Source organism: Cibotium barometz, chromosome 26 (assembly GCF_041138505.1).
Source record: "Cibotium barometz isolate CiBa-2024 chromosome 26, ASM4113850v1, whole genome shotgun sequence".
Taxonomy (NCBI): Eukaryota; Viridiplantae; Streptophyta; class Polypodiopsida; order Cyatheales; family Cibotiaceae; genus Cibotium; species Cibotium barometz.
Genome location: NC_141071.1, coordinates 32,082,665 through 32,226,843, shown reverse-complemented (window position 1 = coordinate 32,226,843; position 144,179 = coordinate 32,082,665).

Here is a 144,179-nt window from a genome sequence, read left to right as displayed (position 1 = left end):
CTAATCAAGAAAAATTACCAAACTGCCTCACCAAAATAAGGATGGTTCCTTGAGATGTGTGAGAAGATACCATTTTTTCATCATTACACTATGCTTTTAGTTGGCTACTATAAGTTCCTTAAGTATTTATACTTTATGAAGTTATTGGATTTTTGAGACCTCGTAGTTTCCTAGTTGAGGGATGAAACCTTTCAAAACAAAACTCGAAAAACCTTCAAATGTTTTTTGTGACTATGAGGTAATGTGAAATTAGGTGCATTGTGCATGCACTTTGATAGGAGTTATTACGTAGGATGCTAAACCATTGCTTGATTTATTACAGGACGGAGGGCTAGAATTTGTGGGGGAAAGGCTAGTTGTGGTCACACTCTGTTGGCAATCGCTTGTAGGTGTGTTTGGCAATCTTAGGCTTTGTGACCATCGCTCCCACACAAGCCATAGTTGTGGTCTCACTATGCTGGCAATCGCCTATAGGTGTGTTTGGAAATATCAGGCTACCGGACCATCGCTCCCACAAAATCTATAGCTACCATTATAAAGCCCTTGATATTTGACGTTTGTTGATGGTGTGTCCTTGATGAGAAATGTAACACCAATGAAGCTCTCTCCTTGTGCACATGTGTACATTTTCCAAAGGGCTTTGTTGGTCTTCATTTCCTCTTAGAGAGTTTTTGAGAAGTCAATCCAAGTCATTCCACTAAGGTATAGGTTTTGCAATGGTGGTGCTATGACACCCGCCATTGTTTGTCTGCTTGTTGATGCAACAACCTTAGAATATGAAGCTCTAACTTCCCTTGTCAGGTTATCCCTCAAGTTGGATAGCATTAGCTGTGATGTCCTCCTAAGTGTGGTGATACCTCTAAGTGACCAAACCATTATAGATATCTTTATGTTTAAGCCTGCTGTGGATGAATCGATCAGGCAATTGATTGCTGAAGAAGTGCTCACGTAGAGCATAACAAGAGTTCAAATGCTTGAGATGACTAATAATTTCTCTCATTGTCTTATCTTCTTCTCTCTCAACTTTATGTAACTATGATGCCATGCTCCACAAGGCTCCCTCGTGCACAACCTCTTTAGGAATAATCGTCAAAGACCGATTAAGTTTAGACTTACTTCAACTCTTAGGGTCTGATATCAATCACCAACCTTGCCATCTTTGCAAGCTCATTTCTCTCACCTAAGTTCACAAACTTGATTCAAAGTCCTTAATATGTCTTCTAGGATCACCCTCTCCATTGAACTTGTGCTTGAGATTTGTAATTAATACAACATTTCTAGAGCTACTTTGTCTACTATCTCTCATGACAGGCCCAATGCTTGCACAAAGGCTACTAGATGAGTTGTGGGAGACCTGCTCCTATACTACTCAAAGTATTCAGGTGTAATAGGGATTGCATGTGATACATAGGGCATTGCCTCTGGGTGCAACAACATGGATGTTTGGAGGAGTAATATGAGTTTGGTAGGTGGGCTAGCATACCGAAATTCCCATAGGTACTGATGATATATGAGCCAAGGAAACCACCAATCTAGTGAAAGGATTTGCCCCTTACTGTAGGTTGTAATGGCAAAGTAGAGGGAGATGCAAGGAATCGAGGATTTTGGGTGAAGTTTCCTCCATCTGTGGCCCTAACAAATGATATGCATGTGTTATAGAGACTACTACAACAGTGATTATTATAGTTGTGCAAAATAATGACAATTTTGGGTGGTTTGTTCACAAGTGGTGCCATTATTAGTGGTGTAGTACCCAATACCATAGAGTTTGGAATTTTGTTAACAACATCTTTGGTGGGTACCTCTCTAGAGTCTGGGAATGTGAAGCCTATATTAGAAAATTCTTCAAATCCTACATAACCTTGAGGAACAATAGTAGCATTCAAGGCTTGGTCCAGCGTTTTGGTAGGTGTCACCACATATGTGGGATCAATAGGGCTTATTGATGGTGTCTCCATCTCACTTAAGATAGGACCTTATGCATAGCTTGTCCCAACCTGTATCATCGCTTGGGCATGATGATTCCCTGTCTCAACCTCTCTTACTCTACATTAGCCTAAATACATTCCATGACCATTCGAAGTTGCTCTTCCTTATCTGTGGAAGTAGAGATAGCCTGCTTAATTTCCTCCTATCTAACAACATAAATAAGGACCATACCTAGGTCCATAAAGGTTTTTTGGGTTACATCAAATTTCAAGCTCTTAGTTTGTAGAGAATCTAACACCTGGATCCACCTTCGATATGAACTCATGTGATCTCGAGTGCTCTCTAAGTTGTCAGTCACATCGGCAATTGGTGTAGTTTGGGTCGTTCGACATAAGGTCCCTTCCTCTTTCACCCTAACATCTTAAATTAGGGGTTCTACTTCTTTCACTTCCTCTTCAGTCCTGCCATCCGAAAGTAAGGTTTGGGCAAGGTTTTGGTCTACAGCATTGGATTGATTGTCAAGATTGATCCATGTCGATAGGGATTTCAACATGCATGGGACTCATGTGTGAGACGACACTAGGTGTTGCCCTGGAGCTAACCTCAACTCCCTCATTCCCAAATTGATATGCTCCCTGGTTAGGTACAAAGGTTGAAGCCAAAGACGAACACCTAAAGCACTTGATCATGTTTTGCATCAAGCTAGAGGGTGGGCGTAACGTTTATTGACATTGAATCGTGTTCCTAAAGAGGGTCCAGAGACTGTGAGTTGGTAAGAGCCTAATTGGGTCAACGTAGTTTCCTCTAAACCTATCTCTAAAGATGTGTGTCCAAATTGCAATTTTAGGGCTAGGGGTATGTTTTAGATTGTTTCTATTTTTTATATTTTAATTAATTAATTAGCTAACTAATAAAATATACATTTTTTATTTTTTGTCACCAATGTATGTCGAAAGGTCCAAAGTTGGTTTTAAGTAACATAGACACTAGTACGTGAAAAGAAATAATGCACTTTTTTATGGCCAACCAGACGTCGTTTCCTACAGTTAAGGTGGATTCCTTAACTATGGAAAATTGTAAATTTTTTGGGTCTTGTATAGGTTACGCAAAAATGGTTGCAAATGTCCTAAAATCTATATAACAGCCAGTTTGTGCATGCACTTTTTCAAAACTTTCTTTTTTTCTGGCCACACACCGGGACAACTATTTTTCTTTCTTTCTCAAAATAAATTATTTGTGTTTTATTTTCTAATTTTTTAGTTTTACAGTTTTTACTTTTGTTTCGATTTCATGAGTTACGTGAAAAGGGGTTGTTGTCAAGATTTGCAAATTTTTCCTAGAATCCCTCTTTCACTTGGAGCTTAAAAGCCTACATGCATTAAAGACTAACCAAACTCGTGGCCTAAATTACAAGGAGATTAAGCCAAATTGATCCACATTATTAGCACTAATGTAAAAATACAAAAAAGATGCAAAACAGAGAAATTAATCTGTTTTACAAGTCCTCCCCAAATCACCATTTTTATCCCCCTTCTATTTTATAAATACTCCCCAAATCACTGTTTTTATTCTCTCTTTCTATTTAAGGAGTAAAAATGGGGATGAAAGCCATGCTTGAAATCCATTTTTCAAGTCTATTCAACCAAGTTGATTTGATTTTAGATTCAAAATACTTTTTTTGTGCGAACATAAAAAAATGAACAAGAAATAGAAAACTAAAAAATTACCAAAAACAAGAATTGTAAAATTTAAAAGACAACACAATTTTAAGAATAGCAAGAAACTAAACACATATTTCTTAAGATAACAAGAAAATGCAATGTAAAACAAGAATAATGCAACAAAATAGATATTCCTTGAGAATTTGTTTTCTACTCCATTGTTCAAAAACCAAAAATATGATACATTTAAACCATTCACAAGCTTTCAAAATGCATTGTGGCTATGTGGTGGGGCTATTCCGCAGTAGCTGCAGAGCCGCAGTGACACCATTTTTGGAAGGCCCTGGTACTATGAAAAGGATGCAGGGGATAACTCAATATTGTGGGGCTTTGCCTAACAACACTTGGGAGCACAAAAAACCACTCAACTAAGAAACTAGTATACCAAGTCATAGCTCACAAATGCAAAATCAGGATGTGTCACTCACCTTGTGAAAGCAAATTGCATGGGATTCCTATATATAGTTTTGTCACACTGTGTAGAAGCACCCAAAAGCTCCACTCTGCTCAGCTGCCTCTTTGCACACCAAGGAAGCTTGACCCTCCTCTCACTCAATCTCTCTCACACGCAATAGTGAACATACAAGAGCTCTAATCATAATAGATAAGAGATAGGCAAGTGGCAAGAGAGTAGAGAAGATGAGGCCTCTTAGATTATGCATAAGAGAATGAGAGAACACGTTTGCAAGTTAAATAGGTAGCTGACCTAGACCTGGAAAGATTCCCTTCCCAAATATAAAATATATATATATCTTTTTTTAGTATTGGAGAACAATGTATAATTTGATTCTCACAAAAGACTTAAATTTACGTAAATTTTAAATAGCTTAAAGTAAATAAAAGCACTACCTTCAAAATATATCAAATTTTTTGTACTTGAATCATCTTTAAAATAACCATGATTATACAATGCTTTATTTTTTTATTATTACACAAATAATAGCTTCTAAAAAAAAAGTTAGTAAGGTCTAAAATACTTGAACATACAAAGTGAGCTAGAAAAATAATTTATTAGTTTAAATTTGAAAAAAATTCAAGCGATGTAGTTAGTAAATTTAAGTTGATGAATATGTAAAGCTTGTGTAATGTTATATTCTTTTGTATGGTAAAGCTTAGTAATTTGAGAAATAATGTCAAGAAAATTATAAAGTTTGTGCAATGTTACAATCATTAGGATTTATCATTAATAATATATCAAAATGTATAATTGAATACACAAATTACAATGTATCATCATTTGAAGATAATAAATAGTGCTCTTTACACTTTTCAACAACCATAATTTCAAATCACAAGTAAGCTAGAACCAATTAAATTTCCAAAAAAAGAGAATGTAATGCTAAAGAGATTACTAAAAAACATATTAAATAAAGTCTAATTGACATACAAAGTGTCTAGCTCGCTAAGGCAAAACTAGCATGACTAAAATCTAGCAAAATCATAAAGTAACATCCTATTATTGGTGCATATGCACCTTGTTAAATTACAAAGTATTAATTCTCAAATATAAAGTCCTACTAATCCTAGTAGGTATGTAGACGCACTTTATTTTAGTACCAAAATCTTAACTAGGGATTAAGTATTTGTTTTGGGGTTGGGGATCCTTCTCGCCTATCATTATTATTTTGATCTCCCTCCTCTATTGCTTCTTCTATGTTTGAAAGAATTAAGACATTGCCTTCGCCCTCCATCTCATCTAAGTATGTTGATTCCCGTAGCTCATCAGATAGAGGAGGTAATGATTCTTTAGAAGCATACTGGAGCTTTTCCTGCATAAGAAATCAGTTTTTGAGTCTACCCTCTCAACGGCAAAGCGTCTAGATGGCTGGAAGAATACCCTGTCGAGCATTTACAGGATTATGATGCGGTACGTCTATCCTTTCTGCATAGGTTTCGCGTGTGGAGAAGACAGTAGCCCCCAAACTCTGGAGCGGCTATTTAAAGCTATGGGCATGCCTAGGTAGCTCCAGGTGCATGTGAGTACTTATCGGCATGCATTGGAAGCTATTTGCATGCCTATGTAGCATTCGACATGCATTGGGAGCTCCCGATGCCTGTCGATAGCTATCGACATAGTTAGCTAGCACCTAGCATGCATTGGTAGCTCCGGGTACATGTCGGGAGTTACCGACATGCATTAAAAGCTACTGATATGTCTAGGTAACACTCGACATGCATTGGATTCTCCTAGTGCATGATGGTGGTAGTTACTAGCATGCCTAGGTAGCACCCAACATGCATTGGGTGCTCCCAATGCATGTCGGAGCTCCCGATGCATGTCCAATTCAGTGCATGTCAGAGCTCCCGATGCATGTCAAATTCAGTGCATGTCGATAGCTCCCGATGCATGTTGGCTAATATATCCACATGCATTGGAAGCTACATGCATGCCTAGTTAGCACCAACATGCTGCATTGGGGGCTCCTAGTGCATGCTGATAGCTACTGGCATACTTATATAGCAGTGAGCATGCATTGGGAGCTCATGCCTAGGTAGCACTCGACGTATGCCGATAGCTACCTCCATACTTAGGTAACACTCGGTATGCATTGGAACCTCCCGGTGTATGTCAGTATAGGTAGCGGCATGCATTAGAAGGACTCGACATACCTATGTAGCACATGCATTGGTGGATACTCTCAATGCATGTCGGTAGCTATTGGTATGCATTGGAATCTATTGGCATGCTTAGGTAGCACCCGGCATGGGTGCTCTTGGTGCATACCGGTAGTTACTGACATGCGTGGGAAACTACTGGCATACTTTGGGTGATCCTAGTGCATGTTGGTAGTTACCAACATAAATTGGAAGCTACCGGAACTCGGCATGTATAGCGTGCTTTTGGTGCATGTCGATAGTTACCAACATGCATTAGAATCACTCGGCATTCCTAGGCAGCACTCACCCAACATGCATTGGGTGCTCGCAGTGCATCTCAGTAGCTACCGGCATGTATTAGAAGCTACTGATATGCCTAGGTAGACTTAGCATGCATTGGGTGCTCCCTGGGCATGTTGGTACATCGACATGTAGTATTGGAAGCTATCGGGATGCCTGGGTAGCACACCCAACATGCATTGGGTGCTCTTGGTGCATGTCAGTAGTTATCGACAGGCATTGGAAGCTACTAGCATGCCTAGGTAGCACCCGGCATGTATTGGGTGCTCTCGCTACATGGCGACATACCAACATACTTAGGTAGCACCCAGGATGCATTGGGTAGCTACCTAGGCATGTTAGTAGCTGCTGGCATGCTTAGGTAGCACCCAACATGTAATGGGAGCTTCTGATGCATTTTTAGCTACTCGCATGGCTAGCTAGCACTCGGCTAATACATAAGGCTCATGCATAGGCCTTATGAATACTATGCATAGGGCTTATGCATAGGATTCATAGCTTGCATGAGCCTATGCATAAGGCTATGCATTCCTAGCCTCCTACATAAAGCTATGCATTCCTAGCCTACATAAGGCTATGCATTCCTAGCCTACATAAAGCTATGCATAAGCTTCTGCATACATGAGGCTTATGTATTAGCCATATGGATAAGCCTAATATAGAAGCCTTATGTATGTGGCTTATGCATGGGTCTTATGCATAAAACCTCATGCATAAAGCTTATGTATCCAGCTTATGCATTAGCCAAATGCATAAGATTTATACATAATGCTTGCGCAAATGGCTTTATATATGATGATTACGCATATGGCTATTACATTAGGCTTTATGCATGTCTCATGCATAAACCTTATGTATAAGCCTCATTCATGAGGCTTATGCATTTGGTAATGCATAAGTCTCATGCATGAGGTTTATGCACTACCCTTATGTATGAGGCTTATGCATATGGCCAACGCATAAGCTTTATGCACTAGCCTCATACATGAGGCTAAGGCATATGGCCACCTCTTGAGAGAATCTATTCTATCCATAGAGGGGAGAAAAATAACAAATCCTAAAACTTACAAACCCTATAACATATAAATGTTTGACCGAAGAGAGAGAGGGAGAGAGACACACAAACATAGCTCCCAAAGTGTGTAGAAAGCACATTGAGGTTAGGTATATATAGGTGAGACCTAGGGTTAGGTTGGGCATGCTATATATAGCTCCAAAACCCCCGCTCAAACAAAGGTCTCTAACTATGGATGAAAAAATCCTTGGGGAGTAAGAAGGAAAAAACCCACAGCCCTGATATATGCCTACCATTTTATTATTATATTTGAAGTGTTACAATGAAAATATTGGAAGTACAATGGTTGTACACAGCCTATATAGAGCTATAGAAATATGGAAATATTATGAGTACAATGGTCATAAAGACCCTTCACAGCCTATAGAGCTATGAAAATATTACAAGTATAATGGTCATAAAGAACCTTCACACCCTATAGAGTTATGGAAATATTACAATGATCTGGAGATGTGTGGTTGAATGGCATGGGAGAATAATCCAATTTTCTTCAAGAAGGAACCGCCAAGGTCTATGTTTAAAGACCCCCAATATTGATAAAGCTTCAAGGAGTTCTGAAAAAATAATATAAAATGTGGAATTGTATGGAACCTACTAAAAATATATGAGTTTTGTACAAAATAATATCTTTAAAGATGATTTGTGACTCCACTCTTTGGACAACATGAACATGTACAAAATGATTTTTGCACAATATAATATACAAGAACTTTTGTGCACACATAAATACAAAGTTGACTTAAACAAGGGGCCCAAGCACTAATAAGGTATGTGGAGCAAAACTCCCTAGTATCTCAAGCAAAACTACCCAAGTACATGGAGTAAAACTTCCCAGTATTGGGAGAAAAAATGCCCAGTATCGGGAGCAAAACTTTTCGGTATGTGAAAAATATGTGAAGCAAAACTGCCCGTATCAGGAGTAAAATTGCCCAGTATGTGAAAAATATGTGAAGAAAAACTAATGAGTCTGCCTCAAATTATAACCAAGAATATAATCAAAATGCCACAAGTGATATAATGAAAATCCCACAATTAATAATGAGAGCCACCCTTGTGTTATGAGACAAGGCATATATGCCGAGATTGTCTGCAAAAAAAATGACTTAAATAAAAAGTCAATCATGATGACTCAAAATATCACTCCTTTTGTAATTTGTAATTTTAACTTCTTAGCAACAACAAGAAAAAGTCAAATTTGTCAATTTAAACAACTATAATAGATTTAAATCATAATCACCAATTAAAGATAGGGTTAGATTGCGTCCCTGGAATGTCTAGATCAAAATAAGTATGCCGATAAAAATTAAAAATACGTAACAACATCCATGCTAGACCAAGGGTGCAACTACTAAAATTCCAGAAGAGTTGAGATGGGGATGACCACCACTAGAAAAGAATTGTCTCAAAGTGTTGAAGAAACCCATAATTGGCATGTGAAAGCTATCGTGGTGCTTTCCTTTGTGATGTGACAAAAGAACATGATGGCGCTACCAAGAGCTTCCAAAAGTACAAAGATCTTCATGTCTCTGTAACTAAAATAATGTGTATATAGTCATGCTTTCCATGTTAAAGTTGGAAATCAGGATAAGCTCCTTGTAAGAATACCCACAAGCCAAGATGAACATTATTTGCTGATAGTAGAAAAAGTCCACAATATTACTTATTGTCCACATAGTATATCAACATCAACAAATAATATAAACTCTACCATGATATGATTGTAAAGAAGACCAAAAACTTTTGTACTATATAGCCATACATCAACTCAACTTGAAATCGAAACTAAAAGAACATATAAGCTTCTCCAAATTTCTTTCTATGCCTACTTTAACAAGGTTATTTATGCATGAGATACATGTAGTCGTAGTCTCATCAAGGAAAGCCACATGCAACCATAGCCTTGTTAGAGAAAGCCACATGCAACCAAAACCATGAAGTAATAAAAAAGAAAGCCATGTAACCGTAGCCTCATCGGAGAAAGCCACATGCAAGATAGTTTTGTTAGAGAAAGCCATATGCAACCAAAGCCATAAAATAATAAAAAAGAAAGGAAAGGAAATGTTTGCACCTAATTATAAAGAGATATGAAGCCAAAAAGAAAATTTTCTAAAAGAAAAGCATCTATGCAATTTGACATCAATACTTTTGAAAAAGAATTTAAAATCAATGAATAAAGTAGTTACCATCTATAGAATTTGTTGAATTTAAACTTGTCAAGAAAATACTCTTAATCATGTATTATCACATAGAAATTTATTATGATGATCAAAATCAAAATAATAATATCAAAGGAAGTGGATTGGAATTATGCACCTGCTTGAAAATTGGTGGTGCAAAATTTGATAAATTTGATATGACAAGCAGTTTGAGAACACCTTTAAACCCTAAAAACGACTCTTAGATCATTGAACTCTGATATTGTATATGAGGAAGTTATGATCGTTTAAAGAGTGTAATTTTTTTGCCTGCAAAAATTTTCCACGCGCGCAATGGGCACAATTGCGCCGTGATACCATGTTCAACCAAAGAGAGAGAGCGGGAGAGAGAGACACACAAACATATCTCCCAAAGTGCGTGGAAAGCACATTGAGGTTAGGTATATATAGGTGATACCTAGGGTTCGGTTGAGCAGGCTATATATAGCTCCAACGAGACTCCAACAATTAAAGCATAAGAGAGGAATACGGAAGGGGGAGATCTCTTAGCTTATGCGGCTTTTATGTGTGAATCACCTACAAAATCAAACCAAATAAAGAAAAAACAATATTTCTTTTTTCCTTCTCATTATAGCTTAACTCTGACCCTAGCTTCTACATAGAAAACACAATAGAGAACTTTGATGGAGAGTTCTCCATCAAAGCTCTCTATTAGCGTTTCTATGTAGAAGCTAGGGTTAGGGTTAAGCTTCAATGAGAAGGGAGAAAAAAAATAAAAAAAGACTTACAAGAGAGGACTTACAAGAGAGGAGAGAGAACATAAATACTCACAAGAAAGCTTTCATGGAAAGCTTATTTGCATAGGAGATGAAGGAAAAGAGAAAGACTTACAAGAGAGGAGAGAGAATGGAAATACTCACAAGAAAGCTTTCATGGAAAGCTTATTTGCATAGGAGATGAAGGAAAAGAGAAGACATACCTTACTTGAGCTTTAGGAGGATAGGGTAGGAGAGGTAGAAGAGATAGATTAGATATGAACCTGTAAAAAACCCCAAGGTATCAAGGTTAGGACATTCAATTGATAAAATTAGTGTGGCGACAAAAGAATCGGGATTACTTTTTCCAAGCCATGCAGTCGAGCAATGTTTTATTTTTTCGCAGTGTAGTAGCATTTTTTACTACGTCCAAGAATTTACAATGAGCATTTCAAAAAATGGGGCGTATTTCGTATGGAGCGCTTGCAACATCTACTTAGTGTCCTCAATGTGCACCTAGATAATAATAAACTGGTCGATCGTGTGGATATCCAACTTTAGCGGAGAAAAAAAATAAGGGAAGAGACAATCTCAGTGGGATTGGAACTTGAGCAAGCTCTAATGGAATCGGATCAATTTCTAGAGCATGACATGGATGACATGATAGATGCCCTACATGACACAAGACACAAAGTAGATGATAATGATGTGGAGGAGCATAAAATGTCCCAAGAAGTAGATGACATCATAGGAAATATGGAGCATGCTTATCGAGAGGAAAAAGAGATATGTACGCTTTTGTGACTACCACTTTATCGTGGAGCACATGTTTCTATTTTGCACACTTGCCTCTCCCTATTGAACTTGCACACAGAGATAAGAGAGGATTTATTCAAGTAGGCTCCACAAAGATATGGACAAACCAAAGAGACACATTTGAGCTAGCAGAGGATTGTGAGCAAGTCATCTTCAAGGTGGTTGTTTGTAATCCAAATTTATCCACGTAGTAAACCAATATTTGAGGATATGGAAATATCATATGAAGTCGAGTTTGAGGAACCCACTCTAGAAGCATGAGAAGAAGTTATTGATCTGGTTAAACAACTAGAAGAAGAATCAAATGAAGGTATAGTAATTGGGCAACTAGAACTTGAACCATAAGAAAACATGATGGCTAATCCGAAATTCAAAGAAGAAATAGAAGAATAAATTACAACACAACAACCTCCAATGCAAGAAATAGAAGAGGAAGATATGGATGAACTACCTTCTACTCCTATAATAAACCAGGTTTCACCCATTTGATAAAAATGAAGATGGAGAGGTCTTTCTAGAAATAGATGTATTCGGAGCCATGGATGTAGCAGCTGAGGATGAGAGAGTCCACGATGAAATACTTGGTTTTTGTCACAATCGTTTTGTTAGGGAACATTAATGCAAGCTTTCGTAGACCCTTGTCATAATTTCTTGTAAATATGGCTATATATATCCTTGTATTTGGGATCATTAGTGCAAACTTTGGCAAAAAAATATTATGTTAATTTCTTATAAATATTGTATTTGTTTGAAAAGTAGATAAACATTGGGCTGATAAGGACTATGAGAATTAAAAACACTTGTACTTTTTTTAAAAATCATACCATTGATGACAAAAAAATAAATCGATATACATTTCAAAGTTATCCTAGACGCACATTTTGACAATTTTTTTAATGAAAACACAGATAGTTATTTTGACTATATTTCAGTGCTTATTTTGGTGATGCTAGTACCATCAAAACTGATCATCAAAGGCTAAATCTCTAGTGCCTCACAATGCATGTGTGGGCAATGCCTATGCATACATGCGTAAAGCCTATTTGCTTATTTATGCATAATATTATACATTATGCATATAGTTTATGTATACATGCAGATGCCAAAAGAATAAAAACCAAAATAGGGAAAATAAATTGCACCTTTATCCTTGTGTCTTGGACCTCTTATGTATAAGAACCTATGGAAAAAGTGTTTTACATGAAGAGATCCCACATAAAAGACTTATGCATAAGGGATTATCCATAAGTCTTTCACACACACACACTTCTGCATAAGATCTTTTGCATAAATAACTCTTGCACAAGAGCCTTATGCATAAAGAGATCTATATTATGCATAAGCTCTTATACATGAGCCGTATGCATTAGCTCTTATATTGTATAAGTGATTGGAATTAAAGTTACAAAATAAATAGAAAAACCTAATATATGTCCAAGGTTGAGAAAAGTCCTATCGAAGAATGAAATTCTCCTTTAAACAAGTCAATATTATTTGTCTCTGTCTCATTATCACCATATGAGAATTATATGATAGGGGTTTTGGGGAGTTTCAATGCCCTTGAGTGATGGGGGAGTCTAAACTCCCTAGTCCCCCTTGAGTGGTTTGTCCTATCCCCCCTGAGTTGTGGGGGACTAGGGGGTCACTTAAGGCCCAAGGCAAGGGGTCCAAAGGCCCTCAAACATGTAGGGTACTTGGGGAATGTAAATAGAATGTGAGGGAGAGGGAGAACTTGAGTTCCTTGCAAGCAAACACACACATACAAGAGAGAGGAAGACATATGCTATTTTTTCTATCTTCTTCTCTTCTCTAAAACCATAAACTAAAGAGATAAGAGTATATATTATAAGAACTCGGGTATGGATCTGGTTGATTAGCCTTGCTGGTCCTCAAACGGATGAGTCCATGGCTCTTTTATATGGATCTATTGGTTGATCTTGCTGATCTTCAAATGGAGAGTCCATCTAGATTTTTATAAGTGAATATATTTCTGTGTACTATGAGCTAGGAGCTATTGAAAAGGCCCCTAAGTGGACAGGGGCTAAGTGTTCTGGTTGCCAATGATGCCATAGGTACATCGATGAAGGAATGATTGGAAATTAGAATTTAACCTGGATATTTTGGAGGATTATGATCACTGATACTATGGTTTCATTAAAAGATTATTTTCAAGACAGCTGAATCTGTAAAACATACAATTTCATATTGGGTGTGTAAGTGGTGTGACTATCTTGAAGTTTGCTTGAAGAGCCAGCTAGGGGACGTAGGAACTCTTTTCCCTCGTACTCGGGGCAAAACATAACAAAATTTCTTAATGGATCCTATCACTACAGTGGTTGGGGACGGTTGGCTAACCCATGGGACTGAATGGGGTTACGCTGGACTAATGGATCCCTAAAATGAGACTCAATTCCGTTATGGTACGATAGATGAAGTAAATCTCGGATAATCTTTGTTCTATGGAAAAGAATCAACGGCTATGCCTCTCGATGAGGAAAAAAGCGTTGGTCTCTATGATCCAAGTGCAAGTTGCTTCCTTGATCTGACCATGTTACTTACGGTTTGGTGGGATCGATTTGGTTAGTTAAGGCTCTTGACTACATTAGAATAAAAATATCCTAGAGGAATCGCGCGTGCTTTTTGGGTGAGGGAAGTTTTTCCACGTTTGGTTTTGGAAGAACTGAAGGATTAGTCTCTTGTCCGGATATCTGTGTGGTGGGCGAGGCCCCAAGTGAGAGGCTCTGCCTTGCGCAAGAAGTGCTACTCCACTGGTAGTAACCCCGAATTCATTGCACGGAGGGGGTAGGGATCTTTCAGCTGGTATCAGAGCGAATTGGCTAAAGTGGACCAATCGAGAAGCTAGAAAGTCAAAAATTTATGAAGTACAAGTAAAAGATTGTATTTGTGTGATGAAATTCATACAAAATGATATTCAAAATGAAGATTCATAAATTGGAAATTGGATCTTCATATGGAAGTACCGCAATTGTATGGAATCCCTTACTTGCTTGAGGCCTAGATATGATGGTATTTATCTTATAACTCCAAGGATAGTGACTACCTGTATATACCGTGGGTATATCTGCAGCACTTTACTGACAATATATTCAAGTAAATCTAAGACCTTGAAGTTATAAGCAAAAATGCTATTCAGAGGATGAATTCGATTGGTGGTTAATATGATTTTAGAATTCTCGTTGAGAATTGATGAGTTGATTTGGATTCTGATTGAAAGATGATGATTCTTGAATTCTGGTTGAAGGAAGATAAGTTTAATAAAGCCACAATGAGGATGAATGGGACGATGTTAGTAACTCAAATGATGATTATGAATTCAGCAAATCACTATGAGATTAAAGGATTGTGCTGACAGATTGCTGTTGTTAACCTTTGACCCAGTGAATCTAATTAAGGGATGGCAAATTGAGAACTTGCATAACTGAAATTCTCGTGGAGGAATGTTGAGATGAAGTTTTTGGTATGATGGACCATTATTGTGTTAAGGATATGAATGATATGTTCTGAATGAATTATTCTTTAGTAATGAGTTCTGTGTGTTCTTCTTGTAGAAGGGATCTTTATCCCAGGATTCTATGTGGGTTAACCAGACTATAAGGAACCTTAGAATTCAGTTGGATCTAAAGTCAGAATTGAATTATAACGTGATCTTTTCACCTCAGCATCTTTGTTAATTTGGGAAAAAGGAACTTAACAAGAATTTTTATATTAATAGAATCATGGATCGAGGTCATCATGGTAGGAATGTTAATCCCCAACTCGATGATGAAGAGCTCGACCCAAATGTTCATAAAACTCTTCATAGATCATTGCCTAGACCTTTCAAGGGTGAAGAAGAAAACTTGGGCGAAGCTATGGAGAAGTGGATCGAAGAAACGGAAGAATACTTCAATGTCATTGGGTACAATGAGAAAAGTAAAATGGCTCTTGCAAGGCTGAACATAGTAAAAACAGCTAGAGTGGCATGGAGAAACCACTGCGAGACGAATCGTCTGGATCGGAATACCCAGACATGGAATGATCTCAAGATTTACCTAAGGAAGAGATTCTGTCCTCTTGGCTTTTTGGAAACCAAGATGAACGAATTCTTAGAATTAACCCAGGGGAGTAGAACTATTCAATTGTATCACCAAGCGTTTGCTCTCCTCCTCAAGTACTCACCACTATTGGGTGGATGAAGAGAACAGTTGATGGCCAGGTTCATTCGGGGACTGAACGAACCTTTGAATGTCCTTAGTGAAGAATGCCAAGCCAGTTTCCATGGCCAAAGCAGTGCGGATGGCGAAGGATTTTGCCAAGCCTTTGATGTCAAGGTCCCGCCAAAGCCAGCACCATCATCTTTCAAAAGATTTCTAGCTCGGAAAGGTGATTCCAACTTCCCACCGACTAAGAGACAACAAGGTCAATCTGAGGATATTTTCTGAACTCGGGTATGGATCTGGTTGATTGGCCTTGCTGGTCCTCAATGGATGAGTCCATGGCTCTTTTATATAGATCTATTGGTTGATCTTGCTGATCTTCAAAACGGAAAGTCCATCTAGATTTTTATAAGTGAATATATTTCCGGGTACTATGAGCTATAAACTATTTAAAAGGCCCCTGAGTGGACAGGTGCTGAGCGTTCTGGTTGCCAATGATGCCATAGGTACAGCCATGAAGGAATGATTGGAAATTAGAATTCAACCTGGATGTTTTGGAGGATTATGATCAGTGATACACTAGTTTCATTAAAAGATTGTTCTAAAGATAGCTAAATTTGTGAAACACGCAATTTCATATTGGCTGTGTAGGAGATGTTACTATCTTGAAGTTTGCTTGAAGCGCTGGCTAGGGGCCCTGGGAACTCTTTTCCCTGGTACCCGGGGCAAAACATAGCCGAATTCCTTAATGGATCCTGTCACTACATTGGTTGGGCAGTTGGCTAACCCATGGGATTGGATGGGGTTAGGCTGGACTGATGGATCCCTAAAATGAGACTCAATTCTGTTATGGTATGATAGATGAAGTAGATCCTGAATAGTCTTTGTTCGATGGGGCTATGCCTCTCGATGAGAAAAAAAGCGTTGGTCTCTATGATCCAAGTGCAAGTCTCTTCCTTGATTTGACCATGTGACTTACAGCACGAAGTATCATACACTTTTATATACATTAAGCCCTATCTTTTAACTCTAACTATGAGGTTGTTCACACCAAGTTGGCTATAAACCTAATGACCAGATGCATGTATCCCCAATGTCACATGGTATTTTCATGTATTATTTCAATAGCTAACCCATACAAGATTCACAGAACCTACTTAGAACCTTCTCCCTCATAAAGTGATAATGTATCTTCATGTGCTTCATCCAACCTTCTCCCTCATAAAGTGATAATGTATCTTCATGTGCTTCATCCTAAAATGGTGTATTGGGTTACCAGCCACCTATATACTACTCATGTTGTCATAATAAATGATAATGGCCCAAAAGCTCACCCATATCACCAAGTAGCTTCTAAAACTAAGCTACCTCACAAGCCATGAAAATGCCCTTATACTCTACCTCTATACTTGACAAGATATTTTTCACTTGTTCCTTGTTCCTTCAACTCACAAGTACCACACCCAAATGCATACTCCACACTATGTCCGAGAGGGAAAGAGTGGGACCAGAAGGTATGACTCCTCACTACAATATCTTATGTTGTTTGCTGAGTGGAGGGTTTGACACTTTGAAAGATGGTAGTCCTATAAGAAGAGAATGTCACTAAGTCCACCAATAAGTGCTGCTCTGTGAAGCTCCTCCTTCTCCTTAAAGTCACCACGCCTCCTAGAAGCACTATGGTCCCTAAGACCTTTGAATGTTCCATGAGAATTCACATAGCTAAGGACACCACACCTCTTGGAAGCATTGTGGGCCCCTTAACCTCTGGATATTCAATGAGATAATTTGCAAAGGTAAGAGTGGTGGAAATAGGAACTAACAGAACTTCCGTCTAGTCAAAGTCTTTGGCATGGGTTTCAATGTGGAGAGTAGTTGTTGTCAAAACCAGGATGTAGCTATGCTAGATGGACACATATCCTGGCCTCCATGTGTACTAACTCTATTCAATCCCTAGAGTATGCATACTCCAAAATCTAGCTATCATAGTGTAGTTATCTATAGGAGGAGGGAAGAGTTACTATCATCACTAAAATGTGAAGAAATACAAAAAGTGGCACCTCCTGTAGGACACCATCTCTCTTGTGTGATCTTGAGGTTGGAGCCACCCAACTGCATCTGAGCTAAAGGCGAGAGGTGGGTAAGAACATATGTAATGCATCGGTTATGCAAATGATGCAAAATCTCTATGGTCTATGCCTCTGTATAGCAGAGGATATTGACTGTACTATACCTAGATATCTTCTAAGTGATATATATTTGGTTGTGTTAGATATTTCTTGGCAGTATTGTTTTAAAGTCAAATATAACCTCAAAAAGAAGGATCTTCACTTTGTTGGGAAGTCATTCAATACTAGATTGTATGGCCATATCTAGCTACTCCAAATTCTTAATAGGAATGCTCACCCATTTGATTTGAATCTGATATATCTACTCCACTTCTTAATAACATCAAATTTTTTATATTTACCTTTAATTTGGTAATGAATAGACCATCTTTAGCCAAGCATAAAAAATTTAAATAGCATTTTTACTTGAGTTATTTGATTAATTTTTGAACAAAATAATCTCATTTGGCTATTCACGTGAAATTTCATGAAAAGTACTAAATTAAGGTATAACTCCACTTTATGGGTCTTCCTATCTTTATATCACTACACGTAAATCCAATCAAGTACTACTTATTTATCCTATTATATATCGATCATTTGTATGAATTTATTCAATTATTTTCCAATGTGTTAATATATTTCACTACTTACAACAAGAATATGTTACAAAGAAAAAGCATTATCATTTGTTTGGAACAAAATGCTTACGAATTGCAGTGTGGACAGTTAGTCACCTGCCGTATATGTACAATATCATGCAATACCATGCGTAGATATAACTCCCCTTCCTTCCTTCCCTAGTTTCTAATGCTTACCACCCAATGCAATGAGTAGTGCCATAGTATTCTGTCTTGGTAGACCACCAGCAAAAAGTAGACTTAGGGAAGTGGCTATAAGAGGACATATAACATGATAAGGGGGTGTCTCAGGTATTTTATCTTGGTAAGGGCTTCGTTAATGTATTTGATCTGTTCTCGCGAGGACTCCATTGTTTATGAGACAGAAACTTATTCATGGCATGCCTTTCAACCCTCTGTTTGATGTAAACAAGAGCTTACAATAAGCTTTCCCAATCTGGGTTGAGATAGTAGGCCTACCACCTTGGTTAAGGCTGGCATTGGGAGAACTAGCTAGTGCCCTTGGCCTGGTGCTGTATATCCCAAAACATGAGGTTAGTAGTCGCCTTGTAAACAACATATGCATCACTTGGAATACCTTGAAAGAAACCCCTAGAACTTTAGAAGTGGATTTGGGTGAGTTAGTAGAATAGAGCTGAACCTGAAATTTGGCCCATTCCCTAGGGAATGATTCAGATGCGGCGAGTTTGGGCATATAGTAAGAAACTAAGATGGACAGATTCATGAGAAGCGTGAAGGTCAGGAGAGGAAGGCTGGAGAAACCAGTGGGATAGTAAAGTAGGGAATAAGGAAAACAATGTGACCTTGATGAAGGAGGGGAAAGGGAGGGAAGTGCTAGAAGCTGAGGGTGGGGAGATAGGAGAAAGGTGGCTAGACTAAAGTGACTGACAAAGCTAAGGCAATGACCAGCCTTACGCAAATAAAGGAAAAAGCCAAAAGGGCACAAAAAAAACCTGCAACTAGGAAGGTTGGATGCAATAAGTCTCATAGTAATTTAAGTCTTTTGATCTACTTGAATCCCAATAGCCCTTTGGGTGGGTTAGATAGTGAAACATCCTCTATATAAAGATTCAACTAGCACATAGAGACTGCTTGGAAGGATATACAGAAAGGAACACTAGAAGAGGGAGGGGATGAGGAGGTAGACATGGTCCCTGAAAGACATGGCCTCTGAAGCTACCTTAATATGAATAAGAGTAAGGAAGTCAGAGGCTATACTTGGAATGTAAAGGAGATTAAAGATTTGAAGAAGAATGCTGCTTTTTGGGGATTAGTTAAAGAATGGGGGCCTTCTATTATGGCTAATATCTAGGAACACAATCTTTATGGATAGAAATCTTTCAAGAGGGATAGTTATAAGGATTGGGCAATGTTGTATGAGGCGGTTGGGGGTGGTTATAAAACAATATATAAGTCCTTGCATAATAGCAAACCATCCAAATGGTAGGATCCTAGTCGTTGAGATTCAAATTGAGGGTGAAAGGTTGTGGGTGGTGAAAGTATATCGGGCTCACAACTACAAGGTCAGGAGTGAAAGTTGAAAGGTTGTGGGTGGTGAATGTATATGGGGCGCACAACTGCAAGGTGGGGAGTGGATTGCCAATTTGGATATTTAGGGCCCTTATATCCCATTGGGTGACTTCAATATGGTTGAAATACAATTGTATAGGTGTGGGGGGGAGATAATTCTGATGGGCCAAGAGAGAAGGAAATGGGAAGAGTTGAGGGGGGAAATGCGACTAGCTGATGGGCTGGAACATGGGGGACTGGGGATTTGACCCTAGACACACTTATGTCACTTTGCAGTACTTTGGCTCTTTCTCTAGAATTGATAGAGTCTTCTTTAGCCACCAGCAGGTTATATGGGTCCCCCATACCTTGACGGTTTTTATTGACTCTTTCACTACTCTTTCTGATCACATGCCTTTGAAAGTGGGAATGGCATATGACTGACTCGAAGGAGGATAAGCTGAAGAAGTATCCTACAAGGAAATTGAGGGTTAACAATTTGTTACTCAAGGATGATTTGTTTACTGCATACATTGAAGAGGCCATTGGTAGACTAAGAAGGAAAGGAAGCAATGAGGGGGCTTGGAGATCCTTTTCCAATGATATATGCAAGGCATTATCAGAAGGGTTGGGAAACTCAGAGCCCAATGAGGTAAGGAAAGAAAAGAAGATATGGAGTGAATAACTGAAATCTCTTCAAAGGAAAGGAAAGTTGGGAAATTGACTTAGGAAGAGGTTAGCCTCTATATCAAGTGCTAGACATGCCTAAAAAGTAAAGATGACAAGCTTGCTAATGAGAGAGTAAGAGGACTAAGATGGAAATCCTATAGCAACAAAAAAAGTCATGATAGATACCTTTTTAGGTTAGTTGAAGATAAAGGCAATAGGGAATTGGTGGGGTTGATCAAGCATGAAAATGGGCTAGGACTAGAGGTGGCCAAAAGGTGGGTGGAGTTTCTGGGATCTACATTAAGCCTTAAGGAAGACTATTTATAAAAAAAAGTTTCCAAGATGAGAACAATCTATTGGGACTAATCAACCAAAGAGTGGATGATGACAAGGCCAGATGGATGAATGAATGTTGGTGGCTACCCGTGCAACAATTGGGGAAAGGGAAGTCCCTTTGGTGAGATGGGTTATCTGTAGAATTCTTTACTACTTTACATCATAATTTTTTAGAAAGAGACTATTATTGCGGTAGATGTGTTAGAATTGATGCATAAATGTGTATATATGTGCTCGTTAGTTAATTATGTTAATAAGTTGAATGAGAATGTTGTGGTATAGTTAATTTAGGCCCTTCAAGTTGGGATTAGATGACCTATCCTATAGTTGAGGAGACTCTTGTACATATACTAGGTTACCCTAACATTTGCTATCATGTAGCAAGGATACTAAGGTTTGGATATGAAAGTAAAGGAGCCTGAATTTGGGCCAAAGACATAGGTGGTACTTGAAAGAGAAGCAACCAGTCCATATTTTTGTTGGATTTATTGAGAATCCCTCAGGGACTAGGCTAGTGGTGAAAATCTCGATAAGAGGGGAGGTTATGGAGAAGCAATCCCTTAAGGGCCACACATTTGAGGCTATGATTGTTGCATGTATGCAACTCTGATATCACATTTCATGGGAAGAGTCTTCCTTTGTGTGGGAGGATGAAAGGTGGGACTTGATCTATAGATTACTCAATAGTGAAATGTAGGAAGTTCTCTGAAATTTGGTGTGGCCTTTTGGCTTTAAAGTATCTACTCCATGTAAATAAGAGAAGGTATGTATTAGTAGGTGAAAAGGACTTGTTTTGTTAATATAAATATATATAATTATGTTAATTATATAAATGTAGGAAGTTCTGTGAACTTTGGTGCGGTTTGTAGCTTTAAAGTATCTACTCCATGTAATTAAGAGAAGGGATGTGTTAGTAGGTGAAAAGGACTTGTTGTAAAGGGCAGTTTTTGTTAGTATAAATATATACAATTATTGTTCCCAAAAACAAAGGAATTGGAGTGTGGTTATAAAAATACTCGGATTTTGTAATGATAGTGAACCTTTGAGTAACAAAGTCGTCATGACTCCTAAATATAGGAAGACGCAATGGCTTGCACATGAGATTCGGATTTTGCATGAGGATGGGAGTTTGCACGATAGCAAGTGCAACCTCCTCAAGGATACAAAAAAGCTGCATGTAAAGCAAAACGAATGTAGGGTTAATATTTTGTAGGAGGTTGCAATGTGCATTTGACAATATTATTGTAAATATTTTTTTTCCCAAACCCCTCTTTAGAAGAGATGCAACCGAGCTAGAAGCTACAACCTCACACACACTACCCTGCAGTGTCAGGGCTAGAACCCATAACCCAACCCTACAGTGTCGGGACTAGGGTTCCCACAACCTCTTGATTAGGGTGGGTTGTGATGAGTCCACTATTGCTTGCCCGAGTGACAATTATTACAGGATGGTATAGAGAATTTTCAATTTTTTTTTTCTGATACATGGTTAAAAGAGTTGTGATTGATGACGTGGGAGTGTGTTCTTGTGAATGCGAGAGAGCAGCTGGACCGCAGGTATCAGCAGTATCGAGATCACATGCAGCTGATAATAACGTCGTTCGAGTCGGCGACAGGCGTGCTGGGGGCGGCGGCGCCGTACACGACACTAGCGAGGAGGGCGATGTCGAGGAAGTTCAGGGGGCTGAGGGACACGATAGGTGACCACATACATAAGGTATGCAAGGCGCTCGGGGAGGACCTTTCGAGCGTGCCTATCTTGAACAAGGGCGAGAGCCCCCGACTCCGCGTAGTGGGCCAGCGCTTCCGCCATCACTGCCTCCTCCAGCAGCAGCAGCAACAGGCGTGGCGCCCCCCACGCAGCCTCCCCGAGCGCTCCGTTTCCATGCTGCATGCATGGCTCTTCCAGCACTTCCTCCACCCGTAAGCTCTCATTTTAGCTTCTTTAATATAATTAAGAGAACTGTTTTTCCGATTTATACCATCTTCTTCCAGGTATCCCAAAGACTCAGAGAAGCTCATGCTTGCTAGGCTCACTGGTCTCACAAAAAACCAGGTTTTCAACCCTTGCATGCAATGTTCATTGAAGCTGCATTTAGTTTTTGTTGACATCAATCTATCAATTACTTAAGAGTCGTGCATTTTAAGTGCATTTGACATTCAATGACAGCAGGTCTCAAACTGGTTCGTCAATGCACGAGTTAGACTTTGGAAACCCATGATTGAGGATATGTTTGTGAAGGAGAGCGAAGTTCTAGAATCAAATGAAGCTACATCCAACGTTGGGAGTACAAATGCAACTACTACATCTACCTCTGTTGCCGATGAGAAATCAACTAATTATGTACTTAGCTATCACAATGCCGATGAGAAATCGGCTAATTATGTACTTAGCTCTCACAATGCCGATGAGAAATCAACTAATTACGTACTTAACTATCACAATGCACATGGAAGACAAGGAGATGAGCTCAACTCATATACAAAGACGTGTGCACTCGGATCCACACGTGTAGAGCATGTGGGTGGCGCTTATGGCGAGATCTTCCGAACAACAACACAATCTCCGCACTCAAAAATGGCTCCCGTGCATGCAGACGGAATCGCACTTCTAACACAATATCTATAACCCACTCATTCCATCTCTCAAAGGTTCTCTTCTTCGAATGACTAATTAGCTTTGCTACCATTTCTTTGAAAATTACAAGTGTATCACCTTTAATGACTAATTATCTTTGAGCTACCATTTCTTTGAAAATTATAAATGTATCACCTTAACCACTTGACCACTGAAAAAAGGTTCAAAGGCCAAATTCTTTTTTGTTAAGCACAATTGCCTTCGGGGGGCTTGCAACTCTTGATTTTTGAACTAACTATGGTCCATAATTCTTTTATGTTCTTGTTCAACAAGGAATGTCCCCTTTGAATATTCTTTGTAGAGTCCCCACTGCTATATTTTTTATAGATTCTTATTTACATCATGAAGGCTTTTTTTTTAAATAGGGATAAAGTAGTAAGTTTTGAAAGGACACAAGGGATCATTGTGTAGAGTCACTAAGGGGCCAAGGTTACACTCCTAGAAAGTCTCCTAGGCCATAAAATTTGTTTGCTGATGTGAAAATGTGGTGTCCCTTGGAGTGTGGTATAAGACTTGTTTAATCACAACTAGTTTACTTCTAGCATTTAGTGTTGCCAAGCTATGGGTTCTACAAAATATCCTTTTGCCACTAGTATAATGAGCAGTTACCCACATGATTTACTATCTATTCTCTACTTACAAGCTTATCTTTGTATCTTGTATTAGTTATCATTGTCACCTTTTTCAAAATGTTCATTGTTTGTTGATACCATCCGTGTTATAACTAGCCATCATTGCAATCCATTTCAGGAGCTAAAGTTAAAGAGATTTGCAAAAAACATTGGACTTCTATTGTAAGATGTAGATGGGGAGGGCTGAAGGAGGAGGAAGGAGGAGGGAAGGAGACAAGGGCTAAGGGAGGAGAGTCCAAGTTGGGAGGAGGAGGAGAAGGGGAGAGAAAGGAGAGAAGAATACAAAATTTAAATTTTGGGGGAAATGTAAAATGCGATGATATGGACTCCAAAAAAGTGCATGCAATATTGATTGAATGCATTTTTTGTGTCACATCCTAAGCTACTAGATAGCTACTAGATATAAGGCACTAATGCACTTTTTGAGTCACATCCTAATCAACTCAAGATATAACAAAACACACCAACGAGATAACTCAAAATGATGGTGCTAGAGTCAAGGACATGCATCTAATGTTAATGGGCTAGCTAATGGTTTAATCATGGTCTTAGAACTAATCTAAAAGTTATTGCTTCATTATAAATCATCCCCTCCTATAATGATTTCATCCCTAAAATCAAAGCGTGGGCATGCACAAAAGACACATACAAAAGCCAAAAATCACATCCAAAACTTGGATATTAATGTCATTATCGAGGGCATATGAATCCTTCTAGATCAAATGGAAAGGAATCCAATGCAATGCCTAGAGATGAGGCCAACAATACATCCTCTAAGACAAATGCAAATCCAAGAAGTCGTATAATCCTTTGAATGCTAATAACTAGCCCATCCTCATAGTTATAATGTGAATCCAATACTAAAGGCATCCACATGATGAGCTCAAAACTCGTGGGGGCAGAATCTTTAACTTTCCTAACATAAGAAAACCATCATGCAAGCCAAGATTCACTAAAACAGAAAGAGGAGATAGAAACATTTATAACTTGGCTTTTATGAATAGAACTACAAAAGTGTCGAGGGGTGTAAGCACCGCTATTTTTTCGATGCTATAAGCGTCACTTAGTGGTGCTGCTGAGAATAAATTTTTTATAGGATAGATTGGGGTATTATCCCTAATCTTTCCCATTATGTGTATGAAAACTATTATGTGTATAACATACATATGTATTGAATGACTTTAAAAACGTATGTATTATGTGTATACTCTATGCATGCATAGAGCTTTAAGCATAAACTTAAGCATTGAGCTTTAATGCATAAGCTTAAAACTTTCATTAAGCTCTATGCAGCATAAGGCTTTATGCGTAAGCTTTAAACTTAACGCTTCATGCATGAATTATGCTTTACGCATAAGATTAGGCATGCTACATAAAGCTTTATGAATACATTAGCTCTAAGCTTTAAACTTAACGCTTCATGCATGAATTATGCTTTACGCATAAGATTAGGCATGCTACATAAAGCTTTATGAATACATTAGCTCTAAGCTTTATGTATAAGCTTAAGCATGCATAAAAATTTATGAATAAGCTTTAAGCTTAAAGCTTTTTGCATGTATTAGCTGTGTGCTTTATGCATAAGATTAGGCATGCATAAATCTTTTACATGAAGCTTAGGCATAAGCTTTATGCACTAAGATTATGCACAATCTTAATGCATATAAAATTAAAAACCCGAAACCCAAAGGTACAATAAATATAAATGAAAAGAATAAGATCACTAGAGTGTACATGATGCTCAGGGTACTCGAGTCACCATATGTAGATAGGACATATAGCTTTTTCACCTAAATAACATAAGAGCACTAAACGCAAAAAACGTAAATCATAAATAACATAAGGCATGCTTAAAGTTTAAATAACATAAGATTATGCTTAAATATTGAATAACATAAGAGCGCTAAATGTATGATTTAAGCTTAATGCATAAAGCTCTATGCATAAATAAAGCCTAACCTCTATGCATACTTTAAGCTAAATGCATTATGCATGCATTAAGCTCTATGCATAAAGATTTAAGCTCTATGCATAAGGTTTTATGCATAAGCTTAGGCATGCATGAATCTTAAAGCATACATTGAGCTGTATACGTAAACTCTATGCATGCTTTATGCTTTATGCATAAAGATTTATGTGTAAGCTTAAAGCATGTATTAAGCTTTATGCATAAGGCTTTATGCTGCAATGCAATGCAACTATATTAGATGAATGGGCTTACAACAATGAGATCTAAATAGATCTATGATCCTGTCCTAGTAGATGAAGATCCTTCTCGGGATGAGATGGATGGGCTAAATACTGAAGATAAGGATTGTTCCTTGCTCCAATGCTGAGGTCCACCCTTCGATGCCGGCTTCCCTCTATGTAAGAGGTAGGAATGATGACTTATATGCTTAATATACTGCCTATGATGACTATATGCTGGATGAACTATTGTCCCAGTGACTTTCCCTTGTCGCTTGGAAAGGAAACGCTGAAGTACAATGAATGGGTTATTTGGTTATATGTGGGAAAGCACCCTAGAGGTACAAGATATTGTGGAAAGATAAGAATGCCACATGTAATATTGTATGGTGTGTGAGCATTGACCAAAAGAGTGGAAAAGGGAGTGCCACATGGATGGTGATGTGTAAAGTGGGAAAGGGCTAGAAGGCCTATATCATTGTATGGTTCATTGTGAATGCAAATAGAGAACTTGTTTTGAGTGTGAAATATCTCTCTCTCTACTCAAGGAGTATTTAGTGTGGTATAACCCACCTTAATCTTATGCTTAATCTTGTGTCTATCACCATGATCAATCCCATATTAGGATTGTTAATAACAAAATAACAATTGCACTAAGATTTCGATTGTTCACATAGGTCTATCAACAAAGGGGTACAAGGCATGTCCACCATGTAGAGATTGGCTATGATCAAAATATAGCAAGAATTTCGGTAAGAAGAATATATATCCATTAGGTGAAATATGGACTCTCATTTTTGTCCCTTAAGGATTTCCACACCTCCTCTCTCTAGAGAAATGGGCTCATGGTGAAATTTTTGCAAATAAAATCAAATGTTGGCGGAGATTGCACATTTGGAATCTACTTATCGAGACCTTTCCAATGATATATAGTATGATGGAAAATTTTGATTATTCAAGAAGTCCCCAAATCGGTGATGACATGGCATATTACCAATTTGGGGACTTCTTGATCACCAATTTACATGCCATGTCATCACCAATTTGGGGACTTCTTGAATATTCAAAATTGCTTATCATGCTATATATCATTGGAAAGGTCTCGAAGAGTAGATTTCAAATGTCCAAACTCCGCTCACTTTTGAGTTGATTTACAAAAATCTCACCATGAGCCCATTTTTCTAGAGAGAGGAGGTGTGGAAATCCTTAAGGGGCAAAAATGAGAGTCCATATTTTGCCTAATGTCCGACATAGAAGAGTTTTTCGAGAAGGATACATATATTGCGACGATCGAAAAAGAACTAGCAAGACATTTTAATAGAAGGATTGAGAGGGGAGCTATCCCTATACAAATGACTCCTATGAATGGTACAGAAAATGGACAATTGAACCTATTGTAGATCTAGATGCTAAGCTCACAAGCAATGCGGAAGATAAGGATTGTCACAAAGACAGAGGGAAAAATTGATAAACCTCAGATCTCAATATGGTATAGTTTGGAATATTGGGAAGAATTGAAAATCACACAAATTCTTGACCCCATGCATATTTTAAAGAATGTTGGACACTTGCTTTAGAAACTTCTTATGGGTATCAAAGATAAAGAGACTGCGAGGGCGGATTCGAAGGCTACCTAGGCAAGCGGGTATCTTTAAATGCATGCCATATGCTATCTTAATATGCTAGTAGCTATTAGCATGCACCGAGAGCTCCCAATGCATGTGAGGTGCTACCTAGGCATGCTGGTAGCTTCCAATACATGCCGATAACCATCGACATGCAGCGGGAGTTATTGGCATGGATCGGGAGCACCCAATGCATGTTGGGTGCTACCTAGGCATGCTAGTAGCTTCTAATGCATGCTAGTAACTACTGACATGCCAGGAGCTCCCAATGCATGTCAGGTGCTACTTGAGTATATATGGATAGCTACCAACATGCACTAGGAGCACCCAATGCATGCCGACGAGTGCTACCTAGGCATGTGGGTAGTTTCCAATGCATGTTGATAACTACCAACATGCACCACGAGCTACCAGGACGCACCGTAGCACCCAATGCATGCGAGGGGCTACCTAAGTATGCCAGTAGCTACCGGCATGCACCAATAGTACCCAATGCATGATGGGTGTTACCTTAGGAATGCTGCTAGCTTCCAAAGCATGCCACATGCACCAAGAGATCCCAATACATGTTGGGTGCTACTTGAGTATATGCTGGTACCTACCAACATGCACTAGGAGCACCCAATGCATATGCCGAGTGCTACCTAGGCATGTGGGTAGCTTCCAATGCATGCTAGTAACTCTCCTAACATGCACCGAGAGCTCACAATGCATGCCGGGTGCTACCTAAGTATGACTGTAGCTATCGGCATGCACTGCATGCTGGTAGCTTCCAATGCATGTCGATAACTATCGACATGCACCAGAGCTACAAGCATGCACAAAAAGCACCCAATGGGTGCTACCTAAGTATTCTAATAGCTACCCAATGCATGATGGGTGTTACCTATGTTGGAGAAATCATAGTCAAAGAGTGTGTTCTAGTGTGCACTAGGAACTAGTTTATGAGTCTTTGTGTGAGAGAGTGCCACATGTCACTTTGGGAGTTATCCCATAAGCATATGGTACTTGCGTGTGTGTGTTCACTCTATAAGAGTGATGTATTTTCTTGTGTCACATCAATCAAATCAAGCTATCTTGGTCTACATCTAAGTACTTGTTCATTGCTTTCATTTCCATTTCATTATGTTTGTTATCTTTCCTTTCTGCACCTAGAGTTAGCATACTCTCCTGGTCCAACATGGTATCAAAGCCTAGGTTGTGATTTTGGAAGCTAAGACCTCAAACAAAGTGTGGCTTGAGAGGGGGGTGTTGGAGATGAAATCCACACTTCTAGAGAGAACGAGCTCACATGGTGAGACTGGGTTTGAATCTTGGCAAGTTGAGGTTTCTACAAATTGGATAATCGGAGGTCACTTAACACCTTAAGGTTTTGGGGTCTGGATGGCTAGACCAATTTATGGAACACCTCAATTAAGTGCACTTGCGTAAGAACACATCTGGGATGGGTGACCTCCCGGGAAGTGGGAGGATCCATGTTTCAAACATGATATTAGAGCAAGAAGGAGAAAGAACAAGAACAACACCACTAGACCAATTTATGGAACACCTCAGTTAAGCACGCTTGCGCAAGAACACAACTGGGATGGGTGACCTCCCAGGAAGTGGGAGGATCCATGTTCTCCAACATGGTATTAGAGCCATGCTTCTCCATGGGCAACTCTTGGGGGTGAAGGCCAACCCACAAATGGAAGTTGGTCTTCCTCCTTTGGTTGTCCATCTCCCATAGCTTCCGCTGGTGAGCGTAGGTGAAGCGCCACGTCCATCCCCACCACCTTTAACTTCTGTAAGAAGATGCCGCCCAGCTATCCCCTATCTCTCAGTGTCGGCGAGTACCTCCTCTTTCTTCGCATTGGCATTGTGGAGCCCTGTTTTTACAGACGCAGGAGATGAAGAGAAAAATACATGGCAAGTGATAGCTCTCCAACACCAAGTCTTCTCCAACATCTGGTTGCATGAAGTCACCATTAGTCCTCAGCTACTCACACCATCAATCATCAGTCTGCTCATGCCATCAGCTCTGCTGCATCTGTCCTCAGCTCCTCGCGCCATTTGTCCTCATTCTGCTCATGCCATCAGCTGCATCTGTCCTCAGTCTGCCCATGCCATCTGCTGCTACATCAAATGCTACATCAAATGTGTCGTTCTCCCACAGTATTCTCCGTTTGTAGCTCCCAATTTCTTTGGGATGAGGCATAGTTCTTCCACTTGTTTGGGATAAGGTTATTATTTCCTTGTTATTTCTTTAGTTTCACACTTCACCACAAATAGGGGGGCTTTCACATGAAGCTTCCTACCCATCCACTGCACCTTCAAGTTTTTTAAGCTAAAGTTTTTCACTTCAGCTTTGAGTCATGTGACTTTGCTATCCTCTAGTACATTGTTCGTGGATAAGTTCAAGGGGGAAGGCTTTCCCACATGATGGCAAACCAAGATGCAACTGCTACTTGCATGAAGGAGTCTGGGAAGTTGTTGAGAAACGACACATTTGATGCACTTGATCAGCCACCACAAATAAAAATTTGGAAGCAACAAAATGCAAAAGCCATTGCCCTCATTGGTCTCTGCTTGGCGGACTCTCTCATTCATCATGTTGACTTTACATCCACGGTGTCGGGAGGCTGGGAAAAGAAGAAATGCCTCTACAGCTACCTACCCAGCAGCCTTGGAAGACACAATCAATATAAGGGGCACCACCAGCACAATGCTGGAAACAGAAATTTCTCTAAATACCACACAGAGATACCCAAAGAAAGGCAGTTTCAACGGCTCACATATCTCATTATCAAAGCCTTTTATCTGTCAGCAAGGCTAAGCCACTCACATATCATCAACACAAACCCTATTGTCCATTTACAAGGGGTCATCCATCACACATAAATTTTATAAATTGACAAGGTTCAACCACTCTTCCTCGCACTCTCCTTTTATCACACACTCACAGCAAACAACTCACACACACTGCCCAAAGCTTTCTCTTGGTTTCACACCAGAGGCCTCGAAACAAGGCAACTACCACACCTCTTCCTCTGCAACTGTGCTATCTACCAGTCACCACAAGGTTCTCCTCTGTCTGCTCTGTACAGCCACCCAGATGAGAGTTCTCCATGCTCACCACCACTTCAAGAGCCGCCAACAGTTCTCTCTTGCTATCGGCACAACCCCCACGTTGGCCCTCCACTCAAAAGCCTTCACACATGCCAGTCCTTCCTCTGCAAACCTTCTCTGTCGCCAGCCAATCCCTCTGGTCTCTCACCATGCCTCTGCAAGGTGGCTTTTCTCAGCAGCCGTCCACACTACCATCAGGGGCTTCACCTCGCTGACGTCGCTACACCAGCCTGGCTTCTCTTCGCTATCGGCTCCAACCCTTTCTCCTTTGCTCCAGTCACTACTACACACACTTCAAAGGCGGCTTTTACCCTTGACCTATCTCTGTCAGTAGCTGCGCCAGCTGTCTCGTAGGCGACTCTCACTTGCCATCCTTCGCACCCAGATGCCGTCACAAGTCACCAAAGCGGCTTCTCTCCTGAATGACCAGGGTGCTCCCGGCTGCGCTTAGCCACTCTGTGCAAGGCGGCCACCTTCTCTGCTTTTTCCACACCGTCCTCTTCAGTATCCCCCCGGCCAGGCTCTTGTCTGCTGCAGCACCTACGCAAGGTGACTCACAACTTCTCAACCCCAACTGCACCTTCTCTACGCCTGCAGATCACCCCGACTCTCTCTTTTTTTGCGGCCACTCTTCTCTCGCTGCAGAATCCCAGAATCACCCCCACTCCTCTCTGTCTTTACGATCACTCGCCAGGCCTCTATTTACTACAAGGCGGCTACCCTTCTTTGTTCGCCAACCTTCGAGAGGTTGTGTTGGCGGCGTAATAAAACTCCACGTGGCCACTTCATTGCTGGCCATGTTGGTTGGTATTTTTATTCATTTTTTTAAAGCTTCAATGATGGCCACCAATGCCCTCTACATCACCTTGCTTTCCGGGTGAACATGCCACGCCCATAACCTTCGAAAACCACAAGAGCTGCCTACCAGCTTTCGTCAGCTACATCATTACTAAAACACGGCCATTTCCAAGCCATACTTCAATGCCTATCAAGGCCTTCATCAATATTTTTTTAAACACCGAACTCCGCACAATACCACTTCTCAACACCATGGCTATTATGCCCAAGCCCTCTACAATGTGGAGACATACGGCCATTCCAATCCTAAAAGACCCTCCAAACTCAAGCATAAGAGAAATACATATTTTGCTGGCGTCGCTTGTAGATTTCAATATTTACAGTCTAATTTGGGCTCTTTCCACATAATCAGCTTATCTACATCCATTTCCACCAGAGGTTCATCAAAACCCCATCATTGACATCATCATGCCCTTCCACCTCTTATTTACACACATCCCAGACACCTTCTTGACAACTAAAAAGCTCATACAATAAAAACTTCAAGTCTCCAGCAGCTGCTCCAAAGAAAAATGCATGCACTAACTCACTCCAAAGCCATTGAGTCTGTACACTTGCCAGGGCATTCAGGGCAAAGTTTTATTGCACACCATGCATCCCATATGTACACGGACTCAAAACACCTTTACAGAATTTTGCCTGACATACTTTGCCCAACCCCCAGCCTGCTGAATCATTCATGATCAGCAGTAAAAAGCATTTCAAGACCTAAATCCATATCCAAAAACTGCGCTTCATCTGAAATCACATCTTCAGACATTGCATCCTGTACAATCACCATCAAACGTGCATAATACTTCTTCAGCCTGTATCCATTTACCCTGGAAGCATGTAAAGTTCCATCTAAATCTGCCAATTGATATAGGTACCATTTGCAAATCCTTGCATCACCAAGAAAGGTCCCTCCCACTTAATTTGAAACTTCTTATCAAGTCATCCTTCATAATTCATTTGCTTTTAATTTTCTTGTTGAACTTCTCTAACATCCTTGCCTGCATATCTTCATAATGCTTCAAAGCATTATCCCTGTTCAGCTGTGCTTCTTGTAAATATAACAGTCGCTCTTTAAGGGCATCTTTAGGCTCTTTCAAAAGCTTTTCCAACATTTTAACAGCTGGTATCTCCACCTCAATAGGCAATAAGGCTTCTTTCCCATAAACAAGATGAAATGGAGTGAAACCCGTACCAGTCTTAATTGCTGTCCTATATACCCACAAGGCAGCAGGTAACTCCAGATCCCAATTCTTGCCTTGTTGCTGTGTCACCTTAGATAAAATCTTGATCAATTCACCATTGAAATGCTCATTCAAGCCATTACACTGTGGATAGTAAGGTGTGGTAAAACTGCGACTGATCTTCATCTTTGTACACAAATAGTCCATAAGCTCTACTCTGAAACCTGGACCCTGATCAGAAAGCAATTCCAATGGCACACCAAACTTACAACAGATATCCTGATATACAAACTTTGCCACCTCCTTAGCAGTAATTTGTTTCACTGCCTTTGCTTCCACCCATCTAGAAAGGTAATCAACTGCAGTCAAGATGTAGCACTTCCCTCGGCTAGTAATAGGCAATGGTCCCACAACATCAATTCCCCATTTTTGAAAAACATCATAAGCAAGAATTGTCTTCCTCATCTCAAGCTTTAATATCGGTCTACTATGAGCTTGGCATTGTTTGCATGACCTGCACCAATGATTAACATCCTTATGTACACTTGGCCATACATAACCTTCCTGCAACACCTTATGCAAGGTAATCTTTGAGGCAAAATGTCCACCGCATGCTCCTTCATGGTTTTCCTTAAGAATTTTGTAGATTTCTTCCTTCCAAGGTACCCGTTGCATTATCAAGTCAATTCCCCTCAAATACAAAGCATCACCAACCATCACATACCTTGCAACTTTCCTGATGAAACCATATTTTTTTGATTTGTCAATACCATTAGGAATCATCCCTGTTAACAAAAACTCCTCCACATCCTGTAAATTCTCCCTGTCATAATAAAATGATGCATGAGCTTTAAGAACAAAAACTTCACCAATCATTCCCTGGGCTGCTTCATGAGCCTCCTCATTATGGCCTCGATCCACATGCTTAAGACTCCAAGCTTCAAATTCCTTCAACAAACCTTTAATCTTGAAACACATTTCTTTGAGTAACATATTCTTTGACTTCCAAACTCCCAATACTTGTTTTACCACAAGCAATGCATCTCCTCGAATGTGAATCCTGTGTACACCATGCTTCAAACATATTTGCAATCCAACTTCCAAAGTCAAATACTCCACTTCATTGTTGCTATGTGCATCCACCTTAACACCCTTCTTAAAAACAAGGCAACCCTGTGGATCATAAAGCACCAAACCTCCTGAGGCTGCATCATGACTTTTCCTGTAAGAACCATCAAAATATAATAAGTGTGCATTCACCAACTCAGCCGCATCCTCAACTGGCTTCTTGTTGGTCTCCTCCTTAATAAGAAGAGGATTCTCCTTATATGTCAGTAGAAGTCATAATGTAGCACAATGATGAGCTCGCAATAGCCTGAGTTCATGAGAAATACACTTGAATGTCTAAAATGGGAGAGAAAAGTCACTAGTAGGGAAATCTTTCACCAAAGAGGAAATAAACACGCTCAAAAAGTGCATTAATGAGAGGGAAATCTTTCACCAAAGAGGAAATAAACACGCTCAAAAAGTGCATTAATGAGACCTTGTTTACCTATAGATACATATTGCACCTTTATTTCTTAGATATTTATTATGCACCCATAGGGCGATGGTATATTCTCTTTGTTCTTGAGCATTCAAGAAGGTCTGGACCACCGTGTTGATTATCTCTCTCTAAAAAAATACACAAAAAGGGTAAAAAATCCTTCCTTTTTTCACTTTTTGGGCCACAAAAATAGGGTGATGTGGATTATCTTATAGGACCCCAAAACGAGTCTCAATTTTCCCTAATGAGAGAGAGAGAGAGAGAGAGAGAGAGAGAGAGAGAGAGAGATCAGAGTGTGAGCAATAAGGTGTAAGAGTAGTGCAACTTATTGGTCACAGTATATTATGTGGGAAATCGAGCAATGCTTAATCAAAGTAATTAATTTGCATAGGTTTATATTCTATGGCCAGACCTAAGACACTCAAAAATATTGTCAATGACATCTTGTTGGCATGCACATATGAAGACAACATCGATGCTGACCGCACAACTCTTCAAAGGAAACAATATGCTGTGGACATTTATCGGGGCACAGTAGCATGTGGCAGGACAAGTCTAGCTGACGTGAATATAGCGCATACAAAGATTTTTGAGGCCATCACTGAGTGGAAAGAAAATTAGATAATTGATTCCACTCAGGAAACAAGAGCTTATGCTCCTAAGCTCGCGGATATAGTGCAGCGGGCTCAACAAAATGTTTAGGAACTATCAATTTCAAGTACTGTTTTATAATATATTATTTCTATAGTTTAATGGAACTATTGTCTTACATCCCCGATAGTCTGATATTATGTTGTTATTGCCATTATGGATGTTATGAGATACATTATGTTATTGTTATTGCCGTTGGTGGTTTTTGGAGTTGTATTTGAGTATGTTATATTTTACTTAGAATGTGATGATGGTGATTGTGTGCATCTTTTATCTTGCGTATATGTACTAGTGAATTGTGAGTGTATGCTTATAGGTTTAGATACAATCTCCTTTTGTACGTGTATATATATCGATGGTGGCGGACTCCAAGAATTCAGGTCTCTTGATAGCCAATGAAGATAGTATTCCAAGTTTGGGTTTGAGTAGAAAGGAGATAGAGGAGGAGGACATTGGAGAGAATACTGTGTTGAGCATTGACAAGTTGGAGGCTACCCTCAATTGACTCTCTTGCCTTGTGGCGTGATGGCGAGGGCACCTCTAGATCTATCGGAGGAGGAAGAGGATCCAAAGCAGGAGAGTCAGGAGGAGGAGAGTCAGGAGGAGGAGAGTGAGGCTCATTTGTGGAGATGGCCGTGAACGATCAAGATCTAGAGCTAGACATGGTGCCAGAGAATTAGGATCGGGAGAAAGAGTAGCATGGGGCGCCACACACACATCCACATGAGTATGTATAATTTTTATAATTTGTCTCTTTTGAGCTATCATTTGTTTAAAAATGGCTATGATACCTATATTTGGTCAATTGTTCACAACATAAAGGAGAGGTATACAGGGGCCTGGTGTTGTCATCTAGGAGCCTCATAGAGGTGTCGTTGACACACGTATGAAGTATGTTTTGTATTTTATACTAGTTATACTATTTGTTTTAATTTCCTTATAGAAGTGACGAGCGGAGTGTCATAGATCTGCCTGAGCAGCTAGTCCCACTGCCATCATTGGTGCCGTGATTCTCTATAGGGGACGTGGGCGTAGAGTGCTCCATCAATGAGTGGGTACACATACTGCACCGAGATGGAGGCAAGGTTTTCCATTCCATTGTCAGCTTCGAGACCTTGTGGACCTCCATATGCCTGTGAGGTCCACAAGGTATGGGGGTAATAGATCTTTGATTATAATATGAGATGGTTGTAAATTGTAATTGAACTACTTAATAAACATAGAGTTTTAATTTAAATGCCGCGACCAGGACAAGGTTAGTAAGAAGTTTATCCTCACACAGCCCGAGCGAGAGTTTCGAGCCAGCTGGAGCCACAAAGGTGTTCTACATGAGTGTGTAATTCTACTGAGGCACCGGAGAGATAATTCACAGTAATAATACACAACCTTATTTGCAAGACTAAAGTAGACATATGAGAGAGAGAGAGAGAGAGAGAGAGAGAGAGAGAGAGAGAGGGTGTACAAGCTACTAGGCATCCATGAACAAACAGTGCAAGAATGCCCCACACTTAACCAACTGGCTAGGCAAGGTCCTGGCCCTATCGATTGCTTGGCCAAGGCCACTAGGGCTTGTTAATAGCCTTCCCAGCCCATGCAAGGGCTGGTGGGCACACAACTTGGGGCCTTCTAGCCCCTTGGGGTAGCTCTATGCTGCTCCATGCCCACTGTAAGATCCTTAGGCTCTACTTTGGGGTAGCCCTATGGGGGCTGGCCCCCTTTTCTACATGCAAACCTGCACGCACTACAGAAGTCTGGGATCCATTTGCAAACTAGATACATATATCATCTGTGACATGAGAGGGATTAATCATACTAAACAACATTGTTCTTAACTAAACTACACTTAGGAATATACTTAAGAGATAGAGAATGATTTCGATGCAAATGCAATAGAGCGACGTTAGATGAGATGGTTTTAACTGAACCCAAGGTCTCCTTGTAGGGCATACCTGCAACAAGACTCCAAACAACCTACAAAACAATGCCATAAAACCATGAAGGGGGTGCAGGTTTGACTCAACACCTAGCCACCCATGATAGTCTTGGGCAAAGCCCCAAGTCTTGGTTGTCCCCATCGGCCACACGAGTTGAGCTAACTAGCTATATGTACTGGTCAGCCTCTACCCCATGATGTCCCATACCTCCATAAGGGTAACTAGCTATATGTACTGATCAACCTCTATCCCATGATGTCCCATACCTCCATAAGGCTACCCTTGTGGGCCTCGAGACTGCGGGCCTCGACTGCAAAATGAAGGAGGTGCACGTGTGCACTAGATCGAGGCTCTTGACTATAGATCTCTTGCATAGTCTCGCGAGACTTTGACTGACTAACTAATCATGGCCACCCTTTTGTAGGATCTTGGCCGGTCACTACGTGTCCACACATGGGCGCCCATCCGTTAGTCCATCCCCAATCCAGCTCGCTAATATGCCTACCTAGCTCGAAGCCACCCCAAGCCTCGAAGCTAGTCTTGTGCGCTTGCAGCACACGATAGATACACTTTGTGCACATGACAAAGCCGACTCACTAGGTAGGGCTTTGGCCTTGTCGGTTGCCTGGCTAGGGCAGTGGACAGCATGCCCAGCCCATGGAAGGGCTCGTGGGCACATCTGGGGGCCTTCCTTGGTTCTTCGGTGTTGAAGACCACCCAAACGATGGAGAGTTGCTTGGTATGACAACCTCTCTAGGGCCTAGGGCTATTTCTTGGTTGTCCATACAGCTATACGGCTGGTCGACAGCCACTCTGGCCCAAGCCAAGGCTGGTTGGCACAGCTTGGGGCCCTCGTGGCCCTTTGGCAGTGGTTCTAGACCTCCCCCATGCCCACAACAAGAGCACAAGGCTCTACCATGCAGTAGCCTTATGGGTTTTCCCCTTCTCTACATGCACCTATAGATGCTCACCATGACCCAGTCACAAACCAAATACACATATCACCTATCGTCAATCTAGAGGGAGACTCACAGCATGGACTGGCACTGCTTCATGTGGAAGACAATACAGACCTGATCTTGAATGCATAGCCTGATATGTTTTGGATCATAACTATTGCATACGATGTCCATTTTTCGTGTTCTAGTACTCACAATGATCGCCTTGTCATCCTCTTCAAGAAGATCTATAGAACTCCATATGTGGCATTGGGGAAGTAAATTATGTTTTTAGTTTTAGCTTGAGATTTCTAGTCCCGTGTGAGGGTGCTTGTTGCTGCTCTGCTATTGCCAACACATCTTCTTTGTTGATAGCATATCTATAGCGTTTTCCTTCAGCATATCATACCTTGGGGCATCTTCCCACTCTTGCTACATATCATCAGCATTTTTATCCTCGGCTTATGGGATAGCAACCTTCTCTTCCACACTCAACACATTAGCATTTTTATCATTAGCTTATGGGACAACTACACAGAGCACAACAAGAGCACAAGGCTCTACCCTAGGGCACCCTTATGGGATGGCCCCTTCTCTACATGCAATCCTACATGCACCTATAGATGTCCGGGCACTCCTTCGTTGCACAGACCAGATACATAGATCACCTGACATGATTCCAGAGGGAGACTCACAGCACAAACCAGTACTTCTTCATGTGCAGGAGGACAATGCAAACCTAACCTTGGACGCATAGAGTGGAACCCTAGTTGACTCATCAAGGACTAGGCTAATATGGAACCAGTTTTCCACTCTAGGTATCATGGGTCCAAGGTCATAGATCACCTGACATGATTCCAGAGGGAGACTCACAGCACAAACCGGTACTTCTTCATGTGCAGGAGGACAATGCAAACCTCACCTTGGATGCATAAAGTGGAACCCTAGTTGACTCATCAAGGACTAGGCTAATATGGAACCAGTTTTCCACTCCAGGTATCGTGGGTCCAAGGTTAGTTTCCATAGGCATGCATTGGAAGCTACCGGCATGCCTAGCCTAATACGTTTTGGGCCATAATTATTACATATAGTGTCCGTTTGTAGTGTTCTAGTACTCAAAATGACTGTCTCCTTGTCCTCTTGGAGAAGAGCTATAGACCAATTTATGAAACATTGAGAAAAAAAATAGTTTTATCCTAAGATTTCTAATCACGTGCGGATGCTAGCTGTCGCTACCATCCGCCATGCATTGGTAGCATCCGGCATGCATTAGGAGCTCCTAGTGCATGTTGTTAGATACTGGAATATTTAGGTAGAATCGGACATGCATTTAAACATACCCGCTTGCCTAGGTAGCACCCAGGTGCTCCTGGTGCACGTCGGTAGCTACCGGTGTAGCATACTTAGGTAGCACATGACATGCATTGAGTGCTTCTGGTGCATGCCAGCAGCTCTTGGTGCATGTCGGTAGTTATCGGCATGGATTGGAAGCTACCAGCATGCAGTTCATGCTCTCGGTGCATGCCAATAGCTACCAGCATACTTAGGTAGCACCCGGCATGCATTGGGAGCTCTCGGCGCATGTCAGGAGTTACCGGCATGCATTGGAAGTCATCATGAATTGGGTACTCCCTGTGCACCGGCATACTTAGGTAGCACCCGGCATGCATTCCATTCCTTGGGTGCATGTTGGGAGTTATCGGCATGCATTGGAAGTTATTGGCATGCTTAGGTTGTCGGCACAGGAGACCAAGCTAACTCTAGCTGTAGAAAGGAAAGATAGCAAACATAATGAAATGGAAATGAAACCAATGAACAAGTACTTACATGTAGACCAAGATAGCTTGATTTTATTGATGTGATACACAAGAAAATACATCACTCTTATAGAGTGAACACACACACTCAAGTACCATATGCTTATGGGATAACTCCCAAAGTGACACGTGGCACTCTCTCACACAAAGACTCATAAACTAGTTCCTAGTACACACTAGAACACACTCTTTGACTTTGATTTCTCCAACATCCCCCCTCAGAGCAAAGAGTGTGAGACCCAATACGCAAGGAGTAAACCGATCCCCCCTCCACTGCAATATTGCAAAGAGCCAGTCCAATTGACCGACACCTCCTGTGTGTCAGTGACTACTTAGTCAGCTTGCAACCGATAGTGAGGACCATCACTTGTCACCCCCCCCCTTACTTTGAACTAGGTGTCAATACTTCATATATCAAAGTACAAAAACAATACACATTTTTGGGGGACAATCCACGATAGAGGACCCTTATTGACCATCACACCACGCTATTTATTTCATTCATTTTATGCATAATGCAAGGGCAGAGCACCCATACACACATAGAAGAAATCAGAAACAATAATCTTTGCCATCCTCATCAAGGGTGACATGGGCAAAAAGTGCATGATCTTCGGGAAGCTCGTCTGGTGGCTAGCAACAAGATTAGCATGGTCTCTTTCTTGTCTTCTTCTTGAAGCAATTGGCTTCAATATGACCTTTCTACTTACAGTATCTCCATCTGATGTTCTTGTTGGTTTTCCATCTGCTATAGTAGAGATAAGTGCCTCTTCAGTGCTTGAGGTCAAGGATGTAGAAGTGGTTTCCTTGTTCCGGTGGTATTTCTCAATGAGAAGAGCAACCAAGTCATCATATGTAGTGGCTGCCAGGCGTAATACTTCAATGGTCTGCTCAAAGCGAGAAATGCCTTGCATGCTTTTGATTAGTACTGCCATCTTGTCCTCATCATTTGGAGAACACTTCAAACTTGATAATTGCTAAACAAGAGAATTAAATTTGGAGAGATGATCACTTAGCTCTTCATTGTCTTGCATTTTCAGCTCATAAAACTTCAATTTCAAAAAAACTTTGGAATTAGTGACCTTGTTTACCAAAGATGCTCTCCAATCGATGCCAGATCTCCTTAGCCGTTGTCAGGCAAAATTCTGTAAAGGTGTTTGGAGTCCGTGTACATATGGGATGCATGGTGTGCAATAAAACTTTGCCCTGAATGCCCTGGCAAGTGTACAGACTGAATGGCTTTGGAGTGAGTTAGTGCATGCATTTTTCTTTGGAGCAACTGTTGGAGACTTCAAGTTTTTATTGTATGAGCTTTTTAGTTGTCAAGAAGGTGTCTGGGATGTGTGTAAATAAGAGGTGGAAGAGCATGAGGATGTTAATGATGGGGTTTTGATGAACCTCTGGTGGAAATGGATGTAGATAAGCTGATTATGTGGAAAGAGCCCAAATTAGACTATAAATATTGAAATCTACAAGCGACGCCAGCAAAATATGGATTGCTCTTATGCTTGAGTTTGGAGGGTCTTTCAGGATTGGAATGGCCGTATGTCTCCACATTGCAGAGGGTTTCGGCATAATAGCCATGGTGTTGAGAAGTGGTATTGTGCAGAGTTCGGTGTTTAAAAAAATATTGATGAAGGCCTTGATAGGCATTGAAGTATGGCTGGGAAATGGCCGTGTTTTAGTAATGATGTAGCTGACGAAAGCTGGTAGGCAGCTCTTGTGGTTTTGGAAGGTTATGGGCATGGCATGTTCACCCGGAAAGCAAGGTGATGTAGAGGGCATTGGTGGCCATCATTGAAGCTTTAAAAAAATGAATAAAAATACCAACCAACGTGGCCAGCAATGAAGTGGCCACGTGGAGTTTTATTACACCGCCAACACAACCTCTCGAAGGTTGGCGAACAAAGAAGGGTAGCCGCCTTGTAGTAAATAGAGGCCTGGCGAGTGATCGTAAAGACAGAGAGGAGTGGGGGTGATTCTGGGATTCTGCAGCGAGAGAAGAGTGGCCGCAAAAAAAGAGAGAGTCGGGGTGATCCGGAGGCGTAGAGAAGGCGCAGTTGGGGTTGAGAAGTTGTGAGTCACCTTGCGTAGGTGCTGCTAGCAGACAAGAGCCTGGCCAAGGGGATACTGAAGAGGACGGTGTGGAAAAAGCAGAGAAGGTGGCCGCCTTGCACAGAGTGGCTAAGCGCAGCCGGGAGCGCCCTGGTCATTCAGGAGAGAAGCCGCTTTGGTGACTTGTGACGACATCTGGGTGCGAAGGATGGCAAGTGAGAGTCGCCTACGAGACAGCTGGCGTAGTTGCTGACAGAGACAGGTCGAGGGTAAAAGCCGCCTTTGAAGTGTGTGTAGTAGTGACTGGAAGGAGAAAGGGCTAGAGCTGATAGCCGAAGAGAAGCCGGGCTGGTGTAGCGACGTCAGCGAGGTGAAGCCCCTGATGGTAGTGTGGCAGGCTGCTGAGAAAAGCCGCCTTGCAGAGGCATGGTGAGAGACCAGAGGGATTGGCTAGCGACAGAGAAGGTTTGCAGAGGAAGGACTGGCGTGTGTGAAGGCTTTTGAGTGGAGGGCCAACGTGTGGGTTGGTGCCGATAGCAAGAGAGAACTACTGCTGGCGGCTCTTGAAGTGGTGGTGAGTATGGAGAACTCTCATCTGGGTGGCTGTACAGAGCAGACAGAGGAGAGCCTTGTGGTGACTGGCGGATAGCACAGCTGCAGAGGAAGAGGTGTGGTAGTTGCCTTGTTTCGAGGCCTCTGGTGTGAAACCAAGAGAAAGCTTTGGGCAGTGTGTGTGAGTTGTTTGCTGTGAGTGTGTGATAAAAGGAGGGTGCGAGGAAGAGTGGCTGAACCTTGTCAATTTATAAAATTTATGTGTGATGGATGACCCCTTGTAAATGGACAATAGGGTTTGTGTTGATGATATGTGAGTGGCTTAGCCTTGCTGACAAGTAAAAGACTTTGATAATGAGATATGTGAGCCGTTGAAACTGCCTTTCTTTGGGTATCTCTGTGTGGTATTTAGAGAAATTTCTGTTTCCAGCATTGTGCTGGTGGTGCCCCTTATGTTTATTGTGTCTTCCAAGGCTACTCGGTAGGTAGCTGTAGAGGCATTTCTTCTTTTTCGAGCCTCCCGACAGCTTTTTGGTGCCCCCACTGAGGATAGCTCTGCTATTTTCTTAAGTTTACCAGGGTGTATGCCCTAGGAGTTGAGAGTTTCAGGGAAAGTTTTCTTGGAATTGAGGTGAAGTTTGGGGGTTAAAATGATGTCTTATCCAGAGTTTTATGGTAGTCCTAATGAGGATGTGGCAGATTTCATGGAAAGGATGGAGGTTGCATGCATAAGCAACCACATCAATGAGTCGATACAGGTGTTGCGGCTACTGTGAGCATTTGCTTGAAAGGGGATGCAAGGACCTGGTACAGAGCTTATGAGGAGTCATTGAGGGTTGCTGTTCCACGTATTGATATGACTGAGAATGGATTAAAGACAGCACTTAGCAACAGGTTCAAAAAGGTAGAAGACCCGAAAAGGTTTGGCATGAGGTGCAAGCTCTGACACAAGGTGAGTTGGAATCAATTGATGATTATGTGAAGAAATTCTCTTTGCTATGGGAGACTTTATGCAGGGCTTTAGGGGAAGACCAGGTACCTCCTGACATGATGAAGAAAAACAAGTTTGTAGCCGGGCTTAAGAGGAGTATTCGCTGGAAAGTGGAATTGAAGAAGCCCAGGTCTTATGAGGATGCGGTGGAAATTGCCAAATCAAAGGATTGGAAGTTGCAACGGATGAATCAGCTGGGGATGATTCCAGTTGTAGCACAGCCGGAGATTCATAGAGTGAAGGCTACCCCCATGAATGCAGTGATTGTGAGGATGAAGCCCACTGAAGCCCAAGCTATGTAGATGGTGTCACAAGCTAGTCAAGGAGTACCTATGGTTCCTGCAGGTTCTGATGAGGGATTGCGACAGGATATGAAACAAATGGTTGATCTTATGAAGAATTTGAGCTTAAATTTAATGGGAAGTACAGGTGGTGGACGTGGTAGAGGCAGAGGCAATAATCATGAAGGGGGAGATGAACAAGCAGGGTATGGACGTGGTCGCGGTAGGGGCTGTCATTTCATCCCTACATGCTGGAATTGTGGTGAGCTTGGTCATCTAAGTACAGATTATGATAAGCCTCAACGAATGGGTGGTGATATGTACCCACTACCTTCACAGTTACCTGACAGGTCAAATGACTATGGTATTGATATCAGGGATCAAGCAGGCCCTAGTGGAATCACAGCTGAGGAGAAGGGGAAGGCAAAGGTCGTGAATGTTGTTACTCTGGAGAATGTTCAGGTGAGAGAAGAAGGGGATGTGATGCCCGTTGGCAAGTGCACAACGGATGAAAGAGAAGGAAAAGGGGTGGCTGGACCCAACCGTAAGAAGGGAAAGCAGCAGGAAGGAGAAGATGTGAAAGCTAAAAGGAAACGGAAGCCTCGTAGAAGGTTCTAGGTGTCAGACTTCCCACTGGGGGATGGGCAAACCAGCTATGACTTGAAATCTGATTTGGTGAACAGGAAGGCCAACATCACCTTTGGGCAGTTGGTGGAGATGGTGCCAAAATTGAGAAGGCAATGGAAGGGACTTGTGAATCCAATGGAAAAGGAGTCAGAGAAGAGGTCAGTCAAAGTACTATCTTTAGAAGAGCTTCCAGATATTTGCCCTATTGTGGAGGTGTGGAGTAAAGGTAGGAACCTTGGTCAGGCCTATATAGATGGAGGAGCTCAAATCTGTGTGATTACCCAATCATGTGTGGAGCTTGAGGGTGTCTGGGGTTTCTGGTTTTCGAATCAGGATGGCTAATCATCAAAAGGTAAAATGTCTTGGTATGGTAAAGGAGTTAGAAATTGAAGCTTTTAATGTCAAAGCTACTTAGATTTTCATGTGATGCCTGCGGGTCTTGGTGCTTTTCCAATTATTCTTGGACGACCCTGGTTGCGAGTGGTGGGTGCAGTACAAGACTGGAGGTATGGGACCATTTCTTTGCATAATAAGCGGGGTAATAAAAAATCTTATGAGATGCATAGTAGGAGATCTTTGAATGATGTGTGGGAGAGGCCACAGGATTCGGGTGAAGAGGAAATTACCACCAGTACTTCTGAATCGGAGATGGATTCATCGACCACTGCTTCTAGTGAAGAAGAGGCAGATGTGGCTTTCCTAATATCAGAGCAACAAGGTAATGAAGATAAAGAAGTGCATGAAGTGGGTACTGAGGGAGAAGATACCTTGGGGTCATATGAAGTGATCGAGGAATTACTACAGCCAAAGATAGAAGTGAAGAAGAACCAGGAGCGGGTTGAAGGAATGCTGAGTCCGGATCTCTCGAGTGGAGAAAAGGTTAGATATGTTAATATGCTATCTCATTTTCCAGAATTGTTTATCACCTCTTATAAGGAGATTCGAGGATTTAAAGGGCCAGATTTGAGGATTGAATTGAAAGAAGGTGTAAAAACAGTTAGGCAAAAGCTTCGCAAGATGGGACGAAAACAAATGCAGGCCCTGAGAGAGGAAGTCAATAAGCTGTTGAGTGCAGGTTTCATTACACAAGTGGATACAGCTGAGTGGGTAAGTCCTACAATGGTGAGTCCAAAGAAGGATGGCAGGTGGCGTATATGTGTGGATTTCAAGCCTTTGAATGCTGCTACAAAGAAGGATTCTTATCCCCTACCTTTTTTGGATGAGATCTTAGATACTGTAGAGCTGGATATGAAAGGTATAGTGTTTGTGATGGGTTTTCAGGTTATTTCTAGTTAAAGATTGCAGAAGAGGATCAGTGCAAGACGACTTTCATTACACCGTGGGGGTGTTTCTGCTACAAAGTTCTTCCTTTTGGATTGATGAATGGGCCAGCCTACTATCAGAAAAGGGCAAATTGGGTATTATCTCCTTTTTTGAACAAGTTTGTCAAGGATTTTATTGATGATTTTAGTATATACAGCTCCAGGCAAGAGCATTGTGATAGGTTGGCTACCGTTTTTCAGCGTTATGATGAGTGTGGTGGTCAATTAAATCCAAAAAAGTGTTTTTTGGCTCAACCGAGGGTGAAGCTCTTGGGCCATGTTGTTTCAGAGAATGGTATTGATCCGGATCCTGATAAAGTCAAGTCTCTTCTTCTTCTTCCTACACCAAAGAATACAAGGCAACTGACTACTTTTGTGCAAAAGGTGAAGTATATGGCTCGATTCATCTCTCTATCTTCACAGTTGTTATATCCTTTGCATCAAGTCTCTTCTTCTTCTTCCTACACCAAAGAATACAAGGCAACTGACTACTTTTGTGCAGAAGGTGAAGTATATGGCTCGATTCATCTCTCTATCTTCACAGTTGTTATATCTTTTGCAGCAAGCAGCAAAGCATGATCCTTTGCATTGGACGGAGGAGTGTGAGGTAGTTTTCCACAAAGTGAAAGAGGTGTTGGGTACTATTCCTACAATGGAGGCGCCTAATTGGGAACAGGTATTTTATGTCAACCCTTCAGTAGTAGGTGAAGATGCAATTGGAGCTATGTTGTTACAGAAGGGGAAAGAATCACATTATATGCAACCAGTCTACTATGCTAGCAGAGTAAAACTTGCTAGAGAAAGGTTGTTATCAGAAGCGGAACTTGTTATGGTTAGTGTGATGTATGCATGTAGGCGGTTCCGCCATTACTTGTTGCCTCGCCCCTTTGTGTTTTTGACAAGCTACACTGTTTTGCCTCAGTTGATAAATGGCACAAATTTATCTAAGGCTATGATGAAGTGGGTGATTGAGTTGTAGGAGTTTACTTTCTCATTCTTGGTGGAAGAGAGTACCAGGGCTAACTTAGCTGATCTAGTTGCATCACATTGATATGGGAGAGAAGAGGAAGCCATATCATATGCATATTGATCATGAAGAAGAATATGCACCTTTGAAGAAAAGAAATCAGCCCCAGCTTTCAGACAATGGAAGAGAAAAGGAAGAAATGAGAGCTTCACGCTCAAAGCATGTAGACCTATGGTGTGATGGATCTATGTATCCAAATAATCCTCTAACCTCAAGCACACCCTCATTCTCAAATCCAACCTCACTGATTAGATATGTTGGTGATGGTCACCAAGGACTGCTTGGCTATTGCAATGCACTAAGCCAATCGAATAGAGTTCTGACAGACTTGAATTGTGTAGCACAATTGGAGTATAGTCATTTGAACAAATGTACACCTCTCTTCAAGAAAGAAGTTCATAACTCTCGTGGAAATTAGAGTCTCAATCTAAAACAATACAAGAGCTTGATAAAAAAATTACAGGTTGCATATGTAAAAGCAACAATGAGAGCAAGAAAAAGGAATTTGAGAAACATAGAGAAACTTAATCCAAGTGGTGAAGGAGTCGAGAAAAGAATACATGCTACAAGGTAATAAACTTCTACATTTCTATGATACATCATTTAGTGCATGTAACTTGTAAATTTATAATAAGACAAATTCATTTTAGGTGTCTCCTACATCTAAATAAAGAAAACATGGAATTGGATTCAATAGCCAGACAATATTCCACACTTTTATCTACAAAGATGGTAGGCCAAATGCTCAAGGAGAAGAAGTATAAGAAAGTACGATGAACATTCATAGAACAATTTACAAAGAAAAGCTAGGTGTCAGCTCTTGATATACAAAAATGTTTTGATGATGTTGGCATAGGGAGAAAGGGGTATTCCGAGATTTTAAAGCTAATACACTCAAAATACAAAGAAAACAAAATTTGGGCTACACTTCTTTCGAAACCATATCATGTTAGGAGAGAATGTGTGGCGCTCAATGAGTGAATTAGAACTTGGCTTGGGTAGCCTTTTCATATCGAAGACACCTACCTTAATAACGGCAAAGAAATAAGATATGATAAGACCAACAATATTTTCTTTGATTTGAAAATATTATAAAAGCCAATGGTCCAATTTTTTGGAATGACCTGGGTAGAGATTAGAGGAGTCCTTAAGTTTGTTATCAAACGTAATGAATGTGAAGTTGTGAAGCAAAGAAAAAAAGAGAGAATAACAATCACATTAATGAACAAGACATTGGATAACACAATGCAAAAAAAAGATCGCAGATATTTTTGTGTGCAATCAGAGAACAATATTTGGTGCCTTGGGTCATTTGAGGTATAAATTTATTCTTTTTAGTTTTGGTTTCATGAACTTTGTCATTAAAGAAATCTCACTTTCAATTTTATCATGTAGGTTGTGTGACGGAGGACCATGATACCCTCCATTGGGTGTTCCATAATACAAACATGCCTAACATAATTAGGAGGAAAAATTAAGGAGAAACACTTCATGTAGAAGATATAGGAATTTTCACTTTGGAATGGCATATGGCTTGTATTAAGAGAATGATAGAAAAAGTATTCCCAAAGAGTTCTTCTGAACGGAAGCATTTAATAACAATAATTTTGCTTTTATATTTCAAGAGACTTGAAAACACTCAAGTGTATGTATAATATTTCAAAGGCTAGAAATGTAAAGTGTCCCTGCCTATATTGCATGGAACATGCAAGTACGATGGATAAAAGAAACTCATCTCACGAGTCCCCTAACAGGCATGAGAAAGAGGATTCTACAAAAATTACGAATAAAAAGTGAATTGAAGTGCATGAGGCCTTATAGAGAGAACATCGAGCAGTACAAAAAGCAAAAAGGTTACAAACATACAGAGGGTCAAATGGTGCACAAAAACACTCAAAGTGGTGATCACAGAAAGTGTGCATCAATCATTGCTAGGTAGATCGCACATAATGAAGCTTCTCTTTTGATTATTTTTTTTGTACGTTAAAATGGCAAGAGGAAGTATATACAAGTCCTTTTGTAACTGGATGGAGATAATACTAAGGAGTTCATCATCATCTTTTTCCTTGTCTATAACATGATTCTATTAACAAGACATGTTTATTACAAAAGACCATAACAACGCAACATGGGGTAGTCCTGTGTTGAAAGAGAACCCATATCGTATTGTTGTGGTTGCTCCAGAAATTGTGTTTACCGCATAATGATACGAAAAAATCATGTTTAGTACCTCATTTTTTCATTCACTTTTACAACTAAGGCAGTTGATCATCATTTTGTCCTTATCTATAAGACGGTGCTATTAAAAAGACATATTTATTACAAAAGACCACAACAACGTGAGAGGGGGTAATCCTTTCTTGAAAGATGAACCGTATCACATTGTTATGGTCGTTCACAAAAATCATGTTTAGTACATGATGATATGAAAAACTCATGTTTAGTACTTCATGTTTGCATTTACTTCATTTTCTCCTTGTCTATAACACGATGCTATTAACAAGACATGTTTATTACAAAATACCACAACAATGCGACAAGGGGGTAATCCTATGTTGAAAGATGACCCGTATCACGTTGTTATGGTCATTCACAAAAATCATGTTTAGTGCATGATGATGATACAAAAAAATCATGTTTAGTACCTCATGCTAGAATTCACTTTTACAACTAAGGAAGTTGATCATCATTTTTTCCTTGTCTATAACACAGTGCTATTGACAAGAGATGTTTATTACAAAAAGACCACAACAACACGATAAGGGGTAGTCTTGTCTTAAAAGATGACCTGCACAATGTCTTGTACTCAAGGTCTCACTTTACTTTTTCTTTTTCTTACATTGAGATATTTATGTAATCACATTTAGCGTATCTCTTCCAATTTGCACAAAAAATCATAATTGAAATATCACTATATATACATAAAAGTTTGCTACAAACTCTCCATCATCGAGGAGGAGTAATGAGAACATTGCATAAAAAAACTCTGACCTTGAATTGTGAACAATTACGTTGCCGTGATCGCCACATTTGAGGAGGGCAGTACAATAGCCACAACGCTTTACTCTTTGTGACAGTGAAACATCTTGCCATGGAGCAACATTCTTTAAAAAATTGGCGTAGATAGCTCGAACTTGGCACCGTAGTCCATATCTCTTCCTGCAATAAAAAAGTATGGTTAATTTTTTACACAAAATCTCTTTTGAATATAGTTCAAATGGCAAAACAGTTATGGACAGAAAACAGCCACAAGAACGCGATGTGGATCAAAAGTCCATGTAGAATGTCCTATATCGCGTTGTTGTGGACATTTACCAAAACATAAGATTTTGCATTCAAACATCTTCATTCAAATGTATGATAGGGAAAACATAGTTTTAATGGTGTGATGAGGCGCTATAAAGTGCATTTTCCACAACAACGCGATATGGGGTATACTTGTCAGTAGACTGACCTAGTATTGCGTTGTGGTGAAAGTACTTCCCCTCTTGAATTTTTCTTTAACACCAAGACGACCAAAACAATGCGATCGATAGAATGCCCTCCCCTCACGTTGTTGTTGGTCATTTAGCTCTTGAAGTGTATGTTCCAATTTGTTTTAGACGACCAGAACAACGTGATATGGGATAAAACCCAACTCCTAACAACCAATATCACATTGTTGTGGTCATTTAGCTCTTGAAGTGTATGTTCCAATTTGTTTGAACATCATTCAACAAATGACCACAATAACGCGATATGACATAGAACCCAACTTCTAACGACCGATATCACATTGTTGTTGTCTTCTTTGTTTAAAGTGTGTCTTGCAATTTTATCTTGTTGCCCTCCTCAGCCTTCTAGTAATTGTTTAGAAATACACTCAAATTCAAAACACTGCAAAATAATAATAATCAAGGTCACTTACATGTTAGTGTCACCTATTTGTCATGTAGATTTTTACAATATATGCATTGCTCACATCTCGATGGCACCTATACAATAACAAAAATTATTTTAGGAATCATTACATTATGCATTTGAGAGTATTGCATTGTTTACCCAATTGTTGCCTACTCAAAAAAACGGAAGTCAGAATACAGTTTTGTTTGGCTCTCGTCCATGATATCTTGTTGTAAACTGTTGTAGACTACAGTTTTCAACAATAGTTATCGTTGAAATCACTCTATCATTGAGTTTAATTGTAATTTCAATAAGACCATTCCGATCCATCTCACCCATGTCTTGATCCATTGGCACTAATTTGTTATGTTCTCTGTGTATACATCTGTAGTAGAAAGACATGATGCAGTTTTGACTATGAACATCATACTTGCAACACATTGTATTCATTACCACGGAGCAAATTACATTTATATCTTCTTTGTATCCCATTCTCTGTGTCAAGGATTTCAAGCATATCCATGTTTTGCATGTTTTCACACACAAACTATTTTTGTAACCCGTATTGTTGACTTTGCAAACAATTTCACAAATACCGTTACCAAAAAATGCTACTCGAATGCATCCTATAGAGGTGTGGTTAGAGATTACATTGCACCTCCTAGAAAATTTTTGCTCAATAACTTTCACTTATCACTGCACTTGGTAATTCCCGCTCTGGACTTGTGAATTCGGGTAGAGGAGCCTTACTCAATGTGCCGAAAGCTGTCGTTCCATTATGAATTTGGAAATATTGGTCGTAAAAGAATATACCTGCCTTAGCCAATGATCTTGGAGAGCGACCTTTGTATTGTTGTTCTCTAGTATATGCATGCAGAACATCAAGGATGCCAATTATTGATTCCACTGGTTGCCATTCAATATATGTTGAAGGATATATATCTGAAAAAATTAATCAAACAATCTGACTAAAAAAGCTGTGTTGAGTTTAAAATGAAGCTACAATGAATTAGAAGCTTGCAGTTTGGTCTATGTCGTGTGGAAGATCATGTGGCTAACCATCCAACCTTAACTAGCTATGCAAATACACATTTTGGACAAGCACCTCTTTGATACTTGATTTATTGCTTCCGTGTTTGAATCCTTGGATTATTCCTTTCCAACATGATATAAAATTGTTTATTGATGATCCTCTTTGCTTTCTCTTCCATGAAAGCTATAGCAAAATCCAACTCTTCTTCGAAACCGTCAGAGGATTCCATGCATTTTGTGCATATATCATGTTATGACTCATAATAGTTTGGATTTGTGAAGATGGCCTCCTGGGCACGTCGACATTTCAGTCCGAGGGTTGTTTGTTGGTGACAAGAGAGTAAAAATTTGAGAAATCATAGTGAAATGGTATGTTGTCGCAAAAGAGAGCATGAGAAAGAGAAGAAATTGGGTGTGTGAAAAAAAGAGAAGAGATTGGGTGTGTTCCCAAACACTATTGCAGGCAAAATAGGTAACTGACAAGGGTTACCTTAAAAGACTCCCTCAAAAAATGCATGAAATCTTTAAAGTAGCTTTAAAACACACTTTTTTTAAAATCACATCTAGAATTCCATGTGTAGATTAAAAACCCATGCATTTTGACACTTTTTTCAAGAGAGAACATGTGGTGACCTCCATAGATTTATAAACTAATAATGCTTGACATAAAAACAACTTGACTTTTAAATGGGATAGAAGAAGTCCCCACAACTTAAAGAAATACCAAAATTTTTTAAATTAAAAATTATTTTATAAATTTCATGAATGAAATAGATCTTTTTTCATGAACTTTCTTGGGAAAAAGTTTACCACTATACATAAATATACACATTATTTGACAAATGATAAAAAAAGATTAGAATAGATAACATCATAGGCTCTATAGTTTATCAGGCTTGAATGTATTTTTAAACCCAAATAGCAAAGCCAATACAAATAATATGAAATAAAAGTTCTTCATACAAAGATGAGATGAAACATCTTGAAGGTTTCTACAGCAATAAACTAAAGCATGTAAAGTAGGAGAGTCATGATAAACTAAATTATGTAAAGTTGTAGACTCAAAAATCTAAACATCTAGGACTTGATCTCGATATTCCTCTGCTTCTTTATTGGATTGGTGATCATTTTCTTCTCCTTGGGGACCAGGGAGCATCAAAGTAAGATTTTCATTTTCTATTAGAGATGCTAATTCCCTAGGCTCATCAGAGAGGGGAGGCATAGGCTCTTTTGATGCTGACTGGAACTTCTCATTAGCATCAATGGAGACTGCTCCCACCTCTTGATCTTCATCTGGTAGTTCCATAGCACCCTTTACTTTACATGCATAGGAATAAAGGCTGCTTGGATCTCATCCTTTTCAACTGCAATGCAGTTTCTCTTTCTCTTAACTGCACGTCACAGTTGTACGTGTAGTTTTAAAAAAATGAATATAAGAACTAACATACAACCAATAATAAGAAATTATATATTTAAATATGATTTTTTAAAGCGAAAATAAGTGTATACCAGCTCCATAAAACAAGTCAAGTATGCGTAGAAAATAGGTCGATCAAACAATTAATCAAGTGTTGAGGCTTCTGGTAGGGATTCACCAAGGCTTTGGACTCAATCACATGCCTTAGTTTTCTAGTTACTACGAGAAAAGAATGCACATTGGAGCATCCAGACTCATTGACATGTGCTTCAACATGTCTTTGCTCAATGTCATCCCAATAGCCAACCGTGATCATTTCTCAAAGGAACTTTTGAAACAAAAATTAGGAACATGATCTATATTTTTTTAACCCTATAATCAAATTTAGTGAAACATAAATTTAAAGTGTTTGAATAATAATAAAAAGAAACTAAAACATAAGTTCTTGAAACCATATACCAAACAAGAGACTCCAGACCATGTGCTTCTTTTCTCCCCTCAGAGCTACAGTTACTAATGTAGCTTGGCTAGTGCTATGAAAGATCACAAATCTCCACATATTGGATGTAGTTACTACTTTAAAACTTTGTAACATCTTTTGAATTTTTTGATAGGTATATGCTCTCTCTAGAACCACTCATGTTGAAACCATATGGCATATCAGCAATAACAAGACTGTAATCTTTCTTTGGAATCATATTCTGAAGATTATTTACATCCCCACAAATCACTTTATAGGATGCTGCTTTACTTTCCTGTATAGGAAGAAAAAAACTCTTCTAGTTCATCTCCTTCCGTTGGAGCAGCATTTCGTAGAAGGCGTCTTGCTTTCTCTTGATGAGCTCTTTCAAGGTGCACAATAAATTTTTGTGGACACTCCGATTCTTCTTGAAAGAGTGACTTTTTGCCTTTTTTAGTTGGAGTCTTTTGTTGTTAGTAGAAAGTTAATATACAAGAATATAATATTTAGTGGGGCTGGTTTCTTAAGACATAACAACAATACTAGCATACCATCACATTTGAATCTTTGATACAAAAACAAAAAAATATTACCCAATCTGAAGGACAAGAAAAAATCTTTTGAGAGCTAGACTGGGGATACTCTGCACATATGTCGTCCAAGTGGTGTAATTTAAATTTTTTTTCATGACCTCTTGCATCTTCATATAAAATTTATGGCTGTAAGACACATGTAAAGACAATATAAATACTTCATTTACATCAAGAAGATAAAAAATGAATAACTAAAAACTTTACTTACTTTTGTAGCTCCAAAGACATTTCATCAAGTGATAGCTCCTTCGAAATGACACGCGATAAGACAAAAACTAGCAGTTTTTGATCCTTCACTCCTTGAAGTGCTCACCATGGATTAAGCTTCATATCTTTTACAAGGTCTTCAATTGATGTGTCCACCTTCCTACCACGACCTTTAGCCAAGCCACTAGATTCATTTAACCCTTTAGAGGTCTTCTGCCCTTTCAAAGCTTTATTCTCCCACATTGAAAAGATTCTATTCTGAAGATCCCAAATCTGTCCTGTATAGGAAAAGCAAGATGAAATACAGGATCATACTTTCTGAGTCCATAAGATAGCTCCTCTTTTTGCATAAGAATCCCAACCTCCAAAAGACACTGTCTTCGTAATATGCCATCAACCTTTTGGTGTCGTGCCACATATTCTTCAAACTCATGGTGAAAAAACCTGATTTTCTCAATCTAGGACATCTTTGCATGATAGTCATTATCATTATTATGATCCCATGCAAGAAGTTTTGCCTCTTCAACTCTAAGAGCAGCATAGATTTTGCAATCTATAGTGCTGTACTAAGGACTATTTGGATTTTCCTTTAACAGTTCCCTCCTAGCTTCAGTAGAGTGTGAGGCCCCAATGACATAATAGTTATAATTCTGACATTGTGCCATTTTAAAGCTATTTTTATTGGGACAACCTTGGGGGTCTGCCAAAACAGCAAATGGGACCACTGTGGCATGGGGATTGACCTTCATTTTCTTCTTAAGATTATTGACATGTATTGTGTGAGGTTCTCTAATCTCCATTGATCTTCTACCAGATGGTGTATCAACAGGTGGTCGAAGTATCTTTTCCATTGGCAAGTTTAAAATCCTACCATTGAGCACAAGTTTCTACTGTTTAATTATCTCCCTTATTTTATTTTGTTGATTTGGGAGTGCATCTGTGCCAAGCTTACCACTAGGAGTGATGATGTCAAGCTCCGTGTTGTCGTGTGAAGATACAAAATCCTCCTCGCTTGACAAATTGATGTTTTTATGAGATGTGCTCTTATCTCGAGAGCTTGTAGACATAGAAATCCTTTTAACTTCTCTCTATTTCCCTCCTTTTCCACCATGAGAGTCGAGTGCAAAAGACCTTGGAGGCTCTTGAGGGGTGACCTCTAAGCTAGCAACATTAGAGGCTGTAGTAGTCAGAGTCAAGAAAGGTCCTAAGCTCACTAACAAATTGTCATTTTTTTCCAATGCACAAGTTAGTTGCACAGGACCACAAAGACCCACTTGAAGATTATTTTGGCTCACTAGAAACTCTCTAATGTTTTTCGTATCATCAACAATAAAAAAAACAACATCATCTCTCTCTTCCCTTGTATAATCCACCTTTAACACTTTGCCACAAGACTTTTGACCTCCTCTGAGAAGATTACCCTTGCCAGAGTGCCTAGCAATGATGAAAAAAAGACCACCATCGACCCCAGAAAGACTCCACACTTGTTGAAGATAAGCAAGAGTTTTAATTGATGTACTTGCTGAGAGTTGAGGTCTATCTTTTGGTGCATTTACAAAACCATGAGTTCTTCCTGGGGGTACATAATAAGTTGTTGTCTTTGTCCTAGCTCTCACTCGAAGAGACGTAGGATCATCCTCCTTCTGTTTCTCTTCTTCATTTTCATAAACAGAGGATGGTGATGAAGCTATAAATCTCTTTTGGGTAAAGGCTTCAGTAGTCACAGCACCCCCGGAAGGAAAAGTGGCAATGGTCCCTAAACCTCGTCAAGTTTGATTTTGTACTTCTTTCTCTGCAATAGCATCCAACATTGTGTTGACACTTGCAACACCATCTCTCTTCTCATGTTGTTGTAAAGCCTCCACCTGTTGGAAGAGGGATCTTTTCCCAGGTAAAGTAGCAGCTTGGGCTTCCTTTGCAGTTTTTTTAGAATGTTCCTTTCTTACCTTGTTTACAACTTGTATTCGAGAAGGTGAATCAAATTCTGGAGCCTCAATGGCAGGCCTCTTAGAGGACTTCTTCATCTCGTCACCCCTACTTTATAGATAAAAAGAAATAGATTTTGCACAATAATTATTAGTTGGTTCAATCAATCAAATCCAAAAAAATTCAATAAGGTGGAGCTAACCATTAAAGTGAGCAACAAACAAGGCTATCACAAGCAGATCAAAAACAAAAATATGTAGGAAATAGAGCAAAACAAGCTTCTATAAGACAAGAAAATGAAATCAAACGACATTAAAAGTAAAACAAAAATTATTCTACTTCTATATGATAAAAAAAGAAGAATTTAAGAATGAATTAAGAAATAAACTAATTTTTGTAGAAAAAAGGCAACAAGCAGGAGAACATTGAAAGAGGACTTACATTGTTGCAAAGTGGTATGGAAAACCAAAGGGAGAGATGAGAAGGGATGAACTTGTGGGCCTAGATTTTGATGCGGCACATTGATATGGTTGCCAGATCATTGAGGACAGAGGAGAAGGAATAAGAATAATTGTTGAGATGCACGGTCCTTTTAGGAGAAGATTGAGTGTAGATTGTTCTCAACCTTCAGTTTACATGCAAACTCGATGCACTGCATCGAGTTCATGGGGAATTGGATGCATTATAATGGAATCAAATAAAAGAAAATCTGAAAAAGTTTGAATGGAGAAGAATATCTCACCTTACATGAAGGTCGCCTCCTCTTTTGTCCATCATCTTTGTGACAACAAATTTCAGTAGTCACAGTGTGGTATAGAAAATGTAGAGAAGTGGGGTAGCATGAAATCAAGCAAAGATATTACCCGCTGTGTAAAAAAAGTGATAGCAAGAATATATGCACAAGCGATAAAGTGTCCAAGGAGAAAGCGATGGTTTTTTTGGGCTGAAGTGATTTTAGGGCGATTTTACTAGTCCCTATCGGCGGGTGCCTATAAGTTGTTGGCCTAACTACGCGAGGTGATAGTGCCTCCAGATATAGCTCTTCGTTAGGTTTAGAAATAACTTGCCGCACATACATTTAGCCTAACTAACATTGTGCTAGCTTAATCAAAAACCATCTCATATAAATTCCCTAAAAAATAAAGAGTTCTTGCATTGCATCAACTTCTCCATAGAAACTTGATGTTATGCATCAACTCAATGTATAACATCAAGTTTGTGAGAAAAAGTTTATACAACTTTACATAATGGTTTTTAAAGTTGATTCACTACATCAACTTTTGATGTTGTGCATCAGCTCGATATATAACATCAAGTTTGCATGAAAAAGTTGATACGATGCATCAATTTTGTTGTTGATGCAATGCACCAACTTTGCATACACAAAAAGTTTTCAAAAGTGGATGCATGTCATAAAATTTTCCACACCAACTACATGTTGTGTATCAACTCAATGTATAGCATCAAGTCTATGTGGAAAAGTTGATGCAATGCATCCACTTTAAAAAACTTTGTTTGTGTATGCAAAATTGATGCATGGAATTAACTTTGCCACACAAACTAGATGTTGTGCATCAAGTTGATGCATAAAATCAAGTTTGTGTGGCAAAGTTGCTGGAATACATCTTTGTACACACAAACAAAATTTCTTAAAGTTGATACACTACATCAACTTCTTGATATTTTGTGTATCAACTCAGTACAAAACATCAAGTTTGCATGAGAAATTTGATATAATACATCAACTTTGTGTACATTGTTTTCTTAGCAAAGTTGATTAAATGCATTAACTTTGCATTAATAAACAAAACTTTTTAAAATTAATGTCAGGTCACCTTAATACTGTGCATCTTCTTAAAGTTGATACATTGCATCAAGTTTGCTAAGCCACCTTGATGTTGTGCATCTTCTTAAAGTTGATACATTGCATCAACTTTGCCAAGCCACCTTGATGTTGTGCATCAACTTGATACAAAACATCAACTGTTTATACAAAAACTTGATACAAAACATCAACTGATGCAATGCATTAACTTTTATACATAAACAATTTTTTTAAAAGTTAATACATTGCATCAACTTTGCATACACAAACAGAGTCAACTTAATGTTGTGTGTATCAACTCGATGCACAGCATCAAGATTTTATGCCAAAGTTGATGCAATGTATCAACTTTGTGTACACAAACATTTTTTTAAAATTGTGTGCTACTCTCTTAATATATAAAAAACACTAAAACTGTGTCCATTCTTTGTGGGAACTTTCTTTTAAGAAAAATACTTTAGAAACTTTATTTATCTTTTAAGATTTATTTCAAACTAGTTGTTGTTATTAAAATTTTGTTCATCGGTAGATATAAGTACATTCTATATTAGTTTTTCTAACATCTAAGTTAAAACATCCTATAGGTTCAAACAAATATTATTAATGTTATGCTACCACAAATAAAGCTTTTAAGTAATAAGAAGAAACGATAATCTTTATGGAATCTTTCTAAGGATCAAGATTTTGTGTACCTCGCCATCGACTTGAAAGTGCGATTTGCTCTCCTTGTTGCTTTGCTTCTTGTGTGCCCAAATAGTGCTCTCTCTCTTTCTTTATATCTCTCTCTCTCACACAATGTGAGGTGACCAAATGAGCCTCTCAACTTCTTATGTAGCCTCATAGTTCCAAAAATAGTAGTTATTTAGTGTTTTAAATCTAGGGTTTCTTAATCAAGCCCCACCTTAATTATGTATTAAGTTTAATGACTTTCTATATGATGGCCACATGGGCTATTAGGTTTTCATTTCTCATTTGTTAGGCAAGGAAAAAGACATGAGGAGAGACCTTCCGTTCATCATTTCCCCTACACAAGTGGGTGGAATCTCATCCCCTACCACCGCATCACATTCAAAGGTTCTCTCATTCTCATCCTATTCCTTGTCTCCTAGGGTTAAAAAAATTGAAAATAGAGATAGAGAAGTCGAAACTCCAAGCCATGGGAAATCACCAAGCTTATCTTTTACATCATGAAGGTATTGTTGAAATTTGAGCATAATGATGAGCTATGGTGGATCATACACTAGAATCAATATCATTAATAAAGTGATTAGCAAATGATTAAGACGTAATTAGTGAATAATTAGCAAATAGATTAATGTAGGCATGGATACTCAAAAACCAGTAAATAGATTAATGTAGGCATGGATACTCATTAGGGCTATGCCTCAATTTATAGAGTTTACATCAAGCATCAAATCCCATTGATTTTTCCATGATTCACTCCCAGAATATCTCCACCTTTTGCCTGATTCTCTCCACCTCTTCTCTTTTCCCTGAATATCTCCCAGAATAACTCCACACTCCTAAATTCTCTCATGCTACCCTTTATTCTCTCCCAGTAGATTCTTCTCACCTTTTCACAGGTTCTTTCACAATTACATCTCCTCTTTTACAGCCTCTAACCAAGGGCTTGTTCCCACACACACCCTATTCACTTGTATATTTCATCAAGTGAATACTCCTAGTACACCTAGACCCTATACCAAGTTTGCCTCCCCTTACTTGATAGACCGCGACCAGTGTCTACTCCTCCCCTCAAGTTATCTCAGCACACTTGGACCCTGTATCAAGTTTCTCTCTTACTTGACAGTCCGCGACCAGTGCCTCAAGTCCCTAAACTCCATAGTCCTTGACACTCTCTCTCTCTATGTGTCCAAGGCTACTATAAGTGCCCGCGACCTTGACTAAAGTGCTCACACATACATCTACCACGTGGCCTACATCATCGGTGGCTCAGAGGTGGTTTTACTTTATTGGGGCAGGTTACATTGGGTTGTGGGGTCTCTCTCTCTCTCTCTCTCTCTCTCTTAGAGATTTTCACATGGCTCCTCACTCTTTGGAGCCTCACATCTTCTCTTTTCTTCAGTCTTCTTCTCGTGGCAGCATCTCTCCACGCGTTCGTCTCTTCTTTCAGTCTTCTTGGGGCAGCTTCTCTTCTTGTGGTAGCTTCTCTTCTCGTGTTGTCCATGTCTTCCTTCAGCTTTTCTTCTTGGTGTGGATCCTCTTCTTGGGAAGAGATATTCTTCTTCTTTCATGGCTGGGGCCATGAGCTCGTCCGTCAGGTCATTTTGCTCCATGTGAGCAACATGTTTCAATGTTTTGCTGACAGTTCCTTTGGGCTTTTTATGTTTATCTTTTGTCATTATGCAATGCAAACCCAAATTTATGTGGGAGGTCTTACCTCTTGCCTTATTCTGGACAAGGGCAGTGTCTGTTCCCATTTTTACACTGATGCAATGTGCCCAATACATAATGCGTATAGCATTCATTCTCATGCACATTCCAAATGTAACTCTCGCTTAGAATAATCTTGAATTTGAGTGAGATTTACAGGCATTAACCAAGGGTTAAATGCAAAATGATGATTTTCACAAATTTATCAGCACAATTTTTCCTGAAATTACATTAAATCAAGGGTAGCCAATTTGTACGAGATGGTTGGAGTATCAAACCAACTCTGATTTGCAATCTGAAGTTATAGGGATCTGTATCAAATACCTAATGGTTAATTTGAACCCTCAATTGCACCAAAATATAGTGATTAGCACTAATTAATCACTGATTAGCAAATTAATGCTCTGTTTTGTGTGCAAAAAACAGAGTATGTGGGGAGTCCAGATCTAGTGCCTTCCACTTCAAATGAGCTCAAATGCTTTCAAAGGCATCAATAGCAATGAGTCTAGTAGTTGATTAAGCCAAGAAACACAAGATTTGACCAAATATTGAAAGCTTAATCTCTGTTTTACCAAAGTCACCTGCAGATTTGATGAAGAGCTTGGATCTCAATGTAGAATTGATGAAACTCAATTCTGTCTTCACCAGCTTGTAGAGCATGCTTGATTACCCCTTGGGCTAAGAGGAATTAGAAGGATTTGACTTGAGCAAGAAGAAAACTTTAATCTGCTTCAAAAAAATAGCGCCTGCTAAAAACATAATTCCGGCTACATCCGTCTCGGCGGTTTGCTCTCCGTTTGGATAGGCTTGAAGCCAATGGTGTTGGCTAGCTTGTGTTAGAAGGGCAAGACCTAATGTTATGTGTGCAAGCTGAATGGAGTCCTCCACTGGCTGGGGGTGAAGGAGAGAAGTGAAAACTCACTAAAAATTTGATTTTTTTGCTAATTATCTACTAATCCTAATTAATTAACTAATAGTCTCATAAACCTAATTGATTCTAGGCATGGATCTGATACCATGTTGAAATTTGAGCATAATGATGAGCTATGGTGGATCATACACTAGAATCAACATCATTAACAAAGTGATTAGAAATGATTAAGATGTAATTAGTGAATAATTAGCAAATAGATTAATGTAGGCATGGATACTCAAAAACCAGCAAATTCTCATTAGGGCTATGCCTCAATTTATAGAGTTTACATCAAGCATCAAATCCCATTGATTTCTCCATGATTCACTCCCAGAATATCTCCACCTTTTGCCTGATTCTCTCCACCTCTTCTCTTTTCCCTGAATATCTCCCAAAATAACTCCACATTCCTAAATTCTCTCATGCTACCCTTTATTCTCTCCTAGTAGATTCTTCTCACCTTTTCACAGGTTCTTTCACAATTACATCTCCTCTTTTACAGCCTCTAACCAAGGGCTTGTTCCCACACACACCCTATTCACTTGTATATTTCAACAGGTATGAGCACAAGAAGGAGTCCTTACTTTGCTTCTACAAGTAAAGCATCCACACCACAACAAGTAACAAATGATGATAGTGATGAACATGATGCCTTGGATACCATTGAGCAGTTGACATCATCTCGAATGTATCGAGGTAAGACCTACCATGGGTTAAAGCGAAAAGCATTCTTGTGTGTAGATAGACAATTAAGGGATGTAGTTAAAACAGAATATTGCAAGCAAGAATGTCTAGCAAAGTTTGGATTGCAAAAGTTAAAGGCATTATGAACACGCTATTTTGACATGAGCAGTGGAGAGCAAGATGCACTTCTTAGTGGTCTGCTAATACCTTGTTTGCATGGAAAATTTGAATATAGCCTTGGCTCTAATTTGGTATGTAGGACAGCCTTTAAGGTTTCTTTGAGTCTTGGAATGTATGGCTTGAGAGAGTGAAGTAGTGCAGGACCAAAAATGGGGTAGCTAGATCCTTTATTATCCATAGGTCCAACGAGGCAAAATGCTTTAATATGGCTTCATTGTTATTTTAAGTATCATGCAGAATGTATAACGACAACATGAAGGTTTAACTTATCTGACAATTTTACAAGGTCACAGGTATTCTCATTGTATAGAGATGCTATGACAACTAAACAAGAGCAATATACAAGCTACTCTTATTTTACCAGGCTTTGGAAAACCTTCTTTGCCAACGTGACTATCCCACGAAAAGTTTGAATGGGTGTGTGCACTATGTGTGCAAAGTTAAAAACAAGAAGAAAGGTTGCAAGTGATCTAGATGAGCTAAGGATAGTCAAGGATGCTTTGAGAATTCATAGGGAAGAGCAAGAAAATGAAAGAAGAAAGGCAATGGATCATAGAGGAAAGTGTTTTGCGTCTCCAGAAAAGTATCTTGGGCTAGTTATTGATGGAATGGACCAGAAAAAAACTTGCTTGCCTCACTTTGCTAGGCTGCCTAAGGACATTACAGAAGACACACTTGTGCAAATGCATTTGGTTGGTTGCCTTGTATACAATGCTCAAGTTCACCCAAGGGTTTTTTCACATATTGAAATATCCATAATGATCCAAATCTAACCGTCATAATCATTCATCATGTGATATCTAATTAGGAAGGTGCATTGCCAAACATATTATATTTGCAGCTAGATAATACTGCAAGAGAGAATAAGAATCAAATAGTTCTTGGATATCTAAGCATGTTGGTTTTCTTAGGGGTGTTTCAGAAAGTGAAAGTGAATTTTCTACTTGTGGGTCACACTCATGACCACATTGATCAGATGTTCAGCACGTTTTCAAAAAAATTATCTCGCCACAATGCATTTACTTTGCCGACCATGATGACACTTATAGAGAAAGCTTACACACCAAATCCAATGGTAGAGCATTTGAAGGAGACAATGGATTTCAAGTTTTTTGTTAATGGGCAAAGGATAGAAAAAGGAGGTGCTTGGAGTAGTTGAATGATCTAAGTTATCAACATGCCTTTCTGATTAAACCTGTAGAAGAAAGTGGTCAAACTTTATTGTATGGAAATATTGTCTCTAACTGATGCAGAGTGGCTTCCTTCAGGTGGCCTTAAAGTTCTCAAATTTATTCTAGACATGGTTATGCAAGCCCTAATTTATCATTATGTGTTTTACCTTTGTCTTTGTGTATTCCCTATTATGTAACTCGAGACTTGATGTAGCTTGCCTATCATGGCATTTTGGCTTAATACAAGATATAACTCACCTTCTATGGCTTTTTTTATTTCATACTCGATGTAACTTGCCTTCCATGGTATTTTAGATTTAATACAAACAAGTTTTTAGGTTTTATTATATTTCAAATGTATGTTTTACTTGTTTTAATTACTTTTGTGTTTGAGTTATTTTCTACATGAATTTTGATATGTTTGTGTATAGAAAATTGGATCTATCGTTTGTTCAAAATATTGATTTAAAAGGGGGCGAATTGGGGATAATACCCCAATTTGTCTCCAAAAAAATGGTCTCAATGATGCTAAGTGACGATTATAGTGTCATTTATACTAGTGCTTACAACGTTGATTATAGCGTCAGTTATACCGACGCTTAAAGTGTCAAAATTAATATAACTTGCAATGACACTTACACCCCAATAATTTTTTAGTTCTCTTTGTAAAATCCATGCTATAAACGCTGCTACCCCCTCTTTCTCTTGTAGTGTATAAAGTGTAGCTTGAGCATGTTGAGAGAATGAAGCTAGGAAGACAAGAGAGACACAAGATTGTGAGTGAGGGAGTTAATAGTGTATGGAGATGAAGAGCATGATTGTGAAAGGGTTGTGAGAGTCTAATGATAGATAAATCTCTATTGCATCTTATCTTGTGCATGTTGGAGAAGGACTAGACATAAGGGAGCATTTCCCTCAAGGGAGAAGGAGGTAGGAGAGTGGAGTGGCTTTCCTTGAATCTCCAAAAACTTGGGTGAATTCACTATTCTCACACTTGCACTCCACACGTCACACTATACACACAAAGAACATATGGATAAAGCTATATGCTCTAATATATAGAGCTCTACACATAAGAGCTAGCATATTAAGAAAGTTGTGCTCTATGCTTCGTGAGCTTATGTAAAGAGATCTATGCTCTTATGCAAAAATACATACACATAAAGTTTGTATGCATTAGATCTCTATGCTCTTATGCAAAGAGATATATATAACCTCTTATCTCTTGTATAGAGCTATGTATAAGCTCCATGCATTTTGCTATAGAGATCAGCTTTGAGATCCATGTGCATACAAAGCCTATGCATAGGTTTCTTATGCTTAGAGTACGCATGGAGCTAAATGCATAGAGATCACATAGAGCTAAATGCATAAGCTCATGTATGGAGCTCATGCATAATATCCATATAATCTGTGCAGAGGACCTTAACCATAGCTCTTGCATTATGCTATACATTGAAGAAGCCATGATTTTTCCTTAGGAAGCTTTGGATTTTTTGTTTCCTGTTCTTTAGAAAGAAGAAGGAGAAAAAAAATATCTACTTCCTCTAAGAAAATCTCCACGAATAAGATAAAAACACTAAAAAAAAGTACGGAGAAGAGAAGAAGATAGTTAGGTACCTCATGAGGAGTTTGCAAGTCATGTGATTGATTGGTTGCTTAAAAGGAAACTTGGTTTACTTACCTCCTAAAAGAAGCACTCAAAATAAGAGAAGTTGGGAAACGAAAAACATAATAGAGATTAGAGCACACATATATAGCCCTATATGTAGAGCTCCATGCATAAGATCCTTGCAAGAGCTCCATGCATAAGCTCTATACTCTCATGTGAAAAAGAATTATAACCATGAAAGATATATGAATAAGCCAAAAGAAAATAAGAAAAGGAAGAAGAAAGTGAGAGAGAATCTCACCTTGCATAAAGAAAAAATGAAAGAGCAGAAAAATAAGTTAAACCTTTCATAAAAAGAAAATGAAAAAGAGGAGAAACAAGAAACTCATCACTTCACCTAACTGACATAAATCTCGCCTTGCCTTCTTACAAAAAGCCTAGAAAAGTTGGTGTCTTTGCGGAGAGAAGACGTTTCATGTTCTTTTTTCGAAAGAAAGCCACCTAAAGCTCAAAATGGGAGGTGGGATAATTATTTTCTAAGGGTGCTATTTAACTATCCCATCTACTTTTTCAAATTCATTGCTCTTTTTTCTCAATGTCACAAAAAAACCGTCCTTTAGTATAATTTTCACAACTTAAATTCAGAAAATTCTATTGTAGTTTTGCCTAGCCTTGAGTTTGAAGATTTAAAGTTTAGTCATAAAACCGGTTCATCTATGCATTTTTTTTTCATTACAAACCTGTTCAACTTGAAGGTCATCCTTTTTTTTAATGGTTAGAAAAAAAAGTTTATTTATGACACTGCAGGACGTACGTGCCTGTCCGCTTCACTTAGAACTCCGCAAATCGATTCCACACTAAGGGAGCACCCTAGCAATGGCCATTCATGATTAGGCACCCAGCCACACATGTTTGCACGGGCACAAGGCATCGCTGTGATACATGAGAGTGCTTGTGCTGGATACTGTCAGTGTGAAGTCATGTTGTGACTGGTAATGGTGAGTGAGATAGAAAAAAGTGTGTGCACTGTAGTCTGTGTAGGGTGAGAGCTCATCGTCATCATTGTCTGTAACACGCCATAGATTGCTACCTGAGTTGTCGCTGTACTGGTACCGAGGGGATGCTAGGATCAACCCATGGAAGGTCCTTCTGCTAGACCCTACGCCCAGTCCTCCCCAACTCACGATTCTAAACTCCAACGCATCGCCTTCTCATCTGCTGCTAACAACGACAACCACTCTGGGCGTAGGTCCCGGCCATCCAAAGTCGTTCAAACATGCCCTCCAACTCATTAATCCCTGTAGCTCCGGCCCAGGCCTATGACTCCTCTCATTTCCGTCCCCTTCTGTTCCAAACCCCTTCTCAAGCTGCCTATCAGCTTTCCGAAGATGGCTTTGAAGAAGTCGGCAATGTTCTTTACACTACTCTTCCTGACCTGGAAAAACCGGTAACCTTGCATGCAGATTTATGCTATGATGAGCAAGCTCTAAGGTCAGATCTGGCACACGAAGCAGCTGCAGCCGCGAGCGGATTCATTAAAAATTGGAAGTTTGATCAGGAAGAGAACTTGCAAGTTTACAATCTCAAGCCTTTTCTAATGCATACAAGAGAGGAGAGTTTAGAAGGGAGGATCGCCAGTAATCTGTTGGGCCCGAGTGCATCGGCAAAAAATGTTAACCTGGGGGAGAGTTTTGTCCATGCTCCTTCGATTCCCAAATCAGTGTCTGGGCAGGACGTGAAACAGCCATATTTGACGACATTCTAAAGAAGAAGGTCATATGGAAACCCACCAGAGCATATGGAGATCTTGAGGGCAAGCCAACAGAGGTACTCAAATAACGCACGGCACCAGAAGCTTTATGAAGAAGTGCCTTCCTCCTTAGTAAATCAGAACACTACGCACAATGATGGGGCTTGCAGGACTCACAGAATTTCAAGAGCAACAAGTGGCCACAACGTTCAAAACCCTGCGATCAGGAGCCAGGAGCTCGAGTGGGGGATAGATTCATCAGGTATGCACGAGCTTCTTTTGTTACCTCCAATAAAGGGCGCGGTAGAGGTCGCGGCGGGTACTACTAATGCGAGACCGGGCAGTTTAAACCTACATCTACTTCGGGCGAGCTCCTCTGACGAGAACTGCCAGGACGCAATACCTTCGGCCAATTGGGATCACAAGCTCGATGTGGAAGTCTGCTTACCCGACGCACGCAACATGTCTGTGGGCAGCAGTGCAAGGCACAAATCTGGCCTTTCTCATTTCTTACAGGCGTCACAACATCCGCAAACGAATCTCAGCCTGGATGTCACAGGTAGGTCTTTCGTTTCATTATTAACCCCCTCATGAGTACGTACATCAATAACCCTAATTTTGTAATCTTCTTGCGTGCAGTCTCCCTCAGCGTCCTTCGCAATTCCAAGTACCTTAAAGCCACCCAAAAGCTTCTTGACGAGATCTGTAACGTTGGGCGAGATGGCATCAGTTTGGGAAGCACCCACAATATCGGCGGCGTTCCTCCAGCGTCGGATACCATACGAGGAGCAGCTAGTGGGTGTGCCCTTTCAGTGAGAGCGATGAAGTCGAGCTCCTCCGGGTTCCAGTTGGCTGATCAGCAATCTAATCATTCTAATCAAATATCTGATCCCGAAGCCCCCAAGCAGCAGCTGCCAAGTGATGAAAGGCGCAATCTCCAAATGAGGAAAGCTTGCCTAATCGGAATGGTAGAAGAGGTACGCTTCTTTCTTTCTCCAAATGAGGTATGCTCTATTATTTGTTTTAAAACTACTACGACTTGTTTTTCCCTTGCTAACCCTTATCATAACTAAGTTTTGTTGTTTTCGGAGTAGAGGAATGTTGGTATCAAAAGCACACATGCCAAACTACCACGACAGTAATGGTCTTGAATGACACAACATTCCTCTCATAGATTCCTTGCACATGTACATGTTGTGTATTTTTTGGGATCAATAATAAGTATATATATTAACTGAAAGCTGGGTACACATTTGTGACAATTACATAGCTACATCAGTCCGACCCACTATTTCTCACATTTCACTTCATTTAATAAATTATACAACAGAGTCCTTGCACATGCACATGTTAATCAATATTAGTTGCTAGTGTGAAGCTCACCATTCTAACTAGAGATACACTTATTCAGTGTTGTATGTGAGTGTGGGTGGGAAAAAAACAAAGCTAAAGATGTATGGCAGGCAGGTGGCATGTCTCCCCTTGAATTTATAAATATAGAGAAAAGAGCCCTTCCCCTTTTACAAGAACACTTTCAGTGTTCAAAATGCTATGAATGTAAAACTTCATTCTTACGTCAGGCTTTGCTTGAACAGAAAAGAGGCGAGTGCCTTCTCCAAGCTAAGGATCTCCTAATCATCACTATTTCTCCCACTAGTGTTTTGTCACTTCCACTTTTTCCTTGATTGCATGGGATTCTTCTATCATTCGGCATCTTCCTAGAATGATTTGAACTGAGCCTAAATTGACTCCTTAGATTAACTTGTCATTGCGGCTCCATTTGATAGAACCTCTTCATAGTGATTGTAGCTCCCACTTTTCTTCATAATATAGAATATGTCGTTTTGTTAAAGATCCCCAGATAATAGTAGTAATGTAAACAAATGTGGAAATGTCTCCTTTTCTTCAAAGATTCTTCTGCATATGAATTGCCTCTTGTAGAAGACAATGTGTGAAGATAATCTTTTTGAATCCTCTAAGCTAAGTTTGTTTTCATCTTTCTTGATTTCAACCTCAATAGAAAGAAAAAAAAAAGGTGGGTTTTCATCTTTCTTGATTTCTTGATCACTATTTTTAGCTCGATGGAAAAACCAAAAAGTAAGCACTTGTTTTGGTTTGTCCTTGCTCCAATGGCTTTCAACCATTTACTTTCACTCCTATGCTATAATACTCTTACACACCTCTTCAAAAGTATGTGGTGTGCTAGAGGAGATTGGTCTACTATGATGGGACACTTGTTATTAAGAGGGACTATTAGAGCTCCCATAGGCACAATGCAATTGTGTAATGTTCACACAGTTGAATTTAAAAAATAATTATTGTGTTGATCTTTGAATTACAGAGGTGATGATGATAAATAAATTGATTACTGCAACCATTACATGTCAAATGGTGCTTTTACTATTTCTAATAAGAATCAATGGTGTTCCTCTCTCTCTCTGTTGAGCTTAACTTACTCAAGCAGCAGCTTGCTTATTCTCTATCTCTCTTCAGTGGTTTTCGTAATCACTGCACAATGCCTAAATTCTGTAGTGAGAACTAAAGGTTTTTGTTCAATTGAATCTATGATATTATAAGGCGCTTTAATATTTTCAAGGCGATTACTTGTTTTTTAAAGCTCTCCTCTTTTTTGAGCTAGTTACATAGTTTCATATGGCTCAATATGCATTCTTTCTTTTTCGGCCTTCCTATATTACCCAAGTAAAAAGGGAATATTAGTTTAACAATATCAAATCCATTTCAAATATATGTACAAGTGAAAAACCCTCCTGATGGCTTCGAGCATATAAATGCAATCCCACTGGTGGGCATGGAGGATTGTGGGCCTGCTTGGTCGAGTTCCTTAATAGGGCTGCCTAGCCCCCCAAAGGGCCTTAACCCAGAAAACATACACCATACTTCTAGCCCTTTGCCTATATTCCTCTAGCCCATATATCCTCCATGGGTCTCCATGACCATGCATGTGGGATAATGAGCTAAAGAAGGGCGGGTTGTTACTTCAATTAAGCACTCACTAACATACCCCTTAATGAACCCACTTGATGATGTGAAAAGAATGGAGAAGCTAATATCACCGGGCTTTACCATAAAGAAAAAAATAAAGAGTTTAGGAAATTCCCAATTCCCACTTTGAAAATATTCACAAATGAGAAGCACGGTGACTATAAATATTATGTCAAAACCCCCTCATGTGACATCATTTGAAAGCTCTTGATGTGTAAGCTCCAAATATATATTCTTTGACAAATTTGGAGTTGGTGTGCACAAGATACTGTAATAAGTAGAATCAAAAGTGCCACCATTTAGAATTCCCAAAGTATGGGGATTTTCCCAAACTACCTAATATGGTCTTCATATAACAATAAGGGTTTCGGGTCATCAATCGAGGTCTGAAACCCAAATACCTAGCCACCCATATGAACTTCTCCGTAAAAACTTGCACTAGGATTTGAAGATCCCTTGCCTCTAATCTACCCTTCATGGGAGACCAAGACCAAGACATGTCCACTACCATGTGAGACCAAGACCACACATGTCCACTGGGAGACCAAGACCACACGTCCACTACCACGTATCCATGACAACACATGTCCACTACCATGTGTCCCAAGGAGAGTGCATCCTTACTCCCCCGTTACAAAACCACTTGTTGATAGACACCTTGTAAAGAAGAGGAAGAAGAGAATACCATCAAGATTTGCCACATACACATAGGTGTGCATGCTTCCCCTATATTGAAGGAGTGCATCCACCACAAGTGCTTCCCCTCAAAATAGGAGGATCAAAATAGAATAGAATCCTCCATATTGGCCAAATACCTCCACTAACAACATTTTTAAAACCCCCATGTTGAAGGAGTGTAGCCACCACAAGTGCTTCCCCCACAAAAAGGAGAATAAAATTGCAATAGTAGCCTCACTATTGGCCAGATGCCTCCACTAACAACACCAAGGTTTTGAATCTTGATATCATGTTGGGAGTGGATGAGAGTGTGGGCCACATGTCAGAGTGTCAAAGGTAGGTGCCTAGTCACCCACATAGCATGATGAAGAAAACTTGCCTCTCTACCCCATCTACCCTTCACATTCCACAACCATGCATGTGGGATAATCAACTAGGGGCCCTACGATGTCTCCATCATGACCACATGTCTAGAGGCACATAACAAGAGGAGGGGGAGTTGTTAGTCCAACATGTATAAGGATATGCTAAAAATGGCATGACATAAAGTTTTCTTCTTTAGATTGCTAGATTGCAGAAAAAAATCTCACTTTATGTGCTTTCAAACCATGGATTTTACAGAGATGAAATCATGAGAGTTAAAGCTAAGCAAAAAATATAAAAAATATTAGATAGTATAGTCCATTTTATATTTTTAATTTGAAAACTCACAAAAAGAGAATGTATGTAATGGTGGAGATAAGGTTTTGGAACCAACGTGATTTAAAACCACTTGTAGGTAACCTAATATTCTTTTGACCATTTTTTGTGCTTCTATCACACACACTAGATAGATCTCTCTAGTTATTTTCATGAACTAGAGAGATCTTAAATGGTCCTTGAAAAACCTCTATTTAAAGCTTATTTCTTCTAATGAACTCTAAAATTCTCAGTTGAAATTCGGGATAGTCTTTATTTTCGAGTGATAAAATCAATGCATTCTCTTTATTGCTTTTTTAAATGAAAAATCTTGATCACTTTTGAGCTTTACCTTTATTTTAAAACGTTTTTTTCCTTTTTAGCATTGGGGTCCCTTATGTAAGAATTGAGCATTTGACTATAGGGAGAATGGTGCACAATGACATTGACATGTCATTAGTGAGACGTAGATGGATATAGCATTTTCTTATGTCTCATGTCCATCTAAGTATATTAGTATGGATGTTTTCCTTTCTTCCAAAGACTATAAAATTATCATAGTCATTATGTCCAAGTACACCAATACACTTTTTACTTGTAACTACAACTTCTTGGCCTGCTTATAGTACATTTCATGTAATAACACCGTATGAGATAAGCTACAAAAAATCCAATTCTCATTTGAAAAATGGGGTCAGGGTGAACTTGGGAATGTATTTAAGAGTAGAATCTAAATTTGTAATCTTTGACAAATTTGGAGAGTTAATATGCTCAAGATGTGGCCAAAACTATAAATTTGATTCCCAAAGTGTGATTTTTCCCAAATTATCTAATATGGTCTTTAATATGTTGCACATATTCTCTTATCTCTTTTCTCCCTACATGTTTATCTCAACATGTATGAGTGTTAACCATGTAATTTTTGCATGTTCCTCTTTATGCATGAGTGTCAACCATGTAATTTTTACATGTTCTTCTCTATGCTTGCATGTTAAACCATGTAATATCTACATGTTCCTCTCTATGTATGCCTATCAACCATATAATCTCTATGTATTCCTGTCAATCATATAATCTATATGTATGCCTATCAACCATATAATCTCTATGTATTCCTGTCAACCATTTTTTTATATGTATGCCTATCAACCATATAATCTCTACATATTTTTGTATATGTATATGTATTAACCATATAATTTCTACATACTCCTATTTATGTATGTGTGTCAACTATCCAATTTCTAAATATTCGTCTCTATGTATGTGTGTCAACAATGTTATTTCTACCTGTATTTGGAACTCGTTCACACATAGCTTCTTATTGCCTTGTGTTCTCTACCTTCTATATAAATATGGAAATCCTCATTTCCTCTTCTGATCTATAGTCATTGGGTTTCTTTCCTACCTCTGCCTTACACAACTTTCATTTATTCAAATAGCATTGAGTCTTGAATATGCTTCAAGAATATGCTTCAACCCCCAATGGATTTTTCTAGTTTCCATTGTTAATAGTGTTCTAAGTTTACACCACCATTATAGGTTAGCCTACATTATCCACATGAAAGGTCTGTTGAATGATGGGTATCAACAAAAGATTTGAAAATATTCTCTATAAAGTTCTTGCAGTGATTCTTTGGGTGCAATACTAACAATTTTTGTAGTGCCTGCAAGGGGATCCCCTTGTTTTCTTGCTTATGCATGTGCAAGTGAAGGTGAAGACAATAATATTGACCTATAAACATTGAGAGATAAAAGAAAATAAATCTTCACAAGATTGAGTCCAAATATAGTTTTCATTACTTTGCTAAAGAGGAACATCTCGGATTGGGGAAAAGAGGATTAATCCCTTATCATAGGCAAAAAAGAGTATTCCCTTATTTTAAGCAAAACAAAAAGATAATAAAATGAAAATAAAGGAAGTTGCATTGAGGTCCTCATTGTTATCTTTGCTAAATACATAAACACACTCTCTGATTATTGTCACATATTGTAGCTTCATCCTCTACTCTCACATTTCCATTAACTTTTGGTTAATGGGCATGGTTTGTAGTAACATGATCCGAAAACACAACAAAACTAACATAAATGAAAGGCGGTTACAAGTTAAGAATGTAGTTACTTGCCATGCTTTTGCCAAGTAGGTCCAAAAATAATAATCGGTCCTTCTTTTTGCACCCTTTCAAAGAGAGCTTCCAAACCCTACTGTAATGTGAAATCATATTCATCCTGCATAGAAGAGGCATCCATGACTACTTCAAGCTACATTTATACACATAAATAAACCCAGATTTTATGTTGTGATAATGTAATCTATATTTCTTAAAATATAATATATGATTCGAGGAAATACACTTACAAAGATTGCTAGGAAAGATTGTATATTGTCAAATCCTTCGTTTTTCCTCACAGATGATTGCTTATGAGAACAAAAAGTGAAACACCATTCTTTCATACATAAGATTTTAATGAGATCCTTGATTCTTTTCATGCATAAAAATCTTTTAAAAACAAGTAAAAGACTACAATCTCCAAATCCCTATGTGTTTCTTTACCAACTTCATTCCTTGCACTAGACACAACACTCTCTAAGGCTTTTGTGCATCAATACTCAAAGGCAACATTGGATTCCTTTATAGAAGATAACGTTTTCTTTTTACATTTAAATATAAGTCATTCAATTTTGGATAAAGTAACGTAAAAAAACCCAAAAGTGCCCAAATGACATATTTATGTCTTTTATCCCCACCATAAAATAGTATCTTTACATGTGTATTGTATAGCATATTAGACATATTTCTCAAATGAAATAGACATACACATTGTTTATCATGTACACATGTTGCAATATATCTACCTTTTCATAACCACATAAATACCCACCCCTATAACCACATGTACACATATTGTAATAGATCTACCGCTTCATAAGTACTAGCTATGGAGACATAGTCCTCTTTTTGGATTAATATGCATACCCCTTCTTGTAGGTAGGAAATGTATCATTCATTGTTCAATCAGTTCATATAGTTTTTTTGTATTAATATGCATGCCCTTTCTTGTAAGTAAGAAATGTATCGTTCGTTGTTCAACCGGTCCTTGTCGTAATTTTGGTAAATATCATATCCTTGTTCTTGAATTGGAATGGGTACACATGATTATCAAGTATCTCAGTGCATCACCTATTATAATGGGACCACATAAATCCATACCCAGACATAAAAAGAAGAGGAGTATCGATTCCCCTTTTCAAGAGGAAGAGGTACTATTTACCCAAAGGAGTCATTTTTACAACATGAGAAAAGGTCAAAGGAAGACATATAGTATCAGTCAATCATTGTGTAGTTTTTTGGGTAAATATCATACCCTTGTTCTTGAATTGGCATGGGTACACATGATTATCGAATATCCGACTGCATCACCTATTATAATGGAACCACATAAATCCATAAAAGAAACCCAGACATAAAAAGAAGAGGAGTATCAATTCCCCTTTCAAGAGGAAGAGGTACTATTTACCCAACTAATCATCTTTGTAACAAGAGAAAAGGTCAGATGAAAAAACTATAGATGGTGTTGCAAGGAGCTAGTATTAGATTGAAAGAAATACTAAAATTCCTCATTATAGTATTAAGGCATACACCCCGATTACACATTCGTATTAGGGGATACACTCTTACCTTATAAAGGTGATGATGGATTTTTATATTTACACCCTGACAATCTTACTATTGTGCCTTATACCTAGACCTACAAGAAGGCTACATAGAAAAGGTAATACCACATGTGAACCTCCACTAGATTAACAAGCTTCACCGTAAGGAGACGGTGACAAGACCTATAGTGCCGTTATACACACTAGGCACACATTAAGAACTCTTGAAAATTTTGAGACCTAGAGTGAGGATGAGTATTCTATAGACCCTCTCTTTATGAGTAAACTGGGGAATGAAGATTCAATGCTTATATTTGAAAGCAAATGGGAGTTTAAATTGAATCTATGACTAATGATGTTAAAATTGAGACATCCATGATAACATTTGAGGAGCCTATCAAACGTTGGCTAGATTCCCTAGAAAAAGTAATGAATGAAAATAAGTAGTAATTAGCCCTAAATCTAGTCACAACTTCACATTCAAGTGAACTTTGGTATCCTTTCGATCAACCCCGGATACATTGATGTGATAGATTCTAGTGGAGGAATACATTAAGATTTGGAGCTATTTCAATATTGTCATTGATGAGATAAACACAAAATGTAAGTTCTACATTACTCTTGATGACCTTAAGGATAAATAGTTTTTAATCATCTCTTAACTGATCAATGAAAATTGTAATGTTAGAACACCCCGATCACATTGCTCTTACGAGATGAGGAGTTAAGGTGAGATTTAGATGGAGCTTGAATAATTAATGCTTGAAATTGATCCTAAACTAAATCGTCCTAGAATAGAGATTGGAATTTAAGTACCCAAGGTAGTAAAATGATACAAGCTCAACTTTACTTGTGGCATGAACACAATCTCCCTGCCACCCTTAGAGCTCTAAACTTTGATAGGCCAACCTGCACTCTAAGCTCATCTTGAGTGGATGTTTTCGTAGTCATGGACATGAACATGCCATATTTGGCATACTTTGAGAATATATCTATCTGCAAACTAGCCTTGAATTACAAGTTCTTTGTGCTTAACTATGCGTTGGAAGAAATTATAAATTTGGAAGAAGATCTAATTTTGGAATGTAAAATCGCTTCAACCTCGTAAACCATCTTAAATGTTGTGTAATAAATTGTAACTTTGTAAGAGGTTTGGTAATTATAAGCCCATAAAGCTGCTCTATAGTTTATGTCAATATGGAAACGAGGACTTTGTTGGTGCTCTTAGCTTGACCATTTTCTTTTGTGGGTAGTATAGAGTAGAGTTATGGTGTGAGATGATGAACGTTGTGGTGAGATGTTGGATTACGTCATTTATAAAATGTTTCCCTTATTCACTTATTAGTAAATGGAAAGGAAAACCAAAGTGGGTAATGATATTTTCATAAGGAAACTTAGCTATAGCCATAGCATCCTCTTTTCGTGAAGTTCAAGGACGTTTTTTGAGACTTTCTTAGTAAGCCTTGCTATAACGTTTTTGATAAGGTATAGCAAGGTAATGCCAAAATTTCTTCCCAACATATAACATTCCTAAACCTTCACCCTCTATGGTGGTACAATTTATCTCAACGTCATGCCACTTTTGGCTGACAAAACTTATAAGGTAGTCTAGCTTATGTTCACTTGGCTAAGCTAGAATGCATCCAATGGCAAAGTTGGAAGAATCAAGGTGCACATGATATGGCATTATTCTATCCACTTAAATATGATGATAATCTTGTACAAGGGACATACAATCTCAACATAGAAGATGATAAATCGCCTCGAGTAGCCAACATGTCCCATAAACCTTTTGGATTCCTTGTAGATTGTTGGTGGGGGTAATTTAAAGATAATTTTGATTTTACTCTCATTTTTGGAAATCCCATTTTTGAACACTAGATATCCTAAGAGGACTCCGTGTTTAACCCAAAATTGGCATTTGAACATGTTTAGAGGTATGTGATAAAGTTTGCATCATTTAAATACCATAAGTAGGATCAATGCTCCTTCCATGAGGAATGAACGCATAAATCATCTAGAAAGTTTCAAGAAATGTCCTTAGAAAATCTTTAAAGGTAGTGTTCATAAGCCATTAGAATGTGACTAGCACATTTGTTAAGCCAAATGGCATAACTCTATAAGCGTAAACTCCCTGTTTTGTAACAAAAGCAGTTTTAGCTTAATTCTCTGGGAGAAATGAAAATTTTGGTTATATGGAGAATACCCATCTAAGAATCTATATGCATCCTAGCCAGCTTGTTTGACTACATGTTCTAAATATGGTAAGGGATAATGATCTCCTCTTGTTACTACATTGTCCTTCTTGAGATCAACGCACACTCAAAATTTTCCATTCTTTATAGGAACAAACATAATAGGTTACACCCATTCCAAATGTTTAATCTCATAGATGATTCCACATTAGATAAGCTTGTCTATCTCTTCTTTAACAATTTTAGCATACTTTGGATTCATTGTATAAGGTTCCTGATGGTGGATAGGTTTAGAATTTGGCACCATGGGGATTGTGTGCTCCACAACCTTAGTAGTACTCCGTTCGTATTATGGTAAGTCCATGATATCGTGGGGATTGTGTGATGCACAACCTTAGCAGGTACTCCTTTCATATCATGGTAAGTCCAAGAGAATAAAACCTTATATTCCTTGAAGAGGTTCATGAGTTCAACTTTCAGACTCGGAGTGAGGTATTTTGCTATAAAGACTGGATTAGGGTCTTTCCTAGGTTAACCCAAATCTACTTCCATTACTTTACCTGAACCATCATAGACTCTTTCTACCTCACTTGTCAGTTTTCATGTGGCATTGTCAAACACTAACATGTGGCCTCCCTAATCATAAAAGATTTAAATTTCTCTAGGGTAGGGCACAAATTAAGTGTTGTCTCCTGATTTTCTTTAGTTTCTTGGCTAAACTTCTACTTCCTTTATTTCTTATCTTTTGGTGGTATAGCTAAGAAATGCTTCCCAGGACCTAGACCCCTTATTTAAAGGTACCAAGCTTGTAAGCTGAAGAAACAAACTCAAATATTTTTGTTTGGAAAGTATTGCCTAGTTGTACTAACACTTTTATCACTAGCTACATCTTCATGCATCTCTATGACCCTTGTAGACTAAGGAGGTCTGAAAGAATTACCTAGCTGTACCACCACTTTTTACTAGCTAAATCTTTATGCACCTCTTTAAACCTTATAGAATATATAAGATGTTGTGCATAGTGTTAAAGAGCTAATGTGTAGGCTAATGCATAGGTATAACTATGCGTAGGCTATGCATGACATAGACTCATGCATTAGGCATAGCTATGCATAGCCTAGGCATATGCATATGGAAATACTATGGTTGCAAATGCTTAGGCATAAGCATATGGCAGGCCTAGGCAAGTGTCTGGCAAGAGTAGGTAATCATATTCTAGCCATACGTAAGCATATTCAATCCTATGGGAAGCATATTCAAGCCATATGTAAGCATATTCAATCCTATGGCAAGTATATTCAAGTCTATGGGGCAAGAATATGCTTAGGCATATAAATATGCCTAAGCATATGAATATGGCAAGCCTAGCATATGCATACACTTGCATATGAAGAGACAAGGCATACGGATAGGGAAAGCTATGGCAATCATATGCTTGCATATCTTGAGGGATATGCATATGTCAAGTCTAGTCATATGAATTTGATTTCATATGAAATCCATATGCAAGCCTAGGCAAGCATATGCCTAAGCAAGAATATGACAAGCGTAGGCAATCCATATGAAATCCTAGGCAAGCATATGACATACATATGCAAGCCATATGTAGGACTCTCCATATGCTTACCCAATCTTTCCCATATGGCTTGCATATTCTTGCATGACAAGCATGTGGTGAGAAAATGCATACCATTTGAAAGATTATATTGCTTGCAATCATGCACTTGCATATGATTAAGCAAGCATATGACAAGCCTAGGCATATGCATAGGCTTGCATACGGAAGCCATATGCCTTTGTGAAAAGCCTATGGCAAGCATATGTATATGGAAAGGCTATGGTGGCAAGCATATTGAAAGTATATGGCGCGCTTAGTCTTATGCATAGGCTTGCATATGGAAGCCATATGCAAGTCATACACCTAGTCAAGTCTATGGAAAGCATATGAGTCTAATAGGCATATGCCTTGCCTATCACATTTGCGATTTTGAAGAGCAATAATTATGGATCATCTTGCATACAAGCAAATGGACTACACATACACATGCATAGCTATGCATGGCTATGTATAACATATGAGTCTAATAGGCATATGCCTTGCCTATCACATTTGCCATTTTGAAGAGCAATAATTATGGATCATCTTGCATACAAGCAAATGGACTACACATACACATGCATAGCTATGCATGGCTATGTATAAGACATGGCCATGCATCCATGTAAGATACTCGTAGGATTAGCTATACAAAGACATGGCTATGTGTAATCCATATACTTGCATAAGCCTTTCTTGGATGCTATGTGCATAGAATCATGGCATGGCATGGATTTTAGTGTGTGGAAATGCATAGACATGTCTTTGTAATCTAGAGCCATGGATAGGCCTTACAATTGGAATCCCTTTTTACTACTCAGCATAGACATGGCTATACATAATCCATAGTCATGCATAGGCCACATTACAATTTTGCAAATTCTAGAGCAAGGCCTATGCATGGCCATGGCTTACACATATCCATATCTATGCATAGCCTATGCACTTGCATGGCCATGGCTTATGCATAGCCATCCCTATGTATGGGATATGCATACACATGCCTATGTGTAGGCTATGCATTGTGTAGGCTTATGCATAGACATGACTATATGTATGCTATGCAAGGTGTGGCTTGATGCATAGCCATGCATATGCATAAGCTATGCATAGCCTATACATAGCCTATTCTCGTAAGAAAATACATTTTGCTCATAATGCATGAGCAAGTACATTTTGATTATAAGGCGTGAGAAAATGAAGGGAATGCACATGTTCATGGTCATTGGAACATGGACATGGTTTTCCAAAATCTTGCAATTGTGGCGCTTCTGATGTATCCACCTCTTGTGTGCACAAGATGTCGCTTTCTCCATCTTCAATAACAATAGTTGCTCATGAACATGACAAGGAGAATTTCTAGCAAGACAGCTGGATGAGGGTTGGTGAGCCTTGTGTGTTTTGTGACATTCGCCACACACAATGTTCCTTCTCTTGCCAACGGGAGTAATTCCTTTAGTTCGGGACATGGGGCACGGAGAGGGTGTGGTACATAATGTTGACGTTTAGGTGTGCATGCAAAGTATGCTTCTGTGGCAAGATCTCGCATGTAGGATCGAATGGAGTAATCGGCATCAGTACTTTGAACATGATCTTCGGCTTTAAAAGTGGATTACCTACTTGAATGAGCTCCTCATACCCTGCAGCTGTCAAAGAATCCAAAACATTTCTTTCAATGAAAGGCACAATATTATCATGTGGAGGCCGAACACGTACCTCCTGAGGTTGCCGTGGTGGAGATGGGATAGGTGCCAATACCTCCTCGGGGACGAGAGTGTTAGAGGGAAAATCTAATTCTGGCAGGTAGAAAGAAGAAAAGATACAGTGGAAGATGTAGTAGGCGGCGCACTAGGATAAGCATTAAGAAGTCGACTGGCGATATAAGAATAAAAAGGGTAAGTGTTTTTGGAAACTGAAGATGGACCTTCTTCTTCTTCTCCTTGACCCGTGCTAGGGGGTGGGTGGCTAGGCTTATGAGCTTTCAAAAAGTTCTGAATTTCAAAAATTTATTCATTATTAATATCCGAGTAGTTTATGAGAGTGGCATTAAAATTATATCTTATATTAGTGAGCATAGCCTCTAATTGCTTGTGGATAATAGTATAGAGTTTGAGGATCCTGATAGTGTGATATAAGGTGCACTCACAAAGATTTAAATGTTGGTGAGTATTGTATACTTCTAGCCACCCATGACTAATTACCCATTGATAAGTATTTGCTACCACCTCATAGTTGGCTGGCGTCTCTGGTATGCCATCTAGAACAAAGAAGTCGAGTTTGTTTTGACGATGTTTTCCAGGATGTCGGAATTTTGTAGCACGCGGCGACACCAACTATGGAGGCTTAACACTATAGGATGCAAGGGATAGAAGAAGATGTCTTTAGGGTTAGTTAATATAAGGTCCCCCCTCAAAATGCCCATAATGATTGTTGGGTCAGCATCCCTTTCAGTATTTTTTTAAATTAGGGTTAATTCTCCTAAGCCTATATCTTCAGCTAAGTTGATATCATAACTGAAGTAATGAGAGTGTAGATAAAAACATAGTAAGAGTGTGAGGAGGGGCCCGAGTAATTATTGGCAACTGCCCCAACTCTGAGGCTCGCTCGAGGAGGGTACACAGATCATCTGTGGGCTTCGGGCGTAGACTCCTTTCTTGTGCGGCTAGTTGGCGAGCCAGATCTTACATGCGAACGTTGGCATTACGAAGTTGGTTGGAGATGGCAGTTTCTCGGATCATTCAATCAGCATCCATTTCAGGCGTAGACTCCTTTCTTGTGCGGCTAGTTGGCGAGCCAGATCTTGCATGCGGATGTTGGCATTACTAATTTGGTTGGAGATGGCGGTTTCTCGGATCATTCATTCAGCATCCATTTCCTCAAATCTTCTGGTTGTAGTTTTTTGTGCTCTCCTGGAAGTGGCTTCCCTTTGTTGTGCCTCAATAATCTGATTGAGCCGTTGTGTTGCCAATCTTTGTGTGTCCTGTAATTGTACTGTCAGTTGTGATATGGTCTCTTGACTCCTTTACGCCTCTACTTGGTTGGTGCTGATGGTTTTGTTGAGGGCCTTGATCTTTTCTGCATGTGCTTTGTTTGCCTGTTCTCTTTCCTGTTGCAGACCTTGCACTTTTTCTTATTCTACCTTGAGTTGGGTTGTTAGTAGCTCTATTTGTTGCTGAAGCATATCTTCATTTTTCTTTGCGCTATCTTGGTACTCCTTGATTTTGCTGGCATGCATAGTTGTGAGGCTCTGTGTGTGGTCGATCTCTTTTTGAAATTGCTCTTTTGCCTGCTCGAGCCTTACATTTAAGTCAGCATTTTCGTTGATCTTCTATACAGTTGTTTGACTTAAGAAGAGATTATTACTTTCCAAGGCATTGTATCTGCATTCTTGTTGTTCTGCAGCCTTTAAGCTCTTCATGATCACTTCTTTGTGAGTTGGCTCTGCTGCAACAAGAGTTGTTCTTATGCTTTGTACTTTTTCATTGGCATCTTTCAGCTACTTCCAAAGGCTGGCGTTCCTATCATGTAACATGTGCATTGTTAATAGGTGGCAACGCCACACCTTTCGCTTCTTGTGTACTAGTCTCAGCATCCTTTTTTGTAAGTGGATCATGTAGGCGTTCCTCTAAGCCTTCCATGGTTTCTTGGATGAAGCGTTGAGAATCCATGTGTTTGAAGGATTCGAGCTGCAGCAATTGCTCCTCCGTATCATCCAACCTTCTTCTTTTGCTTGGACTCAAAGGATATGGCGACCGTTGTCTCTTACTAGACTCTGGGGGGGCTCTAGTTCTTGTGTTGTGAGTGGCACTTCTTTGACTACTTGTCCCTCCACAGCTTGGTCCTTTTGTGCTTGTTCCTCAGCTACTTCTATTGGTGTATCTATTAGGTGTGAATCCTTTAGAGGAGAGATGTTTTTGAAGATGAGCTATGTGGGGCTCGTTGGAGGGGTGAGTTGTTGTTGTTGTTCCTGCATAGTGGGGCTTAGTAGCTTTTCCTGCAGGGCCTCTTGGTATGTTCTGATTTCAGATGCCACTGCCGCTTCCAGTTGTTGTGATTCTGTTGTGACATCTACAAGTATCCCTCTCATCTTTTTCTCTATCTTCTTTTGTCAGTTCTTTTTGCTTTTCTTGATTGATGAGCTCCCGTGTTTCCATTTACACTGCTTGCCCCTCTTCTATCTTGCCAGTAGCTTTTGTAGGCTGGTCGAGGGATGAGTGCTAGCGGCATCTGATCCTCTGGTTCAGGGTCTTTCAAAGGTTTCTTTGCCACATGGTTAAGTACCTGAGTTAGGAGGTAAGGATTGGTGATCTTTGATTGATGGGCTTTTAGGTAATTCTCCATCTCCTTATGCATATAAAAGGTCCAATCCTCCTCCTTCTCCTCATAAGATTTAGCTATCCTGTTCAAGCCCACCTTGTTATACCTATCAACCGACTTTATTTGCATCATTAATGGCATTGCTTTGCATGCTTTTTCAGTGGCTTCATCTCTGATGTTTTTCATATTCTGCTCCATTTGAGTTGTAAGAATCTCTCTTTAGCATTTCTTTGATTGGCATTGTATCAAGGGTGTGCCTATGTGCCTTCACTATAGGGAATTGTAAAGATTCTTTGATTAAATCTTATGTGATGCGTAGCTCTTCTGTGGTGCTATGTGCTTTGTAATCCTGCCTCTTTTTGTCTGCTTGTTGTATGTCCTTAGGTACTTGGCGTAGAGGTCGGTGTCAACTTCTAGGGGTAGTACCTATGCCATTCTGCCAAGGTTGACTTTATCGAGCAGCTTAGCTTTGACTTCAGCATCCTCTAATAGATCGAGGCACTCTTTACTGTGGCATTGGAGAGTTACCTTTCCATGTGGTGTGGTGACGTCCTTCTTGATGAGGGTTCCCTGGAATGACTGGGTGTAAGGGCCCAAGAAGTTGGTTTTTAATTTGCTGGCACTCTGTAGTTGTTGAGATTGGTTGATGACCCTATAGCACTGCTTGCTTGTGTTGTTTATGGTTGCTCACGTGCCTTGGATTCAGAAACCAACATCTGTATCATCATATACAGTGAGTCGAATGTCTGGTGGGAAGTTACTTTTTCTTTTCCTTTTTCCTTTTTTTTTTGTTAGTGAGTTACTAGGCTTGAAAATGATGTGAATTTACACGACGTGAGTGATCAAGTCATGAAACATATAACGTGAACGTGCAGGGTGTGAAAGATATGACGTGAAAGATGAAGACGTAAAAGTCAGACATGAATGTCCCAGACGTGAATTAGCAGATGTGAAAGTCATGACGTGAAGATCCAAGACATGAAAGTCTAAGACGTGAATGTCCCAGACGTGAATTAGTAGACGTGAAATTCATGATGTGAAGATCCAAGACGTGAAAGTCTAAGATGTGAATGTCCCAGACGTGAAAGTCTAGGATGTGAATGTCCGAGACGTGAAGATCCCACATGTGAAGGTCATGATGTGAAGATCCAACACATGAAGGACTAGACGTGAAAGTCTAAGACATGAATGTCCTAGATGTGAATTAGCAGACGTGAAAGTCATGACGTGAAGATCCAACACGTGAAGGACTAGACGTGAAATTCTAAGACATGAATGCCCCAGACGTGAAAGTCATGACGTGAATCTACAGATGTGAAACTGCAAACGCGAATCTACAGTCTTGGATTTTATTCAGAGCATGCACCTTTAAGGGTGGAGTCTTTTCATTTTATTTGGAACGTCATTTATGGAAATGCATTCATGGATTTATATGCAATGGGAGGCATTAATTATTCAATGAGCTGATTCAAATGCAGAAAAGGTATATGAGACTTTCATAATCTATGAACAAAAGATAGAAACAAAGAAAGCAAAGAAAAAGAAAAGGCAAAAGTCGAGCTCCCACCTTGATGAGCTTGGGGCGGTTGAAGGAAGTCAGAAGCAAACATGCGATTGTACGAAAGTTGATTGGAAGAAAAGCAAACGAATTCACACAAAGCAAAGTGACTAAAAGAAGATAGGAGCCACGTGTCATGTTATAATTCGCTATCGTAGTTCATACCATTTCACGGCGTGAACTTCTTCGTACTCTTTCTCGGCGTGAAACATCAAATAATGGTTCACGGCATGAACGAATGTAGGGTGGTTCATGGCATGAAGCATTTTCCTACAGTTTCACGTGGAGGTTATAAGATCGAATTTTTATCTTTCATGCTCAAACACTCACACATGCATATGATGATGCATGGCTTACCTTGTCCCTTTAATTTTACCATGAAAACCAAGGCTCCACCTTGGCACTTTTTGGCATATGTGGATGTAGTCTTTTTAATTCCATTTGTGATCTCCATATTGTTCCTTCCACCCAACTAAATATTTTTATCGCTGTGTCTGGTTGTGTATTACTTTCATTTGGAACACCTTTGCCTCTACCTTCACATGTCTTGTTCCATTCTGTATTCAAAGTAGGTTTTGTTGTTGCCTGGGTCATTCTCAACTCAGTTGGCTGGATTTTCTTTATCCTCCACACAAGAGCAGGTGTGGTGTTGGGTGGCTCTATCGGGGAGTTGATGCTCTCCAAGCTCTCACATTTCTTTGTATATTGATTCAAACGTGTTGTGGTTTTGGCCATGGGCTTTGGTTTGGGTATCCATATTGCTATATTGCCTTGATAGTAGCCTTGTGCTCGCAGTAGGTCCTTTCGGACCCATTGCTGAGACGACAGTCAAGAGGCCTTTGTAAGTGCTTGGAGTTCAGCTATTTAGTAGGTGCTCGCAATGGCCAACTTTTGAATTGTGTTTGTCTATGAATATGTTCATTACTCATTGTCTCCTTCCTCTCTGGTTGATCCTTAAGTGCTTGGAGTTTTGCTATTTAGTAGGTGCTGGCAATGGCCAACTTTTGAATTGTGTTTGTCTGTGAATATGTTCATTACTCATTGTCTCCTTCCTCTCTGGTTGATCCTTGAGTTGATTCTTGAGCACCCATTTATGTGTGCCTTTGTATGTTGGGTATTGTGTAGGCAAATTCAACACAATGGGTGCAGATTCTATTTTTCGAGGTAATACCTCTGTAGTGATTTGTTTCCCTTAATTTATGGAGTTTCATAATGGTATGTACATGACCTTCTCACCGATGCTCAGCGATGGTGTTCTTTCTTTCCATTGGATATTGCACTTGTTAGCACGAATCTAGGATCGTCCTAGGATCATCTCTTCTTCCATTGTACCTGCAAGCATTACAAACACCTTTTCAACTAAGGAATTATTAATAATGGAAATATTAACATTTAAATACCCTTCGTCCTTTGTGGTTGTTAGGTGCACACTATGAAGTTGCGCATCTGTGTGTTTAAGGTGTGGTCTCCCTAAGGCTATCCAAGTATCATATGAGACTAAGTTGTGGCTGGACCCTGTATCTATTAATGCAACACTTGTTGCAATGCCCTTAGCTATTGTGAGTCCCAACTAGAGTCGTGCTCGCTCAATGTTTAGATCCCCTTCGTCCACAAGGGTTACAGACGCCATGTTGACATGAATCAGGGCTTTTTGCATTTTAGCTTTTACTTGCCTAGCCTTAGCTTCATCTTGTGCTTGCTAGATTTTTTTTTTTGCTAGCTATTTTTGTTGTTTTACGAGGTGTTCTTGCAAGAGCATCTCTTGGGTTAATGGTCCCAAAAAAAAAATCAGTTTACTCCCATTGACATAGCTCTCCATTTGGATGTCATCAATTGTTTCTATTCAGACTGACCCTTGAGGTGTGATTTTGGATACTTGGAATGGTTCCATGCCTCCGTATTTAAGTTTATTTTTCCTGGAATTTTCCACACCATACATGGAACAAGGTCCCCCGTTTTTAGTTGTTTTTTGCTTGAGGTGTTTCCTGAGTAACTTTTCAACCATGAGCCCATGTGATGCTATCAATCCGGTCTCATCCAATTTTTCCAAGTCAATTAGCCTTTCAACTAATGCATTCTTGGCTAGACGCTCTTGTACAGCAATCCTTAACCTTGGGACTAGATATTCCATGGGCATAATCGCTTTGAACAACACCATAAGCTAAATGAAAAGGAGTATATCTTGTCGCTACCTTATATGATGTGCGGTAGGCTCAAAGAGTTGTTGTTAATTGATGCTCCCAATCTGCTCGACTTGCTTCCAATGTTTTTGTCAAGATGGTACACAAAATCTTGTTGGTACTTTCTGCTTGACCATTGGCTTGTGGGTAGTAAGGTGATGATTTTTGATGGATTACTAAGAATCCTGCAAGAAAATGATTAATCACCTCATTGATGAAATGTGATCCGCGATCACTCACTAATTCTAGTGGGAAACCTAACCTTGATATGATTTGCTCATATACAAATTTTACAGTTGTTCGCGCATCAGCTTTCTTCGAAGCTCTGGCTTCTGCCCACTTTGTGGAATAGTCCGTGGCCATAATTATGTAGCGGGCTTGGATGGATGTGCCACTAGACTAATCGGCCCCATAAAATCTATCCCCCATTTCTCAAATGATTGCTTACAATGATGGGGGTTAGTGGCATCTTGTCTCTTTGTTGAGAAACATTGAAACATTGGCATTCCTCGCATCTTTTGACGAACTCTATGGCATCCCCGAATAACGTGGGCCACCAGAGTCAAGCTTGAAGCACTTTTTGAGCTGTAATTTCTCCAACAAAATGCCCACCTACTATCGTTGAATGAGATTCTTTGAGTATGGTCATGAATTCATCCTCTCTTATGCACTGTATGAGCACATTGTCTTTGCCTAGCCTATATAGTTCTCCGGCAATCAATTGATATGGTGCCGCAAGCTTGATAAGCCACCGCATCTTATCCTTCTTCAAAGGCATGTCCTGCGGAAAACCATAAGCTAGATACTCTAAGATCTCTTCGCTCCACTCAGGTACTATATCCAACTTGAATAAACAAGCATCAGGAAGGTCATCATCGACACTAGTTGCTGATTCTCCATTTGGAATTCTTGATAGGTGGTTGGCCAACACATGTTGTGTTCCCTTCCTTACCGTCAGTAAAGTCAAATTCCAACAGCAATAACAGCCAACCGATAATCCTTTGCAAGGTTTATTCACTAGATATAGCAAGGCTTGATGGTCTACAAAAAATATGAATTTGTTGGCTAAGAAGTAATGTCGATATTTCTTGACTGCGTAGACCATGGTCAATGCTTCTCTCTCTGTAGTGGTGTATTTCACCTTTGCATCATTCAATTGATGACTAGCAAAGCAAATTGGATAGTCCAATTTGAACTCACCACGTTAGGCAGCACGTAACCAATAACAAAATTTGATACATCGATGTGTATGTGAAATATGAGATCGATGTGTATGTGAAATATGAGATCCCAATTGGGGGGTCGCAAAATAGGTGCACTTGCCAAGGCTTACTTGAGACGATCATAAGCCTCTTGACACTTCTCTGTTGTCCAATCAAAGACAGTGAGAAGTTTGTATAAGGGTCGAGCTATCTCAGCATAAAATATGATGAAGCATCAATAATACCCCACATGACCCATAAACCTTTGCACTCCTTTGTAGTTGGTAGGCGGTGGTAGCTCCAAGATTAGTTTGATCTTGCTATCATCAGTATATACCATTTTTTGAGACCATATGTCCCAGTATCACACCATGCTTGACCCAGAATTGGCACTTCAAGGGGTTTAATGATATTCGATATAATCGACAACGTTCAAACACTTTCCTCAAGCAGATGAAATGATCTTCCCATCTGTGCACATAGATCATCAATAAACACTTCCAATCACTTTTCCAAAAAGTAGTCCTTAAAAGCTATGCACATCAATCATTGAAAGGTTGCCTAGGCATTTGTGAGACTGAACGACATGACTTTATAAGCAAATGTCCCCCACATTGTGTTGAAGGCTGTCTTATGTTGGTCTGTTGGTGCTATGGACACCTGATTGTACTTGAGAAACCCATCCAAGAAGCTATACGCTTCCCTCCTAGCCACTCTTTCCAAGACATGTTCAGTATAAGGTTATGGTAATGGTCCTTTCGAGTCGCCGCATTTACTTTTTTAAGATTGACATATACTCTCCATTTCCCATTATTTTTAGGCACTATCACAATAGGTGACAACCAATCCATATGTTCGATCTCATAGATAAAGCCTACAAGCAATGATCTTATCAATTTCCTCCTTTACAATTGCTGCATACTTTGGATTCATCTGGTATGGTTTCTTCCTGGTTGGTCTTGAGCCTTCCATGATTGGAATTGTATGTTGTACCACCTCCGACGGTACCCCTTTCATTTTCTTTAAATTCCAGGAAAAACAATCCTTATATTCCTTGAGAGGAGAGCAATGAGTTCTTCTTCCTCTACAGAAGTCAAATCCTTAGCAATGTATACCAGCTGTGCTTCTTCCCCTGGTCCCTCAATATCAACCTCCTTGACTTCTGTCGTACCATCGTATGACGCCAACAGCCCTTCCTCTTTTACCCTAGTGGCTATTAGCTGGACCACTCTCCGATCATCTATTGTATAGTTCTTGAAATGGTCGGGTACTGAAAGCACGTTTGTTTTGTCCTCATTGTCCTTTTTGGCTTTTTCCATGATCTTCTTGGCCTCATGCTCTGCCTCAGCTAAGGTTTTGTTGTGTTTTTGGCATCCGGCTTTTGTAAGCCTGGGTGTATCGATTTCTTGAAGGGTGACTTTCTCTTGGTGCATCCCTTCCAATGATATTTTTCTCAACTCCTCGCCCCTGTCCTTCCAGAATTCATCATGTACATTTCTAGCGTCAAGGTATCTCAACCATTGGGCATCCATAGTAGGTCTGCTCTGCACAGCAGCAGGGCGTTTCGTCGGGCTAGGTACTGTTTCTGTCTCCGCCATTGGCCTGAGGCATTGGACACTGGTACAGCTTCGTGCCACAGTACCTTCTGTACTTGATGCTTCCCCTCCTGAGTCCTTATCCATGGTTTGCGAATTAACCATGCATATAGAAGTTTGCATATAGAAGTTGTGGGGACGGTTCCAGATTCCAAATACTAGGTTCCCTCTGGTTGCATTACATCAATGGTAGCCAACACATGCATCCAATTTTCAATGAAGTCTGGGGGAGGTAGTGATGCATACATTCTTGTTTCCTCCTCATGCTTGGTCTCCCCCTCTATTGATTGGCATATCTGAAGGGATGTGGTTTGCTCCATTGTGACGGAGTCATTACCGAACAATTGCCCTTCCAAGGCCCAATAATGCACCAATTTGGATTTCCTCATGAAGAGTCGTCCCAATATTATGTCATATGTATCAAGTTGGTGTAGAAAGTCCATGACCACAAATGTATGATAGTGAAACGTAAAAAGTCTGAACTTAACATTTTCCAAGAGCCCACCAATGGGTCTCAAAGATATTCCATCAGCCATCTTAACGATCTGCTCTTTTTAGATCAGGCTTCCCCCAGTTTTCCTAGCAATGTTTGGTAATGATACTAACACTGCCCCACCATCCAGGATAGCCAATTCTTGGTATCCATTATGATGAATCGGGATGGTAGTGTTCCTGTCATCACTTTCATAGTAGCGTCCTAGTTGGTTAACTAGTATCTTAACAACTCGCGTTTCCTTGGTATGCTTCAAGGGTCTTTCTGCCAAGGGTGGTAGAGTCTCATCAATACTATTGGTTGGCCTTACATATGTCCATAAGGTGGGTGAATTGTGTAACAGTTGCCCCAAGGGCATCTGGGATAGGTGTGGATAGTACAACTGTGAGCTTCCTATATCCCTGGGTTCCTTGGATATAGAGTGTTCTTTCCATCGAGGTGTCCTGTATTCTTCCAAGGGGAAGGAATGAATAGATCCCCCTAACTCATTTTCCTCAAATATTCTAGTCATTGTGTTTGTTTGGGAGTCCTCTTCCATTCGCTCCGGAATCAAGGTTGGCATGTTCAAGACCCTATTCCGAGGTGGTTCATCTCGTGGAAAGATGGTATCCCCTTACTCGACTAGCCCTTAGCTTAGTTTCATGAAGTTGTTGGTTCTCTTTGACTAGGTCTTTGGCATCTTCTAGCTTCCTTATTTCTTCGTCCTTGGCATTGGGATACTCACCAACCCCCTTTGGAGTTGCTGGTTGTTCTCCTTGCTTTCCCAGGTCTAATCCTCCCACATTGATCCCGTTGATGAGACCAACAGCAAAGACTATGATCTACTTCCTAAGCAAACAAGACCAGTCATCACTGGCACCTCATTTTCCTGTAACTACCTCCCAACTTTCTTCCCTCACACTAAGCTGAAATAACCCGAAGAAGAAGAAAACATATATTCCCACAAAAACTCCTTTACAAAGACTTTAGACGGAGATTACTTTCAGGTGACAAATAAGATACATTTTCCATCAAATTACATCAACTTCTGTACAAAACTCAAGATGATAAATGTATTCAGGGAGGTCCTCTTCAGCAGGTAAACGAACATTCTCCCATTCTTCCTCATCCACTTGCAAAAGTAAAGACCAGTAATCCCCATGCACTGCGGAGAATATGACTTCAATTTGAAAACCACAAAAAAAGATTTCTTCAATACCACTGTCGAGCTCAATAGATAGAATCATGCTTCACTCTGAGTAGAATAACTCTGAGACAAATTGACCCACCAGGCAATGGATTCCGCCTCAATGGAAAAACAAAAGATAGTTCTGGAAATCTCTGATTTTCTGATCAAGAAAATAAATAGCAACAAAACTCTTCTTCACATAGCATCAATGGCCCAGACTGATCATCAACAATAATAACATGTGTCTTCATCAATTGCTTAAATCGTTCAAAGCAGAGATCTCAGAATTTAATGACCAGCAACTAAACGAATCAAGGCACATCACCATTCTTTCTCAGTTGGCAGCACGTCAAGATGAAACATCTGCTCAGCAAATCGTCCACCAGAAGAGACTGCACCCACGACCTTTGAACTTGTTCAGCATACCACAACAACTAGCCGCTTCAGCACACCAAACTTCTTCAGCTTTAAGGAGGCAGCATCACGATCGTAGAGCTTCACGATCATCAGCAGGCCATCGTTCATACAGAGCATCATTTTAAACCAGCAAACTGCTCCTCTAATGAGCTAGCGTCTTCTTCATTTTTTTGCTCCCGTCACAGGTTTACGGCTGTCTTCAGTCTCACGAGCAATCCCGTCTCTCTGATTGCAACATCACCGTGATAGCATCAATAGCAACCTAATCAGTCGTCGGGCAGCCCCAAAGAAAAGGCAGTTTCTTTTATCTCTGACCACGATCAACTTAGAAACAAAATCTTCATCACGTACAGCAGTAACTCAAACACGGGCATCATGATCATCACTTCAATTCAGCAGGCCGCTCCTCTAAATGTATTGCTGCCGGCGTCTTCTTCACCTACTTGCCTCCCGTCAACAGATCTACAGCAGCGTCTTCAGTCTCACGGGCAAACCCATCATTCAGCGACATGATTTTTTCCCTCAGTAAAAAAAATCGTAATGCTCTTCTTTTTTTGTTTTTTCTCCCCCCCGTTTAGACCTGCGTTCCAGTATTTTATAGCGCCTGCAGACTCCATGCAAGATTTAGCAAGTAAATGCATGTGCTTCCACGAACAGAGTCGTAAACATCCAAAATTGACACGTTGCCAGTCGTGGTGCCACCAGAACTCATTTTCCATTTTTGTTTTTTTCCTTCGTGTCCATTACGAGTCATTTTCCCAACCACCTTTTCATTTTAAACAACTCTTCCAAAAAAAATTCGCTAAAGTATAAAAAGTCACACTCTCTTTTTCCCCCTAAGCCATATTTAATATATGCTCCACCTTGGGGTTTCAAAGAAAAAAACCAATGGCTTGGCCCAAGTATATTTACATTCTTCTCATAAAGGAAAATATGTACATAACACCCTTTCACTCATTTATTTCCACACACCCTATTTACAAGCATGAACCAAAAAAAGTCTATACATTTTTTGTCCTATCATTTTGCCCATCCCCCAAGCTGCAGACATTAATGTCTAGCAGTCAATAATCAAACATAGTTGTTATTTCGGTGGAGATATCCTCATCCATGAGGTCTTTTATTTGTTTGGTCTTCATGACGACTGGTCCACATGAACTTACCTGCATAATTCTCACAAAATACTTTTTTAATCTCAGACCATTTACTCTATTTTTATGATGACTTCCATCCAAATCCGCCAGCTGGTATGATCCATTGGCAAACCTTTGGATCACAAAGTATGGCCCTTCCCATTTAGTCACAAATCGAGTTTTAAATGTGAAATCCAGCCTACTGTCATATCTCATCACCAAGTCTCCTTTATTGATTTCTTTGTCTTTGAATTTCTGATTAGCTTTCCATTGATTTCTTTCTTGAACCTGTGTGTAGTGCTCTACTGCTTTCATTCTGTCTAGTTGGGCTTCTTGCATATCCAATAACCTATTGGTATAGGTTAAGTCTGGGTTCTCATCTATTTTCATCAATAATTGCAAGGCAGGTATTTCTACATCCAATGGTAGAAGTGCTTCCTTTCCATAGACTAAGTGATAAGGAGAGAATTTAATGCCTTCCTTCTCTGCTATTCGGTATGCCCATAATGCCCAAGGTACAACTAGATCCCAACTTTTTTCATGTGTTCTGATCATCTTTCCCATTATACTAGTTAATTTCCCATTGAAGTATTCGTTCATACCATTACATTGGGGATAAAGCGGAGAAGAGTATCTATGCTTGATTTTCAATTTTTCACAAAGCAGATCCATTAGCTCACTTCGAAAACCAGGCCCACGATCAGAAACAAGCTCCAAAGGAACCCCAAAACGGCAGCAAATATCTTCATAAACAAACTTACACACTGTTTTGGCATTGACTACCTTCACCGGTCTTGCTTCAGCCCAACGAGATAGAAAATCAACAGCAGTCAGCAAATAACAATTTTTCCTTGCAGTCATTAGCATAGGACCAATTGCATCAATCCCCCATTTCTCAAAAATGTTATAAGCTATCATGACATTTCTGAGTTCCGGATGAAGAATCCTCTTACCCATTTGTTGACATTGTAGGCATGACCTACACCAATGCCGGATATCTCTTTGGAGTGAAGGCCAAATATAACCTTCAGTTAAAATCTTCCTCATCATAATCTTGAAAGCAAAATGGCCACCACATATGCCTTCATGGTTAGTCTCCAAAATATGCATGATTTCCTCTTGCCAGGGTATCCTTCTGAGAATCAGATCTGTTCCCTTCATGTATAAGACATCATCTATCATAAAATAAGGTGCACAGGATTTCACAAATCTGTATCTCTTTTGTTTGGGAAGATCATCAGAAACTTTCCCAGTCAACAAAAAGTTCTCAACCTTAGCCAAAAATTCTCTACCTCTAAACAGTGGTTCCTGTATCCTTACCACATTCAGACACACCTCAGTTTCATCCTGAGCTGCTTCATGAGCTGCAACATTTTGCCCCCTCTCCACATGTTGTAATGTCCATGCATCAAATTGCTTCAACATTTTTTTTAAAGCCAACAACCAATGCTTGAGATGAGCATGCTTTGTCTTCCAAACACCAAGTATCTGTTTAACAATCAACAAAGCATCACCCTTAATAGCTAATCTTCTTATACCTTTCTCAAGACATGCCTTCAAGCCTTCATGTAAAGCTGAATATTCAGCTTCATTGTTGCTACTAACATTGAGTAGAAAACTTTTCTTCTGAACTAGCCTTCCCCCAGGATCATATAATGCCATGCCTCCCTTTGCTAAATTTAGACTTTTCCTGAAAGAACCATCAAAATGAAGAACAAAAGCATTGTCCAACATCTTTTCTTCTAATGGAACTGTATGATCATCAACCTCCTTCACCAATATAGGACCATCTTTATATGTAAGTAAATCTGCCAGTGAAGCTCTAGTAGATTTTTCAACAAGGAAAGTAAAAGAATACTCTTGAAGTTCAGTTATCCACTTAACCATACACTTTGAAAGAGTAGTGTTATTCATCAACAACTGAGGTAGCAGGGTGCAGCTAGTCAAGACAACAAATGATTGAGGAAGTATATAAGATCTGAATCTTCTACAAGCAAAAAGTAAACTGGCCATTATTAATTCAGCTGCTGTGTACCTTCTTTCAGCTTCAGTTTTGACTCTGCTAGCATAGTACACAGGTCGCATATACCGAGAATTTTCTCCTTGCTGTAATAATACAGCTCCTATTGCATCCACCCCAACTGAGGGATTCACATAAAACGGCTTGGAAAAGTCAGGAGCTTTCACACTAGAAATCTGTCCTAACATTTCTTTTACCGCCTCAAACACTTCTTCACTCTCATCAGTCCATTTTAAAGGATCATACTTTACTATTTGCTGAAGAGGATATAATGCATGTGACAACATGTGAATGAACCGTGACAAATATTTTACTTTCTGTAAGAAAGTATGCAATTGCTTTGTGGTCGAAGGAGAGGGCAGCATCATCAATGCCTTAATCTTGTCTGGATCTGGCTCTATTCCATTCTCAGACACAATGTGTCCAAGAACCTTAATTCTTCCTTGTGCTAGATGACACTTTCTTGGGTTCAGCTGTCCACCACTTTCATCCAATTTTTGAAAGACTTCATCAAGCTTCTGACTATGTACAGCACGATCACTATAGACACATATATCATCAATGAAAACTTTACAGAACTTATCCAAGAATGGGGCCAATACCTGATCGGAGTTTTCCTGATAATGAGACGGTGCATTTTTGAGGCCAAAGGGCATCTTTTTGTAGCCGAAACAACCCCACGGTGTAAGGAAGGTAGTCTTTACTCGATCTTCTGGAGCTATGGCAATCTGGAAGTAACCAGAATATCCATCACACAAACTATACATCTGATGGCCTGCTATTCGATCCAAAATGTCATCAATATGAGGAAGAGGATAATGATTGGCCCTTGTTGCTGCATTTAAAGGCTTGTAGTCCACACAGATTCTCCATTTGCCATCTTTCTTTGGCACAATAACCACTGGGCTGGCCCAATCAGAAAGACCAACAGGAAAGATAATATCAGCCTTAAGTAACTTTATTACTTCCTCTTTCAAAACTAAAATCTGTTTGGGATTCAACCTCCTCATCCTTTGAAATACTGGCTTTGCATGCTCTTTTAATTCAATTCTAAGTGGCTTCCCTTTGAATCCTCTTATTTCCTCACAAGAAGTGATGAATAAGTTGGGATATTTTCTCAGCACTCTGCAGTATTCCTTTTTTTCTTCAGGAGATAGACCAGAAGATAATGACTCTTCCATTAGAGTTAAAGATGACTCTGCATAGTTTTTTGGTTGCAAAAATCTTTCTATCTCTTCAAATCTATCCTCTTCCTCACTGTCATTGATGGTTGTACTACCCAAATGCAAATCTTCAACCCCTCCTACGAAGGCTACATCAGCTATATCACTCTCAGAAGTTGCACTACTATCTTCCTCACTACTACTAGATGACTCATCTTCTACCTCTCCCTTTTCAACTTCAGAGATTTCAGACCGACTCACCATATCAAAACTCATTTTTTTCCCTGAAGAAGCATGTACAGTAATCACTCCATCTTTCCAATTTTGAATAGCCCCAACCTTCCTTAACCAGGGTCTCCCTAAAATCAAAGGATAGGCCCCTAATCCCACAGGCATGACATGACAATCCACTTTACATAGAGTACTGAATACTTCAACATTCAAATCAGCCACCATTCCTAAGCATTTTACCTTTGCATGATTAGCCATCCGTATTCGAAAAGTTGAAGGGGAAGTTACCTTTAGATTTAGTTTCTCCGTACAAGATTGAGTGATAACACAGATCTGAGCACCACCATCAATATAAGCTTCACCAAGGTCTAAACCATTATGCCACGCCTCAACAGAAGGACAAATATCTGGAAGTTCAGAAATAGTTAATACATTACCACAGGTCTTTCCCATCTTTTTCTTTGGATTCACAGCACGTCGCCAATCCTTCTTCAATCTGGGACATAAACCAATCATTTGGGCAAAAGTGATATCTGGCTTCCTCTTAGAAAGGTCTTCCACAAGATCGTATTCACCTTGATCTTTCCCCATTGGATAGTCATATGTCTTGTACTTTTTCCTCGGCTTCCTGGTTTTCTTCTTCTGACGAGTGATCACCTCTTCCATTTGCTTGCCTTTCTTTCCATCTCGCTTGCCCAAAGGCAAAATAGTCACCTCATCATCTTCCAAACCAAGCAGATTCACAAGTTTTCCTTTACCTTTTTCTTCCACAGAAGTTTTGGAATTGCTACTTAATCCTGGTTGACCTGCATCTTTGATTTCCACACTATGATCATTCACTCTATTACTTAATCCAGAGGGCAAAGGATAGATTTCACCACCCATCCTTGGAGGCTTATCGCAATTAGTGCTATAATGCCCCCAATCTCCGCAGTTAAAGCATTGCACATAAGGAGCATTCATACCTCGACCTCGTCCTGGAAACCATGATGATGGAGCTCCACCAGTAGGAGGCATACTGCCTGGTCCTTTGCCATTTGGAGCTCGTCCCCGACCTCTTCCTGCCATCAAGTTTAAGCTGAGATTCTTCATGAGTTCAGACATCTCATGAATTTCTTCTTTCAGCATTTCTTCTTTTTTTGGTACTGTGTTCGGTGGCTCTGCTACCATATGTGGAATAAGCTCTGGAACGGTTGGTATTTTTGACACCTCTATACCCATCTGAGTCAGCTTCTTCATCTTTCTTTCTTTTTCTTTGGCAACTCGGAGAACATCTTCATATGTGGGAAGTTCCTTGCATTCCACCTTTACCCGAATGTCAGATCTAAGACCAGCAATAAACCGGTCCTTCTTAATCACACGGGGAGGGATTTATGGTATTAGTGCAGCTTGCCACTTGTTCCACATTACCGTGAAACGACCTAAGTAGTCATCCACTGATTGGCCAGAATTCTGTTGCAAGGCACACAACTCTCGCCATATTCCATCAGCATCTCTGGTGCAAACAAAATGAGCAACCAATGCAGCCTTCACTTCACCATACGTGGGGTTCCTCTGAACACCCTGGTCATCATGAAACTCAGCTCTAAAAGTTTGCAACCAGGAACGAGCCTCTCCTACCAAACAAAAAGATAGAATTTGAAGCAACACTTCTGGAGAATTTCGATCTTTAATCAAGGCGGTGAATTCTATGTTCTCTATAAACCTTTCCGGATCTTCATTAGGCAAGCCATAAAAATGAGCAAACTCGTGAGCCATACTTCCAGGCTTGTCCTGTCTTGGGTGCACACAAATCCCAATTCAGAAAACTTTGGTCCCCAGCAGGATCGCCAAAGAATGATGAGACCAACAGCAAAGACTATGATCTACTCACTGGCACCTCATTTTCCTGTAACTACCTCCCAACTTTCTTCCCTCACACTAAGCTGAAATAACCCGAAGAAGAAGAAAACATATATTCCCACAAAAACTCCTTTACAAAGACTTTAGACGGAGATTACTTTCAGGTGACAAATAAGATACATTTTCCATCAAATTACATCAACTTCTGTACAAAACTCAAGATGATAAATGTATTCAGGGAGGTCCTCTTCAGCAGGTAAACGAACATTCTCCCATTCTTCCTCATCCACTTGCAAAAGTAAAGACCAGTAATCCCCATGCACTGCGGAGAATATGACTTCAATTTGAAAACCACAAAAAAAGATTTCTTCAATACCACTGTCGAGCTCAATAGATAGAATCATGCTTCACTCTGAGTAGAATAACTCTGAGACAAATTGACCCACCAGGCAATGGATTCCGCCTCAATGGAAAAACAAAAGATAGTTCTGGAAATCTCTGATTTTCTGATCAAGAAAATAAATAGCAACAAAACTCTTCTTCACATAGCATCAATGGCCCAGACTGATCATCAACAATAATAACATGTGTCTTCATCAATTGCTTAAATCGTTCAAAGCAGAGATCTCAGAATTTAATGACCAGCAACTAAACGAATCAAGGCACATCACCATTCTTTCTCAGTTGGCAGCACGTCAAGATGAAACATCTGCTCAGCAAATCGTCCACCAGAAGAGACTGCACCCACGACCTTTGAACTTGTTCAGCATACCACAACAACTAGCCGCTTCAGCACACCAAACTTCTTCAGCTTTAAGGAGGCAGCATCACGATCGTAGAGCTTCACGATCATCAGCAGGCCATCGTTCATACAGAGCATCATTTTAAACCAGCAAACTGCTCCTCTAATGAGCTAGCGTCTTCTTCATTTTTTTGCTCCCGTCACAGGTTTACGGCTGTCTTCAGTCTCACGAGCAATCCCGTCTCTCTGATTGCAACATCACCGTGATAGCATCAATAGCAACCTAATCAGCCGTCGGGCAGCCCCAAAGAAAAGGCAGTTTCTTTTATCTCTGACCACGATCAACTCAGAAACAAAATCTTCATCACGTACAGCAGTAACTCAAACACGGGCATCATGATCATCACTTCAATTCAGCAGGCCGCTCCTCTAAATGTATTGCTGCCGGCGTCTTCTTCACCTACTTGCCTCCCGTCAACAGATCTACAGCAGCGTCTTCAGTCTCACGGGCAAACCCATCATTCAGCGACATGATTTTTTCCCTCAGTAAAAAAAATCGTAATGCTCTTCTTTTTTTGTTTTTTCTCCCCCCCGTTTAGACCTGCGTTCCAGTATTTTATAGCGCCTGCAGACTCCATGCAAGATTTAGCAAGTAAATGCATGTGCTTCCACGAACAAAGTCGTAAACATCCAGAATTGACACGTTGCCAGTCGTGGTGCCACCAGAACTCATTTTCCATTTTTGTTTTTTTCCTTCGTGTCCATTACGAGTCATTTTCCCAACCACCTTTTCATTTTAAACAACTCTTCCAAAAAAAATTCGCTAAAGTATAAAAAGTCACACTCTCTTTTTCCCCCTAAGCCATATTTAATATATGCTCCACCTTGGGGTTTCAAAGAAAAAAACCAATGGCTTGGCCCAAGTATATTTACATTCTTCTCATAAAGGAAAATATGTACATAACACCCTTTCACTCATTTATTTCCACACACCCTATTTACAAGCATGAACCAAAAAAAGTCTATACATTTTTTGTCCTATCACCGTCATTCCCTTCTTCCTTTGATTGTGTGGATTCGGTCAATTGTATCTTCTTCGGATCCGTCTTGGATTGTAACCCATGTGTCCCCCTTTCCTAATTTCTTCACTCTTCTCCTGAGGCCAGATCTGGAAATAGTCGCATTCGCCCGATTCCTTCCCTTGTCTCCTAACTGAGCTTGAGCTCGTGTAAGGACATTGAGCGATGTGATCTTCTGATATTATACACTAATGGTACAGATGGTGGCTTGATCAGCAGTAGAAGCAGAACCACTTGCTCGGTAGGGACAATCTTTGATCAAATGATCAATTCCACATTTAGTGCAGGCGACCACTGGCATGTCATTAGGCATGGTCGCCACTTGTTATGGTTGGTGTGTATGATTCATATTCTTGTTTAGGCACTCGATAACTCGATGTGGCCCACCACAGCTATAGCATTGTAAAGGTCCTCCTCTCAGATTTGAGTTTATTTCCTTGCCCTTCCACTGTACCGTGGTTTGAAACATAGGTACTGGCATATTATTCTGTAGGACGTAGTATTCTGGCGTAATCTCACCCATGTCCTCGTAATATTCCCCACTAAGTTCTAATTCCCGCACCAGCTCAACATCTTCTGATGGCTCTTCAATGACTACTTGATTGATCTTAGCCTGCGGTGGTTGTGGCAGTAGAACTGGTGGTTGCAAGGGCAAAGCGTCGGAACATCCCGCTCTAGGTAAGTAGGAAGAGTTGGGTTTTCCAGCAGTGGTGGCAGTGATCTGCATAGGTGGTGGTGGCAAAGCCAATGGGGCTCTATTTGCTGGTAGTTGTGCCACATTTTGAAACCTTGCAAGTCTACACATTGATATGTCATGATTTCCCAATTTTACACAGTGCGCATAATAAAGTAATGGTCTTTCCCTTAATTGTGGACATCGTCTACACATGGAGCACCACACCAACTCCCTGCTGTGGGGGTAAAGGTGACTATGCCCTTGCCCCAATGTCTCTCTTCCTTCCTTGACCTTTAATTTTTCTAATATGGCATTTCTAAGTTCATCCACAGTCATATGTTCGACTTGCTTACTTGGAGTTCCAATTTCTTGGTGACTCGAGACACGCGAAGTCATGGTTACTGCAGATGTTTTAACGTCTTCAGGTTGTGGCAATTCTAACATGTTATCTTCATATTCGATTGCCACCAATTTGCAGCATGCATCAAGAGTAGCTGGCTGGGCTAGTACCAGGTAATCATGCATTTTATGGTCTCTAACCCCTCTCTTGAAACAAGGTAACAATTGATCATCTATCAACCTTTCCTAAAGTTTGCAGCTTGAATTTAAGTGCTTCAGGCGAGAGACATAGTCTCTCAATCGACTCATCTTCCTTTTGTTTGATGTTATATAGTTGTGCGAGAGGGCTCCATCTATCACCACAGCATGCAAAGATGGACACAAAAAAATCTTTAATCTTGTAAAATTCACCTTGTCCTTAGGCTTAAGGGTTGTGAACCACTAATGAGCTTTTCCTTCTAAGGTCAGCGAGAGAAGGCATGTATCATGGTCATGTCACTAACTGGTCCACAGGTTTCACATGTAGATTCAAAAATCTCTACATGTTGGATAGGATCCCCATCCCCATAGAACTTTTGGACAAGTTTTGAAATTATATGGGGTTTCATCTAGGAAGGTCGGGGTTCTAGAGAAGAGCCTAGTTTCCTGACCATTTTCCTACCTATATTGGCTGGATCGTTTCTAGGTCTCTGGGGAATTTCTCCCCCCTTCCTAGACCTCCTCCCCTACCTGTATTGGCTCTTCTAGGTATCTCGGGTTCATGGATTGGTCCAGTCGTACTACCCTGGTGGGATTCCCTAGTATATCTTTGTGTAATTAAGAGCTCCATGTCTTGTAAGAATGTAGGGTGATTGATCATTAACTAATTATCTTTCTTGGTATAGAGTAGGTCCTCTACTTCTACAACCAAGTTAGCTATGTCACCCTCTTCTTCTCCGGTTGTAAACTCTTCATTCTGGATTCCTCCTTGATGGGTTCCAAGCTCATAATTTCTCCATCACTTCTACTTGTAGAAATTTCAGGTTCATTTCCTCGTGATTCGAGTGGGCTAACAATTCCTGTGTCCTTTCTCTCAGCTCTTGCCCTATGAGTATCAAGCTCTTGGTTTCATTAAGCTCAATTCTTGGAGTTGTCGTTCTACCTCACTTCATTGGAGGTCCAGTTCCACTTCCTCCGTGGTGGGAAGAATATTTGACCCATCCTAGCTGCACTTTCCATATCTCGTCTAATTCGAGGAGTGTCAGTATTTAACAGTGTAGAATTCAACCCTTGGAATGTCACTTCTTGTCTTGGACCGAGTCCATCGCTTGACAGAAGCATGCCCACTGTTTGGGCTTTTTCATCACGACTAGTTTGGAGACGGGAAAATCCCCGAGCGATATCAATGATCCCACTGGACTTGGTTGGGGAGTGTGGTTTATCTCCTTCCCCAAACCTAGCGTATCTTAGCCCTTCTTCCATGGATTCTTCACTACTTGTTTCTATGGTGGTGGTCAAGTTTCTTAAAACACTCAAATGTGTGCTTGCGAAATGTCCTGATCCTACACTTCTTTGGTAGGAAGTTCCTGGATGATTCGATGCACTATCGTCTCAGCAGGTGTAAGATCGTCTCCGATGAGTTTTCCAAATCTTAAGTGCATGTATGTATGATTTGATAAGCTATTAATCAACCCAAATTGATTCAATTTTTGATTCTTTCACTCTATTTAGGAGGCATGAATTAGAAGATAATGTTTCACGTTGTTAGGTAAAATTTTGTAAAGGTGTTTTGGGCATGTGTACATATTGTGCAGAGAGTACTGAGAGTTTCAAGAAATATGTAATCAGTTTGGGTCAGCTTTGAGTTTTGGATGAGATTAAATCTGCTGTGAGCAGGAGGAGTGGAGGCATAACCATTAGGCCTTGCATCATCCACATGATGTGGAGATCTTGTTGCTTTTGTTAGCGAGCCTTCGGGTGAGTGTGTGTGTGTCAGTACCTGCATGAGTGCTGACCGTTCGTATTTGGGCGTGCCCATTGTAAATGTGTAGTATGGATGGAGATAGCGGATGCGGGTGCTAATGGCATTGGGCAAAGGATAAATGGCATTGGGCATTAGTAGGGATGTGGTTTAAGGCAGTGTGAACAGCCTTAAATAATATAAAATTTAATATGTGAAGGAGAGGCTTTAAGATTCTAGAAACGAGCGAAGGTGGCGGCCATCAACAACATATGGAAAATTGCTCTCACCACGTGAGAAGAAGATGGAAAGGGACTACATGGCTTCAAAAGGATGAGCCTGCTATATGGAGGAGGAGGGAATCCAGGAGAAGAGCGGAAGGAGAGTCGCCAGGTCTAGGGGCGTTAACATTGAATATGGGGGATCTGCAGAGTGCACCGAAGGAGAAAAAAGCCGACTGTGGGCAAAAAGGAGAACGGAGTTTTCCTTGGGGAGCCGCCTCTAGTAGCGAAGAGTGCTGGTTGGCGCGATGGCTACAGCAAAGTAGAGTGAAGAAGATGATGCCGATTGCAGTGAAGCAATGAAGGAGGGGGAGGCACATCGACAACAGAGAGGAAGCAAGAGGTGGTGTCGACTGCAACGAAAGGGAAAAGAAGGGCACGTCAGCACAGCGAAAGCGCCAGAGGAGAAAAACGCTGACGGTAGTAAGCAGAGACAGTGAGGGAGAAGGTAGACAGAGTGAAACTAAGAAAAGGTGGTGGCGTCCATCGCAACAAAAGCGTAGTAGAGGAGGGGGCGAAGTCGTCAATTGCAGCATGGGCAGAAAAACTGAGAAGGATGTCGTTTTGTAGGAAGAAGAAGAGGTTGGTGTTGAGCGCAGCTAAGTAGGAAGAGGTGGCGGTGACCGAAGCTGCGAAGACAAGGAAGGTCACATGCCTGGAGGTGACAAGGAGAGAGGGGGTGCAGCGAAGCCAGGGAAAGGGAGGAAACCTTTGTCGCTGTAGCTGCAGTAAAGAAGACATGGTGTCGAAGAACGAAGCTAGGGAGAGTAAGCAAAAAGGTGGAGAGTGGCTGCCTGGGATAGCGAAGGCTGGCGATAGCAGGCTCTAGAGAGGCGGGTACTTTGTGTGTGGTTGCCGCCGCCAGTTCTCTATGGCGGGTGATGCCAGAGGGAGTTTGAGAGGTGTGTACCTGGATGAGTTGCCGCCAGTTGCGCAGCAGTGTATGTTGCTTTGTTAAGCTGCCAGCTCGAAGATGGTGTGTTTTCTTAGCTTTTTTCTATGCCATGAACGAATGAGCGGGAGGCAATAATCAAGAAGGGGGAGATGGACAAGGAGGGTATGGACGTGGTCGTGGTAGGGGCCGTCGTTGCATCCCTACATGTTGGAATTGTGGTGAACTTGGACATCTAAGTACAGATTGTGATAAGCCTCAGCGAATGGGTGGTGATATGTACCCACTACCTTCAAAGTTACCTGACAGGTCAAACAACTATGGTATTGATATCAGGGATCAAGCGGGTCCCAGTGGAATCACAACAGAGGAGAAGGGGAAAGCAAAGGTTGTGAATGTTGTTACTCTGGAGAATGTTGAGGTGAAGGAAGAAGGGGATGTGATGCCCATTGGCAAGTGCACAACGGATGAAAGAGAAGGAAAAGGAGTGGCTGGACCCAGTCGTAAGAAGGGGAAGCAACAGGAAGGAGAAGATGTGAAAGCCAAAAGGAAACGGAAGACTCGTAGAAGGTTCCAGGTGTTAGACTTTCCACTGGGAGATGGGCAAACCAGCTATAGCCTGAAATCTGATATGGTGAATAGGAAGGCTAACATCACCTTGGGGCAGTTGGTGGAGATGGTGCCAAAATTGAGAAGGCAGTGGAAGGGACTTGTGAATCCAATGGAAAAGGAGTCAGAGAAGAGGTCAGTCAAAGTACTATCTTTAGAGGAGCTTCCAGATATTTGCCCTATTGTGGAGGTGTGGAGTAAAGGTAGGAACCTTGGTCAGGCATATATAGACGGAGGAGCTCAGTGATTACTCAATCATGTGTGGAGAAGTTAGGCTTGAGAGTGTCTGGGGTTTCTGGTTTTCGAATCAGGATGGCTAACCATCAAAAGGTAAAATGTCTTGGCATGGTAAAGGAGTTGGAAGTTGAAGTCTTGAATGTCAAAGCTATTGTAGATTTCCATGTAATGCCTGCGGGTCTTGGTGCATTTCCAATTATTCTTGGACAACCTTGGTTGCGAGTGGTTGGTGCAGTACAAGACTGGAGGTATGGGACTATTTCTTTGCATAATAAACGGGGTAATAAAAAATCTTTTGAGATGCATAGTAGGAGATCTTTGAACGATGTGTGGGAAAGGCCACAGGATTCGAGTGAAGAGGAGACTACCACCAGTTCTTCTGAATCGAAGGCAAATTCATCGACTACTGCATCTAGCAAAGAAGAGGCATATGTGGCTTTCTTAGTATCAGAGCAACAAGGTAATGAGGATGAAGAAGTGTATGAGAAGTGGGTGCTGAGGGAGAAGATACTTTGGGGTCGTATGAAGTGATCAAGGAATTACTGCAGCCAAAGGTAGAAGTGAAGAAGAAGTAGGAGCTGATTGAAAGAATGCTGAGTCCGGATCTCTCGAATGGAGAAAAGGTTAGGTATGTTAATATGCTGTCTCATTTTCTAGAATCGTTCATCACCTCTTATAAGGAGATTCGGGGATTTAAAGGGCCAGATTTGAGGATTGAATTGAAAGAAGGTGTAAAAACAGTTAGGCAGAAGCTTCGCAGGATGGGACGAGAGCAAATGCAGGCCTTGAGAGAGAAAGTTGATAAGTTGTTGAGTGCAGGTTTCATTACACAAGTGGACACGGCTGAGTGGGTAAGTCCTGCAGTGGTGAGTCCAAAGAAGGATGGCAAGTGGCGTATATGCGTGGATTTCAAGCCTTTGAATGCTGCTACAAAAAAGGATCCTTACCCCCTACCCTTTTTGGATGAGATCTTGGATACTATAGCTGGATATGAAAGGTACAGTGTTTGTGATGGGTTTTCAGGCTATTTTCAGTTAAAGATTGCAGAAGAAGATCAGCGCAAGACGACTTTCATTACACCATGGGGGTGCTTCTGGGGGTGCTTCTGCTACAAAGTCAGGCTTCCTTTTGGGTTGATGAATGGGCCAGCCTACTATCAGAAAAGGGCAAATTGGGTATTATCTCCTTTTTTGGGCAAGTTTGTCAAAGATTTTATTGATGATTTCTGTATATACAGCTCCAGGCAAGAGCATTGTGACAGGCTAGCTACAGTTTTTCATCAGCGTTATGATGAGTGTGGTGGTCAATTAAATCCAAAAAAGTGTTTTTTGGCTCAACCAAGGGTGAAGCTCTTGGGCCATGTTGTTTCAGAGAATGCTATTGATCCAGATCCTGATAAAGTCAAGTCTCTTCTTCTTCTTCCTACACCAAAGAATACAAAGCAATTGACTACTTTTGTGCAAAAGGTGAAGTATATGGCTCGATTTATCTCTCTGTCTTCACAGTTGTTATATCCTTTGCACAGCAAGCAGCAAAGCTTGATCCTTTACATTGGTCGGAGGAGTGTGAGGTAGTTTTTCAAAATGTGAAAGAGGTGTTGGGTGCTATTCCTACGATGCAGGCGCCTAACTGGGAACAGGTATTTTATGTCAACCCTTTAGTAGGTGAAGATGTAATTGGAGCTATGTTGTTACAGAAGGGGAAAGAATCACATTATATGCAGCCACAGTCTATTGTGCTAGCAGGGTAAAACTTGCTAAAGAAAGGTTGTTATCAGAAGTGGAGCTTGTTATGGTTAGTGTGGTGTATGCATGTAGGCGGTTTCGCCACTACTTATTGCCTCGCCCCTTTGTGTTTTTTACGAGTTACATTTTTGCCTCAGTTGATAAATGGCACAAATTTATCTAAGGCTATGATGAAGTGGGTGATTGAGTTGTAGGAGTTTACTTTCTCATTCTTGGTGGAAGAGAGTACCAGGGCTACCTTAGCGGATTTATTGACATATAAGGAGAGTCCTCTTCTTATAAAGGAGGAGACCATCAAGAAGCCAGTTGAGGATGTGGTTGAATTGGTGAATGCACACTTATTATATTTTGATGGTTCCTACAGGAAAAGCCATGATGCAGCTTCAGGAGGTTTGGTGCTTGATGATCCACAGGGTTGCCTTGTTTTTAAGAAGGGTGTAAAGGTGGATGCACATATCAACAAGGAAGTGGAGTATTTGACTTTGTAAGTTGGATTGCAAGTATGTTTAAAGAATGATGAATGCAGGATTCGCCTTTGAGGAGATGCATTGCTTGTTGTAAAACAGGTGTTGGGAGTTTGGAAGTCAAAGAATGTTTCACTCAAAGAGATGTGTTTCAAGATTAAAGGTTTGTTGAAGGAATTTGAAGCTTGGAGTCTTAAGCATGTGGATCGAGGCCATAATGAGGAGGCTTATGAAGCAGCTTAGGGAATGATTGGTGAAGTTTTTGTTCTTAAAGCTCATGCACCATTTTATTGTGGCGGCAGGGGAAGTTTACAGAAAGGAAATTAAATTACAAAGTATTAATTCTCAAATATAAAGTCCTACTAATCCTACTAGGTATGTAGACGCACTTTATTTTAGTACCAAAATCTTAACTAGGGATTAAGTATTTGTTTTGGGGTTGGGGATCCTTCTCGCCTATCATTATTATTTTGATCTCTCTCCTCTATTGCTTCTTCTATGTTTGAAAGAATTAAGACATTGCCTTCGCCCTCCATCTCATCTAAGTATGTTGATTCCCCTAGCTCATCAGATAGAGGAGGTGATGATTCTTTAGAAGCATAATGGAGCTTTTCCTGCATAAGAAATCAGTTTTTGAGTCTACCCTCTCAACGGCAAAGTGTCTAGATGGCTGGAAGAATACCCTGTCGAGCATTTACAGGATTATGATGCGGTACGTCTATCCTTTCTGCGCAGGTTTCGCGTGTGGAGAAGACAGTAGCCCCCAAACTCTGGAGCGGCTATTTAAAGCTATGGGCATGCCTAGGTAGCTCCAGGTGCATGTGAGTACTTATCGGCATGCATTGGAAGCTATTTGCATGCCTATGTAGCATCCGTTGGGAGCTCCCGGTGCCTGTCGATAGCTATCGACATAGTTAGCTAGCACCTAGCATGCATTGGTAGCTCCGGGTACATGTCGGGAGTTATCGACATGCATTAAAAGCTACTGATATGTCTAGGTAACACCCAACATGCATTGGATTCTCCTAGTGCATGATGGTGGTAGTTACTAGCATGCCTAGGTAGCACCCAACATGCATTGGGTGCTCCCAATGCATGTCGGAGCTCCCGATGCATGTCCAATTCAGTGCATGTCGGAGCTCCCGATGCATGTCAAATTCACGTGCATGTCGATAGCTCCCGATGCATGTTGGCTGTTATATCCACATGCATTGGAAGCTACATGCATGCCTAGTTAGCACCAACATGCTGCATTGGGGGCTCCTAGTGCATGCTGATAGCTACTGGCATACTTATATAGCAGTGAGCATGCATTGGGAGCTCATGCCTAGGTAGCACCCGACATGCATTGGGTTCTCTCGACGTATGCCGATAGCTACCTCCATACTTAGGTAACACTCGGTATGCATTGGAACCTCCCGGTGTATGTCAGTATAGGTAGCGGCGTGCATTAGAAGGACTCGACATACCTATGTAGCACATGCATTGGTGGATACTCTCAATGCATGTCGGTAGCTATTGGTATGCATTGGAATCTATTGGCATGCTTAGGTAGCACCCGGCATGCTTTGGGTGCTCTTGGTGCATACCGGTAGTTATTGACATGCGTGGGAAACTACTGGCATACTTTGGGTGATCCTAGTGCATGTCGGTAGTTACCAACAAAAATTGGAAGCTACCGGAACTCGGCATGTATAGCGTGCTTTTGGTGCATGTCGATAGTTACCAACATGCATTAGAATCACTCGGCATTCCTAGGTAGCACTCACCCAACATGCATTGGGTACTCGCAGTGCATCTCAGTAGCTACCGGCATGTATTAGAAGCTACTGATATGCCTAGGTAAGACTTAGCATGCATTGGGTGCTCCCTGGGCATGTTGGTACATCGACATGTAGTATTGGAAGCTATCGGGATGCCTAGGTAGCACACCCAACATGCATTGGGTGCTCTTGGTGCATGTCAGTAGTTATCGACAGGCATTGGAAGCTACCAGCATGCCTAGGTAGCACCCGCCGGCATGTATTGGGTGCTCTCGCTACATGGCGAGATACCAACATACTTAGGTAGCACTGGGTGCTCTCGCTACATGGCGACATACCAACATACTTAGGTAGCACCTGGGTAGCTACCTAGGCATGTTAGTAGCTGCTGGCATGCTTAGGTAGCACCCAACATGTAATGGGAGCTTCTGATGCATTTTTAGCTACTCGCATGGCTAGCTAGCACTCGGCTAATACATAAGGCTCATGCATAGGCCTTATGAATACTATGCGTAGGGCTTATGCATAGGATTCATAGCTTGCATGAGCCTATGCATAAGGCTATGCATTCCTAGCCTCCTACATAAAGCTATGCATTCCTAGCCTACATAAGGCTACGCATTCCTAGCCTACATAAAGCTATGCATAAGCTTCTGCATACATGAGGCTTATGTATTAGCCATATGGATAAGCCTAATATAGAAGCCTTATGTATGTGGCTTATGCATGGGTCTTATGCATAAAACCTCATGCATAAAGCTTATGTATCCAGCTTATGCATTAGCCAAATGCATAAGATTTATACATAATGCTTGCGTAAATGGCTTTATATATGATGATTACCCATATGGCTATTACATTAGGCTTTATGTATGTCTCATGCATAAACCTTATGTATAAGCCTCATTCATGAGGCTTATGCATTTGGTAATGCATAAGTCTAGGTGATACCTAGGGTTCGGTTGAGCAGGCTATATATAGCTCCAACGAGACTCCAACAATTAAAGCATAAGAGAGGAACACGGAAGGGGGAGATCTCTTAGCTTATGCGGCTTTTATGTGTGAATCACCTACAAAATCAAACCAAATAAAGAAAAAATAATATTTCTTTTTTCCTTCTCATTATAGCTTAACTCTTACCCTAGCTTCTACATAGAAAACACAATAGAGAACTTTGATCAAAACTCTCTATTAGCGTTTCTATGTAGAAGCTAGGGTTAGGGTTAAGCTTCAATGAGAAGGGAGAAAAAAAATAAAAAAAGACTTACAAGAGAGGACTTACAAGAGAGGAGAGAGAACAGAAATACTCACAAGAAAGCTTTCATGGAAAGCTTATTTGCATAGGAGATGAAGGAAAAGAGAAAGACTTATAAGAGAGGAGAGAGAATAGAAATACTCACAAGAAAGCTTTCATGGAAAGCTTATTTGCATAGGAGATGAAGGAAAAGAGAAGACATACCTTACTTGAGCTTTAGGAGGATAGGGTAGGAGAGGTAGAAGAGATAGATTAGATATGAACCTGTAAAAAACCCCAAGGTATCAAGGTTAGGACATTCAATTGATAAAATTAGTGCGGCGACAAAAGAATCGGGATTACTTTTTCCAAGCCATGCAGTCGAGCAACGTTTTATTTTTTCGCAGTGTAGTAGCATTTTTTGCTACGTCGAAGAATTTACAATGAGCATTTCAAAAAATGGGGCGTATTTCATATGGAGCGCTTGCAACATCTACTTAGTGTCCTCAATGTGCACCTAGATAATAATAAACTGGTCGATCGTGTGGATATCCAACTTTAGCGAAGCAAAAAAATAAGGGAAGAGACAATCTCAGTGGGATTGGAACTTGAGCAAGCTCTGATGGAATCGGATCAATTTCTAGAGCATGACATGGATGACATGATAGATGCCCTACATGACACAAGACACAAAGTAGATGATAATGATGTGGAGGAGCATAAAATGTCCCAAGAAGTAGATGACATCATAGGAAATATGGAGCATGCTTATCGAGAGGAAAAAGAGATATGTATGCTTTTGTGACTACCACTTTATCGTGGAGCACATGTTTCTATTTTGCACACTTGCCTCTCCCTATTGAACTTGCACACAGAGATAAGAGAGGATTTATTCAAGTAGGCTCCACAAAGATATGGACAAACCAAAGAGACACATTTGAGCTAGCAGAGGATTGTGAGCAGGTCATCTTCAAGGTGGTTGTTTGTAATCCAAATTTATCCACGTAGTAAACCAATATTTGAGGATATGGAAATATCATATGAAGTCGAGTTTGAGGAACCCACTCTAGAAGCATGAGAAGAAGTTATTGATCTGGTTAAACAACTAGAAGAAGAATCAAATGAAGGTATAGTAATTGGGCAACTAGAACTTGAACCATAAGAAAACATGATGGCTAATCCGAAATTCAAAGAAGAAATAGAAGAATAAATCACAACACAACAACCTCCAATGCAAGAAATAGAAGAGGAAGATATGGATGAACTACCTTCTACTCCTATAATAAACCAGGTTTCACCCATTTGATAAAAATGAAGATGGAGAGGTCTTTCTAGAAATAGATGTATTCGGAGCCATGGATGTAGGAGCTGAGGATGAGAGAGTCCACGATGAAATACTTGGTTTTTGTCACAATCGTTTTGTTAGGGAACATTAATGCAAGCTTTCGTAGACCCTTGTCATAATTTCTTGTAAATATGGCTATATATATCCTTGTATTTGGGATCATTAGTGCAAACTTTGGCAAAAAAATATTATGTCATTTTCTTATAAATATTATATTTGTTTGAAAAGTAGATAAACATTGGGCTGATAAGGACTATGAGAATTAAAAACACTTGTACTTTTTTTAAAAATCACACCATTGATGACAAAAAAATAAATCGATGTACATTTCAAAGTTATCCTAGACGCACATTTTGACAATTTTTTTAATGAAAACACAGATAGTTATTTTGATTATGATTTCAGTGCTTATTTTGGTGATGCTAGTACTATCAAAACTGATCATCAAAGGCTAAATCTCTAGTGCCTCACAATGCATGTGTGGGCAATGCCTATGCATACATGCGTAAAGCCTATTTGCTTATTTATGCATAATATTATACATTATGCATATAGTTTATGTATACATGCAGATGCCAAAAGAATAAAAACCAAAATAGGGAAAATAAATTGCACCTTTATCCTTGTGTCTTGGACCTCTTATGTATAAGAACCTATGGAAAAAGTGTTTTACATGAAGAGATCCCACATAAAAGACTTATGCATAAGGGATTATCCATAAGTCTTTCACACACACACTTCTGCATAAGATCTTTTGCATAAATAACTCTTGCACAAGAGCCTTATGCATAAAGAGATCTATATTATGCATAAGCTCTTATACATGAGCCGTATGCATTAGCTCTTATATTGTATAAGTGATTGGAATTAAAGTTACAAAATAAATAGAAAAACCTAATATATGTCCAAGGTTGAGAAAAGTCCTATCGAAGAATGAAATTCTCCTTTAAACAAGTCAATATTATTTGTCTCTATCTCATTATCACCATATGAGAATTATATGATAGGGGTTTTGGGGAGTTTCAATGCCCTTGAGTGATGGGGGAGTCTAAACTCCCTAGTCCCCCTTGAGTGGTTTGTCCTATCCCCCTTGAGTTGTGGGGGACAAGGGGGTCACTTAAGGCCCAAGGCAAGGGGTCCAAAGGCCCTCAAACATGTAGGGTACTTGGGGAATGTAAATAGAATGTGAGGGAGAGGGAGAACTTGAGTTCCTTGCAAGCAAACACACACATACAAGAGAGAGGAAGACATATGCTATTTTTTCTATCTTCTTCTCTTCTCTAAAACCTTAAACTAAAGAGATAAGAGTATATATTATAAGAACTCGGGTATGGATCTGGCTGATTAGCCTTGCTGATCCTCAATGGATGAGTCCATGGCTCTTTTATATGGATCTATTGGTTGATCTTGCTGATCTTCAAATGGAGAGTCCATCTAGATTTTTATAAGTGAATATATTTCTGTGTACTATGAGCTAGGAGCTATTGAAAAGGCCCCTGAGTGGACAGGTGCTAAGTGTTCTGGTTGCCAATGATGCCATAGGTACATCGATGAAGGAATGATTGGAAATTAGAATTTAACCAGCCATGGACAGGTTTTGCAGAGCCTCGGGCGCTTTGATCAACTGGCACAAGTCGTGTGGGCTGTGGGTCAGTTCTATGCCCCCCCCGACTTGGAGGCCAGTTGATGGTTTTCAGTGGCTGCCCCCCGGCACTACAGTGCGTTATTTGGGCTGCTATGTGGGCATTGATATATCTCCGGAGCAGCAGATAGCCCCCCTTCTTCTGAGCATTCGGAAGAAGCTTCTGTATTGGAGTACTGCTCGTTTATCTCTGGCTGGCCGCGTAGTGGTGGCCAACCAGGTTCTGCTCGCTACCATGTGGTACATCACTTCCTGCTGGGCCTTCTCTCGGGCGTGCATTGGCCAGGTGCAGAGGCTCATCAGGAACTTTCTTTGGTCCGGAGGCGATGGGCGACCCGCTAGGGCAAAGGTGGCATGGGCTGTGATCACTCAGCCGAGGGAGAGAGGCGGCCTGGGCATTGTAGATCCTATTTGCCAAAGCCGAGCTTTGCTTGGCAAGCTGGTAGTTCGTGGTCTCCTGCCAGGTGTTGAGCCGTGGAAGGAGCTTCTTGTTTCCAGGACGCTCAGCCGCACTCCGTCTCTTAGCGGCCCCTGGAACCCCAGCATCAGGTGGATCTTTACGGAGCAGCGCTCCAGAGGAGTGGGCCTTGGCTTCGAGGAGCGTTTTGCAGCCAGCCTTCTGAGGGCCTGGGCGCATCTGAGGCCGGCACTCTTCCAGACTCCCCCGGGCACCGATGAGGAGCGCCTGAGGCAGCCATTGATCTGGAACCCCTTGATTCGTCTCCCCAGTGGCCATATGGTTGGCTCGCGGTCTCACGTGTCGTGGGGCCCGTTGAGCTCCGGCCCAGCCCAGTCCCTAGACGACTGGATATGTTTTCAGCAGCTGCCTCCAAAGGCTCAGGAGAGGAGACTCAGTGGGATGAGGGGCAGAGAGTTGATGAGACAGGATATTGAGGCGGCCATCCCCCGGGAGTGGCGGACCCCAGTACAGGACCCTTCACCTCCACAGTGGATGGGTGTCTTTACTCAGCATGAGATCCTCCTAGCGGTCTGCGGCACAGCGGAGAGAATCGCCCCACTCACTTTCGAGGTGGGAGAGGGTGGCCAGCTTCAGAGGTCACGACTAGATTTGGATGGGTTCCAGGGTTGTATCCTTCAGAGGGTTCGGGTGGTCGGCTTTCATCAGAGACAGTGGTATGTAGACCCCTCACCGGCCTCGATAGGGGAGGATTGTTCTTGGAGACTCTGGGCTTGGGACAGCAAGCCTCTTGTTCGCCTTCAGTGGGACCCAGGGGAGTGGTTTTGGCGAGATCCCTACTCGGCCCCTACCAGCCCTGCCATTCCCTTTTTTCAGTACACAGCGAGGCTGGGGCGGCGGATTCAGAGACACAGGATAGAGAGCACCCCGGCAGCGGCCGAGCATTGGCGGCGACAGGGGCTCTCCCCTGCCTTTCTTAGGGACTTCTGGCAGCGCCTTTGGGCCAGCTTCCGTCCCCGGAAGGTGACACTTTTTCTCTGGCTCACAGCGCATAGAGGATTGGCTGTGGGGGCTTGGCTTGCTTTTGGTAGACACCCAGCGTCCTGCCCTCGGTGCGATCATGCACAGGAGTCACAGCGGCACTGCTTATGGGATTGCCCACAGGCACAGCAGGTCTGGCAGCGCGCTCTCAGGATGGTTTTTGCAGGTTCTCCAGGGGAGATGTTGGTGACATGGGGTGCGGTAGCTTGGGCCACGGATAGCGGCCCTGCACTTGGATATGAGGATGCTCCTGGCAGTGTGACCATCCAGGTCTCTGACAGGGCGATGGCGGTGGTTCCGACGCCAGACTTCTCCTCGGCAGCCTCTCAGGAGGGGGTCGGGCAGAGATGGGAGTTGATCAGCAGCATGACGGCCTGGCACATATGGAGAGCCCGATGCAGGGAGGCCATTGACCACCAGACGACTCCACCGGCGGAGGTCATACAGGCCCTCTGGGTGGACATCATCCACACCTTGAGAGGACACTGGGGGAAACTCCCAGGGAGACTCGGATCGCATGAGAGGGCGCCGCAAGGCTTTCCTCCGCACTTGGCAGCCTGGCCCTTTCCTCACCGCGAGGGACGAGGATGTCATTTGGCACTATCGGCCGCCAGTTTGGCTTTTCTCACCTCCTTCATGTATTACTAGGTAGCCCCCCCCAGAGAGCGGCCAGCCACGGGGGGGAGCTCAGGTGTTCATTGTGTTTTATCCCTCCTTGCGAGGTGAGCTTTGTAGCCATATGGCGTTTTCTCATTAACTAATAGAAGGATCTTTTTTCCGGAAAAAAAAAATTAGAATTTAACCTGGATATTTTGGAGGATTATGATCACTGATACTATGGTTTCATTAAAAGATTATTTTCAAGACAGTTGAATCTGTAAAACATACAATTTCATATTGGGTGTGTAAGTGGTGTGACTATCTTGAAGTTTGCTTGAAGAGCCAGCTAGGGGGCGTAGGAACTCTTTTCCCTCGTACTCGGGGCAAAACATAACCAAATTTCTTAATGGATCCTATCACTACAGTGGTTGGGGACGGTTGGCTAACCCATGGGACTGAATGGGGTTACGCTGGACTAATGGATCCCTAAAATGAGACTCAATTCTGTTATGGTACGATAGATGAAGTAAATCTCGTATAGTCTTTGTTCTATGGAAAAGAATCAACGGCTATGCCTCTCGATGAGGAAAAAAGCGTTGGTCTCTATGATCCAAGTGCAAGTCGCTTCCTTGATCTGACCATGTTACTTACGGTTTGGTGGGATCGATTTGGTTAGTTAAGGCTCTTGACTACATTAGAATAAAAATATCCTAGAGGAATCGCGCGTGCTTTTTGGGTGAGGGAAGTTTTTCCACGTTTGGTTTTGGAAGAACTGAAGGATTAGTCTCTTGTCCGGATATCCGTGGGCGAGGCCCCAAGTGAGAGGCTCTGCCTTGCGCAAGAAGTGCTACTCCACTGGTAGTAACCCCGAATTCATTGCGCGGAGGGGGTAGGGATCTTTCAGCTGGTATCAGAGTGAATTGGCTAAAGTGGACCAATCAAGAAGCTAGAAAGTCAAAAATTTATGAAGTACAAGTAAAAGATTGTATTTGTGTGATGAAATTCATACAAAATGATATTCAAAATGAAGATTCATAAATTGGAAATTGGATCTTCATATGGAAGTACCGCAATTGTATGGAATCCCTTACTTGCTTGAGGCCTAGATATGATGGTATTTATCTTATAACTCCAAGGACCGTGACTACCTGTATATACCGTGGGTATATCTGCAGCACTTTACTGACAATATATTCAAGTAAATCTAAGACCTTGAAGTTATAAGCAAAAATGCTATTCAGAGGATGAATTCGATTGCTGGTTAATATGATTTTAGAATTCTCGTTGAGAATTGATGAGTTGATTTGGATTCTGATTGAAAGATGATGATTCTTGAATTCTGGTTGAAGGAAGATAAGTTTAATAAAGCGACAATGAGGATGAATGGGGCGATGTTAGTAACTCAAATGATGATTATGAATTCAGCAAATCACTACGAGATTAAAGGATTGTGCTGACAGATTGCTGTTGTTAACCTTTGACCCAGTGAATCTAATTAAGGGATGACAAATTGAGAACTTGCATAACTGAAATTCTCGTGGAGGAATGTTGAGATGAAATTTTTGGTATGATGGACCATTATTGTGTTAAGGATATGAATGATATGTTCTGAATGAATTATTCTTTAGTAATGAGTTCTGTGTGTTCTTCTTGTAGAAGGGATCGTTATCCCAGGATTCTATGTGGGTTGACCAGACTATAAGGAACCTTAGAATTCAGTTGGATCTAAAGTCGGAATTGAATTATAACGTGATCTTTTCACCTCAGCGTCTTGGTTAATTTGGAAAAAAAGAACTTAACAAGAATTTTTATATTAATAGAATCATGGATCGAGGTCATCCTGGTAGGAATGTTAATCCCCAACTCGATGATGAAGAGCTCGACCCAAATGTTCATAAAACTCTTCATAGATCATTGCCTAGACCTTTCAAGGGTGAAGAAGAAAACTTGGGCGAAGCTATGGAGAAGTGGATCGAAGAAACGGAAGAATACTTCCATGTCATCGAGTACAATGAGAAAAGTAAAATGGCTCTTGCAAGGCTGAACATAGTAAAAACAGCTAGAGTGGCATGGAGAAACCACTGCGAGACGAATCGTCTGGATCGGAACACCCAGACATGGAATGATCTCAAGATTTACCTAAGGAAGAGATTCTGTCCTCTTGGCTTTTTGGAAACCAAGATGAATGAATTCTTAAAATTAACCCAGGGGAGTAGAACTATTCAATTGTATCACCAAGCCTTCGCTCTCCTCCTCAAGTACTCACCACTGTTGGGTGGATGAAGAGAACAGTTGATGGCCAGGTTCATTCGGGGACTGAACAAACCTTTGAATGTCCTTAGTGAAGAATGCCAAGCCAGTTTCCATGGCCAAAGTAGTGCGGATGGCGAAGGATTTTGCCAAGCCTTTGATGTCAAGGTCCCGCCAAAGCCAGCACCATCATCTTTCAAAAGATTTCTAGCTCGGAAAGGTGATTCCAACTTCCCACCGACTAAAAGACAACAAGGTCAATCTGAGGATATTTTCTGAACTCGGGTATGGATCTGGTTGATTGGCCTTGTTGGTCCTCAATGGATGAGTCCATGGCTCTTTTATATGGATCTATTGGTTGATCTTGATGATCTTCAAAACGGAAAGTCCATCTAGATTTTTATAAGTGAATATATTTCCGGGTACTATGAGCTAGAAACTATTTAAAAGGCCCCTGAGTGGACAGGTGCTGAGCGTTCTGGTTGCCAATGATGCCATAGGTACAGCCATGAAGGAATGATTGGAAATTAGAATTCAACCTGGATGTTTTGGAGGATTATGATCAGTGATACACTAGTTTCATTAAAAGATTATTCTAAAGATAGCTAAATCTGTGAAACACGCAATTTCATATTGGCTGTGTAGGAGATGTTACTATCTTGAAGTTTACTTGAAGCGCTGGCTAGGGGCCCTGGGAACTCTTTTCCCTGGTACCCGGGGCAAAACATAACCGAATTCCTTAATGGATCCTGTCACTACATTGGTTGGGCAGTTGGCTAACCCATGGGACTGGATGGGGTTAGGCTGGACTGATGGATCCCTAAAATGAGACTCAATTCTATTATGGTATGATAGATGAAGTAGATCCCGAATAGTCTTTGTTCGATGGGGCTGTGCCTCTCGATGAGGAAAAAAGCGTTGGTCTCTATGATCCAAGTGCAAGTCTCTTCCTTGATTTGACCATGTGACTTACAGCATGAAGTATCATACACTTTTATATACATTAAGCCCTATCTTTTAACTCTAACTATGAGGTTGTTCACACCAAGTTGGCTATAAACCTAATGACCAGATGCATGTATCCCCAATGTCACATGGTATTTTCATGTATTATTTCAATAGCTAACCCATACAAGATTCACAGAACCTACTTAGAACCTTCTCCCTCATAAAGTGATAATGTATCTTCATGTTCTTCATCCTAAAATGGTGTATTGGGTTACCAGCCACCTATATACTACTCATGTTGTCATAATAAATGATAATGGCCCAAAAGCTCACCCATATCACCAAGTAGCTTCTAAAACTAAGCTACCTCACAAGCCATGAAAATGCCCTTATACTCTACCTCTATACTTGACAAGATATTTTTCACTTGTTCCTTGTTCCTTCAACTCACAAGTACCACAACCAAATGCATACTCCATCCTATGTCCGAGAGGGAAAGAGTGGGACCAGAAGGTATGACTCCTCACTACAATATCTTATGTTGTTTGCTGAGTGGAGGGTTTGACACTTTGAAAGATGGTAGTCCTATAAGAAGAGAATGTCACTAAGTCCACCAATAAGTGCTGCTCTGTGAAGCTCCTCCTTCTCCTTAAAGTCACCATGCCTCCTAGAAGCACTATGGTCCCTAAGACCTTTGAATGTTCCATGAGAATTCACATAGCTAAGGACACCACACCTCTTGGAAGCATTGTGGGCCCCTTAACCTCTGGATATTCAATGAGATAATTTGCAAAGGTAAGAGTGGTGGAAATAGGAACTAACAGAACTTCTGTCTAGTCAAAGTCTTTGGCATGGGTTTCAATGTGGAGAGTAGTTGTTGTCAAAACCAGGATGTAGCTATGCTAGATGGACACATATCCTGGCCTCCATGTGTATCAACTCTATTCAATCCCTAGAGTATGCATACTCCAAAATCTAGCCATCATAGTGTAGTTATCTATAGGAGGAGGGAAGTGTTACTATCATCACTAAAATGTGAAGAAATACAAAAAGTGGCACCTCCTGTAGGACACCATCTCTCTTGTGTGATCTTGAGATTGGAGCCACCCAACTGCATCTGAGCTAAAGGCGAGAGGTGGGTAAGAACATATGTAATGCATCGGTTATGCAAATGATGCAAAATCTCTATGGTCTATGCCTCTGTATAGCAGAGGATATTGACTGTACTATACCTAGATATCTTCTAAGTGTTATATATATTTGGTTGTGTTAGATATTTCTTGGCAGTATTGTTTTAAAGTCAAATATAACCTCAAAAAGAAGGATCTTCACTTTGTTGGGAAGTCATTCAATACTAGATTGTATGGCCATATCTAGCTACTCCAAATTCTTAATAGGAATGCTCACCCATTTGATTTGAATCTGATATATCTACTCCACTTCTTAATAACATCAATTTTTTTATATTCACCTTTAATTTGGTAATGAATAGACCATCTTTAGCCAAGCATAAAAAATTTAAATAGCATCTTTACTTGAGTTATTTGATTAATTTTTGAACAAAATAATCTCATTTGGCTATTCACATGAAATTTCATGAAAAGTACTAAATTAAGGTATAACTCCACTTTATGGGTCTTCCTATCTTTATATCACTACACGTAAATCCAATCAAGTACTACTTATTTATCGTATTACATATCGATCATTTGTATGAATTTATTCAATTATTTTCCAATGTGTTAATATATTTCACTACTTACAACAAGAATATGTTACAAAGAAAAAGCATTATCATTTGTTTGGAACAAAATGCTTACGAATTGCAGTGTGGACAGTTAGTCACCTGCCGTATATGTACAATATCATGCAATACCATGCGTAGATATAACTCCCCTTCCTCCCTTCCCTAGTTTCTAATGCTTACCACCCAATGCAATGAGTAGTGCCATAGTATTCTGTCTTGGTAGACCACCAGCAAAAAGTAGACTTAGGGAAGTGGCTATAAGAGGACATATAACATGATAAGGGGGTGTCTCAGGTATTTTATCTTGGTAAGGGCTTCGTTAATGTATTTGATCTGTTCTCGCAAGGACTCCATTGTTTATGAGACAGAAACTTATTCATGGCATGCCTTTCAACCCTCTGTTTGATGTAAACAAGAGCTTACAATAAGCTTTCCCAATCTGGGTTGAGATAGTAGGCCTACCACCTTGGTTAAGGCTAGCATTCGGAGAACTAGCTAGTGCCCTTGGCGTGGTGCTGTATATCCCAAAACATGAGGTTAGTAGTCGCCTTGTAAACAACATATGCATCACTTGGAATACCTTGAAAGAAACCCCTAGAACTTTAGAAGTGGATTTGGGTGAGTTAGTAGAATAGAGCTGAACCTGAAATTTGGCCCATTCCCTAGGGAATGATTCAGATGTGGCGAGTTTGGGCATATAGTAAGAAACTAAGATGGACAGATTCATGAGAAGCCTGAAGGTCAGGAGAGGAAGGCTGGAGAAACCAGTGGGATAGTAAAGTAGGGAATAAGGAAAACAATGTGACCTTGATGAAGGAGGGGAAAGGGAGGGAAGTGCTAGAAGCTGAGGGTGGGGAGATAGGAGAAAGGTGGCTAGACTAAAGTAACTGACAAAGCTAAGGCAATGACCAGCCTTACGCAAATAAAGGAAAAAGCCAAAAGGGCACAAAAAAACCTGCAACTAGGAAGGTTGGATGCAATAAGTCTCATAGTAATTTAAGTCTTTTGATCTACTTGAATCCCAATAGCCCTTTGGGTGGGTTAGATAGTGAAACATCCTCTATATAAAGATTCAACTAGCACATAGAGACTGCCTAGAAGGATATACAAAAAGGAACACTAGAAGAGGGAGGGGATGAGGAGGTAGACATGGTCCCTGAAAGACATGGCCTCTGAAGCTACCTTAATATGAATAAGAGTAAGGAAGTCAGAGGCTATACTTGGAATGTAAAGGAGATTAAAGATTTGAAGAAGAATGCTGCTTTTTGGGGATTAGTTAAAGAATGGGGGCCTTCTATTATGGCTAATATCTAGGAACACAATCTTTATAGATAGAAATCTTTCAAGAGGGATAGTTATAAGGATTGGGCAATGTTGTATGAGGGGGTTGGGGGTGGTTATAAAACAATATATAAGTCCTTGCATAATAGCAAACCATCCAAATGGTAGGATCCTAGTCGTTGAGATTCAAATTGAGGGTGAAAGGTTGTGGGTGGTGAAAGTATATCGGGCTCACAACTACAAGGTCGGGAGTGAAAGTTGAACTTAGGTTGTGGGTGGTGAATGTATATGGGGCGCACAACTGCAAGGTGGGGAGTGGATTGCCAATTTGGATATTTAGGGCCCTTATATCCCATTGGGTGACTTCAATATGGTTGAAATACAATTGTATAGGTGTGGGGGGGAGATAATTCTGATGGGCCAAGAGAGAAGGAAATGGGAAGAGTTGAGGGGGGAAATGCGACTGGCTGATGGGCTGGAACATGGGGGACTGGGGATTTGACCCTAGACACACTTATGTCACTTTGCAGTACTTTGGCTCTTTCTCTAGAATTGATAGAGTCTTCTTTAGCCACCAGCAGGTTATATGGGTCCCCCATACCTTGACGATTTTTATTGACTCTTTCACTACTCTTTCTGATCACATGCCTTTGAAAGTGGGAATGTCATATGACTGACTCGAAGGAGGATAAGTTGAAGAAGTATCCTACAAGGAAATTGAGGGTTAACAATTTGTTACTCAAGGATGATTTGTTTACTGCATACATTGAAGAGGCCATTGGTAGACTAAGAAGGAAAGGAAGCAATGAGGGGGCTTGGAGATCCTTTTCCAATGATATATGCAAGGCATTATCAGAAGGGTTGGGAAACTCAGAGCCAATGAGGTAAGGAAAGAAAAGAAGATATGGAGTGAATAACTGAAATCTCTTCAAAGGAAAGGAAAGTTGGGAAATTGACTTAGGAAGAGGTTAGCCTCTATATCAAGTGCTAGACATGCCTAAAAAGTAAAGATGACAAGCTTGCTAATGAGAGAGTAAGAGGACTAAGATGGAAATCCTATAGCAACAAAAAAAGTCATGATAGATACCTTTTTAGGTTATTTGAAGATAAAGGCAATAGGGAATTGGTGGGGTTGATCAAGCATGAAAATGGGCTAGGACTAGAGGTGGCCAAAAGGTGGGTGGAGTTTCTGGGATCTACATTAAGCCTTAAGGAAGACTATTTATAAAAAAAAGGTTCCAAGATGAGAACAATCTATTGGGACTAATCAACCAAAGAGTGGATGATGATAAGGCCAGATGGATGAATGAATGTTGGTGGCTACCCGTGCAACAATTGGGGAAAGGGAAGTCCCTTTGGTGAGATGGGTTATCTGTAGAATTCTTTACTACTTTCTGGGCCTGCTTCAAGTACCTGGTATGGAATATATGCAAAGAGGCCTTTAATACTAGTAGTCTACACAAATACTTGAAGGAAGGGGTGGTGAAACAGATTCCGAAATAGGTTACATGTAGTAGATTTAGTCATTGGAGATCCATCACTTTGCTAACTATGGTATACGAAATTCTAGCCAAAGTTATTTCCCTCAGGATTACTCATGTCCTACAAGAGGTTATATCTGGGAGACAATATGGATTCATTAAGGGTACATCTATATATGACAACATATTTGCTGCTATGCTAGGAAGGGATGCATATTGTTACAGCTTTGACTTGGAGAAAGCTACTTTGGAAACAACATTGCTACCTGTATTTATACCCTCACCATGGGTGGTCACTCTAAACTTATATTGAATGTAAGATTGGTCGAGGGGTTTGAGGTAAGAAGATCTGTAAGACAAGGGTGCCCTGTTGCTCCCTTGCTATTTTCTATTACCTTTCATTCCCTTATAGTGGCCCTTGAGGATGCATGTGTAACAGGAAAGGTGGCTCAACTAAAGCTGAGGAGTGGTGATAAATTGGTTATCCAATGCTTTGTTGATGACTCACTATTTTTTCTAAGGGAAGAGAATGACAATCTGAGACAAGATTTATCCATTATAGAATAATTTTCTGAGGCCTATGGGTCTAGAGGGAACATATGTAAGTTTAAGAACATTAGTCTAACTGAAGACAATGACTTTGACCTAGAGAGATGGGGGTGTGAGGTAATTGGGAGGGGCCAAACAGTTAGACAATGACTTTGACCCAGAGAGATGGGGATGTGAGGTAATTAGGAGGGGCCAAATAGTTAGACACTTGGGGGTTCCATTTGGTGAGAAGTTGATAAAAAACCAATTGATTGATTGGTCCCTAGAGAGATTTATCCAAAAGTTGAAGAAATGGGAGGGGGTTAGTGTCAGAAAAGATAAACCCTCACCGTGCATGGCTATGGTGTGCTTAACCCTAATTACTATGGCAGGCACAACTTTATTAACAACATAATAATGATGAAAAGATTATGCTAGCTAAGCTTAAGACTCAAGCACAATTAGGCTAGAAGATTGAGACTTATACTCATAAAGAGGCTTGAGAGCTCCCTTCAGATTCCATTGCTTGACATGAGAAGGTACACTCTTGGGCTCACATGTCACCTCAAATCTTAATAGTTAGGGTTTCCTTTCATAACAAGGTGGATATCTGCAATGTTGTCTTGAATGCCTACATGATGTTATTATACCCTATTCCGAGACTTTCTATGGAGAAATGGGAGGAGTAATAGGAAAGTGGCTGCTCGGTTTGCCCAGGAGTGAAGGAGGCATTACAATTCTATAGTTACCCACTCATGCTAAAGCTAGGTTAGCTCTGTACCTTCCCAAGTGTTTACATCAAAAGGAAATATGGGCCAATCTAGTAAGGGAACTAGGGGAAGACTCTCATGTCCTTATAAAAGGCAAATGGTTGGGTTTAGGTGGAAAAGATGAGTTGTTATCATAAGCTCCCCTGAGAATTAGAAGTTCTCCCTTTTGTAAGTTCTTATGTGACGAATGGAAGGAAGTGTTGGGGTTGGTGATTTGGGATGGTTGCTCTAGAGTCATAGAAAATTTTTTGTTTAGCTTGGGGATATATTAGACTCATAAATTCACTCCTCCTTTTGCCCTTGTAGACATCAGTTTAGCTAAGAAGTTGAACAATAAAGGTCTGAGAAGATTGGCTGATTGTTGGGATTGGGCACTAGTGGGATGGAAAGAACTCGATCAAATGGAAGAAGAGTTTAGACTTCTTCCAATGGAAATGAAGGTGGTAAGATAGGTGTTGGTAGAAGTGCAGAGAGAATGGGATGAAAAGAATCGGATCAAATGAAAGAAGAGTTTAGACTACTTCCAAGGGAAAGGCAACTGGTAAGACATGTGTTGGTAGAAGTGTAGAGAGAATGGGTCTCTATAGCTTTTGATGAGACATGCTAGGTAAAAGACTGAGCTTGGTCTATACTGAAGTCAAATTGGATAAAGGGGAAACCAATGTTTTATATATGGAGTGAGGTGAATGTAGAATATTGTACTAAAATAGGGAGGGTAAGTTGGAACTCTAGCACATGGAGGAAGAGGTGAAGACCATATTAGCAAGTTTGGGAACATTACATTACTTTGGGAATTTTCTTTTTGGTGTATCTTGAGCATACTAGTTTCAAAGTTGTCGAAGAATATGGATTTACAACCTACTCTTTAAGAGCTTTCTAGCGATATGTCACATACTAAGGGGGTTTTGACAAAATCTTAAAAGGGTTTACCATTACCCCCATTTTTCTTTCTTGCAAAATGGGAATTGCGATTTTCCCAAACTCCCTAATATGGTCTTGCTGGAAGATAATACGGGAACTAAGTATTCCTGTGAAAGCCCAAGTTTTCTTATGGAGAGTGTGCATATGGGCCTGGCCTATTGGGTCTAAGCTATTTCATAGGAACTTCACTTCCGCATACTGTCCTAGATGCAAAACTAGTCTGGAAGATGGGAGGCATGCTTTTTGGGAGTGTCTAGTTATTAGAGGGGCATGGAGAAGAATTGGGAAACGGGTCTTAATAAGCAGCATAGGGTGCAAGGGTATTGGGGAGATTGGGTCTTATGTAGACTGTCAGCGTTGATGGGGCTATTGAATTGGTCTTTAACATAATTAAATTTTTCTTCTTGTAGGAGATATGGAACTCTAGAAACATCATAATTTTTTAGAAAGAGACTATTATTGCGGTAGATGTGTTAGAATTGATGCAGTGTATATATGTGCTCGTTAGTTAATTATGTTAATAAGTTGAATGAGAATGTTGTGGTATAGTTAATTTAGGCCCTTCAAGTTGGGATTAGATGACCTATCCTATAGTTGAGGAGACTCTTGTACATATACTAGGTTACCCTAACATTTGCTATCATGTAGCAAGGATACTAAGGTTTGGATATGAAAGTAAAGGAGCCTGAATTTGGGCCAAAGACATAGGTGGTACTTGAAAGAGAAGCAGCCAGTCCATATTTTTATTGGATTTATTGAGAATCCCTCAGGGACTAGGCTAGTGGTGAAAATCTCGATAAGAGGGGAGGTTATGGAGAAGCAATCCCTTAAGGGCCACACATTTGAGGCTATGATTGTTGCATGTATGCAACTCTGATATCACATTTCATGGGAGGAGTCTTCCTTTGTGTGGGAGGATGAAAGGTGGGACTTGATCTATAGATTACTCAATAGTGAAATGTAGGAAGTTCTCTGAAATTTGGTGTGGCCTTTTGGCTTTAAAGTATCTACTCCATGTAAATAAGAGAAGGTATGTATTAGTGGGTGAAAAGGACTTGTTTTGTTAATATAAATATATATAATTATTGTTAATTATATAAATGTAGGAAGTTCTGTGAACTTTGGTGCGGTTTGTAGCTTTAAAGTATCTACTCCATGTAATTAAGAGAAGGGATGTGTTAGTAGGTGAAAAGGACTTGTTGTAAAGGGCAGTTTTTGTTAGTATAAATATATATAATTATTGTTCCCAAAAACAAAGGAATTGGAGTGTGGTTATAAAAATACTCGGATTTTGTAATGATAGTGAACCTTTGAGTAACAAAGTCGTCATGACTCCTAAATATAGGCAGAAGCAATGGCTTGCAGATGAGATTCGGATTTTGCATGAGGATGGGAGTTTGCACGATAGCAAGTGCAACCTCCTCAAGGATACAAAAAAGCTGCATGTAAAGCAAAACGAATGTAGGGTTAATATTTTGTAGGAGGTTGCAATGTGCATTTGACAATATTATTGTAAATATTTTTTTTCCCAAACCCCTCTAACCCCTCTTTAGAAGAGATGCAACCGAGCTAGAAGCTACAACCTCACACACACTACCCTGCAGTGTCAGGGCTAGAACCCATAACCCAACCCTACAGTGTCGGGACTAGGGTTCCCACAACCTCTTGATTAGGGTGGGTTGTGATGAGTCCACTATTGCTTGCCCGAGTGACAATTATTACAGGATGGTATAGAGAATTTTCAATTTTTTTTTTCTGATACATGGTTAAAAGAGTTGTGATTGATGACGTGGGAGTGTGTTCTTGTGAATGCGAGAGAGCAGCTGGACCGCAGGTATCAGCAGTATCGAGATCACATGCAGCTGATAATAACGTCGTTCGAGTCGGCGACAGGCGTGCTGGGGGCGGCGGCGCCGTACACGACACTAGCGAGGAGGGCGATGTCGAGGAAGTTCAGGGGGCTGAGGGACACGATAGGTGACCACATACATAAGGTATGCAAGGCGCTCGGGGAGGACCTTTCGAGCGTGCCTATCTTGAACAAGGGCGAGAGCCCCCGACTCCGCGTAGTGGGCCAGCGCTTCCGCCATCACTGCCTCCTCCAGCAGCAGCAGCAACAGGCGTGGCGCCCCCCACGCAGCCTCCCCGAGCGCTCCGTTTCCATGCTGCATGCATGGCTCTTCCAGCACTTCCTCCACCCGTAAGCTCTCATTTTAGCTTCTTTAATATAATTAAGAGAACTGTTTTTCCGATTTATACCACCTTCTCCAACCTACCTACTACGTTGTCTCCATGCTCTTCCAGGTATCCCAAAGACTCAGAGAAGCTCATGCTTGCTAGGCTCACTGGTCTCACAAGAAACCAGGTTTTCAACCCTTGCATGCAATGTTCATTGAAGCTGCATTTAGTTTTTGTTGACATCAATCTATCAATTACTTAAGAGTCGTGCATTTTAAGTGCATTTGACATTCAAGGAAAGCAGGTCTCAAACTGGTTCGTCAATGCACGAGTTAGACTTTGGAAACCCATGATTGAGGATATGTTTGTGAAGGAGAGCGAAGTTCTAGAATCAAATGAAGCTACATCCAACGTTGGGAGTACAAATGCAACTACTACATCTACCTCTGTTGCCGATGAGAAATCAACTAATTATGTACTTAGCTATCACAATGCCGATGAGAAATCGGCTAATTACGTACTTAGCTCTCACAATGCCGATGAGAAATCAACTAATTACGTACTTAACTATCACAATGCACATGGAAGACAAGGAGATGAGCTCAACTCATATACAAAGACGTGTGCACTCGGATCCACACGTGTAGAGCAGGTGGGTGGCGCTTATGGCGAGATCTTCCGAACAACAACACAATCTCCACACTCAAAAATGGCTCCCGTGCATGCAGACGGAATCGCACTTCTAACACAATATCTATAACCCACTCATTCCATCTCTCAAAGGTTCTCTTCTTCGAATGACTAATTAGCTTTGCTACCATTTCTTTGAAAATTACAAGTGTATCACCTTTAATGACTAATTATCTTTGAGCTACCATTTCTTTGAAAATTATAAATGTATCACCTTAACCACTGAAAAAAGGTTCAAAGGCCAAATTCTTTTTTGTTAAGCACAATTGCCTTCGGGGGGCTTGCAACTCTTGATTTTTGAACTAACTATGGTCCATAATTCTTTTATGTTCTTGTTCAACAAGGAATGTCCCCTTTGAATATTCTTTGTAGAGTCCCCACTACTATATTTTTTATAGATTCTTATTTACATCATGAAGGCTTTTTTTTTAATATGGTGTAGGGATAAAGTAGTAAGTTTTGAAAGGACACAAGGGATCATTGTGTAGAGTCACTAAGGGGCCAAGGTTACACTCCTAGAAAGTCTCCTAGGCCATAAAATTTGTTTGCTGATGTGAAAATGTGGTGTCCCTTGGAGTGTGGTATAAGACTTGTTTAATCACAACTAGTTTACTTCTAGCATTTAGTGTTGCCAAGCTATGGGTTCTACAAAATATCCTTTTGCCACTAGTATAATAAGCAGTTACCCACATGATTTACTATCTATTCTCTACTTACAAGCTTATCTTTGTATCTTGTATTAGTTATCATTGTCACCTTTTTCAAAATGTTCATTGTTTGTTGATACCATCCGTGTTATAATTAGCCATCATTGCAATCCATTTAAGGAGCTAAAATTAAAGAGATTTACAAAAAACATTGGACTTCTATTGTAAGATGTAGATGGGGAGGGCTAAAGGAGGAGGAAGGAGGAGGGAAGGAGACAAGGGCTAAGGGAGGAGAGTCCAAGTTGGGAGGAGGAGGAGAAGGGGAGAGAAAGGAGAGAAGAATACAAAATTTAAATTTTGGGGGAAATGTAAAATGCAATGATATGGACTCCAAAAAAGTGCATGCAATATTGATTGAATGCATTTTTTGTGTCACATCCTAAGCTACTAGATAGCTACTAGATATAAGGCACTAATGCACTTTTTGAGTCACATCCTAATCAACTCAAGATATAACAAAACACACCAACGAGATAACTCAAAATGATGGTGCTAGAGTCAAGGACATGCATCTAATGTTAATGGGCTAGCTAATGGTTTAATCATGGTCTTAGAACTAATCTAAAAGTTATTGCTTGATTATAAATCATCCCCGCCTATAATGATTTCATCCCTAAAATCAAAGCGTGGGCATGCACAAAAGACACATACAAAAGCCAAAAATCACATCCAAAACTTGGATATTAATGTCATTATCGAGGGCATATGAATCCTTCTAGATCAAATGGAAAGGAATCCAATGCAATGCCTAGAGATGAGGCCAACAATACATCCTCTAAGACAAATGCAAATCCAAGAAGTCGTATAATCCTTTGAATGCTAATAACTAGTCCATCCTGATAGTTATAATGTGAATCCAGTACTAAAGGCATCCACATGATGAGCTCAAAACTTGCGGGGGCAGAATCTTTAACTTTCCTAACATAAGAAAACCATCATGCAAGCCAAGATTCACTACAACAGAAAGAGGAGATAGAAACATTTATAACTTGGCTTTTATGAATAGAACTACAAAAGTGTCGAGGGGTGTAAGCACCGCTATTTTTTTGACGCTATAAGCGTCACTTAGTGGTGCTGCTGAGAATAAATTTTTTATAGGATAGATTGGGGTATTATCCCTAATCTTTCCCATTATGTGTATGAAAACTATTATGTGTATAACATACATATGTATTGGATGACTTTAAAAACGTATGTATTATGTGTATACTCTATGCATGCATAGAGCTTTATGCATGAACTTAAGCATTGAGCTTTAATGCTTAAGTTTAAAACTTTCATTAAGCTCTATGCATAAGGCTTTATGCGTAAGCTTTAAACTTAAAGCTTTATGCATGAATTATGCTTTATGCATAAGATTAGGCATTGAGCTGAGAATTATTTTTTTATAGGATAGATTGGGGTATTATCCCCAATCTTTCCCATTATGTGTATGAAAACTATTATGTGTATAACATACATATGTATTGGATGACTTTAAAAACGTATGTATTATGTGTATACTCTATGCATGCATAGAGCTTTAAGCATAAACTTAAGCATTGAGCTTTAATGCATAAGCTTAAAACTTTCATTAAGCTCTATGCAGCATAAGGCTTTATGCGTAAGCTTTAAACTTAACGCTTCATGCATGAATTATGCTTTACGCATAAGATTAGGCATGCTACATAAAGCTTTATGAATACATTAGCTCTATGCTTTATGTATAAGCTTAAGCATGCATAAAAATTTATGCATAAGATTAGGCATGCATAAATCTTTTACATGAAGCTTAGGCATAAGCTTTATGCACTAAGATTATGCACAATCTTAATGCATATAAAATTAAAAACCCGGAACCCAAAGGTACAATAAATATAAATGAAAAGAATAAGATCACTAGAGTGCACATGATGCTCAGGGTACTTGAGTCACCATATGTAGATAGGACATATAGCTTTTTCACCTAAATAACATAAGAGCACTAAACGCAAAAAACATAAATCATAAATAACATAAGGCATGCTTAAAGTTTAAATAACATAAGATTATGCTTAAATATTGAATAACATAAGAGTGCTAAATGCATGCTTTAAGCTTAATGCATAAAGCTCTATGCATAAATAAAGCCTAACCTCTATGCATACTTTAAGCTAAATGCATTATGCATGCATTAAGCTCTATGCATAAAGATTTAAGCTCTATGCATAAGGTTTTATGCATAAGCTTAGGCATGCATGAATCTTAAAGCATACATTGAGCTGTATACGTAAACTCTATGCATGCTTTAAGCTTTATGCATAAAGATTTATGTGTAAGCTTAAAGCATGTATTAAGCTTTATGCATAAGGCTTTATGCTGCAATGCAATGCAACTATATTAGATGAATGGGCTTACAACAATGAGATCTAAATAGATCTATGATCCTGTCCTAGTAGATGAAGATCCTTCTCGGGATGAGATGGATGGGCTAAATACTGAAGATAAGGATTGTTCCTTGCTCCAATGCTGAGGTCCACCCTTTGATGCCGGCTTCCCTCTATGTAAGAGGTAGGAATGATGACTTATATGCTTAATATACTGCCTATGATGACTATATGCTGGATGAACTATTGTCCCAGTGACTTTCCCTTGTCGCTTGGAAAGGAAACGCTGAAGTACAATGAATGGGTTATTTGGTTATATGTGGGAAAGCACCCTAGAGGTATAAGATATTGTGGAAAGATAAGAATGCCACATGTAATATTGTATGGTGTGTGAGCATTGACCAAAAGAGTGGAAAAGGGAGTGCCACATGGATGGTGATGTGTAAAGTGGGAAAGGGCTAGAAGGCCTATATCATTGTATGGTTCATTGTGAATGCAAATAGAGAACTTGTTTTGAGTGTGAAATATCTCTCTCTCTACTCAAGGAGTATTTAGTGTGGTATAACCCACCTTAATCTTATGCTTAATCTTGTGTCTATCACCATGATCAATCCCATATTAGGATTGTTAATAACAAAATAACAATTGCACTAAGATTTCGATTGTTCACATAGGTCTATCAACAAAGGGGTACAAGGCATGTCCACCATGCAGAGATTGGCTATGATCAAAATATAGCAAGAATTTCGGTAAGAAGAATATATATCCATTAGGTGAAATATGGACTCTCATTTTTGCCCCTTAAGGATTTCCACACCTCCTCTCTCTAGAGAAATGGGCTCATGGTGAAATTTTTGCAAATAAAATCAAACGTTGGCGGAGATTGCACATTTGGAATCTACTTATCGAGACCTTTCCAATGATATATAGTATGATGGAAAATTTTGATTATTCAAGAAGTCCCCAAATCGGTGATGACGTGGCATATTACCAATTTAGGGACTTCTTGATCACCAATTTACATGCCATGTCATCACCAATTTGAGGACTTCTTGAATATTCAAAATTGCTTATCATGCTATATATCATTGGCGAAGAGTAGATTTCAAATGACTAAACTCCGCTCACTTTTGAGTTGATTTACAAAAATCTCACCATGAGTCCATTTTTCTAGAGAGAGGAGGTGTGGAAATCCTTAAGGGGCAAAAATGAGAGTCCATATTTTGCCTAATGTCCGACATAGAAGAGTTTTTCGAGAAGGATACATATATTGCGATCGAAAGAACTAGCAAGACATTTTAATAGAAGGATTGAGAGGGGAGCTATCCCTATACAAATGACTCCTATGAATGGTACAGAAAATGGACAATTGAACCTATTGTAGATCTAGATGCTAAGCTCACAAGCAATGCGGAAGATAAGGATTGTCACAAAGACAGAGGGAAAAATTGATAACACCTCAGATCTCAATATGGTATAGTTTGGAATATTGGGAAGAATTGAAAATCACACAAATTCTTGACCCCATGCATATTTTAAAGAATGTTGGATACTTGCTTTAGAAACTTCTTATGGGTATCAAAGATAAAGAGACTGCGAGGGCGGATTCAAAGACTACCTAGGCAAGCGGGTATCTTTAAATGCATGCCATATGCTATCTTAATATGCTAGTAGCTATTAGCATGCACCGAGAGCTCCCAATGCATGCGAGGTGCTACCTAGGCATGTTGGTAGCTTCCAATACATGCTGATAACCATCGCAGCGGGAGTTATTGGCATGGATCGGGAGCACCCAATGGGTGCTACCTAGGCATGCTGGTAGCTTCTAATGCATGCTAGTAACTACTGACATGCCGGGAGCTCCCAATGCATGTAAGGTGCTACTTGAGTATATATGGATAGCTACCAACATGCACTAGGAGCACCCAATGCATGCCGAGTGCTGCCTAGGCATGTGGGTAGTTTCCAATGCATATTGATAACTACCAACATGCACCACGAGCTACCAGCACGCACCGTAGCACCCAATGCATGCGAGGTGCTACCTAAGTATGCCGGTAGCTACCGGCATGCACCAATAGTACCCAATGCATGATGGGTGTTACCTTAGGAATGCTGCTAGCTTCCAAAGCATGCCACATGCACCAAGAGATCCCAATGCATGTTGGGTGCTACTTGAGTATATGCTGGTACCTACCAACATGCACTAGGAGCGCCCAATGCATATGCCGAGTGCTACCTAGGCATGTGGGTAGCTTCCAATGCATGCCAGTAACTCTCCTAACATGCACCGAGAGCTCACAATGCATGCCGGGTGCTACCTAAGTATGCATGTAGCTATCGGCATGCACTGAGAGCGCGAATGCATGCTGGTAGCTTCCAATGCATGTCGATAACTATCGACATGCACCAGAGCTACAAGCATGCACAAAAAGCACCCGGTGCTACCTAAGTATTCTAATAGCTACCCAATGCATAATGGGTGTTACCTATGTTGGAGAAATCATAGTCAAAGAGTGTGTTCTAGTGTGCACTAGGAACTAGTTTATGAGTCTTTGTGTGAGAGAGTGCCACATGTCACTTTGGGAGTTATCCCATAAGCATATGGTACTTGAGTGTGTGTGTTCACTCTATAAGAGTGATGTATTTTCTTGTGTCACATCAATCAAATCAAGCTCTCTTGGTCTACATCTAAGTACTTGTTCATTGCTTTCATTTCCATTTCATTATGTTTGTTATCTTTCCTTTCTGCACCTAGAGTTAGCATACTCTCCTGGTCCAACATGGTATCAGAGCCTAGGTTGTGATTTTGGAAGCTAAGACCTCAACCAAAGTGTGGCTTGAGAGGGGGGTGTTGGAGATGAAATCCACACTTCTAGAGAGAACGAGCTCACATGGTGAGACTGGGTTTGAATCTTGGCAAGTTGAGGTTTCTACAAATTGGATAATCGGAGGTCACTTAACACCTTAAGGTTTTGGGGTCTGGATGGCTAGACCAATTTATGGAACACCTCAATTAAGTGCACTTGCGCAAGAACACATCTGGGATGGGTGACCTCTCGGGAAGTGGGAGGATCCATGTTTCAAACATGATATTAGAGCAAGAAGGAGAAAGAACAAGAACAACACCACTAGACCAATTTATGGAACACCTCAGTTAAGCACGCTTGCGCAAGAACACAACTGGGATGGGTGACCTCCCGGGAAGTGGGAGGATCCATGTTCTCCAACATGGTATTAGAGCCATGCTTCTCCATGGGCAACTCTTGGGGGTGAAGGCCAACCCACAAATGGAAGTTGGTCTTCCTCCTTTGGTTGTCCATCTCCCATAGCTTCCGCTGGTGAGCGTAGGTGAAGCGCCACGTCCATCCCCACCACCTTTAACTTCTGTAAGAAGATGCCGCCCAGCTATCCCCTATCTCTCAGTGTCGGCGAGTACCTCCTCTTTCTTCACATTGGCATTGTGGAGCCCTGTTTTTACAGACGCAGGAGATGAAGAGAAAAATACATGGCAAGCGATAGCTCTCCAACAGCAAGTCTTCTCCAACATCTGGTTGCATGAAGTCACCATTAGTCCTCAGCTACTCACACCATCAATCATCAGTCTGCTCATGCCATCAGCTCTGCTGCATCTGTCCTCAGCTCCTCACGCCATTTGTCTCATTCTGCTCATGCCATCAGCTGCATCTATCCTCAGTCTGCTCATGCCATCTGCTGCTACATCAAATGCTACATCAAATGCGTCGTTCTCCCACAGTATTCTCCATTTGCAGCTCCCAATTTCTTTGGGATGAGGCATAGTTCTTCCACTTGTTTGGGATAAGGTTATTATTTCCTTGTTATTTCTTTAGTTTCACACTTCACCACAAATAGGGGGGCTTTCACATGAAGCTTCCTATCCATCCGCTGCACCTTCAAGTTTTTTAAGCTAAAGTTTTTGAGTCATGTGACTTTGCTATCCTCTAGTACATTGTTCGTGGATAAGTTCAAGGGGGAAGGCTTTCCCACATGATGGCAAAGCAAGATGCAACTGCTACTTGCATGAAGGAGTCTGGGAAGTTGTTGAGAAACGACACATTTGATGCACTTGATCAGCCACCACAAAGGAAAATTTGGAATCAACAAAATGCAAAAGCCATTGCCCTCATTGGTCTCTGCTTGGCGGACTCTCTCATTCATCACGTTGACTTTACATCCACGGTGTCGGGAGGCTGGGAAAAGAAGAAATGTCTCTACAGCTACCTACCCAGCAGCCTTGGAAGACACAATAAACATAAGGGGCACTACCAAGGGGCACTACCAGCACAATGCTTGAAACAGAAATTTCTCTAAATACCACACAGAGATACCCAAAGAAAGGCAGTTTCAACGGCTCACATATCTCATTATCAAAGCCTTTTATCTGTCAGCAAGGCTAAGCCACTCACATATCATCAACACAAACCCTATTGTCCATTTACAAGGGGTCATCCATCACACATAAATTTTATAAATTGATAAGGTTCAACCACTCTTCCTCGCACTCTCCTTTTATCACACACTCACAGCAAACAACTCACACACACTGCCCAAAGCTTTCTCTTGGTTTCACACCAGAGGCCTCGAAACAAGGCAACTACCACACCTCTTCCTCTGCAGCTGTGCTCTCTGCCAGTCACCACAAGGCTCTCCTCTGTCTGCTCTGTATAGCCACCCAGATGAGAGTTCTCCATGCTCACCACCACTTCAAGAGCCGCCAACAGCAGTTCTCTCTTGCTATCGGCACCAACCCACACGTTGGCCCTCCACTCAAAAGCCTTCACACATGCCAGTCCTTCCTCTGCAAACCTTCTCTGTCGCCAGCCAATCCCTTTGGTCTCTCACCACGCCTCTGCAAGGCGGCTTTTCTCAGCATCCTGCCACACTACCATCAGGGGCTTCACCTCGCTGACGTCGCTACACCAGCCCGGCTTCTCTTCGCTATCGGCTCCAGCCCTTTCTCCTTTGCTCCAGTCACTACTACACACACTTCAAAGGCGGCTTTTACCCTCGACCTATCTCTGTCAGCAGTTGCGCCAACTGTCTCGTAGGCGACTCTCACTTGCCATCCTTCGCACCCAGATGCCGTCACAAGTCACCAAAGTGGCTTCTCTCCTAAATGACCAAGGCGCTCCCGGCTGCGCTTAGCCACTCTGTGCAAGGCGGCGACCTTCTCTGCTTTTTCCACACCGTCCTCTTCAGTATCCCCCCCGGCCAGGCTCTTGTCTGCTGCAGCACCTACGCAAGGTGACTCACAACTTCTCAACCCCAATTGTGCCTTCTCTACGCCTGCAGATCACCCCGACTCTCTCTTTTTTTGCAGCCAATCTTCTCTCGCTGCAGAATCCCAGAATCATCCCCACTCCTCTCTGTCTTTACGATCACTCGCCAGGCCTCTATTTACTACAAGGCGGCTACCCTTCTTTGTTCGCCAACCTTCGAGAGGTTGTGTTGGCGGCGTAATTAAACTCCACGTGGCCACTTCATTGCTGGCCATGTTGGTTGGTATTTTTATTCATTTTTTTAAAGCTTCAATGATGGCCACCAATGCCCTCTACATCACCTTGCTTTCCGGGTGAACATGGCACGCCCATAACCTTCCAAAACCACAAGAGCTGCCTACCAGCTTTCGTCAGCTACATCATTACTAAAACACGGCCATTTCCCAGCCATTACTAAAACACGGCCATTTCCCAGCCATACTTCAATGCCTATCAAGGCCTTCGTCAATATTTTTTTAAACACCGAACTCCGCACAATACCACTTCTCAACACCATGGCTATTATGTCCAAACCCTCTACAATGTGGAGACATACGGCCATTTCAATCCTGCAAGACCCTCCAAACTCAAGCATAAGAGCAATCCATATTTTGCTGGCGTCGCTTGTAGATTTCAATATTTACAGTCTAATTTGGGCTCTTTCCACATAATCAGCTTATCTACATCCATTTCCACCAGAGGTTCATCAAAATCCCATCATTGACATCCTCATGCTCTTCCACCTCTTATTTACACACATCCCAGACACCTTCTTGATAACTAAAAAGCTCATACAATAAAAACTTCAAGTCTCCAGTAGCTGCTCCAAAGAAAAATGCATGCACTAACTCACTCCAAAGCCATTCAGTCTGTACACTTGCCAGGGCATTCAGAGCAAAGTTTTATTGCACACCATGCATTCCTTATGTACACGGGCTCAAAACACCTTTACAAAATTTTGCTTGACATACTTTGCCCAACCCCTAGCCTGCTGAATCATTCATGATTAGCAGTAAAAAGCATTTCAAGACCTAAATCCATATCCAAAAACTGCGCTTCATCTGAAATCACATCTTCAGACACTGCATCCTGTACAATCACCATCAAACGTGCATAATACTTCTTCAGCCTGTATCCATTTACCCTGGAAGCATGTAAAGTTCCATCTAAATCTGCCAATTGATATAGGTACCATTTGCAAATCCTTGCATCACCAAGAAAGGTCCCTCCCACTTAATTTGAAACTTCTTATGGAAGGAATTATCCAGCCTGCAATAATAACGTAATACCAAGTCATCCTTCATAATTCATTTGCTTTTAATTTTCTTGTTGAACTTCTCTAACATCCTTGCCTGCATATCTTCATAATGCTTCAAAGCATTATCCCTGTTCAGTTGTGCTTCTTGTAAATATAACAGCCGCTCTTTAAGGGCATCTTTAGGCTCTTTCAAAAGCTTTTCCAACATTTTAACAGCTGGTATCTCCACCTCAATAGGCAATACGGCTTCTTTCCCATAAACAAGATGAAATGGAGTGAAACCCGTACCAGTCTTAATTGTTGTCCTGTATGCCCACAAGGCAGCAGGTAACTCCAGATCCCAATTCTTGCCTTGTTGCTCTGTCACCTTAGATAAAATCTTGATCAATTCACCATTGAAATGCTCATTCAAGCCATTACACTGTGGATAGTAAGGTGTGGTAAAACTGTGACTGATCTTTATCTTTGTACACAAATAGTCCATAAGCTCTGCTCTGAAACTTGGACCCTGATCAGAAAGCAATTCCAATGGCACACCAAACTTACAACAGATATCCTGATATACAAACTTTGCCACCTCCTTAGCAGTAATTTGTTTCACTGCCTTTGCTTCCGCCCATCTAGAAAGGTAATCAACTGCAGTCAAGATGTAGCACTTCCCTCGGCTAGTAATAGGCAATGGTCCCACAGCATCAATTCCCCATTTTTTAAAAACATCATAAGCAAGAATTGTCTTCCTCATCTCAGGCTTTAATATCTGTCTACTATGAGCTTGGCATTGTTTGCATGACCTGCACCAATGATTAACATCCTTATGTACACTTGGCCATACATAACCTTCCTGCAACACCTTATGCAAGGTAATCTTTGAGGCAAAATGTCCACCGCATGCTCCTTCATGGTTTTCCTTAAGAATTTTGTAGATTTCTTCCTTCCAAGGTACCCGTCGCATTATCAAGTCAATTCCCCTCAAATACAAAGCATCACCAACCATCACATACCTTGCAGCTTTCCTGATGAAACCATATTTTTTTGATTTGTCAATACCATTAGGAATCATCCCTGTTAACAAAAACTCCTCCACATCCTGTAAATTCTCCCTGCCACAATAAAATGATGCATGAGCTTTAAGAACAAAAACTTCACCAATCATTCCCTGGGCTGCTTCATGAGCCTCCTCATTATGGCCTCGATCCACATGCTTAAGACTCCAAGCTTCAAATTTCTTCAACAAACCTTTAATCTTAAAACACATTTCTTTGAGTAACATATTCTTTGACTTCCAAACTCCCAATACCTGTTTTACCACAAGCAATGCATCTCCTCGAATGTGAATCCTATGTACACCATGCTTTAAACATATTTGCAATCCAACTTCCAAAGTCAAATACTCCACTTCATTGTTGCTATGTGCATCCACCTTAACACCCTTCTTAAAAACAAGGCAACCCTGTGGATCATAAAGCACCAAACCTCCTGAGGCTGCATCATGACTTTTCCTGTAAGAACCATCAAAATATAATAAGTGTGCATTCACCAACTCAGCCGCATCCTCAACTAGCTTCTTGATGGTCTCCTCCTTAATAAGAAGAGGATTCTCCTTATATGTCAGTAGATCAGCTAAGGTAGCCCTGGTACTCTCTTCCACCAAGAATGAGAAAGTAAACTCCTGCAACTCAATCACCCACTTCATCATAGCCTTAGAAAAATTTGTGCCATTTATCAACTGAGGCAAAAAAGTGTAGCTTGTCAAAAACACAAAGGGGCGAGGCAACAAGTAATGGCAGAACTGCCTACATGCATACATCACACTAACCATAACAAGTTCCACTTCTGATAACAACCTTTCTCTAGCAAGTTTTACTCTGCTAGCACAGTAGACTGGTTGCATATAATGTGATTCTTTCCCCTTCTGTAACAACATAGCTCCAATTGCATCTTCACCTACTACTGAAGGGTTGACATAAAATACCTGTTCCCAATTAGGTGCCTGCATTGTAGGAATAGTACCCAACACCTCTTTCACTTTCTGGAAAACTACCTCACACTCCTTCGTCCAATGCAAAGGATCATGCTTTGCTGCTTGCTGCAAAGGATATAACAACTGTGAAGATAGAGAGATGAATCGAGCCATATACTTCACCTTTTGCACAAAAGTAGTCAGTTTCCTTGTATTCTTTGGTGTAGGAAGAAGAAGAAGAGACTTGATGCAAAGGATATAACAACTGTGAAGATAGAGAGATGAATCGAGCCATATACTTCACCTTTTGCACAAAAGTAGTCAGTTGCCTTGTATTCTTTGGTGTAGGAAGAAGAAGAAGAGACTTGACTTTATCAGGATCCGGATCAATACCATTCTCTGAAACAACATGGCCCAAGAGCTTCAACCTCGGTTGAGCCAAAAAACACTTTTTTGGATTTACACACTCATCATAATGCTGAAAAACGGTAGCCAACCTATCACAATGCTCTTACCTGGAGCTGTATATACAAAAATCATCAATAAAATCCTTGACAAACTTGTTCAAAAAAGGAGATAATACCCAATTTGCCCTTTTCTGATAGTAGGCTGGCCCATTCATCAATCCAAAAGGAAGAACTTTGTAGCAAAAACACCCCCACGGTGTAATGAAAGTCGTCTTGCGCTGATCCTCTTCTGCAATCTTTAACCAGAAATAACCTGAAAACCCATCACAAACACTATACCTTTCATATCCAGCTACAGTATCTAAGATCTCATCCAAAAAAGGTAGGGGGTAAGAATCCTTCTTTGTAGCAGCATTCAAAGGCTTGAAATCCACACATATACGCCACCTGCCATCCTTCTTTGGACTCACCACTGTAGGACTTACCCACTCAGCTGTATCCACTTGTGTAATGAAACCTGCACTCAACAGCTTATCAACTTCCTCTCTCAGGGCCTGCATTTGTTCTCGTCCCATCCTGCGAAGCTTTTGCCTAACTGTTTTTACACCTTCTTTCAATTCAATCCTCCAATCTAGCCCTTTAAATCCTCGAATCTCCTTATAAGAGGTGATAAACAATTCTGGAAAATGAGACAGCATATTAACATATCTAACCTTTTCTCCACTCGAGAGATCCGGACTTAGCATTCCTTCAATCAGCCTCCTACTTCTTCTTCACTTCTATCTTTGGCTGCACTAATTCCTCGATCACTTCATATGACCCCAAGGTATCTTCTCCCTCAGTACCCACTTCATGCACTTCTTTATCTTCATTACCTTGTTGCTCTGATATTAGGAAAGCCACATCTGCCTCTTCTTCACTAGAAGCAGTGGTCGATGAATCCATCTCCGATTCAGAAGTACTGGTGGTAATTTCCTCTTCACTCGAATCTTGTGGCCTCTCCCACACATCATTCAAAGATCTCCTACTATGCATCTCATAAGATTTTTTATTACCCCGCTTATTATGCAAAGAAATGGTCCCATACCTCCAGTCTTGTACTACACCCACCACTCGCAACCAGGGTCGTCCAAGAATAATTGGAAAAGCACCAAGACCCGCAGGCATCACATGAAAATCTACAGTAGCTTTGACATTAAAAGCTTCAATTTCCAACTCCTTTACCATACCAAGACATTTTACCTTTTGATGATTAGCCATCCTGATTCGAAAACCAGAAACCCCAGACACCCTCAAGCTCCACACATGATTGGGTAATCACACAGATTTGAGCTCCTCCATCTATATAGGCCTGACCAAGGTTCCTACCTTTACTCCACACCTCCATAATAGGGCAAATATCTGGAAGCTCTTCTAAAGATAGTACTTTGACTGACCTCTTCTCTGACTCCTTTTCCATTGGATTCACAAGTCCCTTCCATTGCCTTCTCAATTTTGGCACCATCTCCACCAACTGCCCAAAGGTGATGTTGGCCTTCCTGTTCACCAAATCAGATTTCAAGTCATAGCTGGTTTGCCCATCCCCCAGTGGGAAGTCTGACACCTGGAACCTTCTACGAGGCTTCCGTTTCCTTTTAACTTTCACATCTTCTCCTTCGTGCTGCTTCCCCTTCTTACGGTTGGGTCCAGCCACCCCTTTTCCTTCTCTTTCATCCCCGTTGTGCACTTGCCAACGGGCATCACATCCCCTTCTTCTCTCACCTGAACATTCTCCAGAGTAACAACATTCACGACCTTTGCCTTCCCCTTCTCCTCAGCTGTGATTCCACTGGGGCCTGCTTGATCCCTGATATCAATACCATAGTCATTTGACCTGTCAGGTAACTGTGAAGGTAGTGGGTACATATCACCACCCATTCGCTGAGGCTTATCATAATCTGTACTTAGATGACCAAGCTCACCACAATTCCAGCATGTAGGGATGAAACGATGGCCCCTACCGCGACCACGTCCATACCCTGCTTGTCCATCTCCCCCTTCATGATTATTGCCTCTGCCTCTACCACGTCCACCACCTGTACTTCCCATTAAATTTAAGCTCAAATTCTTCATAAGATCAACCATTTGTTTCATATCCTGTCGCAATCCCTCATCAGAACCTGTAGGAACCATAGGTACTCCTTGACTAGCTTGTGACACCATCTGCATAGCTTGGGCTTCAGGTGGGCTTCATCCTCACAATCACTGCATTCATGGGTGTAGCCTTCACTCTACGAATCTCCAGCTGTGCTACAACTGGAATCATCCCCAGCTGATTCATCCGTTGCAACTTCCAATCCCTTGATTTGGCAATTTCCACCGCATCCTCATAAGACCTGGGCTTCTTCAATTCCACTTTCCAGCGAATACTCCTCTTAAGCCCGGCTACAAACTTGTTTTTCTTCATCATGTCAGGAGGTACCTGGTCTTCCCCTAAAGCCCTGCATAAAGTCTCCCACAGCAAAGAGAATTTCTTCACATAATCATCAATTGATTCCAACTCACCTTGTGTCAGAGCTTGCACCTCATGCCAAACCTTGTCGGGGTCTTCTGCCTTTTTGAACCTGTTGCTAAGTGCTGTCTTTAATCCATTCTCAGTCATATCAATACGTGGAACAACAACCCTCAATGACTCCTCATAAGCTCTGTACCAGGTCTTTGCATCCCCTTTCAAGCAAATGTCAGTAGCCGCAACACCTGTACCGACTCATTGATGTGGTTGCTTATGCATGCAACCTCCATCCTTTCCAGGAAATCTGCCACATCCTCATTAGGACTACCATAAAACTCTGGATAAGACATCATTTTAACCCCCAAACTTCACCTCAGTTCCAAGAAAACCTTCCTTGAATCTCTCAACTCCTAGGGCATACACCCTGGTAAACTTAAGAAAATAGCAGAGCTATCCTCAGTGGGGGCACCAGAAAGCTGTCGGGAGGCTGGGAAAAGAAGAAATGCCTCTACAGCTACCTACCTAGCAGCCTTAGAAGACACAATAAACATAAGGGGCACCACCAGCACAATGCTGGAAACAGAAATTTCTCTAAATACCACACAGAGATACCCAAAGAAAGGCAGTTTCAACGGCTCACATATCTCATTATCAAAGCCTTTTACCTGTTAGCAAGGCTAAGCCACTCACATATCATCAACACAAACCCTATTGTCCATTTACAAGGGGTCATCCATCACACATAAATTTTATAAATTGACAAGGTTCAACCACTCTTCCTCGCACTCTCCTTTTATCACACACTCACAGCAAACAACTCACACACACTGCCCAAAGCTTTCTCTTGGTTTCACACCAGAGGCCTCGAAACAAGGCAACTACCACACCTCTTCCTCTGCAGCTGTGCTATTCGCCAGTCACCACAAGGCTCTCCTCTGTCTGCTCTGTACAGCCACCCAGATGAGAGTTCTCCATGCTCACCACCACTTCAAGAGCCGCCAGCAGCAGTTCTCTCTTGCTATCGGCACCAACCCACACGTTGGCCCTCCACTCAAAAGCCTTCACACACGCCAGTCCTTCCTCTGCAAACCTTCTCTGTCGCCAGCCAATCCCTCTGGTCTCTCACCACGCCTCTGCAAGGCGACTTTTCTCAGCAGCCTGCCACACTACCATCAGGGGCTTCACCTCGCTGACGTCGCTACACCAGCCCGGCTTCTCTTCGGCTATCGGCTCCAGCCCTTTCTCCTTTGCTCCAGTCACTACTACACACACTTCAAAGGCGGCTTTTACCCTCGACCTGTCTTTGTCAACAGCTGTGCCAGCTGTCTCGTAGGCGACTCTCACTTGCCATCCTTCGCACCTAGATGTCGTCACAAGTCACCAAAGCGGCTTCTCTCCTGAATGACCAGGGCGCTCCCGGCTGCGCTTAGCCACTCTGTGTAAGGCGGCCACCTTCTCTGCTTTTTCCACACCGTCCTCTTGAGTATCCCCCCGGCAAGGCTCTTGTCTGCTGCAGCACCTACGCAAGGTGACTCACAACTTCTCAACCCCAACTGCGCCTTCTCTACGCCTGGAGATCACCCCGACTCTCTCTTTTTTTGCGGCCACTCTTCTCTCGCTGCAGAATCCCAGAATCACCCCCACTCCTCTTTGTCTTTACGATCACTCACTAGGCCTCTATTTACTACAAGGCGGCTACCCTTCTTTGTTCGCCAACCTTCGAGAGGTTGTGTTGGCGGCGTAATAAAACTCCACGTGGCCACTTCATTGCTGGCCACGTTGGTTCGTATTTTTATTCATTTTTTTAAAGCTTCAATGATGGCCACCAATGCCCTCTACATCACCTTGCTTTCCGGGTGAACATGCCACGCCCATAACCTTCCAAAACCACAAGAGCTGCCTACCAGCTTTCGTCAGCTACATCATTACTAAAACACGGCCATTTCCCAGCCATACTTCAATGCCTATCAAGGCCTTTGTCAATAT